Genomic DNA, 118503 nt, shown 5'->3' on the forward strand with positions numbered 1-118503 from the left:
CTTTATAGTCAAAGTTTATGTTGAAATACATTATGAAATAGACATAGTCATTGTATATCAGCAATAGACTTGATGCACATAATCTAAAAGTCCTCCATTTTATGGAAATGGCGAAAAATATCTAGCAGCACTATTGGACTATCATCTATGTGACTGTAATTTGGTTATGAGAAGCAACACATATTTATGTGGATTGCTTTGTGAGGCGTTCTTGAACTGTTAATATCATGGTGCTCAAAACAACGATTTATGGTACTGAATGAATGCAAAGACAAGGTGCTGTAAAACAAACATTCCAGAAAATCAAATATTCAGACCATGTTAATTACTACCAGTCAATACCAGCACCAATTAAAAACCTTGTGTAGATAAAACAGATAGGCCTACTGAATGAACTCTTTTGATATTTCACTAGAAGAATATTGGCCCACCAATTGGCATGATTTAAAAAAAATGTTTTAACCAATGTCATTAACCAGAATAGCTTACTGATACTACCGTAACATTGTCAGAGGCTAAAAAAGAGGGTTGTTTGGTTTATATAGGCCTCCTGTGGGATTACTGGGAATAAAATACATTTAACAAAAACCTTCAAACACTTATTTTTACAAGTGTTTATTTTTCAGCTTTATAATTTCCAAACACAATCAACCAAGACGTGTTAAAAAGTTCTGTCACTAACCACGTTTCCATCCAGTCATTTTATGCAGATTAATTATTTTCCTGGCTGATGGAAACATTAAATCCCGGTAGAATTGTATAAATGCTGACAGACAATTTGCTTGTTTGACATAGTGAGATCTTTTTAATGGAAGTTAAATTAATTATGCGAGAAATTACGGTGGAAACGCCTTTATGTGCAAATATTGATCTAGCCTAATAACCATCATATCGAAGTAAACTTGGAGTCACGTGATGATATGTTGCGTGGTATATGGAGCCAGATAGCTGCCCAAAGGTTTAATGTACATATCCTCAGGATTGTAAGAAAATCCCTGCATAAAACATGAAATGTAAACGTGAAATTTTATCTGTGAACATACAAACTCCATGTTACGATTACAGACTAACATTTTAGGCTTGAACCAATCTTGTGTTGCAATTCTGACGTACAATAATACCTTTCAGAGTTTTAGCAGTTTCATCTCACCAACAAACAAAAAACATACACTAAACGGCCTGTGATGAGTGAAACACTAACAAGCATAACACAGTATAAAAAAAATCGGAAGTCAGGGAAACTGGAAATAGGTATCCTGCACGTTTTCAAGTTTTCAAGTTAAAAGATGGCATCAACAGATATGGCAGCTCTGCTTCCAACTCCTAAGAGTTCAGTCTCTGGATAATAAAGTAGACAAGTTCAGGCCGAGGATTTCCTTTCAGAGAGACATCGGGGATTGTAACATACTCTGTTTCACGTAAACATGGCTCTCTCGGGATATACAGTCCCCATCCATACAGCCAGCTGGGTTCTCAGTACACCATGCCAACGGGAATAAAGAACTCTCCGGGAAGAAGAAAGGCTGGGGTGTATGTTTAATGATTAAATACTCATGGTGTGATTGTGATAACAAATGCTCACCATATTACCTCCCAAGAGAATTCTCTTCGGTTATAGTAACAGCTGTGTATATTCCCCCTCAAGCCGATACCACGATGGCCCTCAAAGAATTACACTGGACTTTATGCAAACTGGAAACCACATATCCCGAGGCCGCTTTTATTGTAGCTGGGGATTTTAACAAAGCAAATCTGAGGAAAACGCTACCGAAGTTCTATGAAAACATTTACTGTAGTACTCTCCCTGAGTTAACGTTGGACCACTGCTACTCAACTTTACTAAATGCCTACAAGGCCCTCCCCCGCACTCCCTTCGGCAAATCTGATTATGACTCCATTTTGCTCCTCTCCTTCTATAGGCAGAAACTCAAACATGAAGTACCCGTGCTAAGGTCTATTCAATGCTGGTCTGACCAATCTGAATCCATGCTTCAAGATTATTTTGATCACGTGGACTGGGATATGTTCAAGGTAGACTCTGAGAATAACATTGACAAATACGGGGACTCACATAAACTGGAAATAGGTATTAAATAGTTCATCAGGAAGTTTATAGGAGATGTTGTAACCACTGTGACTATTAAAACTTACCCAAACCAGAAACCGTGGATAAATAGCAGCATTTGTGTAAAACTAAAAGTGCAAACCACCGCATTTAACCAAGGCAAGGTGACTGGGAATATGGCAGAATACAGTGTAGTTATTCCCTCCGTAAGGTAATCAAACAGGAAACACGTCAGTACAGAGACAAAGTGGAGTCGCAATTCAACGGCTCAGACACGAGGCGTATGTGAAAGGGTCAACAGATATTCATGGACTACAAAGGGAAATCAGCCACGTTATGGACACCGACATCTTGCTTCTGGACAAGCTAAACACCTTCTTCACCCGCTTTGAGGATAACACAGTGGCCGTTGTGAGTAAGACATTTTAAGCCTGTTAACCTTCGCAAGGCTGCCGGCCCAGACGGCATCCCTAGCCGTGTCCTCAGAGCATGCGCAGACCAGCTGGCTGGAGTGTTTACAGACATATTCAATCTCTCCCTATCCCAGTCTGTTGTCCCCACTTGCTTCAAGATGTCAACCATTGTTCCTGTACCCAAGAAAGCAAAGATAACTGAATTAAATGACTACCGCCTCGTAGCACTCACTTCTGTCATCATGAAGTGCTTTGAGAGGCTAGTTAAGGATCATATCACCTCTATCTTACCTGACACCCTAGACCCACTTCAATTAGCTTACCGCCCCTATAGATCCACAGATGATGCAATTATCATCGCACTGCACACTGCCGATCCCATCTGGACAAGAGGAATACCTATGTAAGAATGCTGTTAATTGACTATAGCTCAGCATTTACCACCATAGTACCCTCCAAGCTCATCATTAAGCTTGGGGCCCCGAGTTTGAATCCCACCCTGTGCAACTGGGTCCTGGACTTCCAGACGGTCCGCCCCCAGGTGGTGAAGGTATGAAACAACACCTCCACTTTGCTGATCCTCAACACCGGGGCCCCACAAGGGTGCGTGCTCAGCCCCCTCCTGTACTCCATGTTCACCCATGACTGCGTGGCCACGCACGCCTCCAACTCAATCGTCAAGTTTGCAGACGACACAACAGTAGTAGGCCTGATTACCAACAATGACGAGACAGCCTATAGTGAGGAGGTGAGGGCCCTGGGAGAGTGGTGCCAGGAAAAAGATCTCTCACTCAATGTCAACAAAACAAAGGAGTTGATCGTGGACTTCAGGAAACATCAGAGGAAGCACGCCCCTCCTATGGCGCTTATTGTAAGAGTAAGGGTGTTAACCCCGGTGTCCTGGCTAAATTCCCAATCTGACCCTCAAACCATCATGGTCACCTAATAATCCCCAGTTTACAATTGGCTCATTCATCCCCCTCCTCTCCCCTGTAACTATTCCCCAGGTCGTTGCTGCACACGAGAACGTGTTCTCAGTCAACTTACCTGGTAAAATAACGGATAAATAAAACATTAGGAGGGTGAAGAAATTTGGCTTGGCCCCTAAAACCCTCACAAACTTTTACAGATGCACAATTGAGAGCATCCTGTCAAGCTGTATCACCGCCTGGTACGGTAACTGCACCAACCGCAACCGCAGGGCTCTCCAGAGGGTGGTGCGGTCTGCCCAAGATATCACCGGGGGCAAACTACCTGCCATCCAAAACACCTACAGCACCCGATGTCACTGAAAGGTCAAAAAGATCAAGGACATAAACCACCCGAGCTACGTCCTGTTCACCCCGCTATCATCCAGAAGGCAAGGTCAGTACCGGTGCATCAAAGCTGGGACCAAGAGACTAAAAAGCAGCTTCCATCTCAAGGCCATCAGACTGTTAAATAGCCATCACTTGCTTCCACCCGGTTACGTAACCCTGCACCTTAGGGGCTGCTGCCCCATATACATAGACTTGGAATCACTGGCCACTTAAATCATGGAACACTAGTCACTTTAATAATGTGTAAATAATGTTTGCATACTGCTTTACTCATCTCATATGTATATATTTCTATTCTACTGTATTTTAGTCAATGCCACTCTGACATTGCTCAATCTAATATTGATATATTTCTTAATTCTATTATTTTACTTTTAGTTAGTATGCATTGTTGTGAACTGTTAGATACTACTGAACTGTTGGAGCTAGAAACACAAGCATTTTTGCTACACCTGCAATAACATCTGCTAAATATGTGTATGTGACCAATAAAAATTGGATTTGATTTAATTTCTCTATTACTCAGTTGAGTTTACTTCACATTTAGGAAGCTAATATAATGGATTTGTTTGCCAGCGCAAGTCTAGATAGCACTAGCTGTATTATGCCTTCAACAGTGAAGTTTCAGTCCGCTAGGTGTATCTCTACAGCATCAAATCAAATTCTGTGAAATGCTTACTTACAAGCCCTGAACCAACAATACCAGTTTTAAGACAAATAAGTGTTAAGTAAAAAATAGATAAGTAAAAATTAAAAAATAAAACAAACAAATAATTAAAGAGCAGCAGTAAAATAACAATAGTGAGGCTATATACAGGGGTACCGGTACAGAGTCAATAGTGAGGCTATATACAGGGGTACCGGTACAGAGTCAATAGTGAGGCTATATACAGGGGTACCGGTACAGAGTCGATGTGGTTAGTCGAGGTAATTGAGGTAATATGTACATGTAGGTAGAGTTAAAGCAACTATGCATAGATAATAAACAGAGTAGCAGCAGCGTAAAAGTGGGGAGGGGAGGGTAAAAGAGGGGAGTATTTGTCAATGCAAATACCCTGGGTAGCCATTTGATTACGCTGTTCAGGAGTCTTATGGCTCGGGGGTAGAAGCTGTTAAGAAGTCTTTTGGACCTAGACTTGGCGCTGCGGTACCGCTTGCTGTGCAATAGCAGAGAAAACAGTCTATGACTAGAGGGGCTGGAGTCTGACAATTTTTAAGGTCTTCCTCTGACACCGTCTGATATAGAGGTCCTGCATGGCAGGAAGCTTGACCCCAGTGATTTACTGGGCCGTACGCACTACCCTCTGTAGTGCCTTGTGGATGGAGGCCGAGCTGTTGCCATACCAGGCAGTGATGCAACCAGTCAGTATGCTCTCGAGTGTGTATTTAAATCCATGTGTGTATTCAAAATTATCTAAATTCTCCAAAGTTCTTTAGCCAATAATTTTAATAATTCAGTGTTTAATTTAGGCCTATACAAATAAATAAAATAGTGCCTCAACTTGTAGGCATTGCAATTTAGGCTATCATTTTGGGTACTGGTGTCTTGCGGAATAATTTTAGAACTCCATTTGTCTTTTATAACTGTTTTTATTATAGGCCCCTTAAAAAGAGGCCCTAGCTCACAGGCCTCTAAATATAGCCTCTAAATACATGGTAAACTAAATAGTTGAAGAAGTACATGCAGTGGCTGATGGGGAAAACAGATCTGGCAATAAGAATAGGCTTTAGATAGTCTTGAGCATTTGGGACTCCTTGTCTATTTCGCTCAGGACAGGTTATAGCCAAGACTGAATCAATATTTTGTTTTGTCTCATTTATTAATATGGATATAGCCTCTGCGTGATGTGGTTGTGCAATGCAAATGGCTATAGCAAGCCTACATACAGAGTGGAATTCACTAATACAACAGTCAAAAGGCCTAATATAAGGCCTACAGTCCGTGCTCAAAAATACTGGAAAAAGTGTGATTCATTAGGTTACATGATCACCACAGTAGCCCCACGCAGCCATAAAAATAAATGCGATTATATGGCCATTAAATAACACACAAAAGCATTGCATATTTAAATGGTGGTATAAGCGTAAATCATATTACTTTCTATTTTGCAGCTCTGGCATTTATTCTAGACAAGGCTCTTCTATGTCTTTATAGTATCATTCTCACACAAGTCAGTTGCTGAAGGCCGAAGTCTATACTACGCCATCTACTGCTATAACGTCGTTATCAATTGCCGTTCTAAAACAGACTCTAGACTTTTATTTTGGAAATGAAACCGGAAGCTGCAAAGAAACTCTAACATCTGCGCTAGAGTTGCTTGATTGACGAGCCAACTTCAACTAGCTATGCTCTGTTCATGTTCTTTGCTGATGCCACATTTCTGACAAAAGTTTGTACATACAAAAAATATATCTAACCGAGTAAAGGGAGACAAAGTAAGAATTGAACATGTAAATGTTTATTCATAGTCGTAACAACATCTGTATGTTTACATATCTAATTTAACAGTTATGTTTCATTCATGTCTTCTCTTACGATCCTAACAATTTACGTATGGATTTTCTTACGATCCTAACGATACGTGCGTTCAATCTTTTGGTAGCTATCTGGCTCCATAGTGGTCCTCCCACTACCACTCGAGAAGCAGTTTATTAGGCTACAGATGAAATAAGTTATGATGAACTTTACAGGGTGGTGAATATGCTGGCGAACATGCAAGGTGATGAGCTTGATGCTCCTTTCCAATCAATACTGAGGGTCATATTCTGGTGACATGCCGTTTGAGAAATACAAATAATATCGCTCTTACCTCATCATGTATCTGCCAGCTGTTGGCTAGAGCGCACGTGCCAATACTAGAGTGGGCACATTCACTATTTAACGCAACAGTTTCTATGACAAAACCATCAGTAGAGCTGAAAATGTGGTGGAAACCCATCTAACTTCTAGAGAATTTAACCGCAAAAGTACTTTTTATGTGCACCACGTCATAGCACACAACCTTTTATTTGTAAAAAGCAAGTTTGATGGAAACGTCTCTGGTAGGAAAATGAGCATATTGTTTTATGCAGATTTTAGAATATTGGCCTGAAAATATGTCGCAAATTGGATGGAAACCTAGCTAGTGGCATTCAAACATTTCAATATAATTTTGGAGGGCTTGCAACTAATTGTTTCTCCCTAGAATACATCTGTTACTCAGGGTTTCAACCTTTTTTTCCCCATCTGAGGAGGACAATTGACATTTCTTGCATTACTTAATGCTTCATTTACGCAAGTGGCATATTAATTGGCTTTTTAATTCAAACACTGCTGGGGAATATGTTCAAAAGCTTGCTAAGAGGAACGACTGGTGAGGCTTCCCTTTGCTCCGCACGGGTAAACTTGTGTGTCCCTCTTTCCCAGCAGTCAGTTTTCTGCCTTTCATTTACAGCACGAAGCCCCAAGCCGTCTGTTGACGTGGGCATTTGTGAGGCACAGATAATAGCTTGAAGTGTCTCTAGATATCAATCTGTCTACCTGGAACTCCCTCTACAGTGTTAAATTAAAAAGGAGCTGGAGTGTGAAATGTAGTTTTTGACAACAAATTAAACGCACACCTGGTTTACATGGTTTAATGAGAGAGGGGTGGGGGGTATGTTGAAACAGGTCACCTCCTCAGGCAATATGAGGCGGTCTATTTACTTGTGTGTTAACCCTGAAGAAAAACAGCGAATCCACTAGGCCGATTGTTCAATCTACCTGTAAATGTGCAACACTGGAGAGCATATCATTACAATCTCTCAATTGCTAAAGTACTGGCTGAATACTCAATGGTAACATATGGCGAGATCAGGAACGCTGATACTTTAGTATGATGTTAACATTTGCAGTGTGGGTATTGTATGCCAACAACAATGAAGACCTTAATTTGGGTATCAGTGGTATTTGTGAGACATTTAGAGGATGTTACACACAATCCAGTTTGAGCCCTGTAACTAATTTTCTGAGAAGAAAGTCAACTCTACAAATCCAAGAGAGAAATTGGGCCTCTAGATATGACCCAAAACGAAAGAAACCTACTTAATCTACCTAACCCAGACCACAATGACCTGGAATTAAATCAAACACTGATTAAAGCCAATCCACGTCCTTTGCATTGAAGAGAATTCTGAACTCAAATGTAGTAAAATAAGGTAGACTATATACAACTTCGGAGAAGAGAATTAGACACTTAGATCTAACGGTAGCTCGTTAAGTACTTCTCTCTTGCATTAACCAAGCATTACCCTTCCCTTAAACTTGCATTCTGATTTAATTTCTCCAATTCCACAAGTCTCTGTGAGATTTACTGCAGAAATTGGACATAAATTCCACAGCACTGGAAGCCCAACACATTTCCTGCTTGAGAACCAGCAGGCAAAACCTCATCAATCTGCTAGAAACATGGCTAATTCCCTCAGACTGCACAACCACGCAGCTGTTAAATCTGGTTTACCCAATCAATCCTACATGGGAATAATGCATCACTATGGAATCTTTCACTTCAACTGCGATCCCCACCCAAGCAATGGGAAAGGCAGACAATGCCCATTAGTTACTGCTGGTACCTCTGTCAGCGAAGCACCCCCACCCAACACAAACACACACCCACCCTCCTACACCCCATACAACTACCCATGGCCAATTCTCCTGGATGTACTATTGATAAGCACCCAATATCAAGTGCCTTGTGATTACATCCAAGTTAATCTCAGAAAAAAAATGTTTTGCTCATTCTTTAAATGATAACTAGAAGGTGTCTGAAAATTGTAAATGGTTGCTAAGGTGATGTTTTATGGTGCATTGTACAACACAAAAACCTCCCAGTACTCACTGGATGAACACTAAGGGAGAGAGCTTTGAATAACTAACCATATAATGTCATATCTGGAAGGGGCTTTAGAGAAAGAGTCTATAGCAGTGGAGGCTGGTGGGAGAAACTATAGGAGGACAGGTTCATAGTAATGGTTGAAATTGAATAAATGGTACGGTACCAAACATATGGAAACCACGTTTGACTCCATTCCATGTATTCAATTTCAGCCAATACAATGAGCACGTCCTCCTATAGGCCCTTCCACCAGCCTCCACTGGTGTATAGGTACTTTCCTCAGCACATTCTCTGCCTTGCACATTTGTACCATGCATTTAAGTTTTAAAAGAGTGAGGTGGCGGTAATCTCCTCAAAATAAACTTTGAATAATGTGTTAGTCACCATATCATCAGATCATTTTAGCTAACAATTGCCATGTTGATTACAAGCAGTAGGTACTCATGCTGACAAAACATTAAATTAAAAAAGGCCTGTGCACATTCCTGTCTACTCTATGCTAATACAGTAGTTACCTGAACATTAGGAATGCAACAGGAATGCTATGAGGATTGCCATGTTGAGGTGGTAGGTAAATGTAATCTTAATTGGATTTTGTCCTCAGGATTATGCAAAGTGCCAAAACACTGTATTTTCTCAACTGCTAATCCACCTGAAAATGGTTTCGATTTTCATACTGCTCTATAACAGTTATATTCCAATTTTCTTTGTTGGCCTATGTCTAGGCTTTAGTAAAACAAATCAGTCAGCCCTCCCCTGGCACATCACCATTACATTTGCTCCTCCACGCTTGTTCCCATAGTGGGAAAGTGTCCCAAATACTAGTGGAGAGAACACACTAAAACATAAAATATCCTGGTACTTGACCTCTAAAAATACTCTTGATGTCCAACTGCCATAGAGTCGACAAGTGAAACTGTGTGCCTGCATGACTTTTCTAGCACACTGAATGCTTCAACCCAAAAACATTTTCTTAGAAATACCCCACAATGAGTGCCATGCTATGCTCATAGCTCTAGGCTTAGTGAAAGGGTAATTGGTTTATGAGGATTGGTGGCCATTTTTGTTAGGTAAAGGGATAATTCTCAATTGTGTTCGCATTTCTGAATCAGTACAACCTAGTACCACTTTTTTTCAGTGTGGGAAGGTGATACACAATTCCTTGCTTTTAAATGTCAGAGAGCTGTTTTAACATTCCATGAACATCCCCAGTACCACATGTGCGTGAAATGTAAAAAGACGGTTGAGGGGAGAAGGTGGGGAAGGAGCCGCTTGAGATTCCCCTCCAGCCAGGTATATATCGGAACTCTGACTCCAGAAAAAAATGGAGCTCTTTTTGGACATGCAGACCCACACACCAGCATGTGAACACACATGCACACACACACACCCTCTTCACAGAAAAAGGTATTTTTTTATAATGCCACAGCTTCCAGAGTGACTAGTGACATCTTAATAAGGAGATTATAGGATGAAAATGTGAAAGTTAATTGAGCTTTTTCTTGAACTATTTGGTCATTTTCAAGTGCAGCGCTATTGAGATATCATACTGCCTTACATTGAGAATGAAAATGTTATTTCATTTAAAACAGTCACACAGTAACAGGACACTAGCAGTCACTACAGCACAGAGAAGCACATCTTTTGCATGATCACAGGGGTTAAACAAGTTCTACACACTGACGATTTCCCTTCATTTTGAGATGGAGATATTATTTTGTTTTCCCCTTGTCTGAAAAAAAAAAAGATTCCGGCAATCTGTTGGCAACCTGCATTCCTAAAAAAACATCTGTCAGATGACGGGATCACCGTAGGTATTTAAGGAGCTTGGGAGAACAGAAAGCAAGTCGTGAATATTCCATTATGTGCAAGCTGGGCTGATACGCCCTCAGCATCAAATGAGCTGGGAATGTGTCTCACAATGCAGCCACGGTGTAAGCAAATGCTTATTACCAATGGGACAGGTATCACAGGTAAAAATCTGTCTACGGGAGGCTAACTGGCTTTGCCTGGAGTCATGAGGCAAAGAAAACCCTTAAGGGAAGTATTACCTCAGTTCCCATATAAAGTTAATCCAAGTTATTTTCCATTCCCAGAAACTACCTCTGAAACATTAAATCCACACTAAGACAAACAAAAGTAAATCCTCCAACTGCGTAAGCCACTTCTTTCCCCCTGGTTCCAGCCCCCTTGGTTAGAATAATTATGGGCAATGTTTGTTTTTCTACAAGGGATAAGCGCAAGCATATGGCAATAGAGCACCATCTACAAAACGACAACTGGAAAATTGATTCCTCAAATTTTATTTGTCACATGCGCCGAGTACAACGTGTACTGTAGACCTTACCGTGAAATGCTTAATTACAAGCCTTTAACCAACAATGCCGTTCAAGAAATGATTTACTAAATACATTTTAATAAAAAGGTAACAAATAAATAACGAGGCTATATGGTATATAGGTCATTGATGGCAGGAAGCTTGGCCCCAGTGATGTACTGGGCCGTACGCACTACCCTCTATAGCGCCTTACATTCAGATGCCGAGCAGTTGCCATACCAGGTGGTGATGCAACAGGTCAGGATGCTCTCGATGGTGCAGCTGTAGAAATTTTTGAGGATGTTGGAAACCCATGCTAAATCTTTTCAGTCTCCTGAAGGGGAAAAGGTGTTGTCGTGCCCTCTTCTCTGTCTTGTGTGTGTTTGGACCATGATAGTTTGTTGGTGATGTGGACACCAAGAAACCTGAAACTCTCGACCTGCTCCACTACAGCCCTGTCGATGTTAATGGGATCCTGTTCGGCCCACCTTTTTCCTGTAGTACACGGTCAGCTCCTTTGTCTTCCTCACATTGAGGGAGAGGTTGTTGTCCTGGCACCACACTGCCAGGTTTCTGACCTCATCCCTATAGGCTGTCTCTTTGTTGTCGGTGATCAGGCCTATTGCGGTTGTGTCGTCAGCAAACATAACGATGGTGTTGGAGTCGTGTTTGGCCACACAGTCGTGGGTGAACAGGGAGTACAGGGGGGGACTAAGCACGCACCCCTGAGGGGCCCCAGTGTTGAGGATCAGCATGGCAGATGTGTTGCCTACCCTTGCCACCTGGGGGTGGCCCGTCAGGAATCCAGGATCCAGTTGCAGAGGGAGGTGTTTAGTCCCAGGGTACTCAGCTTAGTGATTAGATTTGTGGGCACTATGGTGAGGAACGCTTAGTTGAAGTCAATGAACAGCATTCTTACATAGGTGTTCCTTTTGTCCAGGTGGAAAAGGGCAGTGTGGAGTACGATTGAGATTACGTCATCTGTGGATCTGTTGGGGCGGTATGCGAATTCGAGTGGGTCTAGGGTTTCTGGGATGATGGTGTTGATGCGAGCCATGACAAGCCTTTCAAAGCACTTCATGGTTACCAACGTGAGTGCTACGGGGCAGTAATAATTTAATCAGGTTACCTTCGCTATCGTGGGCACAGTGGTCTGCTTGAAACATGTAGGTATTACAGACTCAGTCAGGGAGAGGTTGAAAATGTCAGTGAAGACACTTGCCAGTTGGTCAGCGCATGCTTTGAGTACACTTCCTGGTAATCTGTCTGGCCTCGTGGCTTTGTGAATGCTGACCTGTTTAAAGGTCTTGCTCACGTCGACTACAGAGAGCGTGATCACACAGTCGTCTGGAACAGCTGGTGCTTTCATGCATGCTTCAGGTGTTGCTTGCCTCGAAGCGACCATAAAAGGCATTTAGCTCGTCTGGTAGGCTCGCGTCACTGGGCAGCTCGGGGGTTTCTCTTTGTACTACGTAATAGTTTGCAGGCCCTGCCACATCCGACGAGCATCAGAGCTGGTGTAATCTTAGTCCTGTATTGACGCTTTGCCTGTTTGATGGTTTGTCTGAGGGCGTGTCCCACTCCTTGAAAGCGTCAGTTCTAGCCTTTAGCTCGGTGCAGTTGTTGCCTGTAATCCATGGCTTCTGGTTGGGATATGTACGTATGGTCACTGTGAGGATGACGTCGTCGATGCACTTATTGATGAAGCCAGTGACTGAGGTGGTATCATCCTTAATGCCATTGAATGAATCCTGGAGCGTATTCCAGTCTGTGCTAGCAAAGCAGTCCTGTAGAGTAGCATCTGTGTCATCTGACCACTTCTGTATTGAGCGAGTCACTGGTACTTCCTGCTTTAGTTTTTGTTTGTAAGCAGGAATCAGGAGTATATAATTATGGTCAGATTTGCCAGATGGAGGGCGAGGGAGAGCTTTTTATGCGTCTCTGTGTGTAGAGTAAAGGTGTTTTCTTTTCCTCTGGTTGCACATGCGACATGCTGGTAGAAATGAGGTCAAACGGATTTCAGTTCGCCTGCATTAAAGCATTTTCTTGTTTGCTTATGGCTTTATACAGCTCGTTGAGTGTGGTCTTAGTGCCAGCATCGGTTTGTGGTGTTAAATAGATGGCTACAAATACTATGAGAACTCTTGGTAGATCGTGTGGTCTACAGCTTATCACGAGGTACTCTATCTCAGGCGAGCAATACCTCGAGACTTATTTAATATTAGACGTCACACACCAGCTGTTATTGACCAATAGACACAGACCACCACCCCTTGTATTACCAGCGGTAGCTGATACATGGAAAACCCAGCCAGCTCTATATTATCCGTGTCATCATTCAGCCACGACTCAGTGAAACATATAGTTTTACAGTTTTTAATGTCCCGTTGGTAGGATAGTCTCAATTGTAGATTGTCCAGTTTATTTTCCAAAGATTGAAGTTGGCCAATAGTACGGATGGTAGTGGAGGTTTACTCACCCACCTCCGAATTCTCACAAGGCACCCCGACCTCCGCCCCCGTTTTCTCCATATTTTCTTCATGCGAATGACAGGGATTTGGTTCTGGTCTCGAGAAGGCAGTATATCCTTTGCATCAGACTTGTGAAATAAAAAATCTTCATCTAGGTCGAGGTGAGTAATCGCTGTTATGATGTCCAGAATATATTTTCAGTCATAAGAGACAGTAGCAGCAACATTATGTACAAAATAAGTTACAAAATGCGAAAAAACAAACAAACAAAATAGCACAGTTGGAAAGGAGCCTGTAAAACGGCAGCCATCCCCTATGCCGCCATTGCTCCTGCATGTTTATATCTGCGCTCTGACTCTCACACTTCCCCACTGACACATACAGTACCAGTCAAAAGTTTGGACACACCTACTCAAGTTTTTAAAATATTTTTTACTATTTTCTACATTGTAGAATAATAGTGAAGACATCAAAACTATGAAATAACACATATGGAATCATGTAATAACCGAAAAAGTGTTAAACAACTCAAAATATATTTTATATTTGAGATTCTTCAAAGTAGCCACCCTTTGCCTCGATGACAGCTTTGCACACTCTTGTCATTCTCTCAACCACCTGGAATGCATTTCAATTAACAGGTGTGCCTTGTCAAAAGTTAATTTGTGGAATTTCTTTCCTTCTTATTGCATTTGAGCCAATAAGTTATGTTGTGACAAGGTAGGGGTGGTATACAGAAGATAGCCCTATTTGGTAAAAGACCAAGTCAATATTATGGCAAGAACAGATCAAATAAGCAAAGAGAAACAGTCTATCATTATTTAAATTGGACCGCAGGAGTTGGACCGCAGAGTAAAGGAAAAGCAGCCAACAAGTGCTCAGAACATGTGGGAACTCCAAGACCGCAGGAAAAGCATTCCAGGTTAAGCTGGTTGAGAGAATACCAAGAATGTGCAAATCTGTCTTAAGGCAAAGGGTGGCTACTTTGAAGAATCTCAACTAACTACATGATTCCATATATGTCATTTCATAGTTGATGTCATCACTATTATTCTACAATGTATAAAATAGTAAAAATAAATAAAAACCCTTGAATGAGTAGGTGTATCCAAACGTTTCACGGGTACTGTACATTACTACTAAAGATATAATACAAAAAAATACTACTAAGATATACTACAAGTTACACACTTGCACACGTGTGAAACAGGACAAATATAAGCACCCCCTATTTGACCTTTTTTCAGAAGTGACAGTTTGGGGGTGCTGGGAGGCTTGGAAGCAAGTCCTGCCTATACGGCACTGAAGACTCCATGGCTAGGCATCCCTTTTCTACTGGAACTGGCGTTCCGAGAACAGGTGAAGTGTCAGAATGCAGGAGTGCATGTCCGAAGGATGAAAGGGGTCGGAAGGGAGGGGAGTTAGAAGGGATCATACAGAATACATCTCCTTCAACTCATGAGAAACCTCTAGCCTGGAAATTCATCTCTTCCTTCAGACTGCCACTGGGTAAGCCTTCAGTCATTCACCCAGAGTTCAGTTCATGGTAATCTCTTGTTTTAGATGTAACATGAGCGTACAGTATCGCTCAATGTATTGCCTTCTCTCTCCGCTGCACAATGCACACAGCGGGTTTTGACACCCTCTAAAACTAGCAGACAAGTCTTTTCAGGTTTTTCCCTATAAAAAAGCAGTCCTGTCTTTTTCGCACCCCTGCTTAACCCACCCCCTCCCATCATCCCCCCTCCTGCCTTCCTTCCGCTCCTCCATCACCAATGAGGTTTTCAGTGCTTGCTTCCCATGGACTGGAGCTGCCAGAGCTCAAGGCTGTGGATTCACGGACGCGGATCCTCCACAGACGCTTTCACTCCTGGTTTTCTGCCTCATTACATTTGGACCTCGCAGGGGGAGGTTGCAGCAGAGGCATGCAGTGGATACACTTGGAGCTGGGGAATAACTTAAATGCTGCCATTAAATAAATCCTAATATGGGGTTATTTTCTTTCTCTAAAGCCATGTTTGGTTGAATTTGTTGTGATTCATGTCTAAAAGTTAGAATAATCAGTACATTGTCAAAAAGTTATCCATACAATGTCATGGTAGTGGCATCTCTTTTCTTATTAATCATTTATAGTGCATTCGGAAAGTACTCAGACCCCTTGAATTTTTCCAAATTTGTTACGTTACAGCCTTTTTCGAGAAAAAAAATGAAATATCACATTTACTTAACTATTCAGACCTTTTACTCAGCACTTTGTTGAAGCACCTTTGGCAGCGATTACAGCCTCGAGTCTTCTTGGGTATGACACTACAAGCTTGGCACACCTGTTTTTGGGGAAATTCTCCCATTCTTCACTGCAGATCCTCTCAAGCTCTGTCAGGTTGTATGGGGAGCATCGCTGCACATCTATTTTCAGGTCTCTCCAGAGATGTTTGATCGGGTTCAAGTCCGGGCTTTGGCTGGGCCGATCAATTACATTCAGAGACTTGTCCTGAAGCCACTCCTGCATTGTCTTGACTGTGTGCTTAGGGTCGTTGTACTGTTGGAAGGTGAACATTTGTCCCAGTCTGAGGTCTGGAACACTCTGCAGCAGGTTTTCATCAAGGATTTTTCTGTACTTTGCTCCATTCATCTTTCCCTCGATCCTGACTAGTCTCCCAGTCCCTGCCACCAAAAAACATTCCCACAGCATGATGCTGCCACCACCATGCTTCACCGTAGGGATGGTGCTAGGTTTCCTCCAGATGTGATGCGTGGCATTAAGGTCGGTCTTGGTTTCATCAGACCAGAGAAGGGGTCTGAATACTTTCCAAATGCACTGTATACCATACTACACGAGTACACAGCATTGCTCTTCAAAGTAGTGCCTCATCTGAAAACAAAAATGTCTCTCATGAGTGCCACTAGAAAACGGAACCGCTTAGCCTTTCTATGAACCTTCGGACAGACAACCATTATACCTCGTCAAACTACTTTGACGTCATGAATTTTTTCCTTTACGGTATACGTGATTATTAAGTGATTAACATCTCACAACCCTAACATATGAATTCCTTGCTGACCAGGACAAAAAGTACCACCAACGTCTGTTGCTTCACACCCACACTTTAATCTTTTGCTATACTGTAACTGAATTCCAATAATCATTACATGAATACATTTGCACTGTGGTTCCGTCTTTCACAGCAAAGGCTCAGGTTTCTATGAAGGCAGTTAATCCAAGACCAAAATAGTGGTCTTTCAAACCTGTGCCCAACTACAGTAGGAAGACAGTTGACAAAGCTGGGAAAAACAAGTGTTTCCTTTCCCTAGAGAGATGTGTTAACAAGGCCTCCCACTAGGGAGGAATTACCCCTCAATTATGTGAAACAGCACAAACGGCCTCGCTATGAACAGTTTGTTTAACCAAGTGTAAAGCAAGAGGCGTCTTGTGTTGCAGAGAGCACATGCTCAACAGTCCCAGAAGAAAGGCTTGTTTAAAACAGCGAGACACACAGAAGGTTGTCCCACTTAAAATGTGAGGAAAAACCGTCTCTATAGCATCTGGCAAATGAATCTTGATTTCATCTCTGGAAACAGATTCTATTTTCTCTTGTTTGTTTGTATATCTCCGGAGCATTCAAAGTGCTACCAGCTGGGGTTTTGGTGAGCACAGCCTTCGCAAAACAGGAGGGCTTTAATTGCTGAAGTCTGCAGAAGATAAACAGTTGCAAAGATGTTGTTTCAGTCAGGCAATTTGATTTGATCTGTTGTGATTCACCACAAAATGGGCTAAATATCATTGCGATATGCCAATACCCACTTATCGTGCCGTTGATGTTTCTGTACCTTTCTGCTTGCGTCACAAATCCCCTAGAGGATAATCCTTAAAAGTAAGAGGGAACTGGGAATATGCCTGACGGTCCACTATTGAGGCTCTCTGTGTTGCGTCGAATGGCGGCTATCCTCAAGGCACCTGGATCTGTTGTGTTTAATTTTATGCCCGCGTTTTTTTCATGGCGGCATCTCACTGGGATCCTCCATTGGCACAGATAAAAGTTCTATCTCGTTACCGCTGCTCTTCGGCAGAAATGTGGAGATTAAACAGGGTTACAGCTGGAATCCTTAGTTGCTACATCAATTTTTGGACTTATAAATGAATTATATACTGTATATACCCATCGATTCTTGAAGAATATAACTTATAAATATGCCCCACTACATTAGTTCAACTGTCGCATAAATATAAGCTGGTTTAACTACGTTTCTAAACCATGTAAATGTAAACAAACATTGTGTAGCTTCAAAACATGGTTAAAACGGTCATATCGTGGATGGTCAGTCCTTGCATCCATAGCTCTGTCTATGAATTTGAGGGTGATTACATTTCTCCAGGCCCATCCCTCATCGTTTTACAACAACACAGGCAGGGTGACTGCTTTGCTATTGTTTCAATTAAGAATTCTAGCTTTGAAGAAGAGTGGCAGATCCCTATATTGGAGCCCCTCAGCAGTCTCTCTCTTTCTCTCTCTTCATATTCAATTTATTAAATTTTTTCATCCTTTTCTCTTCTGCTTTAGTTAGGTGGCAAGAATGGTAATTTTGTTATGTTCTGCATAAGTAATGCACAGAAGCATTACCATATAGGGACTTTCGTTATTTAAATGCCAAGACATCCATTAGACATTCACATGGCATACAAATGTTGATTCCTTTACATAACCTTTTGTAAGAATTGGTTGTGCGCTCTGCAATCAATTTTTTACCATGATGGCCTGGTGTGTTAAAATTGTGTGCACATACACCTCGATACAAGATAATGAAGTTCACTCCTTCTCTGTTAGTTCAGGTGACATTGAATGGGTCTATTACAGCCAACGACCATCGACCCGAGCTAGCTTTACAATCCGCCCACCTCTCACCTCTCCTGAGGATGAGAAATAATCATTCCTTATTGATTTTCCCACAAATGGTCATTTGCACAGAACGGAATTGTAATGAACATTGTTTTATTGTCCTTACTCCAATGTTGGAATTGATTAGAGAAAATCCACAGATTAGGAAATCTTCTCAATACCCCCTTTTTCTGTGATGGATATAAACAACAATCAAGAAAACATTTCCTATCATATCACATTTTATTTGTCACATGCGCCAAATACAACAGGTGTAGAGTTTACCGTGAAATGCTTGCTTACAAGCCAATTCCAACAATGCAGAGTTAAAAAGTAAGAACATTTGCAAATAAAAATAGTAGAACAATAAATAACAATATACAAGGAGTACCGGAACCGAGTCAATGTGAGGTAGTTGAGGTAATATGTACATGTTGGTAGGGGTAAAAGTGACCAGGCAATGGTCCATGAAAATCTCCTCCAGAGCACTCAGGACCTCAGATTGGGTCGAAGGTTCATCTTAAAAACAGGACAATGACCCTAAGCACACAGCCAAGACAACACAGGAGTGACTTTGGGACATATCCCTGATTGTTCTTGAGTGGCCCAGCCAGAGCCTGGACTTGAACCTGATCTCTGGAGAAAATAGCTGTGTAGCGACACTCCCCATCCAACCTGACAGAGCTTGAGAGGATCTGCAGAGAAGAATGGAAGAAACTCCCAAATACAGGTCTGCCAAGATTGTAGCGTCATACCCAAGAAGACTCAAGACTGTAGGGTTAGGGTTAGGGGGCTTAAAGTAGAGAAATTATTTCACATAAAAAAATAAACATGTTTTTTATATGCCCAGCTCATGAGGGCCGTTGATGATGTGAGGACTAAGGCAATTGCCTCTTCTGCCTAATGGTAAGTCCACCAGTGGGGTCGCTTGTGGCTGAGGTGCTTGCTAAACTCAGCCAAGCATGAAAGAGAATGGAGGGGAAAGTAAAAAATAAGTTCTCAAGAATATGTCATTTATTTCCAAGAAAAATAGCACAAATTTCCTCATCATATTTAAATCAAATCAAATTTTATTTATCACATGCTTCTTAAAAAAAACAGGTGTACACCAAGAGTGAAATGCTTACTAATGGGCTGTTGTTGTGGCCTGTGGAACATGGTCCCACTCCTCTTCAATGGCTGTGTGCAAAGTAGCTGGATATTTTCGGGAACTGAAACATGTTGACATCGATAAAAATGTACACAAATTGACATCGATAAAATGCAATTGTGTTCATTGTCAGTAGCTTATGTTTGCCCATTCCATTACCCCACCACCACGGGGAAATCTGTTTACAACATTGACATCAGCAAACTGCTCGCCCACATGATGCCATACACGCTGTCTGTCATCTGCCCGGTACAGTTGAAACCCGGGATTCATCCAGCACAAGCTGCACTTGTGTAATAATTATGCTGTTTAATCAGCATATTTATCTGCCTCACCTGTCAAGTGGATGGCTTTCCACTAGTCGTTTAAGGTAATATGTACATGTAGGTACAGTTATTAAAGTGACTATGCATAGATATGACTAGGGTGGCTGGAGTCTTTGATAACCCTAACAGTAGCATGTGATTAATAAAAAAATAAAGTAAAATAATTACTCACAGTTCTACTAATAAAAGACAAAAATGGAAAAACCTGGAGAAAGTATTATTCCTCCTACAAAATGAATTAATGAGGAGACAGCAAAGCAGACAATCGAGAGGGAGAAGATGGGAAATTAGACATTTGCAGGTGGGGACAGTTACAGCAGATAGATTGGAATTCCTGTCCCATGTGCAACATGAACGCAGCTGGTTCCATACACCACTGCACTAATGAAAAGGTTTGATCTTATGCCTGGCTTATTTATTGTTGTGTGCGTGCAGAATTGGAATCTTCCCAAATTAACAGTTATGGGAAAAGTGATACCGGTCAAAATTCAAGGAAAACAAATACTTGGAGATAGTTGTGGCAGAGTGGGCCATTCTAATGAAATCAGAAAAGTACCAGGCAAAGGAAGCTAGCTCATCAAATTCCAGTGTAGCACTAACCACTGTGATTATCACCAGCACAAGCAGCATCCAGCTGGGAGGTCACAGCAATCAGCCTCATTTCACATCCCCTCTTTGATTCAAATGGAAGTGTCACACATAAATCACACAGAAATGGCAGCTCACACACAATGCTCATCTCCACACTCAGTGGGGGAAGTCACCCTACATGTTGCACATTTTCAATTGTCCAGACTTGCCTCAAGTGGTTTGACTTGTGAATTAATAATATATGCCATTTAGCTGAGACTGTTACCCAAAGTGACTTAGTCATGCATGCATACATTTTAGCATATGGGTGGCCCCACCAGGAATCGACCACACAACCCTTGGCATTACAAGCACCATGCTCTACCAATTGAGCCGCAAAGGACGTGCACATATATAAGAAACAGTCTCATCTCTAATCTTGAGGTCATTCGTTTAGCGGTCTCACTGGCTTTCTTCACGGGTGTGTTAAGGGTCCATGTTCCACTGAGTGTTATGTACGTACTCCTAACCTTCTGAAGCTCGCTGACAGAATTGGGGGGGGGGGACTTCATTTGCAAGAGGAAGGATAAAATACTTGTTGCTTTCTTGAAATGTGGTTATTTCTTCATTAACTTCTTATGGCTGGGGGCAGTATTGAGTAGCTTGGATGAATAAGGTTCCCAGAGTAAACTGCCTGCTACTCAGTCCCAGTTGCTAATATATGCATATTATTAGTATATTTGGATAGAAAACACTCTGAAGTTTCTAAAACTGTTTGAATGATGTCTGTGAGTATAACATAACTCATATGGCAGGCAAAAACCTGAGCAAAAACCAACCAGGAAGTGGGAAATCTGAGGTTGGTCATTTTTCAACTCATTCCCTATTGAAGATACAGTGGGATATTGGTCATGTTGCACTTCCTAAGGCTTCCACTAGATGTCAACAGTCTTTAGAACGTTGTTTGAGGCTTCTACTGTAAAGGATAGGTTCATAAGGGCTCTTTGAGTCAGTGGTCTGGCAGAATGCCACAAGCTCATGATGCTCGTTCACGTGAGAGTTAGCTCGCGTTCCATTGCATTTCTGAAGACAAAGGAATTCTCCGGTTGGAACATTATTGAAGATTTATGTTAAAAACATCCTAAAGATTGATTCTATACATCGTTTGACATGTTTCTACGGACTGTAACGGAACTTTTGGACTTTTCGTCTGGACCTAGTGCTCGCGCCTCATGAAGATGGATTACTGGGCTGAACGCACTAACAACAAGGAGGAATTTGGACATAAATTATGAACTTTATGGAACAAATCAAACATTTATTGTGGAACTGGGATTCCTGGGATTGCATTCTGATGAAGATCATCAAAGGGAAGTGAATACTTCTAATGCTATTTCTGACTAATGTTGACTCCACAACATGGTTTGGTCTCTGAGTGCCGTACTTATTGCATGGTGTGCTTTTTCCGTAAAGTTTTTTTAAATCTGACACAGCGATTGCATTTTTATATAAATATTCACTTAATCGAACAAAACATACATGTATTGTGTAACATGAAGTCCTATGAGTGTCATCTGATGAAGATCATCAAAGGTTAGTGATTCATTTTATCTCTATTTCTGATTTTTGTGACTTTGGCTGGAAAAATTGCTGTTTTTTTCTGTGACTTGGCTCTGACCTAACATAATCGTTTGTGGTGCTTTTGCCGTAAAGCCTATTTGAAATCGGACACTGTGGTGGGATTAACAAGAAGTGTATCTTTAAAATAGTGTGAAATACTTCTATGTTTGAGGAATTTTAATTATGGGATTTCTGATGTTTTGAATTTGGCGCCCAGCACTTTCACTGGCTGTTGTCATATCGATCCCGTTAACGGGATCTCAGCCCTCAGAAGACAATTTCACATAAGATTTCCTATGCATGTGGACAAAAATGTAAATATATTACGTTTCGATGAAAATAAAGAATATCCAATGCTTTCATTCTAGCTCAATACAATTTCAATACTTGCATCATTGTATTAAGCATCCAGGAAGTACACTTTTTTAATCTTTAACGGCGGATCAATTGCAAAAAGTGGGCCAAGAAGCAACAATGCACAGATTGAGTTTATGTTTTTATTTCCCATGTTCTCAGAAAGATACAAAAACACTTATTGTGGAGAATACACAACAACAACAAAAAAGTACAAATCCAGTTGGTATTGTTGTCTTCATTACTGGAACACGTAATCCCCCCACTGAACACTCTTCACTGTCAACCCTTGGACTCTCCGATTAATCTGTGATCAAGGTCCTCAATAGCTCCATCTCACTGACCTGATCCCCACCCCCCAACAGTGAGTTAATTGGAGTCAACGTTGGGGTGTGTGTAAGTCATCTCTCTCCTTGGTGAACAGGGGCTGAAGTTCTAAAGAGATGGCTTTCTCTACACAGGAGGGCTGCTGTTCTTAGCAGTTCCCTCTCTACCAAAGAGGCAAATACAGGACCCCTTTAGATTTTTTATTTCATTTATTTTTTATATCTCATCAAAGCAGGGCAACTGAGAAAAAGAGGATAAAATCAACAGCTGTTTCTATGTGGCTGCCTCTAACGTAGTGCCCTCAGTGGAGAATTAGCAGTGATGAGAGGAAGGGAGATTTCAGAACTCAAACTCTTCCCTTTTTGACAGCGGTTAATTGTGCGTTTCTTTTTGAAGGATTCTGAAAAGAAAACCATTCTGCAGTTGTACACTGCCCAGCAGCTCTACACAACCAAATCCATGTTTTCTACAGGTAGTGTAAGCTGAAAAACAAAACTCAGACTTCTGGCTAGTGCCACAGGGTAAATCAAACACTCCACTGTTCCCTATTTAACACCACCATTTCTTTCTATTTTAATGAGAGGTTTAAAGTTCTGCTTGAGAGATAGCGTGAAGGGTACCTACCAACCATGGCGATCATACTGTACCCATTTTGTGACAGAAATGAACATTCTCGTCGATGCTAAACACCTGGGGGCACAACAGGTAATTGTCACACAAATCCATCCAATCTATTAGCTGTAGTAGAAAAATGTAGGCGCACAAAGAAATTTAAGAACACAATGAAAAACATTTCAGATATTAAAGCTAGAATCCTACATTTTTCTGGGCACACTGGTGCTCATAAATACAAATTCCAGGTCGCACAGCAACATATTTAGGCGCAGTAAAATGGTCGCACTGTAGAGCCCTAACCTTAACCTTAAGTTTGGGATTCTTACTGGGTTAGCCGGATGACAGAGGACAAAAAGTCAGAGGGCAATAACTGGATCCTGTTATACCCGTTTTTGGCTGATGGAATTTTGGGGCAGTGGTGATGAGTGTGAAGGAACAGGGCTGTACATTGAGGTTGTCAAGGGACTGGAGCTTCTATTTAAGTCAATATAGGGCTAAGATCAATTATGCTGCTGAGTCTGGCTGCACTACACAACTTTGATTATCCTGTGGCTAACACTGAACACGTGTAGCACTAAAAAAGGTGAACATGTTGTTTTCTTCATGTCAATTTAAATGAAATCCTTTATCCAAAATATGGTGAGGGATCATGACAAAGGCAATATGGTCCATGGTAAGACTTTTGCACCCCAGGTCCTGTTGAATGTACGCTCTCCCTTACAAAACAAACTATACGGAATGACACATACTAACATCTTTCCCTAGCCTACCGGTCTGTGGTGAAGGGGGCTTGCAGTGTCATCCCCCCAGTAGAGTCCCTGCTGGTGGGACGGGGAACCATGGCCAGGCTCTTTTCTAGCTGGGCTTGGTGAGGAGCTGTGTGGAGAAGTCATACAGATCCTTGTTGACCTTCTTCAGGGCCCTCACTTCCTCCTCCAGCTCTGACACGCGCACCTTGGTGTTCTCACCATTGACAAACACACACTGTGGGTTTAACAGAAGACGGAGAGAAAGAAGAATAAGAGGGGAGGGAGAGAGGGAGATTGTGAAGAGGGAAAGATCCATATGGAGGTTAAGTAACTACATATTTGTAGACACAGAACATTTCAATCTAACACCTCAGGTATCAAGTCCCAGTGGATTCTAAAACAGCAACTCTTTGATAGACCAACTGTCTGCAAATCGACAAAAGGATGAAACCTCTCCAATATTTATGGTAATGTATTGTGTTTGGAGTCAAAGGCTTGATTGTGTGCAAATGAGCGGGGGAATTAAGTTCCAGTGGGAGTACAATCTGGCAAAGAATAAACCCGCTCCCGATGGAAAGCCCACTGCCGGTGTTGGGAGTCCGAATCCAGGGCGATGAGTGGAAGGCTTGGGTTGAGGGATATGAAATCCCATTGGAAAAACCTCCCTAATCTCACCGAGGCAAATATTGACATTTACCATTGTGTCCGATTCCGCAGTGCAGGCAGCTGTTGGATGACAGCGGTGCACATAAACTTTCCAGACTAAAGAGCAGAGGGGAGAGGAGAACTCTATTGCCTGTCTTAATTGTATTTATTTGTTGGAATGCCTTATTTGGTGAAGACGTGCCGGGCTGGGGGCTTTGGGCTTGCCTGTGGGAGCGAGCGAGGTCTGCTCTCCCTTTTTGGAAGGAGTGAGACTAATCTACTTAAGGGCAATTGGGACTCGGGGAGGCCGAGTAGTGGAGTCGTAAGCGGCTTGCTGAGCCCAGGGATAAGGTGCTTCTGGTGGTGACCTCGTCTAGTTAGCTGACAAATCCCTCCACGAAAAACACCAACACACTCCTAACTGGCACACACAATTACGCACACGCATGACTGCACACGCATGACCGCACACTGCATCCGGGGCGCTGGTCAAGAATGAGCAAGAGACATCTCATGACAGATGTGCTGTGCCAATTCAACAATAGACTCAATAAGAGTAATATTGATGGGTTGCAGTAATATAGCGCCTTTCAATAGGTTCCAAAGTATGTTACATTGTTTAGGGGTGAATCTCCCTATCCACTGCCAAAGTGTAAAACCCATTTGTGTGATGCATGGAAAACATTTTGCGCCAGAATGCTCTCCAAACATTGGCAAAAATGACATGGCCATAATAGTGAGGGGGGAGTTTTGAATCCTATACATTTTGGGTCATCCATGTTTAAAAAATAAAAATAAAAAGCTTTACAACTGCATTGGACCTCCCAGTGTGGGATCTGGTATGGAGGCTTATGGGGTCAGAATCAATTCCAGAAGAGAAACAGGCAAGCAATCCACCATCACCAGCCACAGACCCGTGAAGTGAAGGGCCGTGTTGGTGAGGGTCAGAGAGGAATGCTAGAGAGCCCAAGGGGGGTCCAGAAGGGAGCAGCTGGATAGTGCCCATGATTGGACAGGGAGAGCTGCTGCTGTCACTGTTGCCACCAGGACAAGGATGTACTAAGATACAGTCCCAGAAAAGCAGACCCTGGCTTTAAAAGCACAATCTGTCACAATCTGCCACTCAAAAGTGCTACTCCTGCACTTAGTTGTTGATCACCAGATATCGAAGGAGAGGATGATTTCCTAAGAAAGGATATGAGAAGGATGGATATACCAAGTCCCCGGATAGCAAAGGACAATATTACAATATTGTGTCCTGACACGATAGCCGGTAGGGCAGTGACAATACCAGTATTGCAATATTTTTTTCCCACAGCAAAAATATAAACACAAAGCAGATCAAAGTCATTGGTCCTGTAAAAACCTGCTTTATGTAAAATATTGTGTTATATAGCTGGGGAAAAAAAATAAATGTGACTCTGGATGACAACATAATGATGTTTGTTTCCAACATTAGGGCTGTTTTCACAAAGAAGCTAAATCCGCTTTGTGTTTTGTTTCCTTGCCACGATAACAAGTATCACAATACTGGTATCGTCCTGGCCCTAATAGCCGGTAAGGCGTCTCTTCTCTTGTAGTCAGTACGTTGACGCACAGTGGTGTAAGTATATATGCGCTGGCATCGGGTCACTGTATAAGTTTAAGATTACTTTATTCATCAATTGTACACAAGGTCTAACTGAAATGTGACTTATTTTTTTATCCCAACCCTTCTGAAAGACACATACAGGTAGGAGCAGAGGGCTGCCACACTGGTGGAGCAGTTGTTGTGGGGGTTTAAGTGCCTTGCTCAAGGGCACAATGGCAGACAATGGCATCTAGAATTCGATAACAGCAACCCAACGGTTGCCAGCTCACTTCCAGACAGATCTTTTCCCCATCAGACTTGGGATTCTAACTGGCAACCCCTGTCTAACCGATAGACTAATCACAGTTGTATTTTCTTCTCGTGGCCTTTGGAGAGGTCGGTGAGTAAAGAGCAAGCAATGCTGTGAGGAGTTCAAGGGTCAAAATGAAGATCCTTCAGCTGAGCCTGTGGAAAGGTGACCCTCAGAAACTTGAACAGATGCACAATTGAGAGCATTCTGTCGGGCTGTATCACTGCCTGGTACAGCAACTGCACCACCTGCAACCGCAGGGCTCTCCAGAGGGTAGTACAGTCTGCCCAAAGCATCACCAATGGCACACTGCATGCCCTCCAGGACCCCTACAGCACCCGATGCTGCCCTATATACATAGACATGGAATCACTGGCCACTTTAATAATGGAACGCTAGTCACTTTAATAATGTTTACACACAGTATACTCATATGAGATGAGAAAAGCAGTTTCTATTCTACTGTATTTAGTCAATGACACTCCGACATTGCTTGTCCTAATATTTATATATTTCTTAATTACATTCTTTTAGATTTGTGTATTGTTGTTAATTGTTAGATACTACTGCACTGTTGGAGCTAGGAACACAAGCATTTCGCTACACCCGCAATAACATCTGCTAAATATGGGTATGTGAGCAAAATAATTTGATTTGAGAATGTTAACCTACAGTGACTACGCATACGGAACATTTACACAGCCGTTATATTACATCTTTAACACCCTTAGAACATGACGTGCTCTATAATCGCAAGTCACATGACCCCCTGCGGTGATGTTGACCTGCTCACTAATATTAATAGGGAACTCCTAAATATATTGACCAATGCACAGATAACATTTTGAAATAACATCTAAGGGGCACTGTATTGTTTAATGGCGTACGTTCTGCATCCACCTGCCCACTTACCTTGTCTGTTACGGCAGTCATTAGGGAGTAGAGTTTGTCTGCTTTCTCCAAATAGGTCTCATTTAGGGCCTAAGGAGAGAGAAAACATACAGTCAAAGAAGGTGCACAGGCCATGTCCAGCGGCGCAGGTCCTAATCCAGGCACTTGTCATCTCCCGTCTGGATTACTGCAACTCGCTGTTGGCTGGGCTCCCTGCCTGTGCCATTAAACCCCTACAACTCATCCAGAACGCCGCAGCCCGTCTGGTGTTCAACCTTCCCAAGTTCTCTCACGTCACCCCGCTCCTCCGCTCCCTCCACTGGCTTCCAGTTGAAGCTCGCATCCGCTACAAGACCATGGTGCTTGCCTACGGAGCTGTGAGGGGAACGGCACCTCAGTACCTCCAGGCTCTGATCAGGCCCTACACCCAAACAAGGGCACTGCGTTCATCCACCTCTGGCCTGCTCGCCTCCCTACCACTGAGGAAGTACAGTTCCCGCTCAGCCCAGTCAAAACTGTTCGCTGCTCTGGCCCCCCAATGGTGGAACAAACTCCCTCACGACGCCAGGACAGCGGAGTCAATCACCACCTTCCGGAGACACCTGAAACCCCACCTCTTTAAGGAATACCTAGGATAGGATAAAGTAATCCCTCTCACCCCCCCTCCCCCTGAAAAGATTTAGATGCACTACTGTCCCACTGGAGGTCATAAGGTGAATGCACCAATTTGTAAGTCGCTCTGGATAAGAGCGTCTGCTAAATGACTTAAATGTAAATGTAATGTCCAGAAGTGGTTGAATGACAAGTCTCTCTGTGTGTGTGTGAGCGCATCAGTATTGATTCTGACAGTAATCTAAGCAACCCTGGGCCCATGTGTTTGCTTGCTTACACCTGCTATTTAATCCTCATCATAATACAAATAGTCTGATATTGATTATCAATATCATGATATTGAAGTATGTGTATGTGCACACCCCCAGACGGGTATACGCTTTTATGCACCTCAAGTATCCGGTTCTACAGGGTCAATGTTGATCATGGCCTGCTCATACACTGATTAGCAATGAAGCCATTATTTGGCCTATCCTATAGAAGGGGCGTGATCGAGCTCCCCTGATTTACAGAGTGCCGGAGCAGATCCCTCTGCAATTTACTGCCCCGCCCACTGACACCTCACCTAACTGTGTTCCTTTATTTTACAGCGCGGGTTGATAAAGCTGATACGGATGGACAATACAGTGAAACGGAGGAGGGAAGGGTTCAGGTGCGAAGGTGGGACGCCCACGAGTTATGCACGGTGGTGTAGAGCAGTAGTCTCCAAGCGTTGCAACAGCTAACAGGGATCCTAATAAAATCATAAAAAAAAATATATATATATATATTTATTTATTGGGGCTAGGGGGCAGAATTTTCACATTTGGATAAATAGCGTGACCAATTTCAACTTCCTGCTAATCATGCCAAGACTATAAGATATGCATATTATTCGTAGATTTGGATAGAAAACACTCTGAAGTTTCTAAAACTGTTTGAATCATGTCTGTGAGTATAACAGAACTTATGTAGCAGGCAAAACCCCGAGGACTAACTGTTCAGATTTTTTTTTCTTCTTTCCCCTCTCTGTTCCCTGAATTGTCTTTGCCAAGGGATATTTCATAGGAACCTGTTTTCAGTTCCTACCGCTTCCAGTGGATGTCACCAGTCTTTGGAATTTGGTTGAGGTTATTCCTTTGTGCAATGAAGAAGTAGGCCAACTAGGAACTGGGGACACTTTTGTGAGTTGTGCAAGACGTGAAAAGCAGCGCTGGTTTGTTTTCTTTCCTGTATTGAATACAGATTGCCCCGTCTACAATTTGATCGATTATTAAAGTTTAAAAATACCTAAAGTTGTATTACAAAAGTAGTTTGAAATCTTTTGGCAAACGTTGCGTTTTTTGTAAGCTGTTTTTTTCTGGATCAAACACGCTTTATAAATGGACATTTTGGATATATATATGGACGGAATTAATCGAACAAAAGGAGCAATTGTGATGTTTATGGGACACATTGGAGTGCCAACAAAATAAGCTCGTCAAAGGTATTGCATGTTTTATATTTTATTTCAGCGTTTTGTGTAGCGCCTGCAGGGTTGAAATATGCTAACTCCTTTGTTTACTGCTGGTGCAGATGGTGCAGGCTATCAGATAATAGCTTCTTATGCTTTCGCCAAAAATAATTTTTAAAATCTGAACTGTTGGCTGGATACACAACGAGTGTAGCTTTAATTGAGTATCTTACATGCGTGATTTAATTTTATAGTATTTTATTTGTATCTGGCGCTCTGCATTTTCCTTGGCAATTGGCCAGTTGAGACATTTGCGTCCCGCCTATCCCTAAGAGGCAGGTAGGCTAGTTGAGAAATAGTTTTCATTTACAACTGCTACCTGGCCAAGATAAAGCAAAGCAGTGTGACACAAACAACACAGAGTTACACATGGAATAAACAAACATACAGTCAACAATACAATAGAAAAAGTCTACATACAGTGTGTACAAATGAGGTAAGATTAGGCAGATAAGGCAATAAATAGGCCATAGTGGCGAAATAATTACAATATAGCAATTAAACACTGGAGTGATAGATGAGTAGAACATGAGTGTGCAAGTAGAGATACTGAGGTGCAAAGGAGCAAAATAAATAAAATAAATAACAGTATGGGGGTGAGGTAGTTGGGTGGGCTACTTACGGGTGGGCTATTTACAGATGGGCTATGTACAGGTGCAGTGATCTGTGAGCTGCTCGGACAGCTGGTGCTTAAAGTTAGTGAGGGAGATATGAGTCTCCAGCTTCAGTGATTTTTGCAGTTAGTTCCAGTCTTTGGCAGCAGAGAACTGGAAGGAAAGGTGGCCGAAGGAGGAATTGGCTTTGGGTGTGACCAGTGAAATATACAGTGCCTTGCGAAAGTATTCGGCCCCCTTGAACTTTGCGACCTTTTGCCACATTTCAGGCTTCAAACATAAAGATATAAAACTGTATTTTTTTGTGAAGAATCAACAACAAGTGGGACACAATCATGAAGTGGAACAACATTTATTGGATATTTCAAACTTTTTTAACAAATCAAAAACTGAAAAATTGGGCGTGCAAAATTATTCAGCCCCTTTACTTTCAGTGCAGCAAACTCTCTCCAGAAGTTCAGTGAGGATCTCTGAATGATCCAATGTTGACCTAAATGACTAATGATGATAAATACAATCCACCTGTGTGTAATCAAGTCTCCGTATAAATGCACCTGCACTGTGATTGTCTCAGAGGTCCGTTAAAAGCGCAGAGAGCATCATGAAGAACAAGGAACACACCAGGCAGGTCCGAGATACTGTTGTGAAGAAGTTTAAAGCCGGATTTGGATACAAAAAGATTTCCCAAGCTTTGAACATCCCAAGGAGCACTGTGCAAGCGATAATATTGAAATGGAAGGAGTATCAGACCACTGCAATCTACCAAGACCTGGCCGTCCCTCTAAACTTTCAGCTCATACAAGGAGAAGACTGATCAGAGATGCAGCCAAGAGGCCCATGATCACTCTGGATGAACTGCAGAGATCTACAGCTGAGGTGGGACACTCTGTCCATAGGACAACAATCAGTCGTATATTGCACAAATCTGGCCTTTATGGAAGAGTGGCAAGAAGAAAGCCATTTCTTAAAGATATCCATAAAAAGTGTTGTTTAAAGTTTGCCACAAGCCACCTGGGAGACACACCAAACATGTGGAAGAAGGTGCTCTGGTCAGATGAAACCAAAATTGAACTTTTTGGCAACAATGCAAAACGTTATGTTTGGCGTAAAAGCAACACAGCTCATCACCCTGAACACACCATAACCACTGTCAAACATGGTGGTGGCAGCATCATGGTTTGGGCCTGCTTTTCTTCAGCAGGGACAGGGAAGATGGTTAAAATTGATGGGAAGATGGATGGAGCCAAATACAGGACCATTCTGGAAGAAAACCTGATGGAGTCTGCAAAAGACCTGAGACTGGGACGGAGATTTGTCTTCCAACAAGACAATGATCCAAAACATAAAGCAAAATCTACAATGGAATGGTTCAAAAATAAACATATCCAGGTGTTAGAATGGCCAAGTCAAAGTCCAGACCTGAATCCAATCGAGAATCTGTGGAAAGAACTGAAAACTGCTGTTCACAAATGCTCTCCATCCAACCTCACTGAGCTCAAGCTGTTTTGCAAGGAGGAATGGGAAAAAATTTCAGTCTCTCGATGTGTAAAACTGATAGAGACATACCCCAAGCGACTTACAGCTGTAATCGCAGCAAAAGGTGGCGCTACAAAGTATTAACTTAAGGGGGCTGAATAATTTTGCACGCCCAATTTTTCAGTTTTTGATTTGTTAAAAAAGTTTGAAATATCCAATAAATGTCGTTCCACTTCATGATTGTGTCCCACTTGTTGTTGATTCTTCACAAAAAAATACAGTTTTATATCTTTATGTTTGAAGCCTGAAATGTGGCAAAAGTTCAAAGTTCAAGGGGGCCGAATACTTTCACAAGGCACTGTACCTGCTGGAGAGCGTGCTACGGGTGGGTGCTGCTATGGTGACCAGTGAGCTGAGATAAGGCGGGGCTTTACCTAGCAGAGACTTGTAGATGACCTGGAGCAAGTGGGTTTGGCGACGAATATGAAGCGAGGGCCAGCCAACGAGAGCATACAGGTCGCAGTGGTGGGTAGTATATGGGGCTTTGGTGGCAGAACGGATGGCCCTGTGTCACGGCTCCTCTGCAGTGCAGGGGCAGTTCCTCCTGCAGGCAGAGGAGGGTCGTTAGTGATTGGAGTCACCTGGGCTCAGGGTATATAAACTGCTTCACTAATCACTCGTCTCTCTCTCCCTCTGTTCCTCCAGGTATGATCCTGTTTTGTTTGTTTGTTTGTAGTTTTGCATAGTTTTCACTTAGTCATTCACACACACAGATTCGCGCATCCCTGCACTTTACATACACCTTACATTATGATACTTTCACACCTCATTCCCTTTTCTTTGTTTAAAGTTAATAGTTTTGGTTTACAATAAAGAACCTTTTTGATTGGCCTATACCTGTTGTTCGTGTCCCCTCATTCTTGCCACAGGCTATGAGCCGGCCTGTGACACCTGTGACAGACTGCATCCACTTTGCTGAGTAGAGTGTAGGAGGCTATTTTGTAAATGACATCGCCGAAGTCAAGGATCGGTAGTCATTTTTACGAGGGTATGTTTGGCAGCATGAGTGAAGGATGCTTTGTTGAGAAATAGGAAGCCGATTCTAGATCTTTTGGGGGATTGGAGATGCTTACTGTGAGTCTGGAAGGAGAGTTTACAGTCTAGCCAGACACCTAGGTATTTGTAGTTGTCCACATATTCTAAGTCAGAACCGTCCAGAGTAGTGATGCTGGACGGGTGGAAAGGTGGAGGCAGCGATCGGTTGAAGAGCATGCATTTAGGAGGAGAGTTGGAGAGAGTCGGAAGGAGAGTTGTATGGCATTGAAGCTCGTCTGGAGGTTGGTTAACACAGTGTCCAAAGAAGGGCCAGAAGTATACAGAATGGTGTCGTCTGCGTAGAAGTGGATCAGAGAATCACAATCAGCAAGAGCAACATCATTGATGTATACAGAGAAAAGAGTTGGCCCGAGAATTGAACCCTGCGGCACCCTCATAGAGACTGCCAGAGGTCCGGACAACAGGCCCTCTGATTTGACACACTGTATTCTGTCTGAGAAGTAGTAGGTGAACCAGGCGAGACAGTCATTAGAGAAACCAAGAATGTTGAGTCTGCCGATAAGAATGTGGTGATTGACAGAGTCGAAAGCCTTGGCCAGGTCGATGAATACGGCTGCACAGTAATGTCTCTTATCGACGGCGGTTATGATATCGTTTAGGACCTTGAGCGTGGCCGAGGTGCACCCATGGCCAGCTCAGAAACCAGATTGCATAGCGGAGAAGGTCCGGTGGGATTCAAAATGGTTGGTGATCAGTTTGTTAACTTGCCTTTCGAAGACCTTAGAAAGGCAGGGTAGGATTGATATAGGTCTGTAGCAGTTTGGGTCTAGAGTGTTTCCCCCTTTGAAGAGGGGGATGACCGCGGCAGCTTTCCAATCTGTGGGGATCTCAGACAATATGAAAGAAAGGTTGAACAGGCAAGTAATAGGGTTTGCAACTATTTCAGCTGATAATTTTAGAAAGAGAGGGTCCAGATTGTCTAGCCCCGCTGATTTGTAGGGGTCCAGATTTTGCATCTCTCTCAGAACATCAGCTATCTGGATTTGGGTGAAGGAGAAATGGGGGAGGCTTGTGCAAGTTGCTGTGGGGGTGCAGGGCTGTTGATCAGGCTAGGTGTAGCCAGGTGGAAAGCATGCACAGCCGTAGAAAAATGCTTATTGAAATTCTCAATTATCGTGGATTTATCGGTGGTGACAGTGTTTCCTAGCCTCAGTGCTGTGGGCAGCTGGGAGGAGGTGCTCTTATTCTAAATGGATTTCACAGTGTCCTAGAACATTTTGAAGTGTGTGCTACAGGATGCAAATTTCTGTTTGAAAAAGCTAGCCTTTGCTTTCCTAACTGCCTGTTCCTAACTTCCCTGAAAAGTTGCATATCGCGGGGGCTATTCGGTGCTAATGCAGTACGCCACAGGATGTTTTTGTGCTGGTCAAGGGCAGTCAGGTCTGGAGTGAATCAAGGGCTATATCTGTTCCTGGTTCTACATTTTTTGAACGGGGCATGCTTATTTAAGATGGTGAGGAAAGCACTTTTAAAGAATAACCAGGCATCCTCTACTGACGGAATGAGGTCAATATCCTTCCAGGATACCCGGGCCAGGTCGATTAGAAAGGCCTGCTCGATTAAGTGTTTTAGGGAGGGTCCAAAATCCTAAGACAAAACTAGAGGGAGTGCAGGCTATCTCCAGGGGAGGTCTTCTGAGGTAGCTATCTATTTATCATAAAAAACACAGGTTCGTAAAAATCAAGGTGGGAGAATGGGAGGAAAAACAGGCCAGAATACAACAATTAAAAACTATAATTGAAAATAATCAGGTTATTTTAAGGTTATCTTTGCAGCAATACGACCACGAAGGCCTGAATCACACGGTCTCCTCTGAACAGTTGATGATGAGATATGTCTGTTACTTGAACTCTGTGAAGCATTTATTTGGGCTGCAATTTCTGAGGCTGGTAAATCTAATGAACTTATCCTCTGCAGCAGAGGTAACTCTAGGTCTTCCTTTCCTGTGGCGGTCCTCATGAGAGCCAGTTTCATCATTGTGCTCGATGGTTTTTGCAACTGCACTTTAAGAAACTTTCACCGTTCTTGAAATTTTCCAGATTGACTGTCCTTCATGTCTTAAAGTAATGATGGACTGTCATTTCCCTTTGCTTATTTGAGTTGTTCTTGCCATAATATGGACTTTCATTCCAGGTGACTACCTCATGAAGCTGGTTGAGAGAATGCAAAGAGTGTGGAAAGCTATCATCAAGGCAAAGGGTGGCTACTTTAAAGAATCTCAAATATAAAATATATTTTGATTTGTTAAACACTTTTTTGGTTACTGCATAATTGCATATGTGTTATTTCATAGTTGTGATGTTCTACAATTTAGAAAATAGTAAAAATAAAGAAAAACCCTTGAATGAATAGGTGTCTCCAAACTTTTGACTGGTACTGTATATTGACTGCTTTTCATACTTTATGAGTTTCATGTCTCAAGTCGATGACGCTCAGTTGTTTTCAGCCACCTCTAACACAGAGCAGAGTTTAAGGTAGATAGTGTTACCTTTGTTGATGTCAGTGTTCCAGTGTCTTGCCATCTTCAAGCTGCCTACCCATGTAGATCAGCCTCTGTTTGGATTCACCTGGAATTCACCTGGAACTGTTGTTCAATTTAAATGTTTGAATATGAAATCATTCGTGATGGGATGAAATGTGATTTTAGCTTCTAAAATGTGAGATTTGGGTTTTCATAAGATGGGGCTCTGCTCAATCAGTGGCCCGCCCCTGTGAAGGGACATGGGCTATACAACTTTTCAAACACGCCCCCCTCTCCCTTCCTATATAAGCCCTTGACGACAATGTAACCTCCTGTTCCGAGGACGACGGTCCGATGTCAGAATGGTTCAGATAGTAACTACAGAACGAAGTCAACATCAGCGTGAGCTTTGGTTGCGAATGGTATGAACTTTGAACTCTTATTCACTACAGAAGTGATACCTCCTAGCCGTTGAGTTAGCAACAGCCGCTGCAAATGAGGGTTAGGAAGGAACAGACAGAGTATCCTGTCTACCACACAACGACATTACTACAACGTATTAAATTTACCAGCAGAGACATTCTTCAAGGGACAAAGGACTCGGTTGGGCAACACGGCCTTCCATCTACCACCAACCTACTGAAGCGCAGCTCAGAGTAAATATTTATTGCATTTTCCTTTTCCAAATGGGCGGTAATTTAGAATGCATAAGACTGTATTTACGATAGCACAGCTTTGCCCTTTGTTCCTCAGTCTTCCCGATCTTTCACTCAAACCCAGTCCCTTTTCTTTGTGTAACCAGCTGTCATATCTGTTCCGCCCGCTAGGGACGTTTCCCTTTATGACGTAATTCGTAATCAAGTTGTGATTTAATTATGTGTATGTGTAATTGTGTGTGATTAGTTAGGTATTTAGTAAATAAATAATTAAACCCAATTTTGTATTGCTGGTTCAACTTGTTAGCCAGGTAACCGGTGCAGATAACCAAGAATTTATAACTTTCAGATGAGACTGAATTAAGATGACGATTAATATTGACTGCTATTGATGTAAAATATTACTAGGTCTTTAAGAGTTTATTCGGAAGATAACAGCTCTGTAAATATTATTTTGTGGTGCCCGACTCTCTAGTTAATCACATTTACATGATTAGCTCAATCAGGTAATATTAATTACGGAGAAATTATTTTATAGAATAGCATGTCATATCACTTAATCCAGCATAGCCAAAGACACAACACCCCTCTGCTTCACATGGTAGACCTCCATTTTGAACTGGGACACAGTCTCACCCAGCATCAAACTCGTAGATTATATCCTGGCTTGTTAAATTTCGAAAGAATATCTGGAATGTCGATGCTGAATGCAGGCCAAAGTAGCTCAAATGTTTCTAATTATCACTGATATCCTGCCCATTGTTACTTTTCAGCTTCTGTCTGGCAGTCGGCAAAAATACTTAACTTTTTGTTTATATTGTCTAACAAGACAAGTATGTTGTTTTTGGCTTTTCTGTTTCAAAACTAACCGTTTGGGGGGGGGAACCTATCCCCGATACTCAACACTGTGTGCACAGAATGAGGCTGAAGTCAGTCAATGTGTGAGGACTCGCAGGTCAATCCCCCCCCCCCCCCCGACAGCTTCCCTCAGCTTCTCCTCAATGAGAGAAAGAAAACCCTTCCTATCGCTATTTGCGTTATCTATCCATTTGCTTAATATTCCCTTGAACCAAGTACTGTGCCCCTACTCCAGAGGAACTGTCCAATTATCCTTACATGGAGATACCCCAACCCTACCAGTGGAGCCCAAGGGAACCACCCCAGCCCCTAGGGCTCTCCATCTCCCCTGCCTCCCCCTGACCCTTCACCCCAGACAGCCAACTCGCTAATGGGCTTTCTTTCTCTCTTCCCTGGGCCAAACCGGCCCTGGTTCATCTGAGGGCAAGCCACCGCCGCCAAACACAGTGTCTGCCAGTGGAATGACTCCTCCACTCTCTGCAGTGTAGCAGCACATTCGGCACTCACACAGACCCATGCATGCATATTCCAGAAGAAAGAAAATAACAAAGACAACTAAAAAGTTATCCTTCTCTGAGTCATTTGCACACAGCACAGCGCCTGATCAGAAAGAGTATTTTTGTGATGTTGGCCATGCCCCGGGGGTACGACGGAATTATTGTTTTTTGGAATTCCTATTAATATATGTTTTGTAATCATTCTCTGTGTTTCTTTGGCTTTTGGAGCACAGGGGAAAAGCTCATTTCTCGACAGCGACAGTTATATTCCCAGCAGCTCCGAGATTAGCCATTATGGAAATAAGCGACCTCAGAGAGAGAAAGCGAGGGAAGGGGAGAGCGATAGGAGGGGAAAAAACTATGCCAGCACAGTGGTACGCGAAGGGTAGAAACTGAGTGAGCAGGTGGTAGGTAACTCAGAGACCGCTCCATTACCATTTCATTTAGCCCTGTGTAATTGATTTTGACACTGCTAGGATTACGTGCGGCACAAACAGCTGTCTCGTCACCATACTGCAGCCGTTCATTTAGAGTGGGTGGTTACGGGGAGAAGGAAAGTTACCTACAGTAAGCATATACAGATTCTTACTATACATATGCTTACAATTCTAATCCCCTTAAGGCATGGATTGATTGACACCAGGTATGTAAATAAACTGCTTATCATCATCCTGTGATATCAGTGATGGGACAGCTGCTTATTAATAACAACCAACCAACTACAGATTAGATACCTTACCTTCTCATTACTGTACCTTTCAATGCCATCTTAGTTGTTAACAGAGCAAAAGCCTATCATGATGCTAATTAGCAAACCTGAGTCAAGGACGAGCCTTGGGTGTTGTACATGGGTACCTACGGGGCTGTGACTAACCTGGGTGGTGACCATGGGTACCTACGGGGCTGTGACTAACCTGGGTGGTGTACATGGGTACCTACGGGGCTGTGACTAACCTGGGTTGTGTACATGGGTACCTATGGGGCTGTGACTAACCTGGGTTGTGTACATGGGTACCTACGGGGCTGTGACTAACCTGGGTGGTGTACATGGGTACCTACGGGGCTGTGACTAACCTGCGTGGTGTACATGGGTACCTACCGGCTGTGACTAACCTGGGTGGTGTACATGGGTACCTACGGGCCTGTGACTAACCTGGGTTGTGAACATTGGTACCTACGGGGCTGTGACTAACCTGGGTGGTGTACATTGGGTACCTACGGGGCTGTGACTAACATGGGTGGTGACCATGGGTACCTACGGGATTGTGACTAACCTGTGTGGGGGGGGGGGGGGGCAGCCACAGGCACACTCCTCCAGTCTCAGTGCTCTCAGCCTGCACTAGAGGGTTGAGGTGCCGGCTGAAGCGGGGCAGGGGGATGCCCGGGCGGCTGTCAGAAAGGAACATGTTGGCAGGGGCAGGGATGATGAGGGCATTGGTGACCGGACCTGTGAGAGATGTAAGAGTAGTTAGAAAGAGGGAGGGGAGAGAGAGGAGGAAAGAGGGAGGTGAGGAGGGAGAGAAGGAGTGAGGGAGAAAGGTAGCCTAGGGTATAGAGTGTTGGGCCTGTAACCAAAAGGTTACTAATCACAAAAGGTTACTAGTTTGAATCCCCGAGCTCATAAGATGAAAAATCCGTCGACCCTTGAGCAAGGCACCTAACTCTAATTGCTACGGGGTCGCTGTCAATAATAGCTGATCCCTGGCCGTGATCCCTTTCTTGGGTATCTCAGGGAGTTGGGATAAGAAAAAAAAAAATCCATTTCACACCTCATGGTTACCCAGTTGTACAGACAGTGAAACACGAGAGGGGCACAGAACAGCACAGAACAGAAGAAAGGAGGGAGATTGGTTAAGAAAGAGAGATGATGAACATGACACACTCAGGGCCCCAGTAATCATCTAAGTGAGGGAGAAGTTGTCTTTATGTACGTCATCATTCCACCCCACCGTGTTCACATTCACACTTAACTGGAGCATGGTCCGAGTTTTACAACTTTGAACAGTGTCATTGAGGAGATACCTGGAAAACATGGGAGAGAACACTCCCGGTCTTCGCAACGACAAAAAACGCACCACGGTCGAGAATCACCTTGAGAACCATCTTGTTACAGGAACTGGGGTGACAGAGATTCAACATCCTGTACTTCCTTTTGATGGGTTTGTGCTGTCACACACTTTAGAAATCAAGCTGGAGCTGTAGTTTTATTTCACGTCCATACAAACAGCAATCCAGCTACATCATGAACTATGACATGAAAGTTGAAGTCTGTCTAAGGAACCTCAGTGGCACTCCGCTGACCTGCACAACTCTCCTGCCTGAAGAGAGGAAAGACAAGTGGAGAGAGGGGAACACGGACTTGAACTAGCAATCTCTACTCGGCCTATAACCCTTTGACCGGCCTTCCTTGCTTATTAATTCATGGGCAAAAAAGAGCACTGCTTTTTAAAACGGAAAGAATAACGTTCTGACTAAGCCTACTGCTTTTCAATATTTTTTTATGATGCCAACACTTACATGAGCTTTAGTGCTCTTCAACTCGACGGACAATCTTTTATTTACCCATTACTGTCAGTCTTCCACAAGCGGCCTTCAAATCATCCGAATTGCCCATCTGTCCGCCAGGATAAAAACATATTTCCCAGGGTATTGGCGGCTGAAAAGGGGGGGGGGGTTCAGCAGGGGGCAACAAGGCATCTTCTACATGCCCCAAATTGAGCTCTATTACACAAGAAACTAATGGAGGGAATCAAAATCTGATGGAGGGTCTGACAGACTTATTCCAACTGATGGTCTTAGCTACATGGTGATGGCTTTTTCACAAGACCAAAAGAGAAAAAGGGATCAGAGATGCAGTACACCAGAATGGACCAGATGCATGATATACCTAGACTGGGTTTATTTATGACAGTCAATCATTCATTATTATCATCATAGAACACCAAGTAACCTCCCTAAAATGATTGTGCTCTCCTAAAATGCAGAAGCATCATGCACACATTGGTTTTCAGGTATACTAATCTAGGAAAAATGATATGGCAGACTTGCTCTCTTGTTGTAACCTTAACAAATGTTTTATAATAGTGTAAAATACATGTGAATTTGATATTGAGGAGAACTTTAAAATCCCAGGTTGAAAAGGAAAAACAACTCTGAGCAAACTTAGGTTGCTCTGAGTTTCGGTATATACACACACTACAGTGAGTAGTGCGGTAGGCTATATCACTCATAGCTATAGATGTGCAATCTACTTGACTGGTCCCCTTGGTTCTGGGTTGCCGAGATGAATTATTTCACCTACGCCTGTTTTCATTAAGTCATTAACATCTATTTTGAGCTTCCCCTTTCCTCACTATTTGGTTGCCATTAGTCAGCTCTGTATATCACAGTGGAGTACTCTCTACGCTGTAACCACACGTCTATTTCTCCGGTTTAGGGTAAGAGAAGACTTATCTAAACGGTCTGTCAAGATGAAGCCTAGGCGATGGTTGAACGTGAACAAGTCCTGGGGTGTTGTAGCCCAGGAGTAATCATGCTTGAATGAAAACGGCTGGAACATTGTCAGCCATTCTAACTTTATGCAAACTTTATGGCAGCATTAAATCCTTCCTACATCATATCATAATTTCATTCCCCGAGGTTAGAGGGGGAGAAAGAGAAGGAATGAGAGAGTCAGATATAGAAAATAAACAAATGGAATCATTCAACTGGGATGTATGAACACAGCATGTTGCATGAAACGTCAGTGCATATTGAAATGTTAATTCACTTCTTGTCTCTTAAGTCCCTAAACACGCGGCCCAAAAAATATCTATTGGAACAAATTGCCTACCATGTGTTGGCGTAGTTGGCGGAGCTTCACTGTTAAGTTATCGCAGTCAAGTAGACAAAGCATTTTTGGCCAAATAGCCTAACTCAATAAAAACTAAAGGTTCCCTCAGTGTGCCCATGCGGACTAATTAATTGGATCCCGCATAATTAGCATCATAGACTGAAAAATAAACACCAGTAGAGATGATAAATTATTTATGAGTAGAATATGGAGATTTTGTTGAGGGAGCGTGTACTGTACACAAGCTGACGCTCATAATTCTAATCTTTGGAGGGCAGATAAAACACCGAATGGAAAGCGCTCCAGGATTTATGCTATTCCTTAAGCCCTTTCATAAGTGTAGTTTCTGAATCTCAAGTTCTTCAGGCCTGTCAAAACAATGCCACAATTTATAACAACCCTGACCGGCTCCTTCTGGTTGAAATGGCAATTATGAGTGTGTGTGGAGAAGCAAACAAATATTTGAGGTCCAAACACTTACATAAATGTGCTCAAATTCAACTGAATTGGATGAAAATATGGCATTTTGAGACATATTATGTAATTAGAGCTGTTACACAATATTGATATGATAACAAAACAGTAATCATTGTAGAGATAAGTCACTATTGTTTTATCTCTGTGGTAATCACACTTTATCTACATATCAGACACAAGGTAGGGCACTTACTCAGCATCAGTACTAGAGGGAATCTATACCAATTAAAAAATAAGTACATGTAACATCAGGTGTGACACTTTTCAGAGGAAATGGACCAGGAGACAACTAGACAGATGGCTGTCTGTACCATGCATTTATCAAAGTGACATCGAGGAACAACGGAAAAGAAAGAGTATATCCGGTTGATGCAGGTCAGCGTTTTTTCCTCATGAATCTTGTTCTGGAGGCAGCTCTGCAGTGGTCACTATTTGCCACAGCCACAAAGTCATAACATTTTACATTTTGATTTTAAACCTAACCATACTGCTAACCCTAATGCCTAACCCTAAACCTTAAATTAAGACCGAAAAGCACATTTTTGTCTGCATTTTTTCAATAGACAATTTTTACGTCACAGTTGGACTATCTAAGGGGAAATCGCTCCGTTCTGCCTCCAGGACAAGACTCATGGCAACAAACGTCAACCTGCTCAGTTGATTGTATTCGGCGACTGATAGAAGGAGCATCCAACTCAGACTGTCAGTAGTGGATCAGGCCGGGGTCGTCCTCACCTTTTACATGAATTAAACTCCCCACTGATGCCTCGTCCGACTCGGAGGCTTCGATCAAGCTACTCCTCCTGTACTGATGCTTATCATGCCGCCATGGTTTTGGGCCAGACAGATATTTCAGATCACCGAGTCTCCTCAGAGAAGATGCATTTATTTCCCCTCAGCTCTTCTGCTGTTTCCTGTGTGCTAACTCCCAACATATCTCATGACCAATATTCATCAGTCACAATCATGATCAGTTAGCTGAGGAACAGTAGGAGGAGGCCTAAAAAAAACAGCTTAGGGAATTCTATGTATGTGACAATAAATCTCCAGAGTCTGGGGGTTACAAGGTGGGTGCGCTCCCTCCCACAGTTCCGTTTAACTGCAGTAATGTGCGCGCACACACACACGCTTATGACAATGTGAGTCAGACATGGGCACAGATCTATATTGTGCTACAGGGCTTGGCTGGTGTAAATTCCAGTATGCCCAATGCTTTCCCATTCAACAGCCATTTTTGCGATTGTGCTGCTGCCATCAATGCTTTGGGTCCCAAGGTGCGTCCCTCTCAGATCGTTAAGCATTACACCTGTTCCACATTACACCTGTTCCACATACTATACCGGAATTCCACCTCACAAAGTTTGCATTTCAATACCTTCTTAAAGTAAAGCCATACAGGACTTTGATGCTGTCGCTTGCTTTTCTCTGCCATTTTCCAACTGCTAACGATGACGACATAGTGGTAGAGAGTAGACTGCTAAATAATGTATTCTTCGACTCCTTGCACGTCGACTGCCGGTGTCGACTCCAATTCCTGAGTGTCAAGATTCCGATTCTGCTAGAAATCGACTCCTAAGATTCAGTATTTTTGGAACGGAGGAAAATGATTAGTTGCCATACTTCGTAGAACACAAATACTCATGTTACATTGCGATCAATTGGGGGACAGAGAGAGGGGAGGGGCACAGTGTAGGGAAGTCGGCCACCAGGCAGACAGAATCAGAACCGTGCACTTGGCATATCTATTGGTAATCAAAGCTGTATTTCGCAATGGAATATCTAACAATGTCTCAGCGTGCGATGTCTCAACCAGTAAAGCAGGGCCCATCATCAATGAAACAGCTAGGAGGTTAGGGGCAGCAGGTAGCCTAGCAGTTAGAGCTTTACATGCTGACAACACCACTTTAGTTACATATTAAATACACATACATGTTATTCAATCGTTTCATCCAACCTGCTCGCGCGTCTGTGTACCTAGGTGCTAAAGTAGAACGTGGTCCTATTTTTGACACTTGACGGGCTGCAAATCCTGCCTCTCCCATCTCCTCATTGGTTTTTAGGAGCATATACCCACGTGGGTGATTGAATGATGAACTGAGGTCCACACTCCAGTCGATGGTGGGAAGAAGAAGACGTCATTAGCGAACAGACAGAGCAGGCGAGCCAGCACACAGAAACAAAACGTGTGGATCGGTCTTGGTAATCTGTATCTCGCAATATCTTGTCTTGCAAATTCAATAGCCTAAAGTTGGCCTTCTCATCTCTGGTTTAATTTAAATGACATAATTTTGCCCAGACCTTTATAGGCTATAGTCTAGTTGGTCTATAATACAGCAAATAATATGATTTGAGATGACTGCAATGTGATTTTCATTTTGTGGGGGGAATTTTTTCTTAACATTAATTATCCCAATTTCATTTTAACATTCACAACCCTACCACATTGTCATAACACTGAAAACTTACAGTAGGCTGTCATTCATAGCAGTACTTATTTATTATAACACTTACATTTTCCTCCACCATAAAATGTAACATGCTTACAGTAGTGAAAGCAGGCCTTGGCAACCTCTCTGTCGTCTCAGCTTATCAGGGTGGATACAGGAAGACGAAAGGTGAAAATAGTCACCAGTTTGTCAAAGCATTCATCTTTGCTCCCACTTTAAATCTTTACATCAGCATCTAAATTGACTAAGGGAGGGACAGGAGCTGTAATTCCTCATCAGCGCACCCAGATTGCTGCCAGAGCCATTTCACGCCAGGGGAGGGAGGTTAAAACGAAAAAGAACATGGTGGGTGTTGATTTATCGCTCTCCTGACGTTGGCACAGAGCGAGCACCCTTTAACCGTTAAAACGCTTGGCATACCAAATCCCCTCTCAAAGGAGAGTTTTGCTTAGGAAGTGCACAGCTATCTACACTCTGCAACTCCGCCTTGCATTGCACTCTGAAAGCGGAGACCCATAACTATTCAGTTAAATGCGTTTGTTTGACTCAGCCCGCTACCCTCGTCTTTGGCCTGTCACTTTGAGGAGCTGCATTCAGACATCTCTCCTGGGGGTCCTGAAATGTAATTCCATTGGCTAACCTCAAAGGTCAATCTCAGAGGCTGCATTACCAATTTGCTGATTGACAAACCACTTGGAGTACATAAGAATTTGCTTCCATTAATGATTGAAGAGGCATCAAGTTACTGATAGACAGCAATATTGACAAAAAGTCAATGTAATCAAAATCAGTGTCCTCATTTGCATAGTGTAGCAAAAATACATCACTGAGCATAATTAATAAGGTACTGACCTGTAAAGTCAAGGGCAAGGGATACAACATTAAAGCTGCAATATGTAACTGTTTGGGTAGAACCATCCAAATTCACATATACATTTTAGTTATAGATCAGTCATTCACATTGAAAGTAGGTCTAAGAAGTGGTAGATCTGTTCAATGTGCACTATTTCTATGCTTCCCGTGCTTAAGTTTAGTTTTTGCATCTTTTATTTTAGGCTTTGTACAGCAGCTTCAAACAGCTGAAAATACAATATTTATGGAAAATATTTTTCACAGCAGTTTAAATGCTACAATGATTGTCTACACTATACTTGCTTGTTTTATCTCAAACTGAAATTAGGTGAAATATTAGGATTTTAGCAACCAGGAAATGGCGGGGCGATTTTTACATAGTGCAATCATGACTAGGCCAAGAGAAAGCTTGTGGATATCCTCTTGGTAGTCTGTTTCGTTTGTTGAATACTTTATTTTGATTGAACATAAGATTGAGCGAGAGGGAGTGAGGTTAAATGGCCGGAGTCTATATCCATCATAAGGAATTGTGACATGGTTGATGCAATTCTCTTGACCGTAGACAGAACCATATTTTCTCTGACAGACTTAATTATATTAAAATCCTTTAACACACACTTCATTAAAAAGGTAAAAAATGAAAACACCTACATGATACAATGAGACAGGAAACAAAACTACTTTCTAAACTAAATTTCCGGTGGGTCTCCTTGTCCTGTCTTATGTGAGATTCAGCAGTCAATATTTCTGCTGGATCATTATTTACCTTGTCATCATGTTCAGCAGGAAAGAAGATTAATCTACAAGCTACGAGAGAATGAATATTGTATTACCAGAAGTCACTGGACAGGCTCAGCCTTCTGCTGTACAAGCTTTAACATTTGATGTGGTGCGCTAAATTGCCATGCTTATTGAGCATGAAATCACAGATCCAACTCAAGTATTTTTTAAACTGCGGTTCTACTTTCATGTTTGGAAGGATCACAGCTTTATGTCCCGATTTTTGTTTGTCTTTCAGCCAACAAGGGAATTGAATAATGCATTTCCATCATGGGAAATCTCAATTGGGGCAGCTGTGAGCGAGAGAGAAAGAGAGACAGTGGAGGGAGAGAGGGAGCGAGGGAGAGAAAGATGGGGTGAGAGAGAGAGGGTGCGAGGGAGAGAAAGAGGGGGGCGAGAGAGACAGGAGAGCAAGAAGGGGAGAGGAGAGAGAGAGGAAGTGAGAAAAAGAGGGGGGAAAGGAGAGCGACGGGGTGAGAAAAAAGAGGAGGAGAGGAGAGAGAGGGGGTGAAGAAAAGAGGGTGAGGGAAAGAGAGGGGTGAGAAAGAGGGGCAAGAGAGCTAGAGAGAGAGCGCGTGCGAGAGGGGCAAGAGAGCTAGAGAGAGAGCGCGTGCGAGAGAGGCAAGGGGAGGGAGTGGGTGAGAGAAAGTGAGAGCGAGCGAGAGGGAGAAGAGGGGGAGAGAAAGGGGGTGGAAAGAAAGAGAGGGGGAGAGAAAGAGGTGAATGAGAGCAAGGGGGAGAGAGAGGGGGAGAAGGGGAGAGAGAAAAGCGAGAGAGGGGGAGAGGGACAGAGAAAGAGGGGAGAGAGTAGGTGAGGGGGAGAAGGGGGAGAAAGAGGGGAAAGAGAGAAAGGAGGAGAGCGAGCGGGAGAAGGGGAGAGAATGGAGGGAGAGGGGCGAGGGGGAGAGAGAGGGGAGAAAGGGGGAGGAGAGAGAAAGGAGAGAGAGACGAGAGAGAGAGCGGGATAGAGGGGAGAGAAGGCAAGAGAGAAGGCAAGTGAAATAGGAAATAGAGGAGAGAGGAGGGGAAGAAAGAGGGGGAGAAATTAGAGAGGGGACAAAGAGAGAGAGGGGAGAAGAAGGACAGAGAAAGAGGGGAGAGAGAATAGGCGAGGTGGGAGAGAAAAAGTGAGAGGGGGAGAGAGAAAGAGAGAGGGGAAAGAGAGCAAGAGGGAGAGAGTGAGGGGGAGAGAGTGAGAGGAGAGCAGGAGAGAGGGGAGAGAGAGAGATCGAGAGGGGGAGAGAGATCGATAGAAATAGAGGAGCATGAGAGAGGGGAGAGGGCGAGGGGGAGAGCGGGATAGAGAGGGGAGAAAAGAGGGCTAGTGAAATAGGATATTGGGGAGAGGGAAAGCGAGAGAGTGGAGATGGAAAGAAAGAGGGGAGAAAGAGGGAGAGCGAGAAGGGGAGAGAAATCGAGAGAGAGGGAGGGAGAGAGAAAGAGGGGGAGAGGAGAGAAAGGGGCGCGCAAGGAGGGGAGACGAGACCGAGGGTGAGAAATAGAAAAGGGGGAGGGGGAGAGAGCGGTTTGAGAAAAAGAGGGGGAGAGGAGAGAGAGGAAAAGAGGGGGGGAGAGGAGAGAGGGGGTGAGGGAGAGAGCGAGAGAGAGGGGCGAGAGAGGAGGGAGGGAGAGAGATTGAGAGAGAGGGAGGGGGAGAGAAAAGCGAGAGGAGAGAGGGTGAGAAGGACAGAGAGAGAAAGGGGGAGAGGGGTAGAGAGAAAGGAGAGGAGAGAGGGTGAGAAGGACAGAGAGAGAAAGGGGGAGAGGGGAGAGAGAAAAAGGGGGAGAGGGGGAGAGAGAGTAGGTGAGGGGGAGAGAGAGTAGGTGAGGGGAGAGAAAGAGAGGGGAAAGAGTGAGTGGGAGAGGGGAAGAGATCGAGAGGGGGAGAGCAGGAGAGAGGAAGAGAGGAGTGCGAGAGAGAGGAGAAGGCAAGAGAGGGGAGAGGGCGAGAGAGAGTGAGAGTGAGGGGGAGAGAGCGGGATAAAGAGGGGAGAGAAAGAGAGGGCAAGAAAAATAGGAAATTGGGAGAGGGGGAGAGGGAAAGAGAGAGGGGGAGAAAGAGGGAAGGAAGGAGAAAGGGGGAGAGTGAGCGGGTGAAGGGGAGAGAGAGGGAGAAGGAGAGAGCGAGAGGGAGAGAGAAAGGGGGAGAGAGCGAGAGGGAGAGAGAAAGGGGGAGAGAGAGGGAGAGAGAGCGAGAAAGCGTGAGAGAGCGGGATGGAGAGGGGAGAGAAAAAGAGGAAAGAGAACGCAAGTGAAATAGGAAATAGAGGCGAGAGTAGGAGAAGAAAGAGGGGGAGAGATGAGAGAAAGAGGGGGAAAGAGAGAGGGGGAAAGAAAGAGAGGGGAAGAGGGAACGAGAGAGGGGAGAGGGAATGGGAAAGAGGGGAGAGAAAGTAGGCAAGGGGGAGAGAGAGTAGGTGAGAAGGGGGAGAGAAAAAGTGAGAGGGGAAAGAGCGAGGGGAGAGGGCGAGCGGGAGAGAGATCGAGAGGGGGAGAGCAGGAGAGGGAGATCGAGAGGGGGAGAGAGATCAAAAGAAGGCAAGAGAAATAGAGGAGGGCGTGAGAAAGACAGCGAGGGGGAGAGAGCAGGTGGAGAGAGCGGGATAGAGGGGAGAGAAAGAGAGGGCAAGTGAAATAGGAAATTGGATAGGGAAAGAGGGGAGAGAGAGAGGGAGCGAGAGGGAGAGTGAAAGGGAGCGAGAGGGGGTGAGGGGGCGAGAGAGAGGGCAGGAGAAATAGAGAGGGGGAGAGATAGAAAGAGTGCGAGATAAATAGAGGAGAGAGGGGGAGAGAGAGTGGAAAAACATACCCACCTGTACATTAATATGGGAATGGGCCAATCAAAGCAACAGGTTGTTGTTCATTTATTCATCAGCACATAAATACAATCCCCAAAGTCTAACGAACTAGATCATGAATAATGCGGATTAGTGGAGGGAGGCAAAGACTAGGGCAATATTGTGCCTGATAAGTATGGCGATAAACCTGGATAAACAGGAAGCAGAAGTGCTCTCCTCCTGCCTTAATCCCTGTCCATCGGTATTTTATTAACAGACAACCAGAGGACTGTTAGTTATTTATGCACAGCCACCGCAGCACTCGCGGTATTCAGAGGATTTCAGAGCGTTCCCAATCAACGGGTTTACAATGTAGTTCCAGGGAGATTTGTGCAAATTCGTGCAATTTGCTCTTTATGCGTGTAGAAGCCACTGCAACAATCCAAAGAGGTAGAGAGGAAAAGGAGGTGAGTTAGCATACATACCTGTATTTCACCACATCCAAGAATTGGGCCCTGTTTAAGTAGTTTGTGTATGGGGTAACTGAGGAGAGTATATTTATTCCTTGTTGTAGTAATAAGGGCTGGCTAATTATCTCCCACTCAATTACAGATATCGATCCCTGGGACTTGGCTTCCACTCTTGGAATTACACTAATGGTCCGGGTCCCTCCAACATACACTCTGAAATTCTGCCAGCTGCCAAGCAGGATCACAGTAGCAGGGGTGCAGAGATGTGTGGGAGGGGAGCACTAGACAAGCTCTGCTCCAGCCCACATAATATCTATCGATGCCCTCGGCGGAAACCATACAATTAGACCCAGGCGTTTACGGAGATAATCTAAACAATTATCAAGATAACGACATGGAGAATATCTAAACAATTATCCAGATAACGATATGGAGATAATCTAAACAATTATCAGGATAACGATATGGAGATAATCTAAACAATTATCAGGATAACGACATGGAGATAATCTAAACAATTATCAGGATAACGATATGGAGATAATCTAAACAATTATCAGGATAACGATATGGAGATAATCTAAACAATAATCAGGATAACGATATGGAGATAATCTAAACAATTATCAGGATAACGATATGGAGATAATCTAAACAATTATCCAGATACCGATATGGAAATTGGAGGAAGATAAATGTTGCACTTGCTCTTGGTCAAATTCCTGTGGTAGCGCCTCTGCTTGACTTTTTCTCACGTTGAGAGGACTATGAAATGTGATGCGGGTTGAAAGATTAGTGGTGTTTGAATTGTGTATGAGTAGAGTATATATGAAATTAACGTCCAACACATTGATATTAGAAATGCAACATTTTGGCCATGCACTAACTACATACAACAGCAACAGAGAAAATCCTGATGGGATGATTTTAATCAACCAATTTCTCCTGCAACTTTGCTTGTTGTTTGCAGTAACTTAAATAAAGAAATAAATAAAAAATAAAAAAAACTTCTTTGTTGTAATATCCCACACAGACGTGGCTGTTTCGTCAACTCAGAATATCTACATTTAAAAAGGAGACATCTTGTGTCTCCAGATACAAACCAAAATTCCTTTCATAAATATGCAAACTTGTGTAAATGAACTTTTTGATGAGTTCTCATTGTAATGCCATGCCAGTATCTAATGGTGGTGAAGCAAGTGCTCACTAAGCAGTAATGGTATAGGGCAGGCTACTGCCACACAATGACTTTGACACAAGGCTCTTGTCCTCTTCTAAGTGGGAGGTCCCACTGAGGTGCCAGCCTCAATCACTCTTTAAACGGCATATAACAAGGGCTGAAAAGGAAAGTGCAGCAGTTTATGCCAAAGCAGTTTGTGGCAAAGTGGCAAGGGGATGTGAGAGGACTACAACACTGATGTGCTGCTCTACCGACCAGTCCTGAATGACCGTGTTAATGCACACTAACAGTCACTCTAGTTTTCTACCCTAGGGCACATGCTGGAACATTGAATCCGACATTCATTTCTTTGGCATCTGATCTGCAGAGATGATAGATTATTATAATAATACAAATAATATAGATTATTATAATAATAATAAATATAATAGACTGTAATAATGTAGATAATAATAATAATCTATATTATAATACTAAAGATTATAATAATAATAATAAGGATAATAGACTGTAATAATGTAGATAATAATAATAATCTATATTATAATACTAAAGATTATAATAATAATAATAATAATAAAGATAATAGACTGTAATAATGTAGATAATAATAATAATCTATATTATAATACTAAAGATTATAATAATAATAATAATAATAAAGATAATAGACTGTAATAATGTAGATAATAATAATAATCTATATTATAATACTAAAGATTATAATAATAATAATAATAAAGATAATAGACTGTAATAATGTAGATAATAATAATAATCTATATTATAATACTAAAGATTATAATAATAATAATAATAATAATAAAGATTATAATAATAATAATAATAAAGATAATAGACTGTAATAATGTAGATAATAATAATAATCTATATTATAATACTAAAGATTATAATAATAATAATAATAATAAAGATTATAATAATAATAAAGATTATAATAATAATAAATTATTATAATAATAAATATAATAATATAGATCATAATATAGATAAAAATACAGATAAAAATATAGATAAAAAATACTATAGATAAAAATAATAATAATATAGATATGATAATAATAATGTAGATCATAATAATAATCAAGAAGTAGGATATAGTTTGAGGCCTCTGTTTTGTCCTCCGACCACTCACACCAATGGTACCATCATAAACTCAGCAAAAAAAGAAAATGTCCGTTTTTCAGGACCCTGTCTTTCAAAGATAATTTGTAAAAATCCAAATAACTTCACAGATCTTCATTGTAAAGGGTTTAAACACTGTTTCCCATGCTTGTTCAATGAACCATAAACAATGAATGAACATGCACATGTGGAACGGTCGTTAAGACACTAACAGCTTACAGACGGTAGGCAATTAAGGTCACAGTTATGAAAACTCTGAAAAACACCAAAAGAAAGATAACCAGGGTCCCTGCTTATCTGCGTTAATGTGCCTTAGGCATGCTGCAAAGAGGCACGAGGACTGCAGATGTGTATAGGGCAATAAATTGCAATGTCCGTACTGTGAGACGTCTAACATGGAACCCGAACCGGCTGCGCGCGTGTGCCATCGTGCATACATTTAATTTGTTCCCTACACTAAAACGCCACCACGACACGCAGGTTAAAATATAAAAAACTCTGATCCAATTACATTAATTTGGGGACAGGTCGAAAAGCATTAAACATGAATGTAAATTTAGCTAGCTAGCTTGCTAGCTAATTTGTCCTATTTAGCTTGCTTGCTGTTGCTGGCTAATTTGTCCTGGGATGTAAACATTGAGTTGGTATTTTACCTGAAATGCACAAGGTCCTCTACTCCGACAGTTAATCCACAGATAAAACAGTCAACCGAATCGTTTCTAGTCATCTCTCCTCCTTCTAGGCTTTTTCTTCTCTTGACTCTATATTGCGATTGGCAACTTTCATAAATTAGGTGTAATTACCGCCACTGACCTTGTTCGTCTTTCAGTCACCCATGTGGGTATAACCAATGAGGAGATGGCACGTGGGTACCCGCTTCTATAAACCAATGAGGAGATGGCACGTGGGTACCCGCTTCTATAAACCAATGAGGAGATGGGGGAGGAAGGACTTGCAGCGTGATCTGCGTCAAAAATAGAACAGACTTCTATTTTAGCACCTGGCAACGCAGACGCTCATTGCTCGCACACACAATAATTGAATAATATAGATTTCTAAATGTATTTTGCAACGCTCACATCGTCCTTGCAGTTGCAGACCACGTGTAACACTGGATCGGTACAGCCGAACATCACACCTGCAGGACAGGTACAGGATGGCAACAACAACAACTGCCCGGGTTACACCAGGAATGCACAATCTCTCCATCAGTGCTCAGACTGTCCGCATTAGGCTGAGAGAGGCTGGACTGAGGGCTTGTAGGCCTGTTGTAAGGAGGTCCTTACCAGACATCACCGGCAACAGCATCGCCTATGGGCACAAACTCACCGTCGCTAGACCAGACAGGACTGTAAGTGCTCTACACTGACGAGTCATGGTTTTGTCTCACCAGGGGTGATCGTCGGATTCACGTTTTTCGTCGAAGGAATGAGCATTACACCGAGTCCTGTACTCTGGAGCGGGATCAATATGGAGGTGGAGGGTCAGTCATGGTCTGGGGCGGTGTGTCACAGAATCATCGGACTGAGCTTGTTGTCATTGCAGGCAATCTCAATGCTATGCGTTACAGGGAAGACATCCTCCTCCCTCATGTGGTACTCTTCCTGCAGGCTCATCCTGACATGACCCTCCATCATGACAATGCCACCAGCCATACTGCTCGTTCTGTGCGGGATTTCCTGCAAGACAGGAATGGGGCGGCAGGGTAGCCTAGTGGTTAGAGCATTGGACTAGTAACCGGAAGGTTGCAAGTTCAAATCCCCGAGCTGACAAGGTCTGTCGTTCTGCCCCTGAACAGGCAGTTAACCCACTGTTCCTAGGCCGTCATTGAAAATAAGAATTTGTTCTTAACTGACTTGCCTAGTTAAAGGTAAAAATATAAAAAATGTCCAGTGTTCTGCCATAGCCAGCGAGGAGCCCAGATCTCAATCCCATTGAGCACGTCTGGGACCTCTTGGATCGGAGGGTGAGGGCTAGGGCCATTCCCCCCAGAAATGTCCTGGAACATGCAGGTGCCTTGGTGGAAGAGTGGGGTAAAATAAAATGGATTTTGACCCCCCCTTTGTTCAGGGACACATTATTCCATTTCTGTTTTTTTGTGCTGAGTTTAATAGACAATAATAGAGTTTAATAGACAAAAATGTTTATGGGGGACTGGTATGATCTGTTAAATAAAACAAATGCTAAATAAATTGAAGTTAGTTTAAAACACATTGACTGTACACCTCATTTCTTCAACAGCCTTGTTTTCAAAGCCACCATTCCATAAACTTCCAGTCGCTTGTCAGTGGCTCTGATTTTCTACCACTGCTCTTCCCATTTGTGCCGGTCGAGCCGCAGAGCTTAGAGCAAAAGGGCTGTGAAGGTTTTTTTATTGCCTCCATGATCAGGCAGGCCTTCAGAGGGCCAATAACTGCATTTGCTCTCCCAGAACAGAGCTGGGAAAACTGGGCTAGAGCTTGGGAGGGGTGCCCGGGACCTTTTGACGACTCAATTACAGGCTGAACTGGCCCTCTTCACTGATCCTTGAGGAAGACAAGGTGGGGGCTGGGAAGACATCTGGAGAGAGGTTGAGCGCCTCTGACACAGAATGCAGCCCATGGAGCATAGACACCCTCGGGGGAGACAGAGTTGACATCCATCTATACATTGTAAGTCGCTCTGGATAAGAGCGTCTGCTAAATGACTTAAATGTAAATGTACATTTGGGCGTGGTGGTTGTGTTCAGTCGTTCATAGTTGACTGGTGCAAGTGTTACGGGCTGTTTATTTACTGTATGAAAATAGGCCGCAGTCTAAAGTTTGTGGTTCTCTCTTGTTTTGCTACTGGGGTTGTTGAATAGTCCAAATCTGATGATGTCATTAAAGATTATTTTCAATGAAGTTTAAATTGTAATATTTAAATAATGGAGTTGAAAAACGGAGAAAAAAAAACACATAGCAAATGACAAAATAAATAGGTTGTTGATGTTGAACTTTATCATCTAGCCTAATTATAAGCCTGGTCGCCAGTCTCTGTTTAGTGCTAACATTCCAGTCCTTGTACTCCGTATCATGTGCCAAAAATGTTTAGTATGACAGGAGTGGAATGCACATAAGCAGTGGATTATAGCTTAACAAATAAATTCCTGTCTTCTTTAGTGAGGCCTGCATTGAACACCCTCACAACATTGGCATGCTAAAACCCAAATCATTAGATTCATTCTCACATTTCAATACTAGCCCGCTGCTTCTTGACTTGATATACTGTTAGATTATTTTCAAGGAAGAATTTATTACCTGAAAAGAGCTCTCTGGGCTAGTGGTGTTTTCTGACAGCCCAATAATTTCAGTTGCAGAGCAGTGTTGATCAGCTCTGAGGCATTGCTTATGGTGGTCAGCAGTGGGGAGTGTGCCTTTCCAGCTGTGTGAGTGAAAATGTGTGTTTTTGTGTGTTTAATAAATAAACTCTGTAAATTAAACTGCTGATCAACACCCAGCATGACCCTCTCAGCCTTCTCTTTAGAAAGTCAGATGACTGCCTTACAATGACGCAAACCTACAAACCTACAAACTCGACAGGGGTAAATAACACCAAGCTCCAACCCTAAAAAAAACAAGAGATTTCACTGCCAAAAAAGATCTGGCAAGGCCATGGTTCCGTTTAGTTATCCCAGAAGACAGTTCAATAAAAGTGCTGTTGAACGTCGTTACTTCTTCCATCCGGCAAAACTGATAGACAGCCAACCAGTCACAGTGGCTGAATAAACAGAAACATCCTATTAAAACAAAATGAGTTCGCAACCTGCCCAGTGATGCAACCAAATCCCAGTTCTCTAAAAGCACTTAATGAACAGAAAGGGACTCCACCGTCGCACTGAGTGGGTGCTGTGGCCCATAGAAAGACCAGACGCCTCAATGTGATGGTAACTCCACAGAGAAAAAAAAAAACTCTACTTTGACAGCTCAGCTCCCTTATAGTCATTAACTGTATATTTGAACAAATTATCTTCATTCTTCTAACAATTAGCTTAGTAGATCTGCTTCCAACAGACTTCCAACATGGCACGGTTGTCAGGTGATTTGTGACGCCACTGCAAGCCCTCTATATCTGCTTCACAAAGTAACATTAAGAGCAAACATAAATAAACACATCAGCGTACCACTACACAACAGCCCAAGCTGAACCCAAAGCATAGAGCAAGAAGGGAATTGAGTTTGGCGTCTGCTGTTGGCACCCAGTAAGAGAGACGGAGAGCACGAGCAGACAAAGCCGGCACCTGGAGCATAGTACAGGCCAAAGGGCATGCATGTCAAACCGTACACTCCGTAACCTCAAGGAAGGGCAACAGTGGAAAGGTTTTCTAACACGGGCCGGGGGGCAGGGTGATGTATAATCTTGGTCAACCCAGAAGTAAAATCTTGCGTCATTTGGTCAGATGTGTGCTTAACTTCTGGGTCTATACGTGTTAGAAATTGAGAGCAGTTTACAAAGTCTCCACCCTCGCAAAAGGAAACTAAGCCAAATCCCCCTCCCCTTCCGATCCGTGTGGGCAAATGCACAAAGTACTCGAAGCGAAGACGTTTAAGCACAGATTTCGCCCAATCCTGAAAAGTCTATATAACGAGTGACGAAAACCCAAAGACTGGAACTACTGCAGCTCGTTATCTCATGCATCCCATTCAGTCTCGGGAGATTAGGTGATGTATGATTCAGGGTGTTGGGGGAGAAATCAATGTCTCAATGGCTGAACTGAAGAGATTGGTTTGGACCACTGAGGTGACACAAGGGTTTGTTGAGACGAGGGGTCATTCAAGCTCACCTTTGTGGTTGATGCTGCGGATGCTCTGCTTGCTTTGGATGTCCCACAGTCGTATGGTCTCGTCGTGGGACCCCGAGAGGAGGAGAGTGCCGTCCATAGACACAGACAGACAGGTCACTAGCTTCCTGTGGAGGGTTGAGTGGAAAGGGAGATCACCACTTAATAAAATAGGTTTCTCAAACATCATGTTTGGGGATCAACATTTGTCTAAGCTTGTCCATTATTAACCAAGTAAATAATGGATGTAATCTAGAGTCACACAAAATCTCAATTTCAGCAAGTGCGTTATATCAGATATTTTCTTTCTCCAGTTCTGATCGGATACTTTCTCATGATTTATTAAATGCTATTGTTAGTTTCCTTACAAATGAAATGCGTCTCTAGGCTTTAGTCCAGTTACATCACAAGGGAGGACAAAAGCCATTGCTGGAATAAAAAATACCTAGCACTTTCCTCCCTAAACCGGTTTTCTTACAGCAGAGTTTCAGCATTGTTATCTTGCTTCTGTTCACACATTACAGACAACCTAATTACCATGCATGCACATTCCAGGTACGGTACCAAAACAGGGACATACTTTTGTATATATAGTGTATGTGGACACCCCTTCAAATGAGTGGATTCGGCTATTTCAGCCACACCCGTTGCTGATGTGTATAAAACCGAGCAAACAGCCATGCAATCTCCATAGACAAACATTGGCAGTAGAATGGTATTACTGAAAAGCTCAGTACCTTTCAATGTGGCACCGTCATAGGATGCCAGCCACCTTTCCAACAAGTCAGTTTGTCAAATTTCTGCCCCGCTAGAGCTGTCCCGGTCAACTGTAAGTGCTGTTATTGTGAAATGGCAACATCTAGGAGAAACAACGGCTCAGCCGTGAAGTGGTAGGCCACACAAGCTCCCAAAATGGGACCGACAAGTGCTGAAGCCAGTAGCGCATAAAAATATGTCCTTGGTTGCAACACTCACTACTGAGTTCCAAACTACCTCTGGACGTAACGTCAGCACAAGAACTGTTGGGAACGGTCGGAGCTTGAAGAAATTTCCATGTCCGAGCAGCCGCACACAAGCCTAAGACCACCATGCGCAATGCCAAGTGTCGGCTTGCATGGTGTAAAGATCGCAGTCATTGGACTCTGGAGTGATGAATCATGCTTCACCATCTGGCAGTACGACGGCTGAAGCTGGGTTTGGTAGATGGCAGGAGAAAGCCATCTACCAATGTGAAGTTTGGTGGAGGAGGAATAATGGTCTGGGGCTGTTTTTCATGGTTTGGGCTAGGCCCCTTAGTCCCAGTGAAGGGAAAACTTAATGCTACAGCAAACAATGGCATTCCAGACGATTCTGTACTTCCAACTTTGTGGATGGCCATTTCCTGTTTTGGCATGACAATGCACCCATGCACAAAATGAGGTCCATACACAAATGGTTTGTTGAGATTGATGTGGAAGAATTTGACTGGCCTGCACAGAGCCCTGACCTCAACCCCATCGAACACCTTTGGGATGAATTGGAACTCCGACTGCGAGCCAGGCATAATCACCCAACATCAGTGCCCAACCTCACTAATGCTCTTGTGGCTGAATGGAAGCAAGTCCCCGCAGCAATGTTCCAACCTCTAGTGGAAAGCCTTCCCAGAAGAGTGGAGGCTGTTATAGCAGCAAAGGTGAGACCAACTCCATATTAATGCCCATGACTTTGGAATGAGATGTTTAACGAGCACATGTCCACATACTTTTGGTCATGTAGTGTATTAAGCACCAAACAAGTCAAGTGGCAAAATTAAATTTAGCAGACGCTCTGACTTACAGTAACAATTAGGGTTAAAGCCCCATGAAACAGCCCCTGCCAGTCACCCGAATAAGGCTGTGACGATATTGCAATAACTTTTTCCATGGCAAAAATTAAAACATGAAGCACTGACAAAGCCACTTGGATTTTCTGCATATATATATATATTTTTAATACAGATCCTATTTCGACGCACAAAACCATTCAAACACATTCTAACTAATCAAACGATGGGTGAAAAAACCCATAGTTTTCCCAAAATATTTGCATAACGTCACAAACCTTGCTGTGCTCGTTCGATGGCAGGGGCATTGACATGGTCTTCAAAGAGAGGACGCCGTAATGAGAGAAATAAGGTAGTGGCATTGACATGTTCTTCAAAGAGAGGATGCCGTAATGAGAGAAATAAGGTAGTGGCATTGACATGGTCTTCAAAGAGAGGATGCCGTAATGAGAGAAATAAGGTAGTGGCATTGACATGGTCTTCAAAGAGAGGATGCCGTAATGAGAGAAATAAGGTAGTGGCATTGACATGGTCTTCAAAGAGAGGACACCGTAATGAGAGAAATAAGGTAGTGGCATTGACATGGTCTTCAAAGAGAGGACGCCGTAATGAGAGAAATAAGGTAGTGGCATTGACATGTTCTTCAAAGAGAGGACGCCGTAATGAGAGAAATAAGGTAGTGGCATTGACATGGTCTTCAAAGAGAGGACGCCGTAATGAGAGAAATAAGGTAGTGGCATTGACATGGTCTTCAAAGAGAGGACGCCGTAATGAGAGAAATAAGGTAGTGGCATTGACATGTTCTTCAAAGAGAGGATGCCGTAATGAGAGAAATAAGGTAGTGGCATTGACATGGTCTTCAAAGAGAGGATGCCGTAATGAGAGAAATAAGGTAGTGGCATTGACATGTTCTTCAAAGAGAGGATGCCGTAATGAGAGAAATAAGGTAGTGGCATTGACATGGTCTTCAAAGAGAGGATGCCGTAATGAGAGAAATAAGGTAGCCTAAGCTACTGAAATCAGGTCTTCTTTTTACAACATTTTAAATCATGACAGTAGCGTTATTAAAGAGATTGGGTCCAGACAGGCTAATTTAGGAAACTTTCTGAATGTACATATAGGCCTATAGACAGAATCGGTGACCTCACATGCACATCCCTGTATAAGCACCCGTCAATTCAAAGCCACCAGTGTATGTCAGACACAAGAGCAAATATGAACCCTTTCCTTAAAACGTATAAAAGACCTAGGCTACCTTTCCTGAAAGTAGGCTATAAGATAATGAATGAATTGACAAGTTAAGTATGAAGGGGCGAGAGACAGCTATGAAGATGAAATTGCCAATCATTAAAATATAAAACACATATGTCCACAGCCTATTTATCAACGACCCTGATTATCGAGGGGGAGAGTGTTGGACAGATATTTCAAAATACTGTGAGGAACTATTAGAATTTGAATAGGATGTTAAAGAAAACTGACATTGTTGACTTACTGTGTGAGGTGAATAAAACAACTAAATGAGAAGCCCAGCGGGGAACTTGTCTACATTTGACATTTGCGAGAAGCAGGCCAGGTAGGTCTACTTCTGTGTGCTCTGTCAACATTAACAGGACAGAGAAATCAGACACATGCTCATTGCTCACACAGAGCACGTAAATGATGGTATAGAATAAACCAAAAGCTGTTTCTCACAAGTGTAAGAGGTTGTGAACGATGTTTCCATTCTGAGAATGGTAAATTACTGTAATGAATACATGCATTAACAGAAATGTATGCAACCAAATGACATGGATTAAGAGTAAGTTGTCTGTTTTACAAACGGTAGGCTACCACATGGGCATTCATAAAAGTGCATTGTGGCCGACACTGTAGGCTATAGCCTAGGCTACTAATTCTGCAGGGATAGAAGGGCAGCATTTTTGTTTTGCCTCGCCTAGGGCAGCATATGGGCCTCATGATTAGTCTAAAGATTAAGAAAAGAGTCTGTGTCAAATTAGCAAGCAATGAAAATGGGCATTGTATAAAATAAATTCCAGATGTTAAACAATTCCTTTACTGAAGTGCCATAGCCTAAAGTGCCTCACACCCCCGAGCATCTAGTGGATTCGCTGCTCCAGCATCAAAGGACAGTTGGAAAGAGGAGATGTAGAATGTTTAATAGAGAGATTAAGTTAGCAAAACAATTGCTTATAATCATGAGTAAACACTCCCACTAAAAGGTAAAGTTCATCTACATGAAAACAAAAGTAAATAAATATTTGTTTCCTTAAATGGTTGTAGTATAGGCCTATTTAAAACGGGTTTGATGGTTACAGTATATTCAGAAAGTATTTAGACCCTTCAATAATTTGTTACATTACAGCCTTATTCTAAAATGTATTACATATTTTTTTTCCCCTCATCAATCTTACACACAAAATCCCATAAAGACAAAGCGACAAGCCTCTGAATGTTCTTGAGTGGTTAGCCAGAGCCCGGACTTGAACCCAATCAAGCATCTCTGGAGAGACCTGAAAATAGCTGTGCAGCAACGCTCCCAATCCAACCTGACAGAGCTTGAGAGGATCTGCAGAGAAGAATGGGAGAAATTCCCCAAATGCAGCTTGTTGCGTCATACACAAGAAGACTCAAGGCTGTAATCGCTGCCAAAGGTGCTTCAACAAAGTACTGAGTAAAAGGTCTGAAGAAATACAGTACCAGTCAAAAGTCTGGACACACCTACTCATTGCAGGGTTTTTCTTTATTTTTTCTATTTTCTACATTGAATAATAATAGGGTAGACACCAACTATGAAATAACATATATGGAATCATGTAGTAACCAAAAAAAAGGGTTAAACAAATCAAAATATATTTTATATTTGAGATTCTTCAATGTCAAATCAAATTTTATTGGTCACATACACAGGGTTAGCAGATGTTATTGGAAACATACACAGGGTTAGCAGATGTTATTGGAAACATACACATGGTTAGCAGATGTTATTGGAAACATACACAGGGTTAGCAGATGTTATTGGAAACATACACAGGGTTAGCAGATGTTAATGTTCACATACACAGGGTTAGCAGATGTTATTGGTCACATACACAGGGTTAGCAGATGTTATTGGTCACATACACATGGTTAGCAGATGTTATTGGTCACATACACAGGGTTAGCATATGTTAATGGTCACATACACAGGGTTAGCAGATGTTAATGGTCACATACACAGGGTTAGCAGATGTTAATGGTCACATACATAGGGTTAGCAGATGTTAATGGTCACATACACAGGGTTAGCAGATGTTAATGGTCACATACACATGGTTAGCAGATGTTATTGGTCAGATACACATGGTTAGCAGATGTTAATGGTCACATACACAGGGTTAGCAGATGTTAATGGTCACATACACAGGGTTAGCAGATGTTAATGGTCACATACACAGGGTTAGCAGATGTTATTGCGAATGTAGCGGAATGCTTCTGCTTCTAGTTCCGACAGGGCAGCAATATCTAACAAGCAATCTAACAATTCCACAACAACTACCTAACACACACATATCTAAGTGAAGGGATGGAATAAGAATATGTACATATAAATATATGGATGGACCATAACCGACCGGCATAGACGAGATGCAAAATATGGTATAAAATACAGTATATACATATGGGATGAGTAATGTAAGAAATGTAAACATCATTATTAAAGTGCCATTAATAAAGTGACTAGTGATCCATTTGTTAAGAGTGGCCAATGATTTCAAGTCTGTATGTAGGCAGCAGACTCTGTTTTAGTGATGGCTGTTTAACAGTCTGATGGCCTTGAGATAGAAGCTATTTTTCAGTCTCTCGGTCCCTGCTTTGACGCACCTGTACTGACCTCACCTTCTGGATGATAGCGGGGTGAACAGGCAGTGGCTCGGGTGGTTGTTGTCCTTGATGATTGTTACGGATACAGGTATCCTGTGTGTGTATGTATGCTGTGTTCTTTTCTCTCCTTCTCCCCTCACAGGTGAAAATCATCACTCCCCAATCAGTCACCAATCAATCATCAATCAGAAGACACACCTCCTCCTGTTTCCTACCCTATCACAGTTCCTTTCCCTTGGTTTAAAAACCCTGTCAGTTGTTTGCTTTAGAGCTTAATCTCTCTGTAAATGCCATGTCTGTAGGTCTCTCTGTTTCACTCTCTTTATGTATTGACCTCTCCTTTTGTTTGCGCACCTCCATATCACTTTGTCCTCACCTGTGAGTATTGTTTTTGGTTATGGTGTTTGTTTGTTGCTGGTGGGAAAAGGGGGAAACAAGACAAGTCGCCCATGGGCATACACTACCCGTAGGTAAACTTTGTTAAATACACTAGTTAGAACTGGGCGGACCACCCACTGTATCTTTTTGGTTAGTTAGCTGTTGTTGAAATAGACTAGTCTAGCTTAGGGGTGTTTTTGAATTGTTTCTTTCCTTGGATCCAGCTCAGCCCCTTTCCCTACTCCCCCCCCCCCCCCCCCCGTGTGTTTTCCAATAAACCCCAGGTTTGACGGTAGATTTCAGTTGTCGTGGTTATTTAGTTCACACTTTTACTTTGTCACTATTATAAATTGCATGAGTTATGTTACGGGTCTCATTACCATCCCCCCTAGACTGTCGGGCCAAAAGGGATTCGTAACAATGATCTTTTTGTCTTTTGTCCTTCCTGTGACATCGGGTGCTGTAGGTGTCTTGGAGGGCAGGTAGTTTGCCCCCGGTGATGCGTTGTGCAGCATCGCACCACCCTCTGAAGAGCCGTGCGGTTGTGGGCGGTGCAGTTGCCGAACCAGGCGGTGATACAGCCTGACAGGATGCTCTCTATTGTGCATCTGTAAAATTTCTTCAGCCTCCTGAGGTTGAAGAGGCGCTGTTGCGCCTTCTTTACCACACTGTCTGTGTGGGTGGACCATTTCAGTTTGTCTGTGATGTGTATGCCGAGGAACTTAAACTTCCCACCTTCTCCACTGCTGTCCCGTCAACGCGGAGAGGGGGGTGCTCCCTCTGCTGTTTCCTGAAGTCCATAATCATCTCCTTTGATTTGTCGATGTTCAGTGAGAGGTTGTTTTCCTGACACCACACGCCGAGTGCCCTCACCTCCTCCCTATTGGCTGTCTAGTCGTTGTTGGTGATCAAGCCTACGACTTTTGTGTCGTCTGCAAACTTGATGATCAAGTTGGAGGCGTGCATGGCCATGCAGTCATGGTTAGCCAACCTTTGACAGCTTTAACTTCTTCTCTGCAGATCCTCTAAAGCTCTGTCAGGTTGGATGGGGAGCATCGCTGCACAGCTATTTTCAGATCTCTCCAGATGTTCGATCGGGTTCAAGTCCAGACTCTGGTTGGGACATTCAGAGACTTGTCCTGAAACCACTTCTGCGTTGTATTGGCTGTGTGCTTAGGGTCGTCGTCCTGCTGGAAGGTGAACCTTCGCCACAGTCTGAGGTCCTGCGCTCTGGAGTAGGGTTTCATCAAGAATCTCTCTGTAGTTTGCTCAGTTCATCTTTCCCCTCGATCCTGACAGGTCTCCCAGTCCTTGCCAGTGGAAAAAAATCCCCACAGCATGATGCTGCCACCACCATTCTTCACTGTAGGGATGGTGCCAGGTTTCCTCCAGACATGACACTTGGCTTTCAGGCAAGAGTTCAATCAGACCAGAGAATCTTGTTTCTCATGGTCTGCGAGTCCTTTAGGTGCCTTTTGGAAAACTCCAAGCGTGCTGTCATGTGCCTTTCACTGAGGAGTGGCTTCTGTCTGGCCTCTCTACCATAAAGGCCTGATTGGTGGAGTGCTGCAGAGACAGTTGTCCTTCTGTCCTCCCATCTCCACAGAGGAACTCCGGAGCTCTGTCAGAGTAACCATCGGGTTCTTGGTCCCTTCCCTAAGCAAGGAACCTCTCCCCCGTTTGCTTAGTTTGGCCGGGCGGCTAGCTCTAGGAAGAGTCTTGGTGGTTCAAAACTTCTTCCATTTAAGAATGATGGAGGCCACTGTGTTCTTGGGGACCTTCAATGCTGCATACATTTTTGGTACCCTTCCCCAGATCTGTACCTCGACACAATCCTGTCTCGGAGCTCTACGGACAATACCTTCAACCTCATGGCTTGGTTTTTGCTCTGACATGCACTGTCAACTGTGGGACCTTATATAGACAGGTGTGTGCCTTTCCAAATTATGTCCAATCAATTGAATTTACCACAGGTGGAATCCAATCAAGTTGTAGAAAAATCCCAAGGATGATCAATGGAAACAGGAAGCACCTGAGCTCAATTTCGAGTCTCATAGCAAAGGTTCGGAATACTTATATAAATAAGGTATCAGATTATTTTTAATACATTTGAAAAATTCTAAAAATGTATTTTCACTTCATCGTTATGGGGTAGATTGACGAGGAAAAATAATTATTTAAGACTAACGTAACAAAATATGGAAAAAGTCCAGGGGTCTGAATACTTTCCGAATGCACTGTATATGCCAAGAAGTATGGTTTGTAACTTAAAACCTGTTATGGCTGCATCCCTTTGTTCTCAATTTCCGCCTGAAGACATACCCAAATCGAACTGCCTGTAGCTCAGCCCCAGAGGCAAGGATATGCATATTCTTGGTATCATTTGAATGGAAACATTCTGGAAATGTTAATTGAATGTAGGAGAATAACACAGTAGATCTGGTGGAAGAAAAGAGAAAGAAAGAGCATACGTTTTGTTTTTTATTGTTGTAGTATCTTTCACATGTACTAGAATAGGATGCTGGAGATAATTTTGATGGATAACACGAGGGCAACTGTAGGTATGCGAAGTTTCAGACTGATAACTTCAGGAATGGGTGAGCTACATGACATTTAGCATGAAGTCACCCAGGTGTCCCACACAAGTTGCCCAAATGTGGCCGAATTGGTGAAATGACCTATAACTATATACAACGTATCAAAAAGCAATTCTAACACACACAAAAAAACAAAAAAACAGTACACCCCTTTGGAAGTCCCCGTCATAATATTTTGCTGCCTGTGCCATGTCCCATAGCAGTCTCTTTCTGATGTAAAGCAGAGGCAAACTGAACAAGTGGTGCATTTCATGTGACACAGAACACAACGACGCCTCCATGCTGTGCCCTTTTGGCCCTGAGGCACAGTCATGCCTGCAGTAATGAACTGTGGCATATGAACACCACTGGAGGCACAGGTAGAGCGGACAGCCCCCAGTCGGAGTCGCTATCACTGTGAAAGAAAACATTAAAAAAAATATTTGTATTGTATGAGCCTTTTATCATCACATAAAATTAACATATGTATTGATTGTATAGAGCAGAGGGAACAGTCACTAAGGTGTTCCATTCAACTCCGGCCATTGTATGTATATATATATACACACACACACTACACATTTCATTGCAAAAATTTTATTTTATTTTTATTTTTTATAATATATATATTTCATAAAACGGCATTAGCACTTACCCGTCCAGAAGTACGTCCTGTCCTTGCAGAAACAGCTCCTCAGTTCGTTTGAATCATAACACTCCAAGATTCCTCAAACTTAAAATCTGTCTCACTTTTTCACTTTAGAGTTTGACTTCGCTTTACATGATTTATTTGCCATGATATCTTCAATGAAATCGTTGAAACTACAACTTTCCGAAATACAGCTGCACGTAAAAAGCCTTACAGCAACTCCTCTGATCGGCAAGGCGAGAATGGAGTTCCCTGCGCGTGCGATTACAACCAAGGAATTGTGGTCCAACCCCAAACCATTACATACTGGTGTTTACCTCAGCTCATTGGCTATCTACCCAGCTAGATTTCAAGAAGATCAGTGGTCATTGGGCAGAAATATAGTCAATCAATGAAGCTTCGCTAAAATTATTGGTGCGTAAGGTAGTCATTTATCGTTGTCTTCAAATCAGCTCACTTCTGTTAATACTACCAGCAAAAAAACAATGTTATTTGGCTGTGTTGCAAACATCCAGAGGAATGCACTGAAACCCTCCATGACTAGATAAACGATCGTTTGGCTGTGTTGCAAACATCCAGAGGAATGCACTGAAACCCTCCATGACTAGATAAACGGTTGTTTACAGGGGGAATCACGCCAAATGCTCCGTAAAAAATTGATAGAGATGGAATTCACGGCACAGTTTACAAAATGTTTTGATTTAGGCTATAAAAATGGATTTTATCAAAGAAAACGGCACTTCATTTGATCAATGGGTCACTCAGGAAGAGAAATAAGAGCAAGATATTAGAATGTAAGTCATTTTACCTTCAGATGTGAATGTGTAAAAACTCATGGCGGAAAATGTTTCTGTTCTTGATTGCTCTTCTCAAACAAAAGCATGGGATTTGTTCTCTGTAATAGCTATTTTAAAGTTTGATTACCAAGATTCTAATCTTTTGAAGGGTGTAAGACACTTGCATTTTCAAGAATGTTACGAAATTGTATTTTTAGTTGTCACTCTGAAATTTCCCCTGATGTTGGTCCCTGTACGGGGATCGCAGCCATATTAAGCTTCATGCTTTGTATGTGAATCCATTCATTGTACAATGTTAATGAGATATACAATTCTCAGACCAATTCTTGCTAGTCAACGTCAACTCATTGCCTAATCCTTGCTTGTAAATTTTAATTATCTTTATGGAGTCATATAAAATGCTTGTCTTATTACGAATCGCATGTGATGTGTATATATAATGTATATCAAACATATACACATATCAAATATGACTACACTACAATGCCAGGATAGTGCCTTCGATTCCCAGGACCACCCATATGTAAAATGTATGACTAAGTTCGCTTTGGAAAAAAGTGTCTGCTAAATGGCATATTAAATAGAAGAGCCCTTGAAGGCAGCCCACCTGTGTCCTTCGAAAACCTGGTTACCCTCGTTGTCCAACTGGAATGTCTTATCCCGACTTAGGCTCTGCAGACCAGAAGAAAGAAGTCAACAGAAGTTCATCAGAGTAAGCAAACCTCAGACTTCTGATAGTTGTTTTTCATTCCCATAGCTAATTAGCTTGCGTCTCAGTTACACTCACTAACATGTTCCCCCCTCTCCTCTTAAGTTGGCAGGGAATTTGTGGCCCTGTCCAGCCTCTTAATGGTTTGATTGATTGACTTAATTGCTTTAATTAGGGATGCGGTTGTGTCAGACATGCAGTAAGAAAGGGAGGACTGGACACCGCTGGACTTGACTATGACCAACTCTAATCATTACATCACTTCTATACTGCCTATTTTGAGGGCACTCAATTAAACATGACAAGTGGACTTGAAAGGGATTTGGTTAAAAGTTAATAATTGTGTCTGTTTGTGTAGAAGCCTGGCCTAGGCTTGATACTCTGGCCAGAAGACTGAAATTCAAATCATTAAGGGAAGGTTTGAGTGGGAGGGAAGCATCGTGTATCATTTCACACCACTCCATTAACTCAAATGTTGGAAGGGGAATGAAAAATACAGTAATTAGTCTAATCCACCACCGATGAAGGATGAAATAAATACAAATTGTGACATTAGCCTGTTAAACTGTTAAAATCAAAGTGCTTAAATCCGTGAGGGATGTCCGGAACCATTTAGCAAGAAAATTATGTATTTCCTATGGCAAAAAAGGCAGGATTACATTTCAAAACCTTCACACTGCAGGAAAAGGAAACAGCTGGTTGCTGCTGGCTCGCAGTGGGGAAGATAATTCTCAGCCTGTCTGTCTGTCACTAGGCCTATTTATCCAAATGTGACAATTCTGGGCTCACTGTCTCATCTCCTGCTGAACCATTTTGACAACAAGGGGGGGAACTAAACCTCACAACGAACGCAGCTCTCACTCAGAATGAATAAGAACTTCTGCCCAGCTAGGGTATGAAATCCCCTTTCTTAAACAATGATCCAAAGGCACATTCACAGTTAAGCTCTCTAGGAAATGAATAACCCTCTCCAAATCGGGTAAACAGCACAATTAGGGGAGCAGGAAAAGACGTGCTGGTGAAGAGTTAATGCCTTTTGGATGCTGACTGTAGAGGTGGCAGTTTCAAAATTATATTCAGAAAATGTTTTAAGCTGTATCAGGAGATGTGGTTGTTGTTAAGGAAATTATGGTTCATTTATGGGGTTGGTGCAGTGTCCAAATACAGTATACAGGTAGTTTTAATACAAAGTGATCCCACTCTTTGTTAAAAAATAATCCACAATATGTTCAGATATGCAACAACCCTATTGGATTCAGACAAATTATGTAAAAATTAATACCTAAAAAAATGAAAAATATCAAACATTTGTGATGGAATCCAGTTGGCCCAAAGTAATAACACTAACTTTCAAGACAAGCAGTCATGAAGAGTGTCAAGCAATGTTAACCAGAAAGAGGGAAGAGATGTCTTTATCAAAGATGTACAAACTCATAAATTTAGAGGATTAAACTGGAAAAATGCGAACACCACAATATCCATTCTCAATCAAAACACGGAAAGAATGAGATACAGATGATGTGCAATTTCTTCCGAATGAATGACAAAGAATGAGGCATAATGAAGTAGTTTATAATTTAAGAGCCAGGGGGAAGCCAGAGGGAAGAGGAAATGGTGGAGCAGTAAAAAGCTGTGATTTCACTCACCAGCATCTATAGACTTAACTTGAACCATAGAAAACAACAATGCAGAGATAATGTAATTGATTTAATGCAGAGCAGGGCTATAAAAGCTTTCTTCTCTCTCCAATTATCTTAATTATCCAATTGATCTTTAAGATGCAGCATTCCTAAATAATTAAGCTTCTAAAGACTGGTTGGAAGTCCAAGGCGTGCGAGTCAATGGGGAGCTTGGCTTTCCAAATCTTTAAAGGCCCAATGCAGACGTTTTTATATCAATATCAAATCATTTTCCGGTAACAATTAAGTATCCTACTGTGATAGTTTCCATTAAAATGGACAAAAATTGCTTTTTAGTTTCTCAAGGAAGAATTTTGCTAAGACTGTCTGGGAGTGGTCTGCATGGAGAGGGGTGAACTTAAAACTAGCTGTTATTGGCAGAGTCTATTGACATCACCATGCAGTAAATTGGTTACCAGGCAAGCTGAAACTCTTGCCCATGCAAACAGGCTGATTAGAAGGTCCTGTGTACATTGTATTTTCAACCAGCAACTATCAGGAAATAACACTGATACATTTTTTTCAAACTTTCAGTGTTATTTTTCATTATCTGTCGTACAATATGATACAAAACACAGTGAAAATGTAATTTTGGCTGCACTGGGCCTTTAAAGGCAAGCAATAAAGATCTGAGGAACGTTCGCACACTAATAAGATATGATTAGAGATACAGGACCAAAGTGAAGGGGTCGGTAGGCAATAAGATAAGTCGAGCAACTCGTGTATCCAAACAGGATCTTGACCAGGGGAATTTTCTATCTCAATAATTACAGCTTGCAACAGGTATTTTAAGCATACATAAAACATACTTCAATATGAATAAATTAAATTATATGCCGTCTCAGAAATCTTGTCATATCAATGACTATTTATTGATTTAAGCCATTCTTCCTGAGGTCAAGTCATTCCAATACAACATTAAAAGCAATTATTGCTATACTTGTGTAAAAAAACAAACATAAGCGATGGAGTCCCCTGACCAATAGCAGAATATTAGACGAAGTAATCTGCACCGTAGATAAAAAAATCGAACAAAAACCAAAGGAGCAGTCTAGATCTATATGACCGTTTCTGTGAATATTGTCATACTCCCTGTCAGCCTGACTGACTAACATGAACTTGTTGGTTGTATTAATAACCTGTGAGAGGACTGGAACAATAACCATGAGTCAGTGAAAGGGGGGGGGGGGGGGTGTGTGTGTATCTGTATCAGAAGAGGGCTTTTCTCAACTCAAACCTGATGCCTCTGGGATATTGTTTGTTTGGCCATACATCCAAGTGCCACCCACAACATTTCCAGCGTCGCGGATTTGGGGGGGTGTACACAATTACAAAGTAAATGAGATGACGAGTAAAGAGGTTGAAAAACTGAAATGTGCGAGTTTTAATTATCGATACATGAAGAATAAATGGGGCAGTGAGACTTGGTCATTGAAGCACAGATTTGGAGGCACTCGGTCTGAGCTTCCTGCAGGACTGTGAGAGGAAGAGAAAGGAGACAGGAAGTGTCTATAATGGGGGGTGATGCCTACGGGCAACCCGCCTGCACAGGGAGTGACTCACACCCAGTTTCATATGACTGCAAGAGCCAGAATGAGGGAAAATCAGGTTTTAAATAGAAATGGGGTATTCTAATGAGGGGAGGGGGATCCTTTCTTCTGCAAAAATGTTCCCATTAATTTCTGTCATGTTTAATTGAGTCTTTTCTGCAAGTTTCTTTACCTGACATGAAACTCATGACAAGTAGAAAGGAGAAGAGAGGACAAAGCTTGAACCTCAAACTAAACAACATCCATTGACGTCTTCTTTGATCCAGTTGGTTGTGTCGGTTACATACTCAATTTGGATTAATTCGGTGCAGCTTGACAAACACAAATTGTTATGCACGGAAATGTGACTTTCTGGGGCACAAAAGAAGCCCATCCTGCAAATAAACCATAAATCATGCCTAATACAAATCTTCATACCATTAACGTTATAGTCAACAAACTAGAACTTACGCATTAATAAACCGTCAATTTTTGAAGCAAACCATTTGTTCAAAACTGTTCAAATATTGTCTTTCGCTCTGAGTCAACTACGCACCACACTTTATGCACTGCAGCTTAAACGTTCAATACTAGATTCATTCTCTGATCCTTTGATTGGGTAGACAAGATGTTAGTTCATGCTGCAAGAGCTCTGATGACTTCTGGAAGACGTCCTCCAACCTGCCATAATTACCTTGTGAGTCTAAGGAAGGGGATGATAAGCATGAGCCTCCTAGGTTTTGTATTGGAGTCAATGAACCCAGAGGAGGATGGAAAATAGCTGTCCTCAGGCGACACCATGGTGCTACCCTAGAGAGTGCTGTTGAGGCTACTGTAGACCATTGCAAAACAGTGTGTTTTGATCAGTTATTTGATGACGTGACTATATTTAGTATAGTTGTATCTAAAAAAGGATAACTTTGAATGTTTCACTATTTACATTTTTCTTAAATTCCCTGAAGAGGATGGTCCTCCCCTTCCCCTCTGAGGAGCCTCCACTACACTTGACTACTCTTCTGGGAATGTACAGCAACCAGGAGCCACACAGGGAGGAAGTCCCTCAAGAGGCATGGGATCAGACAACAGTCCCTGTGAAAGACCCCAGGTGATTTACAACCCAAACACACTGGTCATGCCAGTGATCCCCCCCCCCCTTTCCCGTTTTCTACAACCTCTCCCCCTTTCAACCCAAACACACTGGTCATGCCAGTGATCCCCCCCCTTTCCCGTTTTCTACAACCTCTCCCCCTTTCAACCCAAACACACTGGTCATGCCAGTGATCCCCCCTTTCCCGTTTTCTACAACCTCTCCCCTTTCAACCCAAACCCAAACACACTGGTCATGCCAGTGATCCCCCCTTTCCCGTTTTCTACAACCTCTCCCCTTTCAGGCCAACAGTGGAGATTCACCCATACAAGCCCCCTTTCCCGTTTTCTACAACCTCTCCCCTTTCAACCCAAACACACTGGTCATGCCAGTGATCCCCCCTTTCCCGTTTTCTACAACCTCTCCCCCTTTCAGGCCAACAGTGGAGATTCACCCATACAAGGATGGTGCAATGCTTAGAAAGTTCATGGAAAATCAACAGTTGAGTGCTTTTAGAGAATCCCCCTTTCAACAGCATTGCTTGCTGTTTGGGGTTTTGAAAGGGAAAATATAAATAAACCGTTAATCTACCACTATTTGTAATTCTGCACATGTAGTATGTGCAGAATTACAAATAGTGGTAGATTAACGGTTTATTTATATTTTCCCTTTCAACTGAAGTCTTTCTCAGTGGATTACTGTAAGTTGGAAAACACAGGGTGAGCCCAAGCAAACATACTATAGGGATGCTGTAGAGTAGTGTTCTGGAACTGCCCTACCGATCTCCCACCAGCTTTGTGCAAGCATAACCTGCCTTGTGCACCGGTCCAAATATCACTCCCATTCCCCTCTTCACTAACAAACTTTAGCAGCTCTGTTCCATGCCAGCACTGAGGAGACACATCAAGGCGCTGTCAGCTGATCAGAGGGACACCTCTTACGAAGTTTACTGTATTTTCGTGTGTCACTAGAAATGTACAGGACTCATAGGGAATTGAGTCAAATTTATTTTCATGTGCTGGAAATAAATGTGCTTATTTGACTCTATTCATCTGCAGTCTTCAAAGATACTAGCTGTGACCTGTCCTGGGCTGTATACCATATTTTTGTCTCAGGAGGGTAAGTTGGTGGTTGAAGATATCCCTCTAGTGGTGTGGGGGCTGTGCTTTGGCAAAGTGGGTGGGGTTATATCCTTCCTGTTTGGCCCTGTCCGGGAGTGTCCTCGGATGGGGCCACAGTGTCTCCTGACCCCTCCTGTCTCAGCCTCCAGTATTTATGCTGCAGTAGTTTGTGTCGGGGGGCTAGGGTCAGTTTGTTATATCTGGAGTACTTCTCCTGTCCTATTCGGTGTCCTGTGTGAATTTCAGTGTGCTCTCTCTAATTCTCTCTTTCTCTCTTTCTTTCTCTCTCTCGGAGGACCTGAGCCCTAGGACCATGCCTCAGGACTACCTGACATGACTCCTTGCTGTCCCCAGTCCACCTGGCCGTGCTGCTGCTCCAGTTTCAACTGTTCTGCCTTATTATTATTGTACCATGCTGGTCATTTATGAACATTTGAACATCTTGGCCATGTTCTGTTATAATCTCCACCCGGCACAGCCAGAAGAGGACTGGCCACCCCACAGCCTGGTTCCTCTCTAGGTTTCTTCCTAGGTTTTGGCCTTTCTAGGGAGTTTTTCCTAACCACCGTGCTTCTACACCTGCATTGCTTGCTGTTTGGGGTTTTAGGCTGGGTTTCTGTACAGCACTTTGAGATATCAGCTGATGTACGAAGGGCTATATAAATAAATTTGATTTGATTTTACGATAGGCCGGAACTGATGCATGGACCGGTTTGGGTTTTTACTTCACCTTCTATAATGGTATTTGAATGTTTGGTTTGTTAAATGTGATACGCAGTTTGTAACGTCCATTTTTATAGTTTACTTCCCTTCTTGAGTTTCCCTCTCTGCTCTCTCTTTCTGCATGCCGATTTAGCCCCGCCCTGTCACTCAAGGAGCGCATTTGTTGTTCCTTCGACCACGAGACACTTGTGTTCAGTCTGCAACAATGTTGATGACAACGATGCGGTTTTCACTTTGCCTCTTAATATAAATCCACTAGCGTTCTATAACTACACTATTGGTTTGTGTTTCTTACATCTGCAAACAGCTAGTTTGTCCTTAATTAGCAAGTTGGGCCTAAATCTTGTTAGCCGCTAATGCTATTCGCTAGCCAGATAATAAATGTACTGAGTCAGAGCAAACTCAATTAGCTATACAGCCTGATAATACCAGTCATGGTGTAGACCTAAATATGCATGTATTTTATGCAACAGTATCTTCTAAATCAAAGAGGAATAGGCAAAGCAAGAATATGTTAGCTACATGAAGTTGCTAAGAGAAAGCATTCAATGTAGCCAAAGATTATAGGGTCCCTTAGGAAAAACATAAACACTATGGATCCTAGATGGTCACAATAACTCCTCCCTGGCGTTTTCATGTCAAACACTGTATTCAAAGTGCCCACTATTATATTCTAACTATATAATCATTCTATTTCCATGATTCCAACAGTTCACTCAAGTGTTTTTCTCAAAATCTCAAGTCAAATCGCAATTGTAATATTGGGTTAAAAATAAGGCCTAGATTGTTTGCCCATTTTGTGCAGCCCTACGTGGCAGTGTGGAAATTATCTCAAATTGCATACATTTATGAAAATGCAGACAATTATTTGTGTTGTTTTGAACAGTATAAAACAATCCATGGATGAATACCCATTGCAATCATTTAAAATGTGCAAATTAATAAAAAAACAAACAGAAATACTTTATTTACATAAGTATTCAGACCCTTTGCTATGAGACTTGAAATTGCACTCAGGTGCATCCTGTTTCCATTGATGATCCTGTGGTAAATTAATTGGTTGGATATGATTTGGAAAGGCACACACCTTTATAAGGTCCCACAGTTGACAGTGAATGTCCGTGCAAAAAACAAGCCATGAGGTCGACCGAATTGTCCATAGAGCTCAGAGAGAGGATTGTGTCGTGGCACAGATCTGGGGAAGGGTACCAAAAAATGTCTGCAGCATTGAAGGTCCCCAAGAACACAGTGGCCTCCATCACTCTTCAATGGAAGAAGTTTTGAACCAGACAGAAGCCACTCCCCAGTAAAAGGCACATGACAGCCCGCTTGGAGTTTGACAAAAGGCACCTAAAAGACTCTCAGACCATCAGAAACAAGATTATCTGGTCTGATGAAACCAAGACTGAACACTTTGGCATTTACATCTTGAGGAAGCATGGCACCATGATGGTGAAAGCATCATACTGTGGGGATGTTTTTCAGAGGCAGGGACTGGCAGACTAGTCAGGATCGAGGGAAAGATGAACAGAGCAAACTACAGAAAGATCCTTGATGAAAACCTGCTCCAGAATGCTCAGGACCTCAGACTGGGGTGAAGGTTCACAACAACCCTAAGCACACAGCCAAGACAACACAGGAGTGGCTTCAGGAACAAGTATCTATGTCCTTGAGTGGCCCAGCCATAGCCCGGACTTGAACACGGAACTTTCATCTCTGGAGAGACCTGAAAATAGCTGTGCAGTGACACTCCCCACCCAACCTGACAGAGTTTGAGATGATCTGGAGAGAAGAATGGGAGAAACTCCCCAAACACAGGTAGCGTCATACCCAAGAAGACTGGAGGCTGTAATCACTGCAAAAGGTGCTTCAACAAAGTACTGAGTAAAGGGTCTGAATACTTGAGTAAATGTGATATCTTCTTTTTTTTAAAATAAATGTACTTTTTTTTTTTTTTTTGCTTTGTCATTATGGGGTATTGTGTGTAGATTAATGAGGAGAAAAAACTATTTAATCCATTTTAGAATAAGTCAAAACTCAAAAAGACAAAAAGTCAAGGGCTCTGAATACTTTCCCGAATGCACTGTATGTGTTGCCACCCTGGGCCACGCACTACTCATAAAGCAAACTTTTATTATTAAAAAATATAAAATACCGTCAAACCATCCAATTGTTTTTTATTTTAAATACCGTGATATAATATATTTTGGCCATCGCTTAGCCCTAGTTGTGATGTCAGACTGAAATAAAAAATATCAGCGCACAATACGTACTGAATAGACCAGGAGATAAAGTTATGACATGCTAAATCCATTTTAGAGATGGATATGCCAGTTCAAAGTATCTTAGTTACGTCACTTTCTCTTGGTGCGTCGCCAGACTGTGGCCTAATGTACCCGCTGTATATCTGTTTTCCAATTTGCTGTCACCCGTCTGAGCTCGCCCCTGTCCAGACACTTCTCTCCGTGGGCACTATCCACAACGGGTTGGTTATTTATGGTAGGGCAACCTGTTTATAATGTACAGGAAGGCCACTGATGAAACCTTGACGTTATGAAACAAAAAACCCATGTTCGAGTGGGCAAGGTTGCGCTTGATGGATGCTCGATTAAGGTAGACCCACAGTTTGTGAATTAAAGCCGTTGAGACGTTAACCCTAGGAAAGCTCAGGGGTAAACTGTGAAAGGCTAAGGTGGTGAAGACAAAAAAAATATAGCTTACCTGGCTGCAGAGGGACACTTGGAATATACCGCCGTCGCTGCCGCCACAGAAGAGGCAGTACTCGCAGGGGTCAAGGGTCACTGACATGATGCCCACGTCAAAGAGAACAGACAGGAGCATCTCACCTGAGGATAGCTCCCATAGCTATAGAGAGGTTGAGAGAAGAAAGGAGATAGAGGGAGAGGGATGCATAGATAAATTGAGCTGAGTTGTGGACATTGGTTAATTTCAGCTTTAGGAAATACATTTTGAGGGCTGCTAACATAATACACTGCTAAAATTTTAAGGGCTCACATTAGGCTTCGGCGATACACCTTTTACCGGTGTATTTTGACGGTATAACTTTCAATACCGGAAAAAATTGATTAAAATGTGTATGTAAACTCTTAACATATTTACACTTAACATGTGTAAATATGTTAAGAACATTAGATTCAACAACTGAGACACAAAATGAACAAGCTCCACAGACATGTGACTAACAGAAATGGAATAATGTTCCCCTGAACAAAGGGGGGAGAGGTTAAAAATCAAAAGTAAAAGTCAATGCAGCTGGTGGTCACTGCAGTGCATCTCCTCCTCGTGGACTGCACCAGATTTGACAGTTCTTGCTGTGAGATGTTACCCCAATCTTCCACCAAGGCACCTGCAAGTTCCCGTCACATTTCTGGGGGGGAAATGTGCCCTCAACCTCCGATCCAACAGGTCCCAGACGTGCTTAATGGGATTGAGATCCAGGCCCTTCGCTGGCCATGGCAGAACACTGACATTCCTGTCTTGCAGGAAATCATGCACAGAATGAGCAGTATGGCTGGTGGCATTGGCATGCTGGAGGGTCATGTCAGGATGAGCCTGCAGGAAAGGTACCACATGAGGGAGGAGGATGTCTTCCCTGTAACGCACAGCGTTGAGATTGCCTGCAATGACGACAAGCTCAGTCCGATGATGCTGTGACACACTGCCCCCGACCATGACGGATACTCCACCTCCAAATTGATCCCGCTCCAGAGTACAGGTCTCGTGTAATGCTCATTCCTTCGACGATAAACGTGAATCCGACAATCACCCATTTACATTTACATTACATTTAAGTCATTTAGCAGACGCTCTTATCCAGAGCGACTTACAAATTGGTGCATTCACCTTATGACATCCAGTGGAGCAGCCACTTTACAATAGTGCATCTAAATCTTTTAAGGGGGGTGAGAAGGATTACTTTATCCTATCCTAGGTATTCCTTAAAGAGGTGGGGTTTCAGGTGTCTCCGGAAGGTGGTGATTGACTCCGCTGTCCTGGCGTCGTGAGGGAGTTTGTTCCACCATTGCGGGGCCAGAGCAGCGAACAGTTTTGACTGGGCTGAGCGGGAACTGTACTTCCTCAGTGGTAGGGAGGCGAGCAGGCCAGAGGTGGATGAGCGCAGTGCCCTTGTTTGGGTGTAGGGCCTGATCAGAGCCTGGAGGTACTGAGGTGCCGTTCCCCTCACAGCTCCGTAGGCAAGCACCATGGTCTTGTAGCGGATGCGAGCTTCAACTGGAAGCCAGTGGAGAGAGCGGAGGAGCGGGGTGACGTGAGAGAACTTGGGAAGGTTGAACACCAGACGGGCTGCGGCGTTCTGGATGAGTTGTAGGGGATTAATGGCACAGGCAGGGAGCCCAGCCAACAGCGAGTTGCAGTAATCCAGACGGGAGATGACAAGTGCCTGGATTAGGACCTGCGCCGCTTCCTGTGTGAGGCAGGGTCGTACTCTGCGGATGTTGTAGAGCATGAACCTACAGGAACGGGCCACCGCCTTGATGTTAGTTGAGAACGACAGGGTGTTGTCCAGGATCACGCCAAGGTTCTTAGCACTCTGGGAGGAGGACACAGTGGAGTTGTCAACCGTGATGGCGAGATCATGGAACGGGCAGTCCTTCCCCGGGAGGAAGAGCAGCTCCGTCTTGCCGAGGTTCAGCTTGAGGTGGTGATCCGTCATCCACACTGATATGTCTGCCAGACATGCAGAGATGCGATTCGCCACCTGGTCATCAGAAGGGGGAAAGGAGAAGATTAATTGTGTGTCGTCTGCATAGCAATGATAGGAGAGACCATGTGAGGTTATGACAGAGCCAAGTGACTTGGTGTATAGCGAGAATAGGAGAGGGCCTAGAACAGAGCCCTGGGGGACACCAGTGGTGAGAGCACGTGGTGAGGAGACGGATTCTCGCCACGCCACCTGGTAGGAGCGACCTGTCAGGTAGGACGCAATCCAAGCGTGGGCCGCGCCGGAGATGCCCAACTCGGAGAGGGTGGAGAGGAGGATCTGATGGTTCACAGTATCGAAGGCAGCCGATAGGTCTAGAAGGATGAGAGCAGAGGAGAGAGAGTTAGCTTTAGCAGTGCGGAGCGCCTCCGTGATACAGAGAAGAGCAGTCTCAGTTGAATGACTAGTCTTGAAACCTGACTGATTTGGATCAAGAAGGTCATTCTGAGAGAGATAGCGGGAGAGCTGGCCAAGGACGGCACGTTCAAGGGTTTTGGAGAGAAAAGAAAGAAGGGATACTGGTCTGTAGTTGTTGACATCGGAGGGATCGAGTGTAGGTTTTTTCAGAAGGGGTGCAACTCTCGCTCTCTTGAAGACGGAAGGGACGTAGCCAGCGGTCAGGGATGAGTTGATGAGCGAGGTGAGTCGCCAAAGACAGCGCTACAGGGAGACAGGATGGACAGCCCCTGGTGAGACAAAACCATGACTCGTCAGTGAAGAGCACTTTTTTTACAGTCCTGTCTGGTCCAGTGACGGTGGGTTTGTGCCCATAGGCGATGCTGTTGCCGGTGATGTCTGGTGAGGACCTGCCTTACAACAGGCCTACAAGCTCTCAGTCCAGCCTCTCTCAGCCTATTGCGGACAGTCTGAGCACTGATGGAGGGATTGTGCGTTCCTGGTGTAACTCGGGCAGTTGTTGTTGCCATCCTGTACCTGTCCCGCAGGTGTGATGTTTGGATTTACCTCTCCTGTGCAGGTGTTGTTACACGTGGTCTGCCACTGCGAGGATGATCAGCTGTCCATCCTGTCTCCCTGTAGCGCTGTCTTTGGCGTCTCACAATACGGACATTGTATCTTTCTTTTGGTGTTTTTCAGAGTCAGTAGAAAGGCCTCTTTAGTGTCCTAACTGTGACCTTAATTGCCTACCGTCTGTAAGCTGTTAGTGTCTTAACGACCGTTCCACATGTGCATGTTTATTAATTGTTTATGGTTCATTGAACAAGCATGGAAACAATGTTTAAAGCCTTTACAATGACGATCTGTGAAGTTATTTGGATTTGTATTAATTATCTTTAAAGACAGGCCCCGTGAAAAAGGGATGTTTCTTTTTTTGCTGAGTTCATGTATATATGGGGCACTCCCACCTTGCAAGGACAGTGGGGCTGCGTGCTACGCCACTGCTTATAACTATAAGTTAAGTATAATTATAAGAAATCTAAGATGTGTCAAATAAATTATATCCAGCTCAGGACCCCAATCAAACAAATGTATTTATAAAGCCCTTTTTACATCAGCTGATGTCACAAAGTGCTGTACAGAAACACAGCCTAAAACCCCAAACAGCAAGCAATGCAGATGTAGAAGCACGGTGGCTTGGAAAAACTCCCTAGAAAGACAGGAACATAGGAAGAAAGCTAGAGAGGAGCCTGGCTCTGAGGGGTAAAGCAGTCGTCTTCTGGCTGTGCTGGGTTGAGATAACAGAACATGGCCAAGATGTTCAAAAGTTCATAGATGACCAGCAGGGTCAAATAATGGTTGTAGAAGGTGTAGAAGGTGCAACAGGTCGGCACCTCAGGAGTAAATATCATTTGGCTTTTCATAGCCGATCATTCAGAGTTAGAGACAGCAGGTGCGGGCGGTAGAAAAAGTCGAAAACAGCAGGTCCGGGACAAGATTGCACATCCAGTGAACAGGTCAGTGTTTCATAGCTGCAGGCAGAACAGTTGAAACTGGAGCAGCAGCACAACCAGGTGGACTGGGGACAGCAAGGAACCATCAGCTATGATTTGGTTTCATAACTTGCTAGCTAAGTGGCTAGATGTCAAGATCAAGCTTATTGGTTACAGCAGAGAAATTCAATCCCCTCCTGGATCAAGATCCCTGGTGCCTAAATTGTTTTGCGCAACAACAACAACAAGTATATATTTTTAAATAGCGACACTTCTGTGCATATTCGGTAATACCATATACCCCAAATATGGTAGAGAAACTGTTTGAAAATCTGGATACTGCCCAACACTAGCTCACGCTCTCTATGACAAAAAGAGTGAGGGAGACCAAGAAATAGAGCGCAAGAACAAAGATAATGGTGTGTGAGCTCACACTGCAGTGCTATTCCCCTGAATCTGTCTGTCTGAGAGGAGTGGGCCATTTTAGCGTGCTGGGCATTAAAATACATCTTAGTCTGCAGAAAGTCTGCACATTTCTGTTCCAACCTCAACTTAATGACTTGGATAGATCAAATCATTTAGTGGCTATGACACTTAACGTCTTTTGCCAAGATCTTGAAGGCAATTCATTGAGTAAGGAGAAGAAAAAAATCAGCTGAGGAACAAATTTTGGAAGTGGAAAGTATGTTACGTAAAAGGGGTGTAGGTTTGGTGACTTGTGATCAGCTACGTTATATTGCACTAATTACTTCTGTAATAGGATGGCCCAATGGGGTGTCTTCACCCCCTTCACCCCTGTTTAGGCATAATACCTCAATATTTATCCTGTGTTGGACACAGCTGGTGCTATATAACCATGCCAACCAACCAGCAGTTAAAAGAAAAATGTTGAATGAGTTCTCATGGTGGAAGTGGGCTACATAAGCTCGACAAGTTCTGTATAAGATGGACGACTATACATGTGTGGCCATTTGGCTTATGTGACTTGAACATCCTTCAGATAGCAGTGAAACTGGCCTGATGGACAGCTTCAGCATCACCTCTGCATTGTCCCCTTCCTAGTTAAATCCCACTTGATTGATGTTTCTTTAGGATATAAAACAAGCTGACCGTAAAATAGCGTTGGGAATTCCGCCCATAATTTAACTCGATCAATGCCCACAACCCTATCATAAAACAAAAATGCTGAAGTCAAGGGATATGGAAATAGTCTACAATTGGCTTTATGGAAGCATACTAGCTATATGTGCTGTATAATGTTCCAGGCTCTTGAGTACATTACTCCCCACCTGATCCTTTTATTCAGGTGTAAACACTAAGACCTTGTGCATTCTTGAACAACCGTTTAGATAACATTATTGTTTATATTTATTTCCTTGGTCTGTTCCAGTGTACAAATACAGTTTATTTATGACAGAATGTTCCTTTCGGCAACTGTACTTAAAACAGTTTGATTTGAAAATTGAGAACCGTGAGATCATGGACTGCAACTGTTGCAAGGGAAGTCAGAAACTCGTGGAAAACATCTCAGAAACCTGATGAAAAGCGTGAGACAATAACAGCGTTTGAGTTTTTGAACATCAGGGTCACAGCACTGAAACATTATCGCAATGGGATCCTGCAAAAAATGTCTGCTGATGGCGAATGGTCATTTAAACAGATAAGAGAATGTAAATAAAGTCATCTTTATCATAAATTCCCAATGTTTGAATCACAAGTGTTTACTAAGTGTTATTGTACATCACAGAATAATAGAATTTAGTTCTGATGTTGAAGGATGCATGATTACAACATATGTGACCAACTCTAGCAGACTCAATTAAAGCCCAGTAAAACAACAAAGTGATGAAAAAGCCAGATTAATGAATGACATGAAAAATATATGCGCTCACTTTGGTAAAACTCCAATCAAATTGATTTTCATTGCACCATTTATCAAAATAAAACATTGTTAACAGATCGAAGCAAAACCCTGGTGGTTCTTGGGCGAGAAAAACAACTTGAGAGCCAGAAGGTCTGAACAATGCCAACTACACAACCCAGCCATGGAATTACAAAAATATGACTACACCAAACATAAAAACACTAAATGCTAAGAGTGAAACTATCAAGGTAAAACATTTCTGGGGTTTTGGATTATGCAAAGTTTACTGATATGAAATAATTCCGAACACCCCCTCCCATCCGTCCAACTCTGCTCCAAGACACTACACTGGTGTTGATTAGAGGGAATGGAGGGGCTCATATATTTAGAGTCTGCCATAGTGGTGGGAGGCTACTGAAAGTTTACTATAGCCCAACCTGCCTCGTGCCATCAACCCCTGGGCCCCTATCTACAAAGCATCTCAGAAAAGATCCTAGGAATCCTGTTAAAACCTTAAGACAAAAAAATAACTCCCAGTACAGAGTAGGTTTTAGGGTGATGTTAGGACACTGCTCAGACAAACTCTGAGCCAGGAGTAAAAATCAACTCATAAAAGTTTCTCAGCTGGTAATCACAACAGTTTGAGGTACCGCAAACGAAAGATGGTGATAACGCTCTGACATTGTTGTAAATTATGGGGAATAACCAATCGCGTTGAGGCATCTCCAGCTGCTTCAGACAACTATGGTGAATGTGACTGTGCATAAACTGTTGCAATGGTAAACAGTGATGTAATTTCCGCCGGACATTTTCTTAAGAAATTCTGATCTTTTGACTAATGTGATAGGCATACCGGAAATGAAAGAGCTGCAAAACCTGGACCCGTACAAATCAGCTGGGCTTGACAATCTGGACCCTCTATTTATGAAACTATCCGCCGCCATTGTCGCAACCCCTATTACCAGCCTGTTCAACCTCTCTTTCATATCGTCTGAGATCCCCAAGGATTGGAAAGCTGCCGCAGTCATCCCCCTCTTCAAAGGGGGAGACACCCTGGACCCAAACTGTTACAGACTTATGTCCATCCTGCCCTGCCTATCTAAGGTCTTTGAAAGCCAAGTCAACAAACAGGTCACTGACCATCTCGAATCCCACTGTACCTTCTCCGCTGTGCAATCTAGTTTCCGAGCCGTTCACGGGTGCACCTCAGCCACGCTCAAGGTACTAAACGATTTCATAACCGCCATCGATAAAAGACAGTACTGTGCAGCCGTCTTCATCGACCTTGCCAAGGCTTTCGACTCTGTCAATCACCATATTCTTATCGATAGACTCAGTAGCCTCGGTTTTTCGGATGACTGCCTTGCCTGGTTCACCAACTACTTTGCAGACAGAGTTCAGTGTGTCAAATCGGAGGGCATGCTGTCCGGTCTTCTCGCAGTCTCTATGGGGGTGCCACAGAGTTCAATCCTCGGGCCGACACTTTTCTCTGTATATATCAATGATGTTGCTCTTGCTGCGGGCGATTCCCTGATCCACCTCTACGCAGACGACACCATTCTATATACTTCCGTCCCGTCCTTGGACACTGTGCTATCTAACCTCCAAACGAGCTTCAATGCCATACAACACTCCTTCCGTGGCCTCCAACTGCTCTTAAACGCTAGTAAAAACCAAATGCATGCTTTTCAACCGCTCGCTGCCTGCACCTGCATGCCTGACTAGCATCATCACCCTGGATGGTTCCGACCTTGAATATGTGGACATCTATAAGTACCTAGGTGTCTGGCTAGACTGTAAACTCTCCTTCCAGACTCATATCAAACATCTCCAATCGAAAATCAAATCTAGAGTCGGCTTTCTATTCCGCAACAAAGCCTCCTTCACTCACGCCGCCAAACTTACCCTAGTAAAACTGACTATCCTACCGATCCTCGACTTCGGCGATGTCATCTACAAATTTGCCTCCAACACTCTACTCAGCAAACTGGATGCAGTTTATCACAGTGCCATCTGTTTTGTCACTAAAGCACCTTATACCACCCACCACTGCGACCTGTATGCTCTAGTCGGCTGGCCCTCGCTACATATTCGTCGCCAGACCCACTGGCTCCAGGTCATCTACAAGTCCATGCTAGGTAAAGCTCCGCCTTATCTCAGTTCACTGGTCACGATGGCAACACCCATCCGTAGCACGCGCTCCAGCAGGTGTATCTCACTGATCATCCCTAAAGCCAACACCTCATTTGGCCGCCTTTCGTTCCAGTTCTTTGCTGCCTGTGACTGGAACGAATTGCAAAAATCGCTGAAGTTGGAGACTTTTATCTCCCTCACCAACTTCAAACATCTGCTATCTGAGCAGCTAACCGATCGCTGCAGCTGTACATAGTCTATCGGTAAATAGCCCACCCATTTTTACCTACCTCATCCCCATACTGTTTTTATTTATTTACTTTTCTGCTCTTGCACACCAATATCTCTACCTGTACAAATCAAATCAAATTTTATTTGTCACATACACATGGTTAGCAGATGTTAGTGCGAGTGTAGCGAAATGCTTGTGCTTCTAGTTCCGACAATGCAGCATTGTTTAAAGTGGCTAGTGATATTTTACATCATTTCCCATCAATTCCCATTATTAAAGTGGCTGGAGTTGAGTCAGTGTGTTGGCAGCAGCCACTCAATGTTAGTGGTGGCTGTTTAACAGTCTGATGGCCTTGAGATAGAAGCTGTTTTTCAGTCTCTCGGTCCCTGCTTTGATGCACCTGTACTGACCTCGCCTTCTGGATGATAGCGGGGTGAACAGGCAGTGGCTCGGGTGGTTGTTGTCCTTGATGATCTTTATGGCCTTCCTGTGACATTGGGTGGTGTAGGTGTCCTGGAGGGCAGGTAGTTTGCCCCCGGTGATGCGTTGTGCAGACCTCACTACCCTCTGGAGAGCCTTACGGTTGTGGGCGGAGCAGTTGCCGTACCAGGCGGTGATACAGCCCGACAGGATGCTCTCGATTGTGCATCTGTAGAAGTTTGAGTGCTTTTGGTGACAAGCCAAATTTCTTCAGCCTCCTGAGGTTGAAGAGGCGCTGCTGCGCCTTCTTCACGATGCTGTCTGTGTGGGTGGACCAATTCAGTTTGTCTGTGATGTGTACGCCGAGGAACTTAAAACTTACTACCCTCTCCACTACTGTTCCATCGATGTGGATAGGGGGGTGTTCCCTCTGCTGTTTCCTGAAGTCCACAATCATCTCCTTAGTTTTGTTGACGTTGAGTGTGAGGTTATTTTCCTGACACCACACTCCGAGGGCCCTCACCTCCTCCCTGTAGGCCGTCTCGTTGTTGTTGGTAATCAAGCCTACCACTGTTGTGTCGTCCCCAAACTTGATGATTGAGTTGGAGGCGTGCGTGGCCACGCAGTCGTGGGTGAACAGGGAGTACAGGAGAGGGCTCAGAACGCACCCTTGTGGAGCCCCAGTGTTGAGGATCAGCGGGGTGGAGATGTTGTTGCCTACCCTCACCACCTGGGGGCGGCCCGTCAGGAAGTCCAGTACCCAGTTGCACAGGGCGGGGTCGAGACCCAGGGTCTCGAGCTTGATGACGAGCTTGGAGGGCACTATGGTGTTAAATGCCGAGCTGTAGTCGATGAACAGCATTCTCACATAGGTATTCCTCTTGTCCAGATGAGTTAGGGCAGTGTGCAGTGTGGTTGAGATTGCATCGTCTGTGGACCTATTTGGGCGGTAAGCAAATTGGAGTGGGTCTAGGGTGTCAGGTAGGGTGGAGGTGATATGGTCCTTGACTAGTCTCTCAAAGCACTTCATGATGACGGAAGTGAGTGCTACGGGGCGGGGCGGTGGTCGTTTAGCTCAGCTACCTTAGCTTTCTTGGGAACAGGAACAATGGTGGCCCTCTTGAAGCATGTGGGAACAACAGACTGGGATAGGGATTGATTGAATATGTCCGTAAACACACCAGCCAGCTGGTCTGCGCATGCTCTGAGGGCGCGGCTGGGGATGCCGTCTGGGCCTGCAGCCTTGCGAGGGTTGACACGTTTAAATGTTTTCCTCACATCGGCTGCAGTGAAGGAGAGTCCGCATGTTTTAGTTGCGGGCAGTGTCAGTGGCACTGTATTGTCCTCAAAGCGGGCAAAAAAGTTATTTAGTCTGCCTGGGAGCAAGACATCCTGGTCCGTGACGGTGCTGGTTTTCTTTTTGTAATCCGTGATTGACTGTAGACCCTGCCACATACCTCTTGTGTCTGAGCCGTTGAATTGAGATTCTACTTTGTCTCTATACTGACGCTTAGCTTGTTTGATTGCCTTGCGGAGGGAATAGTTACACTGTTTGTATTCGGTCATGTTTCCAGTCACCTTGCCCTGATTAAAAGCAGTGGTTCGCGCTTTCAGTTTCACCCGAATGCTGCCATCAATCCACGGTTTCTGGTTTGGGAATGTTTTAATCGTTGCTATGGGAACGACATGACCATCTGATCATTTATCACTCCAGTGTTAATCTGCAAAATTGTAATTATTCGCCTACCTCCTCATGCCTTTTGCACACAATGTATATAGACTCCCTTTTTTTCTACTGTGTTATTGACTTGTTAATTGTTTACTCCATGTGTAACTCTGTGTTGTCTGTTCACACTGCTATGCTTTATCTTGGCCAGGTCGCAGTTGCAAATGAGAACTTGTTCTCAACTAGCCTACCTGGTTAAATAAAGGTGAAATAAAAAAATAAAAACTGAATAATACAGTATAATGGTTGTTAAAAGCGATTTTAAAATAATATTACTGTTATACACTCCACTTCTGTTCAACAACTCTAAATAGCTTTTGACACAGTAGGCATGAAGTTACTTGCCAATAACGTTTCATTAAACGTCTGAAATGTAATTAATCACTGAACACATAGGCCCTTGATGCTGTCAATTGCCCAGCCTATAGGCACGCCAAATTTTGCCAGATTTTTTAACAACGTAATGTTGCGCTCCAAAAGGAATAACATGATGTAGGTTACTGAAATAATCTAAACAACATTTTATTAGGGCCCCCAAAAGGCCGGCTCTGACTGCATGTGTGGGTATGGATGTGGGTATGCATATGGGTATGGATGTGGGTATGCAGACCCATCAGGTGTTCAGATGTTCAGATTTATTGTGGCCCCCACCCCCATCAAATTTGCCAATCACTGATCTCGATTATTTATGTGTTGATCATATAGAAATATTTAAATATGATTTTAACTCCATAACAATTGCCTGTCTATGGCGCAGGTACCACTGACAGGCTGCCCTTTTCTATTATGAAGACACCTGCTGGTAACTTAGGACAGCTTATGGAGGTCTCCTTAATATCTATCGACTAGGTAGAACTCTTTTGACTAAAGAGGCTTCTTGCATAGGGCTGTTACGGTGACTATATTACTGCCACAGCGGCAGTCACGAATCAGGACCGCAGTCAAATTCCAAATATGCTATCCTATTGAGCTGTTGTTGGAGCAGCTTGACCGTATGGTACATAACAAGAGCCCATCAAGCCAATCCAACTTGTGGGAGGTGCTTCAGGAAGCATGGGGTGAAATCTCTTCAGATTACCTCAACAAATTGACAACTAGAATGCCAAAGGGATTGATTGAAAAGCTGTAATTGCCGAAAATGCAAGATTCTTTGACGTAAGCAAAGTTTGAAGGACACAATTATTATTTCAATTATAAATCATTATTTATAACCTTGTGATCTCAAACTTTTGAAAGGTAGTGTATAGGAGGCCCTGTTTCAAATGATCACTTTGTTAACCGCTCACTCCTTCAGAAATAGTTTTTTAGAAAATTATCCTTTCTATTTTATTCAGCTGTTCAATTGTATTCTAATATAAATAACTAGTGTAGCCCACAGCCATATGGCATAGATAACTGCTCTATAGACGACTCAGAATATATTATTCTGCTATTCTGTGGATCCAAAATAGTTTCTTTAGACTTGCCTAAAATAAATATATTGATTTTTTTGCGATGGTGTAGGCTATATTAAATGGATTTATTAGACTTTTAAAATGTAGATGTTCCAAAAGGTCCGCTTCAGTGGCTTGTAGGCTATGTGTGGAAGCCAGGAGATGCTAACATGTTCATTAACGGTCAATTACCGTGAGACCGGCAGTTATTTGCATGGCAGTTACTGGCTGACAAAATGTCATGATCACCACAGCCCAATTCATGCTTTTATTTTTACCCATAAGAATAGGAGTAAAATGTCTCTATTCTCAGCACATACGACCAATATTCTACTCTGAGACGCTTTGTGGACGCGGGCCCTGTTCTCTGGCATGACCTCCTCTTCTCCTTCAGCCAACACCATCACTTCCAGTTATCGGACAAGGGGTAATTATTTATCAGAGGAAACTGACAGCCTGGAATCTATAGAGCAGCTGATGATATTGAACATGACGCTATGAGCCGCTGACAAATTTGTTATGGAGGAAAGACGAAATAGAATTTAGCAAAAGAGAGAGAGAGACATGGCATCCTGCACAGTAAGACCCAATATGTGAGGTATACTTTTGGATAGCACCCCGTGTGTGCAGATCTTTTAATTAAACATGCGTATGACGGATATTCTCATCTGTAGTGAAGCTTAAAACCTTGAGTCTTTGAAGTTGTTTCTTGTGCTAAATTAATTTACTGCAAATGGTGATGATGTTATGAAAAGTAGTCCATCATTGGAATTAAATAACCCAATGGATGGTGTAGGAATAGCTGTAAAGCTGAGCACATGAGAAAGTAGAGAAAAGTTGAAAGTCCTTAATATGTTCTGCGTTTACATTTTACTTTTGCATATGTTTTAATGGAAATAGTTTGCCAGCTATTCATTATAATAGGCACGCTATTTATTGGGCCAAAACATGCTACAACAAAAAGTTATAGAATAATAGAGGATGGTAGAGATGTTTGGTGAACAGAAATGTACAAATTAAAATATCAGCCTAACAAAAAAATGTTAGCATACATCTTAAAAATGTTTTGAAGTTGGTGGGCTGCTCCTCCTGCCACAGTGGAGATGAGATGTTCAAGATGAGAGGCAGAGAGAGAAAGAGTGAAAAGACAACCCGCACCGGTCAATTAAATACAAACCACTGGGGGAAAAGGGTGAGTCAGAATTATCAGAGTTCCACTCTGCAATAATATCCAACTATGGTAATATCTATACAATGGCTGAATCACTTCACACCAATTCCTTTCCAACTATGGAATATAATGGATTGATCATAATGTAAAAAAGAAAAATAAGAATTGGAGAAGGTAATTAATTTAAATAATACATTATTTGCCTAGTCAGCAGTCCGCTATACGCACATATTTTGTAAAATTTTTACAGTTGCAATTTGTCTACGTAAAGAAATGTCTGAAGGAGGTAGTGTTTTCCTTTTCTTTTTTTCCTGGTGTGGCTATTAGACATGAGCCACAAGCATTTACTTATATTATATGTGACCGAACTGCTGAATAAAATACATCCTGTAAAACTACTCCATACACAATTGATGGACAGGGGCATTGTTCAAAAATAATTTCCAGCTCAGAGCAGGTGCCCAATGTTGTTCACAGATCATTTGTAATATCTTGGAGATACACTGAACAAAAATATATACGCAACATCTAAAATGTTGGTCCCATGTTTCATGAACTGAAATAAAGATCCCAGAAACTTTCCATATGCACAAAAAGCTTATTTCTCTCAAAATGTTTTAAACAAATTTGTTTACATCCCTGTTTGTGAGCATTTATCCTTTGCCAAGATAATCCATCGACCTGACAGGTACGGCATATCAAGAAGCTGATGAAACAGCATGATCATTACACAGGTGCATCTTGTGATGGCCGCTGTAACAAACTTCAGTGGGCAAATGCTCAACTTCGAAGGCCACTGTCACGCTGGAGAAGTGTGCTCTTCACGGATGAATCCCAGTTTCAACTGTACCGGGTAGATGGCAGACTGCATGTATGGCATCGTGAGCGGTTTGCTGATGTCAACATAGTGAACAGAGTGCCCCATGGTGGTGGTGGGGTTATGGTATGGGCAGGCATAAGATACAGACAACAAACAGAATTGCATTTTATCGATGTCAATTTGAATGCACAGAGAGACCGTGATGAGATCCTGAGGCTCATTATCGCACCATTCATCCGCCGCCATAATCTCATGCTTCAGCATGACAATGCACGTCCCCATGTCACTAGGATCTGTACACAATTACTGGATGATGAAACATTTCCCAATACGTCCATGGCCTGCATACTCAGACATGTCACCCATTGAGCATGTGTGGGATGCTCTGGATCAACATTACGTGCTCCAGTTTCTTCCAAGAACTTCGCACAGCCATTTAAGGAGTGGAACAACATTCCACAATTCGACAGCCTGATCAACTCTATGTGAAGGAGATGTGTCGCACTGCATGAGGCAAATGGTGGTCACCCCAGACACCGAATGGTTTTCTGATCCACACCCCTACCCCTCTTTAAGGTATCTGGGACGAACACCATCAATATTCATTTACCTTTGATGATCTTCATCAGAAGGCACTCCCAGGAATCCCAGTTCGACAATAAATGACTGGTTTGTTCCATAAAGTTCAATCATTTATGTCCAAATAGCCACTTGTTGTTAGCGTGTTCAGCCCAGTAATCCATCTTCATGAGGCGCGAGCATTTCATCCAGACAAAAACTCGAAAAGATCCGTTACAGTCCTTTACAAACATGGCAAACGATGTATGGAATCAATCATTAAAAACATCCTAACATAAAATATCAATAATGTTCCAACCGGAGAATTCCTTTGTCTTCAGAAAGGCACTGGAACGAGAGGTAACTCTGTCGGGACCGAGCGTCATGAGACCGGGGCACTATGCCAGACCACTGACTCAAACAGGTCTCATGAGCCCCTCCTTTATAGTAGAATCCTCATTGAACTTTAAAAAGACGGTTGACATCTAGTGTAAGTGCTAGGAAGTGCAATCTCATCCATATCTCAATGTGTACTCGGTAGCCAAAGCTTTGAAAAACTACAAACCTCAGATGTCCCACTTCCTGGTTGGATTTTTCTCAGGTTTTTGCCTGCCATATGAGTTCTGTTATACTCACAGCCATCATTCAAACAGTTTCAAAAACTTCAGTGTTTTCTATCCAATACTAATAATAATATGGATATATTAGCATCTGGGACAGAGTAGGAGGCAGTTCACTCTGGGAAAGCTATTCATCCAAAAGTGAAAATGCTGCCCCCCCCATCTCAAAAAGGTTTTAACAGCTTGATTTCAGCTGCAGCTATATTGTCCTTAATGGCACACCCATTTTAACGTCAGAAGCCTCAAGAAGTTATGACTTTATTTACAGTACAGCTTCAATGCAATATATTGTCTAGACTCAATCTAGTTGACCTCTACAAACATGTTTTTCTATTTTTGCTGAGAAATGTCATCTCGGAGCAAGATGACATGCCGTTACAAATCAATTAGGAACACTGGCTGGCAAAATAAAAGCCTTGGAGTGAACCTCTTAGCCGCTAGTTGTTCTAAGTCAGTCACTCAGCACAGCAGTCAAAAAGCGTTGAGTACACACACACGCTCCAGTATCTCATCCAAACGCTAGGTCTGAAGGGAGAGGGACAGACATCAAACACATGAAGCACCAGGGCCTGGGCTGCCCCTTTCCCTTCACACATAGGTTCTCTCAACTCACTAGACAAAATATATTAATACACATTTCTATGGAAAGAAACAATAGGAATAATTGTTTGCACAGAAGAGATTTTTTGTGTATAATCAAACTCACTTTATGTAGGGCAGCCATTATTATTATTATTTTTTTACCTTTATTTAACTAGGCAAGTCAGTTAAAGAACAAATTCTTATTTTCAATGATGGCCTAGGAACAGTGGGTTAACTGCCTGTTCAGGGGCAGAACGACAGATTTGTACCTTGTCAGCTCGGGGATTTGAACTTGCAACCTTTTGGTTACTAGTCCAACGCTCTAACCACTAGGCTACCCTGCCACCCCAAATGACAGACTACAAAGGAGAAACGTGACAACAGTCTACCCAGTCACAATGAGACCTGTACTTTACTGGTCACAGGTCATCGATCAACCAAAGCCAAACAAAACAGATGATACATTAGACCCTACATGGGGTTCAATACAGTTGATAACAATATGGATTAGCATTACTGTGAGGAGTTAGGATTTGTGACAATATAATGGCAGGATTCCTCAACAGGACCAATGTGATGTACTAAAGAGAACATTATGTGATGCATACTTTGTCTGCTCTCCCCTTTTATAAAGCAACAACTCTAAACCAGGGCTGTTCAATGCCGGTCCTGGTTTTTGTTTCTACCTGGTAGTTAATTGCACTCACCTGGTGTCCCAGGTCTGAATTAGTCCCTTATTAGGAGAGGAGGAAAACCAGAAGTGTTTTGTCACTCCAGGACCGACATTGAACAGCCCTGCTCCAAACTAAATTACCACTAAACTTTTGACCCTTCAAAAAACATCCCCAAACTAATCGTGCAAAACTTGAGGATTCCAGTGTGTTGGACAAGGACAACAAGGTTGGCATCCCCTTTGGTCATGTCATGTCATGCCCTTGAAATGACTGCACTCAACTCAGCAGTAAAGCCCCGCCAGGCTTTCCTCCCCCAACCAGCACTATCTAATATGCCAGCTGAGGAGCCCCAGGGGGGTTGGGCCTCCAGGGGCCACAGAGGTTGAGGAGTCCAAGCGGAGTGACATTGAGCTCACGTGGTCCGTCACGTCATGGACCTTCTGTCCGCCACACCTACAGCTCCCTTGTTTGATTGGCTTGTCACACGTCAGCTCATCCAATCCCATCCCCTAGGAGCTCGCCAGCATGACAGATCCAAGGGCTTGTGGTGTTTGTTTGCCTCCGTTCTCATTTGACACGGGGTGATTACTTTAAACAAATCCTGCCAGTGCAAAGTCAATGACAAAGAGCATGCAGTCCAACGCACTTTGGTATGTGGCATTGAAGTGTTGCTCCTATCTTTCCATTGGCTTACCCCTAAAAACACATGTTAGAATCGTGTTGTTCAAAAAGTTACATGTTCAGTGTGTAACCATGACTGGCAGAATTGTTCGGAGGAAATGAAGCAATGGTAGGAGCATCAATGACTGATATGGGGGTGTATTGATGTTGAATCCAGTGTTAATCATCTTTGGATAATCCCCCTTGTCGTTTCTCATTCTGACTATGATCCTCTTTGCGCAACAGTGCAGTGGCCTCCAAACACAGCTAAACACTTAACCTGTCAGGACGGAATTGATTTTGTTCTTCAGTTGAATGGAATAAAAAAGGAAGATATGTAGGCTAATGCTACAACCTCACGGCAGGTTCCCTTCTGGTAATATGTAATTATTATTATTATTATTATTATAATATACTGAACAACAAATATAAACGCAACATGTAAAGTACTGGTCCCATGTTTTATGAGCCGAAATAAAAAGATCCCAGAAATGTTCTATATAGACAAAAAGCTTCTCAAATGTTATGAATACATTTGTTTACATCCCTGTTAGTGAGCATTTTATCCTTTGCCAAGATAGACCTGACAGGTGTGGCATATCAAAAAGCTGATTAAACAGCATGATTGTTACACAGGTGCACCTTGTGCTGGGGACAATAAAAGGCCACTAAAATGTGCAGTTTCGTCACACAGGCCACATATGTCTCAAGTTGAGGGAGTGTGTAATTGGCATGCTGACTGCAGGAATGTTCAACAGAGCTGTTGCCAGAAGAATTGAATGTACATTTCTCTACCATAAGCCCCCAATGATGTTTTAGAGAATTTGGCAGTACGTCCAACCGGCCTCACAACCGCAGACCACATGTAACCACACCAGGCCAGGACCTCCACATCCAGCTTCTTCACCTGCCGGATAGTCTGAGCCCAGCCACCCGGACAGCTGATGAAGTTGAGGAGCATTTGTCTGTAATAAAGCCCTTTTGTGGGTGGGCCTATGCCTTCCCAGGCCCATACATGGCTGCACCCCTGCCCAGTCATGTAAAATCCACTCAGGCCCCCCTTCCAGCATTGGTTAACATCTCTATTTTGCCATGTATAATGTTTATTCATGTGATATGAGTGACAAACAATAAAACAAAATATATGGGCCAAAAAAAAACTTTTAAAAATGTTGTTAGCTGTCATAGGCTAGTTGATCTGGACATTTCTGAAAAGTTCTGAATAGCTCTCGAAGGTTTGTATTGACCGATATGGCAAGAGCGAAACTGATGATGCACTACCCAATTTAGAAATTGCACCTTGTGCATTCTACCCCCCACCCACCTCACAGTTTGGGAAACACTGGTGTAGATGCTGTGATGTGGACCTACCTGTATAGCCAGCATTATGGGTGGTCTACCACAAGTCTGAAATTGTGTATATGTACATCATATACAGCTGTAGACTCAACTAAATGCCATAGTGAAAACAATATTTCAACCACCATTCATCATTTATTTTCTCTAGTCTCACAGGGGAGGGCCACAACAGGAGCCACACCACCGACAGATGATCAAGATCACTCACCCCCACTGACTGGGTATTGATCCGAGAACACTCACCCCACTGACTGGGTATTGATCCGAGAACTACTCCTCTCAATCAATTCAAAGTGGCCTGAATACTCACCAGGAGAAACAGCTGCTCTACTTTGCATAACCACATGGACTGATTATTTGAATTCCAATTTCAGGTGGGAGGGATAGACTGAGCCGGGGTCACCTTCGATTACACTCCAAAGTAGATTGTACTGTACCTACGGATTCCATTTGGAGACTCCATGCCTCGTTTCATATTTTAAATATGATCATTGTCTGTTCAATGGTTTCAACAGGGGCCTGAGAAGATACTTGACATAAATGAGAAAAAAATCTATAAATATTTGAGGCCCAAATACAAGATCAAGCTTAGTTTTAAATGATTAGACAAAACCATCCATGTGAAAGTGCAACAGTAATTATCTTCAACTAATACCAACAGGATAGAGTCATTTACAGTTGGCAAAGCTTCTGCATGTCAAAAACTGCAGATCATGTTTTGTGTTATTTTCATGAGATTAGAGAGAAATCTGTTTTCCTATTCTGGGACTTGAGCCACAAAACATTAAGGCTTGTTAGAATGTATAATGAGTAACAAATAAAATTAAGACCCAAAGTCTTCACGTCTCCTTTCATTAATATTAATGTGTTTTTCGAACATTGCACATGTGGACTAACACACCGTTGCGTCAATATTCTGACTGGTTGATATTTCTGCATGCAAATTACCTGAAAACTGGGCTACCTCCTCCCACAGGTTCCAGTAAACACAAATGTCAACAATGCTTAGGCTAATTTAGGAAATAAAATTATATTACAAGATAGTAATGCTATGCTTTGAGGCAACAGCCTAATATTATTCATTGAATGGAAACAATGTATTAAAGACATAAAATGCAACATGCAACAATTTAAATATTTTCTGAGTTACAGTTCATAGAAGGAAATCAGTCAATTTAATAAATTCATTAGGCCCTAATGTGTAATCCATAGATTAGATGACTGGGAAGGGACGCAGCCAGGCCCCCCTCCTCAGACAATCCCGCAGGTGAAGAAACCGGATGTGAAGGTCCTGGGCTGGTGTGGTTACATGTGGTCTGCGGTTGTGAGGCCGGTTAGACATACTGCCAAATTCTCTACAAATACTTTGGAGGTGGCTTAAATTATCATTACATTCTCTGGCAACAGCTCTGTTGGACATTCCTGCATTCTGCATGCCAATTGCACGCTCCCTCAAAACTTGAGACATCTGTAGCATTGTGTTGTGTGACAAAAATGCACATTTTAGAGTGACCTTTTATTGTAACCAGCACAAGGTGCACCTGCGAAAAAATAATAAAGGAAAAAAGAAGGAAAAAAAAGAGAAATGTTCACTAACAGGGATGTAAACAAATTTGTGCACAAAATTTGAGAGAAATAAGCTTTTTGTGCACATGGAAAATGACTGGGATCTTTTATTTCAGCTCATGAAACATGGGCCCACCACCTTACATTTTTGTGTTTATGGAAAATGACTGGGATCTTTTATTTCAGCTCATGAAACATGGGCCCACCACCTTACATTTTTGTGTTTATGGAAAATGACTGGGATCTTTTATTTCAGCTCATGAAACATGGGCCCACCACCTTACATTTTTGTGTTTATGGAAAATGACTGGGATCTTTTATTTCAGCTCATGAAACCACCTTACATTTTTGTGTTTATATTTTTGTTCAGTATAAGTCAGGATTTTAATTAACATTGCACTGGTATAAAATATGTCCTCGTGAAGAACCTAATAAAAAAGACATTGGTAGGCCCGTAGGTATCGTTTCAGAATACAGATGTATCAGGAAGCTAGAGCACGTGCCAGAACTCTGTTCCATTAGATGTCTATCAATGAGAATGTTGTGAATAATAAAACAACAGTTGGAAGACAAAATAGATATGCATTTGTAAGCTCAAAATCACTGTCAAATTCAGATTGTAGTGTCCTCTTCCAACTACAAACAACAGCTTGAGGCATGGAAAGACTTTCATTCATTTCATTCTCGTTGGAAGGGAATGTCCCATTAAGCGAGTCAAAAATCTTTGCTCTACATACGACAGACAAGTCCAAATTTCATAAGAGGCAGTTCACACCAAATTCCCTTAAGATAGGAGAAAGCTCACCTTGACAGTCTGATCCAAGGATGCAGTAGCTACTCGAGATTGGGGTCCCATCAGGCCACAGTGGATGTCAGTGATGGGGAGAGAGTGACGGCACAGGACATGGCGAGGCTCGGGGGTGAGTGACGGGTCCAGCTGAACTACACTGCAACACAGAGGGAGCGTGTGGTCATTTATTTACATATGCATAAAAAAATGCTGGGATTTCACATTAAGTAGTAAAGGTGACTAGCACTGATTACACACTAACCTCTGAACACCAATAAAATTCCATTACAATCATTTTAATCTTTCTACCTCACATGTAAAAGTAAACTAAAAACGTATTTCCTTCGTACTTGCTAAGGTTTGACCATTAAAAAATTAGAATATCACTATTATTTTAGCAATAATTAGTAGTGAAAAAAAATATTATTTTCCTGTATTCTTATAGTCAGAGCATTTGGGCCAAAAATGCAATTACAGCTTCCTGAGCACATAGAGCTCTGAGCTTCACTGGTTCTGGCTCAGTAGAGACAACATCTTGCCAGAGCAGGACAGGAGAAAAGGAGAGTGAGGCATATAGGTGGATGAGCAGAGACAGAGGGAAAGATATGGGGATAGAAAGCCTGCTGATTAAATGAGCAGGACCCAGGCCCCATTCTGTCAGCTCAGCAGCGAGAGGCACTCCCTGGCAGGATCTCAGGGACAACCTGTCTGCATCAACATCTGTGACAAACATCACCCGTAACAGGAACACACCGCAGCATGGGCTTCTGCTCTGGCGTGTGCTCATAAAAAGGGAGGAGAAAAGAAGAAGCCTGGGGCGTTCTGAGGAAAAATCAAACCCCTAAACCCCAGGTGCAATACTCCCTTCTGGAGCCAATTTCGGCTCAAAGTTGCTCAGGGTGTATTGCAGAGATATTACTGTGGACATGTCCGATCATTACGTCCCACTGAGAAGGGGTCGATGCAAACCACTTAATGTCGGTGCGTGGGCCCGACCGAGGCATTTCTTCACAGGTGAAAGATGCATTTCCCGATGCAGCCCGGTGGCCATTTAAAATTCCTCTCGGACCCGTAGCACTGCCTCTTTATGTTACATTGAGTTTCACATTGTCCCTTCAAAAAGGGGAAGGTCAGAGAAAGTAGCAAACACTGGACTTCAAACTTTAATTGGGAATTAAAGTCAAGACAAAGAGAGTGGATGTATTTGTGATACTGGAAAGATACGGGGATAGGAAGCCTGAGTGTACAAAACATTGCACCCCCTTTTGTCTGTACGTCAGGGTATGGACTACAAGGTGTCGAAAGAGTTCCACAGGGATGCTGGCCCATGATGACTCCAATGTCTCCCACATTTGTGTCAAGTTGGCTGGATGTATTTTGGGTGGTGGACCATTCTTGAGTGTGAAAAACCCAGCAGCATTGCAGTTCTTGACACACTCAAACCAGTGCGCCTGGCACCTACTACCATATTCCATTGAAAGGCACTTAAATATTTTGTCTTGCCCATTCACCCTCTGAATTGGGCACACATACACGATCCATGTCTCATGTCTCAAGGCTTAAAAATCGTTCTTTAACATGTCTCCTCCCCTTCATTTACACTGATTGAAGTGGATTCAACAAGCGTTCATAGATTTCACCTGGTCAGTCTATACCATGGAAAGAACAAGTGTTGATAATGTTTTCTACACCCAGTGTATAACTATGTATGTTGTATTGGATAGGTGCAGTGCAATGTGTTGTTTTACAGGGTCAGCCATAGTAGTACAGGACCCCAGGAGCAAACTAGGGTTAAGTATCTTCGACAGATTCTCTCACCGTGTTGTCTTGGGTACTCGAACCAGCGACCTTTCAGTTACTGGCCCAACGCTCTAACCGCTAGGCTACCTGCCACCTTATACAGTGGGCTCCAAAATTACTGCCACCCCTGACTGGCAATGCACAAACAATACTTAAAAAAATATCAACAATATAATTAGAGAAACTCCATAACATTAATAAAGTACAGTATTTCTCACATGTTGGTATTTTAAGTTTCTCTCTATAATTATGTTGTTTTATTTATTTAAGCATTGTTTGTGCATTGCCAGTAAGGGGTGCCAGTAATTTTGGAGCCCACTGTATATAGTCGTAGCTTCAGTCATGTCAATAAGATCCTCCTCTCCACCCTCTCAGGGCTGGGCATATCAGGCTCTCCACACTCCTGGATTAGATCCTACCTGACAGACCGCTCCTACCAGGTGACGTAGAGATGATCTGTGTCTGCACTAGGGCTGTTGCGGTGACTGTATTACCGCCACACCGGCGGTCACGAGTCATGAAGGCAGTCAAATTCCACGTGACCGTTTAGTCACATTAATTAGGCTCAGATGCTGCTGCAGGTCATTAGTAGTCTACCAAACTTGCTAATTGCCTGGTACTCAGCCCTCTATTGTCCCTCTAACATCAATGCAAATGTATTTGAAAATCTAATCAAACACTTAATGGAGAGCCCATGAGCTCATGTTGCGCAACATTTCTATAGGCTATGCAACTGCTGGAGAAAACAGAGTGATGACCTCTATTAAAAAGAGGAGGATCCCATCAGCTTTCTATAGGTTAGGCCTACTATATTTATTTCTCATTTAGCACATTGCTTCTCTTTAGAACAGGAGTATAGCTTACCTGGCTGGCATGAAAATTAATCACAGGAAAAGGGTCCTCCATTCGGTATTTAAGTGCATAGATGACATGTATTTTTTTCCCCTGCCCTGTTACGATACAGGTGCATGATAATGGTCCAGTCTAAATCAAAACAAATTTCACATATATTATGTAGTAAACCATACCGGTCAAAAGTTGTAGAACACCTACTCAAATGGGGGGGGGGGGGGGGTGATGAAATTGTCAGGGAGTTGGGATGGCAGAATTGCATGGCTGAAAGGCTGTGGGGGAAGAATAAAAGATGGTCTACCTTCAAAGTGCCATTGAATTGGAGCGATGATGCATTATTCATCTCCAGGCAGTATTATGTACTTTCCAGCTTTTCCCCCATGTATTATTACTCAAGCACTGTCCTTTATGAGATGTGGACCGTGTTTGTCTCATCGCAGGACATCAGACAAACGAGGGGCTACAAACTTGTTTAACATTCAGCTCAATTTCACACCTGAAAATATTGCTGTCAGTCCCTCCTCTGCCTTTAGCAAAGCGCACTCCTTTGTCGACAAAAGACCAGTGCCTTGGTGCACTTAAAGATATTTCAAAGCATAAGATAGGAAAAATATTTATTTTCAGATAAGAATAAGATATATTTTGCCTGACTGACGCAGATGAAGCTCTGACAACAAAAAAAACCCAGTTGGCCAGATGAAATCTCTGACCACCTGGATACAGAAGATGACATTGTGTTTGTGAGATAACATTGGTATTGCAGAGAATTTGACAAGCATTTTCCATTTTAAAGTATGGTGGTGTAAGCCTCTGCTTTGAGGATGAAATGGTTGCTACAAAGATAGTGCGTTGTAGGCAGGAGGACCTGTCAAGAACTTTGATACATCAAAAGCTAAATTGGAGTTGAGAGATGTCTTGCTCTCCCCCTGATGTTGACTGCTGATAAAGGCATAGGGAAGTTCCATTTCAAACTGTATACTGGGCCATACGGTTGACACCATTTCTTTAGTAGTATTTGACTTCCTTGCTGCCTCCCTTCAGGATATTGAGCATCTTTTGCTGAATCTTATCCTCATTTCATCATCTAAGTCAAGGCCTGGCAGACATGGAGCATGTAGCAGAAAGCCTGGCTGATGGTAGTACCGTGACAGGTTCATTGACAACATAACATTCTCTACAAGAAAAAGAGAATAATTTATTATTTTGGAAAGTAGAGAGTCGTATACATTCATAGTCAATCCAAAGCCTCAACATATCATTTTCACTGGCAGGTAGAAGGACTGAGGAAGACTGACTATCAACAGTCGAAATCAATTTCAATTAGCTAACCTCATTTCTGAGGCAAATGAGAAAATATGAGAACAGGTTTACATTTGTTAAACTATCTTGCTTACCACAATCTGTACATTTCCATTCCCCTTCAGTGCTGACAACCACTAGGAATGGAAGTCACACATTGCCACCTATTGGAGAAGAGTTTCACTATCATTCAGCCCAGAGGAAATCGAATCACAATGATGAGTCACTGAGTAGGCAAAACGGACTGATCAACAAATCATAATGAGTTGTAATCAATTGAATAATCAATTGAAAGAGGCCAACCATCAGTCATATTTCTTGCACAATTCAACTCACATCCAATCTGTTCAATTTGTTATCAGAATAGTTAAGAAGCCTTGTATTGCTCCGATGATGACAATCCACTCAACAAAAATGTGACTCAGAGAGGAGTAGATGTCAGTGTTTCATAGCTCTACATGTAGTCTTGATTAAATACTCAAACTCAGTAAACCAGTTCATTACTCTCCCTGCCAATGATCAAAGTAGTAATCACATTTTTCCCTGAGATTAACAGATCTGAAACGCCTTAGAAATATTCAGATCCTAAGGGCTTGTGATCAAAATCACAATTGGGTTTCGGTCCCCTTTTTGAAAAGGTTTCAGAGAATGCAGTGGAACCCATTTCTCGATTTCTCAAGTTGACAAGCACAAAATTGGATAATGTCACAGCGGATAACATGGCACAAAATGCATCAGTCTAACAGAGTCACTGTTACAAGCCCAGTCTAACCAAACGTTACCTGTCACTTCAAAGCCAGGTGCGTCCAACCATGAGTCAGTGTAATGTAGTAATGTAATTACTACATTGAGAGAACAATTCCATTTGCCCACAGTAACTTGATGACAGGTGTTAAAGACACTAATTCTGGCAGAGGTTTGAAAGTATTTCTGGCAGCTGATTTTAAACCTTCCTGCAAAAGTCTCTCCCCTAGTACAAGAAAACTCAAATAATCCTGATGAAGTCTAAATGAAACTTAATGTAACATATTTGCATTAACATCTAACTGAAATTATGATAACTAAGGACAATATTCTGTAGCACTTTAGTTGAACTTTCCATCTTAAGGCCTACATAAACTAGCTAGTTTGTATTAATTAGGGGACCTAAATGGCTTGTCAACTCAGTTATCATAAGCTGACATAAGCTGCCATGACATTTGTTATGTAGATCCTATCACTGCAGGTTCAAGTACAGTGTTAGCAAATACTCTGTGTTACAGTGAGCAGAATCCAGTGTAAAAGCGGTTTGTACCTGGCCAGACTCCAGACCAGTGCCAGGTTGTCTTTGCCTCCTGAGATAAAATGGCTGCTGTCGTCAGTGAAGCGAAGGCAGGTCAGGTCTTGGTAATGGCGATTCAAGATGGCTAGCAAATTCCCAGTGGAAACCTGGAATGACAATAATTACATAAACATCAAATACTGCCACTTAATCTAAAGTAGATGACAAGCTCATTATATCACTGTATGACCATATATTTCACTGACTAAAGGAATATCGCCTTAAAGTCATGCTGTTACAATATAATTACAATATAATTTTTGAAGAAGAAGTGAATCCCCACTTTCACTTAGAAAAAAAAGGTACTTAGCTAAACATAACTTGTGTTTGTTTATCGATGCGTAAAATAGAGATGGCGAGGAAATCAAACAGAAAATTAAGTATTTACACAGTCATTAAATATGTGAATAAAATTACATTTCATGAGAGTAGTAATCTCACGTCTCATCATTAAAAAAACACAAAAAACAGGCCATAATGAGGGCATAAACAGCCGCTTGGAACTGGTGAGGCAAAGATGGCCTGATTGCCGATATTCTGCCTAACAGCATCAACAGCAGCTACTAAAAGGCAATTCCACGATAACAGAATGATGCCGAGACTGATTTTTCACTTTAAAATGTATGCCAAACAAAAACCAATGATTAAAATGTATGTCAAACTGTGCAAAGTCTCTGCATCTTTCGGTTACTGTGGAATTGATCAAACGTTAGGCCCGACTGTACCTTCCTGACAACTCAAGTCAGCACCATTCATTCTATCCTCAAAGTAGTAGTGAGGCATTTAGAAGAAGATTATGCATTAGGGATGTAACATTTACCGATACACTCATATTTGAAACATTTGATGGTATCATCTGTGGGACACCAAACCGATCTAAATGTAGCATGCGTCGGTCAGAAATTAGATTCAAATGTTACCAATCACTGGCTCACTAAAATGTTTTGCTCAAATGACTTTCTACATTCTAAAGATACCTCATCTTTTGAGATTACTGCGTCCTCTACTTCAGTGTCGAACTAAGCATGTAATTGTGTTGACGGTCATTGATCTACAAGTCAATTTGCATGTCGAACAACCCCAGTCAATATCAGTAGCCTAGTCAAACTGCGAGCACTGCACAGACCAACAAGGTAGGCCTATTCCTGATCTGCGCATCACCGTCAACATTCTAATATTTGTAAAATGGCTTGTGCAATATTAGTTGAGTGACAACAAATGTAATTTGCTAGATATATTTTTGTTGAAAAGGGTGTTTTAACAGAATAAAAGTAGCCTAAACTACAGCAGGAGACAACTCTACAGCAGGAGACAACTCTAATCCAGGGTGGGAAATTTACTTGGCTGGTGGATGCCCAATATTTACCAGCCAAAAGAACACAGAACATGAGACAAACAGACAGAAGTAGATACCAGAGATACCCAGGTGGTGAGGGTAGGCAACAACATTTCCACCCCGCTGATCCTCAACACTGGGGCCCCACAAGGGTGCGTTCTGAGCCCTCTTCTGTACTCCCTGTTCACCCACGACTGCGTGGCCACTCACGCCTCCAACTCAATCATCAAGTTTGCGGACGACACAACAGTGGTAGGCTTGATTACCAACAACGACGAGACGGCCTACAGGGAGGATGTGAGGGCCCTCGGAGTGTGGTGTCAGGAAAATAACCTCACACTCAACGTCAACAAAACTAAGGAGATGATTGTGGACTTCAGGAAACAGCAGAGGGAACACCCCCCTATCCACATTGATGGAACAGTAGTGGAGAGGGTAGTAAGTTTTAAGTTCCTCGGCGTACACATCACAGACAAACTGAATTGGTCCACCCACACAGACAGCATCGTGAAGAAGGCGCAGCAGCGCCTCTTCAACCTCAGGAGGCTGAAGAAATTTGGCTTGTCACCAAAAGCACTCACAAACTTCTACAGATGCACAATCGAGAGCATCCTGTCGGGCTGTATCACCGCCTGGTACGGCAACTGCTCCGCCCACAACCGTAAGGCTCTCCAGAGGGTAGTGAGGTCTGCACAACGCATCACCGGGGGCAAACAACCTGCCCTCCAGGACACCTACACCACCCGATGTCACAGGAAGGCCATAAAGATCATCAAGGACAACAACCACCCGAGCCACTGCCTGTTCACCCCGCTATCATCCAGAAGGCGAGGTCAGTACAGGTGCATCAAAGCTGGGACCGAGAGACTGAAAAACAGCTTCTATCTCAAGGCCATCAGACTGTTAAACAGCCACCACTAACATTGAGTGGCTGCTGCCAACACACTGACTCAACTCCAGCCACTTTAATAATGGCAATTGATGGGAAATGTCAAATATATCACTAGCCACTTTAAACAATGCTACCTAATATAATGTTTACATACACTACATTATTCATCTCATATGTATATACTGTACTCTATATCATCTACTGCATCTTTATGTAATACATGTATCACTAGCCACTTTAACTATGCCACTTTGTTTATATACTCATCTCATATGTATATACTGCACTCAATACCATCTACTGTATCTTGCCTATGCCGCTCTGTACCATCACTCACTCATATATCTTTATGTACATATTCTTCATCCCCTTACACTTGTGTCTATAAGGTAGTAGTTTTGGAATTGTTAGCTAGATTACTTGTTGGTTATTACTGCATTGTCGGAACTAGAAGCACAAGCATTTCGCTACACTCGCATTAACATCTGCTAACCATGTGTATGTGACAAATAAAATTTGATTTGATTTAGAGCTGTTCCAGTGGTCTCCATCTTTCTCTCCATTGTTTGAACCAAATATAAAACCTATGCTGTACCTCACCCTGCTTTCACCACTGTAGCATTGAGATTATCTCCTACATAGCTGACGCACAGAAATATATATATCATTCTTTAACTGTGGGCTTTGGATTGGGGGGTGGGGCGGGGAACTGTTCCCAAATGCTCTGTGTGACCACCCACAAAAAGTGGCTGGTAAGAAAAGACATTCTAAGAAAAAATACATTCTACCAGCCAATGCAGATCAGGGCTTACATTAGAAAATGCACATCAGGGCTTACGTTAGAAAATGCACATCAGGGCTTACGTTAGAAAATGCACATCAGGGCTTACGTTAGAAAATGCACATCAGGGCTTACGTTAGAAAATGCACATCAGGGCTTACGTTAGAAAATGCACATCAGGGCTTACGTTAGAAAATGCACATCAGGGCTTACGTTAGAAAATGCACATCAGGGCTTACGTTAGAAAATGCACATCAGGGCTTACGTTAGACTTTATTTTGATTGTTCGGGTTTCACCATCAGCAATAGTTTTAGTAGTTTTGCTTGAAACAATCAGTATACAGTGCATTCAGAAAGTATTCAGACCCCTTGACTTTTTCTACATGGTTACATTACAGGCTTATTCTAAAATGGATTAAATTAATACATTTTCCTCATCAATCTACACACAATAACATTCCAGATTAAAAGTGAGTTCGGGGGGCGGGGGGACAAAAAAAAGTGACTGACAGTGGGGTGGTAGTTTCCCTTATGGCTCAGTTCAGGTGTCTACATACACCATAGACATATACATAGTTTACACACACACACACACCCGACAGATCCACCTCAGAGGCCCAGCTCATGAGTTCCATCAGCAGAAGATTTTAATTTAGAATTGAATGTGTAAATGCATCGAATCGTATTGCATCGAACCAAAACGCACCGATTCGTTTCTCTAAATAAACCAAATCATTAACAAATGAAAATTCTCTTAACTTTTAAACTGCAATTTTATCATTTAAACATATATTTTCTTTATCATAAAATGAAGTGAATTCACAATTGCGATGTGGTTCTCTGTATGACCGCTGGGGGGCAATGCAGTTCAATCTACTGCAGCCCATCACAAGTTATCACAGCCACAAAATCAAAGCCCTCCTATTTCTACAACTTCTCTTTTTAAAATGTAATTTTAAACCTAACCTTATGCTTAACTCCAACCTTAAATTAATAATATTTCTTTACATACATTTTTACGATATAGCTCATTTAGACTTTGTGGCTGTAGTAACTAGTGGAAACCCTACCCGACGGCAGCACAACTTACTGCTGTCCCCCACCCACTCAGCAACGATAGTATTAATGCCGTTTTAGGTTCTGGGTTGTGTGCCTCTCTTCCAGGTTGTCAATACATACTACATGTCCCACTTCTCATCAATGTGATGGCTAGTTGCAATGATGTATGACAATCTGTTAACTCCACGAATGGTGTTTGAGAGCTCACACTGTGTACATGCAGAGCAATCGTCGCACAATTTCTCCATCAGGGCTGTCACGGTTTTTCAACATGGCATCTGGTTCTAGTTATGCCCTTAAGATACTGAGGCCGACATACTCCACCAGACAATGGCTGCATATCCACTACAATCATCGCTTTGATTTTTCACTGTGGCTCAATTCCACCTCACAAAGTTTGCATTTCATCACCTCACTTTAACTTCTCAAAGTAGCCTATTGCCATACAGGCCTTTGCTGCTGTCGCTTCCCGGTCTCACTCTGGCCTTTTCCAACTGTTCGTGAAGATGACGTGCTGAGCGCCTATAACGGTGGCAAATCATTTGAAAGACGCAAGACGCATATCGCCTCCTACTAATGTTACATTGTTGCATAAGGTATTTGTTTATTTTATTTTTTCCTTTAAAAATGTTCACACACCTTTAATTGGAGCCCATGTATCTAGATACGCATCTAATCGTCTTGAAAGGGAAAGAAACACATCCCTATTATGCATGTCAGCTAGAGAACGATGGCCTGTAGTCATCCCATACGCACAGTTATGACATCCCTTCTGCTGACGTTAAATATCGGTCTCACCTCCCTGAAGTAGATGGCCTCAGCAATGCCTGCCATTAAGTACAGGCCATTGTGGCGGAAGCAGTAAGGCATGTCACAATCCCAGGGCACACGATTTTCTGCTGCAGTTGATCCTGAAAAAAATATATGAATATGGTTGATTCCTGCTGTCCTGATTCATAATAGGATATCTAGTTATATTGGCTTTATATAGCTAATATTAGCTTCTAATTCTATAGACAGGCAAACTTTGACCCTTGCCAGAAAAACAACTTTGCTTTATTCTACAGATAAAAAGCATTTGAATATGACCCCCACATCTTGTTCCCCCACTGGAACATATTTCACATTAAAATAACACTGTTTATACAGTTGAAGTCGTAAGTTTAAATAAACTTGTTTTAATGACTCAAACCTAAGTGTTTCAACCACTAGACAAATGTGTTGTTAACAAACTATAGTTTTGGCAAGTCGGTTAGGACATCTACTTTGTGTATGACAAAATACATTTTTACAACAATAGTTTACAGACAAGAACTCAGAAAGAATTTGTAGACCTCCACCAGTCTACAAACGCCTGAATGTACTACGTTCATCTGTACAAATAATAGTACGCAAGTATAAAACACCATGGGACCATGGAGCCGTCATACCGCTCAGGAAGGAGACTCGTTCTGTCTCCTAGAGAGTACTTTGATGCGAAATGTGCAAATCAATCCCAGAACAACAGCAAAGGACCTTGTGAAGATGCTGGAGGAAACAGGTACAAAAGTATATATATCCACAGTAAAACGAGTCTCTGAGGTCTTGGCTGATTTCTTTTGGTTTTCCCATGTCAAGCAAAGAGGCACTGAGTTTGAAGGTAGGCATTGAAATACATCCACAGGTACACTTCCATTTGACTCAAAGGATGTCAATTAGCCTATCAGAAACTTATAAAGCCATGACAACATTTCTGGAAATGTCCAAGCTGTTTAAAGGCACAGTCAACTTAGTGTATGTGAACTTCTGACCCACTGGAAATGTGACAGTGAAATAATCTGTCGAAACAATTGTTGGAAAAATTACTTGTGTCATGCACAAAGTAGATGTCCTAACCGACTTGCCAACAAGAAATTTGTTAACAAGAAATTTGTGGAGTGGTTGAGAAACTTGTTTTAATGACTCCAACCTTAAGTGCATGTAAACTTCTGACTTCAACTGTACATACCATTTTACCCACTTCATATGTATATACTATATTCAGTGGTGTAAAGTACTTAAGTAGTACTTTGAAGTATTTTTACATAGGTAGTTCATTTTTTTTGTATCTGAACTTTACTCTTTATAACTTTTACTTCACTATATTCCAAAATAAAATAATGTACTTTTTACTCCATAGATTTTCCATGACACCCAAAAGTACTAGTTACATTTTGACTGCTTAGCAGGAGAGGAAAAGCGTCCAATTCACATGCTTATCAAGAGAACATCCCTGGTCATTCCTACTACCCCTGATCGGGCGGGCTCACTAAATACAAATGCTTTGTTTGTAAAGTATGTCTGAGTGTTGGGAGTGTGGCTCTGGCTTCCCGTAAAAAAAAACATTTTTTAAAAGCATTTTAAAATGGTGCCATCTGGTTTGCTTATAAGGAATTTTAATTGATTTGTATTTTTACTTTTGATACTTCAGTATATTTTAGCAACTACATTTACTTTTGATACTTCATTATATTTAAAACCACACTTTCTCAAGTACCATTTTACTGGGTGACTTACATCTTTACTTGAGTCATTTCTATTAAAGGCATCTTTACATTTACTCAAGTATGACAATTGGGTACTTTTTCCACCACTGACTGTATTCTAGCCAAGGCTCATCCTATAAAACTAAATGCTGCACACAACTTTTCTATTCATTTACTGTCCATAATGTCTACACACACATATTCCCGGAATCTGACATTGCTGTATCACAACCAGCTGTGATTGGGAGTCCCATAGGGCTGCGCAAAATTGGCCTAGTGTCGTCCGGGTTTGGCCAGTGTAGGCCATCATTGTAAATAAGAATTTGTTCTTAACGGACTTGCCTAGTTAAATGAATAAAAAATATATTAAAATAATTGCTCGTTCGTTAATATTTCATAATTCCTTTCTTTCCATTTTTAGGATTAGCGTGTATTGTTAGTTATTTCTGCACTGTTGGAGCTAGGAACACAAGCATTTCGCTACACCTTGCAACATCATCTGCAAAAAGTGTACATGACCAATAATATTTGATTTGAGTCTCTGCATGTGTATCTTTCATCAAACCCGTATATTAAGGCATTCATCCCCCGTGTAAGTTACAATCCATCTTCTATCCAGTATCCAACTAACGTCATTTACACATAGAAACCACATTGCTAAACTAGAGCTGTGTTCGAATACTCATACTTTTATGTTTGCATTTTATTTAACCAGGCAAGTCAGTTAAGAACAAATTCTTATTTACAATGACTGCTCGGACGACGCTGGGCCAATTGTGCGCCGCCCTATGTGACTCCCAATCACGGTCGGATGTAGTGACACCTCTTACACTGAGATGCAGTGCCTTAGACCACATCATGTTGTTTCCAATGGGAGGCAACTGAACCGAGTATGTGGGATCAAGTGTCGAGATGGGTTTTTCAAAGTTGCGTTTATTGGTCTATCAGACGTCGATAAAATTCATCGTCATCATATTCAAATTAAGTTCAAAATGAGATGCTGACGTTGGACTGGAGACCTGGAGGAGAGAGACTTCAACACTTGAGTTGATATAGCTAACTTTAAGTAACTATCAGAGGTGTGGACTCGAGTCACAAGACTTGGAGTCGACTCAAAAATATGATGACGTGCAACTCGACTTTGACTTCAACACCAATGACTTGTGACTTGGACTTGAGCCTTATGACTCGACCTGACTTGATACCCTCCCCAAGCCCAAAGATAAAAAATTATGCTATTTTTAAAGGTGTGCAGCGCATCAATTCTTCTTTTAACGGATTAAAAACTGATTCTAAAATTGTGCATTTGACAAATTTGTTGGATTTAAGTGTAGTGTAATCCTGTGTAGTGTAATCCTCCTCTTTTAACAGTGGCCATCAAAACTGCTCTCAAATGTGTTTTCCTGCAACTGCATTAAGAACGTTGTACAATGACTGGGCATGCATATTTCTCTCCCTGTGAGGTACTTGCAATTTCAATGCGACTCGATTTTGTTGTTGCTTACTCATGTTGTTGGCTGTGGAAAATAAATGTGGACAACTATTAGATCATTCAAATAACCAAAGGTACAGAGTCTCAGCTCCGCCTGGTGCCAGTTCTCGACCCCGGAGGGACCCGGACCAATTCAACACACGGGCCTAGCTCAACAGTATGTAAGCAATGTGTGAGTTTAGCTATTCTCTGCTTCAGATGACAAGGGTTGAGATGGACAACTGGTGGCCCGCAATGTGGCCGCCCTTTACTCAGTACTTTGTAGGAGAAACTAGCAGTGATTACAGCCTCAAGTGTTGGCGCCCCCCCTCCCCTTGGGTTGTGCCGTGGCGGAGATCTTTGTGGGCTATACTCGGCCTTGTCTCAGGATGGTAAGTTGGTTGTTGAAGATATCCCTCTAGTGGTGTGGTGGCTGTGCTTTGGCATAGTGGGTGGGGTTATATCCTTCCTGTTTGGCCCTGTCCGGGGGTGTCCTCAGATGGGGACACAGTGTCTCCTGACCCCTCCTGTCTCAGCCTCCAGTATTTATGCTGCAGTAGTTTATGTGTCGGGGGGCTAGGGTCAATTTGTTATATCTGGAGTACTTCTCCTGTCCTATTCGGTGTCCTGTGTGAATTTAAGTGTGCTCTCTCTAATTCTCTCGTTCTTTCTCTCTCTCGGAGGACCTGAGCCCTAGGACCATGCCTCAGGACTACCTGACATGATGACTCCGGGCTGTCCCCAGTCCACCTGGCCGTGCTGCTGCTCCAGTTTCAACTGTTCTGCCTCATTATTATTGGACCATGCTGGTCATTTATGAACATTTGAACATCTTGGCCATGTTCTGTTATAATCTCCACCCGGCACAGCCAGAAGAGGACTGGCCACCCCACATAGCCTGGTTCCTCTCTAGGTTTCTTCCTAGGTTTTGGCCTTTCTAGGGAGTTTTTCCTAGCCACCGTGCTTCTACACCTGCATTGCTTGCTGTTTGGGGTTTTAGGCTGGGTTTCTGTACAGCACTTTGAGATATCAGTTGATGTACGAAGGGCTATATAAATACATTTGATTTGAAGTGTTCTTGGGTATGACGCTACAAGCTTGGCACACCTGTATTTGGGCAGTTTCTCCCATTCTTCTCTGCAGATCCTTTCATGCTCTGTCAGGTTGAATGGGGAGCATCGCTGCACAGCTATTTTCAGATCTCTCCAGAGATGTTTGATCAGGTTCAAGTCCGGGCTCTGGCTAGGCCACTCAAGGACATTCAGAGACTTGTCCCGAAGCCACTCCTGCGTTGACTTGGCTGTGTGCTTAGGGTCGCTGTCCTGTTGGAAGTTGACCCTTTGCCGCCAGTCTGAGGTCCTGAGCGCTCTGGGGCAGGTTTTCATCAGGAATCTCTGTTCATCTTTCCCTTGATCCTGACTAGTGTCCCCGTCCCTGCTGCTGAAAAACATCCTCACAGCATGTTGCTGCCACCACCATGCTTCACGTAGGAATGGTGCCAGGTTTCCTCCAGACGTTACACTTGGCATTCAGGCAAAATAGTTCAGTCTTGGTTTCATCAGAACAGAGAATCCTGTTTCTCATGGTCTGAGACTCCTTTAGGTGCCTTTTGGCAAACTCCAAGTGGGCTGTCATGTGCCTTTTACTGAGTAGTGGCTTCTGTCTGGCCACTGTACCATAAAGGCCTGATTGGTGGAGTGCAGCAGATATGGTTGTCTTTCTACAGAAGGTTCTCCCATCTCCACAGAGGATCTCTGGAGCTCTGTCAGAGTGACCATCGGGTTCTTGGTCACCTCCCTGACCAAGCCCTTCTCCCCTGATTGCTCAGTTTGGCCGGGCGGCCAGCTCTTGGAAGAGTCTTGGTGGTTCCAAACTTCTTCCAATTTAGGAATGATGGAGATCACTGTGTTATTGGGGACCTTCAATGCTGAATACGTGTTTTGCTACCCTCTCCCAGATCTGTGCCTCGACACAATCCTGTCTCGGAGCTCTACGGACAATTCCTTCAACCTCATGGCTTGGTTCTTGCTCTGACGTGCTGTCAACTGTGTGACCTTATATAGACAGGTGTATGCCTTTCCAAATGATGTCCAATCAATTGAATTTACCACAGGTGGAATCCAATCAAGTTGTAGAAACATCTCAAGGATGATTAATGAAAACAGGATGCACCTGAGCTCAATTTCGAGTCTCATAGCAAATGGTCTGAATACTTAAGATATGATAAGATATGTTTTTATTTTTAATAGATTTGTTAAGAAATTGTCATTATGGGGTATTTTGTGTAGACTGATGAGGAAAACATTTATTTTATTAATTTTAGAATAAGTCTAACTTAGCAAAATGTGGAAAATGCATTTCTTGTACACATAACTAGTTATAAAGTGACAGATAATAAGCAGTAGCAGCAGCCTATGTGATGAGTCAAAAAAGTTAGTACAACAAGGTTCAATGCAGATACTCTGGGTAGCTAAATAGATAGTGGTCAGTTGAAATAGTTGACTACTAGACAGAAGACGAGTGGACATATCAACACTTTATTTTCCTTGAAAACCAAGCACCCCTACTACACTCAGGTATGGTCACTGTGAACTTTGAATCCTGTTACCATTACATGTCAGTATGAAAGAATCATAGACTCAGGACTCAAGGCTGTAATCACTGTCAAAGGTGGGACTTTTGGTCCCAAGTCTAGGACCAAAAGGCTCCTCAACAGCTTCTACCCCCAAGCCATTAGACTGCTGAACAATTCATAAAAATCCCCACCAAGCAATTTACATTGACTCCCCTCCGCTCTTGTACACTGCTGCTACTCGCTGTTTGTTACCTATGCAAGCTCACTTCGCCCCCACCTACATGAACAAATTACCTCAACTAGCCTGTACCCCCGTACACTGACTCGGTACCCCCTGTATATAGCCTCGTTATTGTTATTCTTATTGTGTTACTTTTATTATTATTCTTTTTTTTACCTACTTGATAAATATTTTTCTTCTTCTTGAACTGCACTGTTTGTTAAGGGCTTGTAAGTAAGCATTTCACTGTAAAGTCTACACCTGTTGTATTTGGAGCATGTGGCAAATAAAGTTTGATTTGATCATATAAAATTAAGTGGAATTACACTTTGTCCCTAGGCTTAACATCAGTGATGATTTGAACTGTCATCTGAGCCCCCTCACGTTCTGCAACAGGCCTTAGGAAACCCACTAAGATATCTTCTGTATCATGTTGTGCATCTTTATCTAGCTCACCGTCACTTAAGGAAGCCTTGTCTTCGTTTGGTTCTGATAAAGCGGAAGTGTCTTCATTTTGCTCACATAAGATGGAATTACTATCCGCATTGTATGTCCTGGGGAGCCTCTTTCTTTTGGGTGGTGGCAATTGAGAGACGCACATCTCTTGTTTTCTTGCATTGCCAAAACAGCTGAGCTTTCTTTCAGAGCAAGATTCCTGTCAGTGGAGAAAAATAGATGGCACATAGTCTGGATGTAGATGGTCATTTATGTGGAACCCTGAAATAAATTAAGTAAACTTCAGTTTTGATATTTGTAACTATTAGCTAGCTAAACAAATCCTCAGAAAAAGCCAAGGCAATGGAGCTATGTTAGCCAATTTAATATCTTATACTTAGCTGCCATTTCAATCAAATCTAGCTAAAACATGACATAAAAACAAACCCAACAAAATTGGTCGTGAGTGATGAAAATAGACATTTTACTCCTACTCTTATGGGTAAAAATAAAAGCTGAAGCCTCTTTAGTTATGAGTCCCATCTAGTCAACAGACAGCTAAGAGTTACCAGCAGGTATCTTGATAATAGGAAAATGCAGCGAGTCAGTGGTTCCTGCACCACATGCAATTGCTTTGGAGTTGTTAAAATAATTGTTTGATATTTCTATATGATCAATCCATAAATATCTCTTGCACCTTTGACAATGGTTTCACATGAGGACTATTTCACATCATATGCCTAAGTACCTACAACCACTACGCTAAAACATTTAAAAGTATTTATTTTGATTATTTAATTACCTATATTATATTTCAAGTTATTCCATTGGAGCGCAACATCACATTGTTAAAAAAAAAGATGCCTAAACTGGACATGCATATAAATTAGATGTTAATTTAGACAAGGCAAAGTGATCATTACAGCCAAAAAGTATATCAAATGTAGTCACATTGACCGTGCACTCTTAGAAAGAAATATGCTAAGTAGAACCATATAGGGTTCTTTGGTTTGTCATCAGAGGGGAGCCCTTTTTGGTTCTAAGTAGAACCTTTTGTAGAGGGAACTATCTAAAACCCTCTATGTTGGGTTCTTCAAAGAACCCCGTCACACCCTGATCTGTTTTCCCTGTCGTTGTGCTTGTCTCCTCCCCCTCCAGGTGTTACCCATCTTCCCCATTATCCCAAGTGTATTTATACCTCTGTTCTCTGTTTGTCTGTTGCCAGTTCGTTTCGTCAAGCCTACCAACGGTTTTCCTGTGCTCCTGTCTTTCTCAAGTTCCTGTTTTCTAGTTTTCCCGGTTTTGACCATTCTGCCTGCCGTTCTGTACCTTGTCACACCACCCTGGATTACTGACCTCTGCCTGCCCTGATCCTGAGCCTGCCTGCCGTTCTGTACCTTTCAGACTTTACTCTGGATCACTGACCTCTGCCTGCCCTTGACCTGTCGTTTGCCTGCCCCCCTGTTTTTGTAGTTAACATTTGTTACTTCGATACTGTCTGCATCTGGGTCTTCTCCTGAGCCTTGACACCCCCTATAGTTGGTTCTACCTAAAACCCTCTATGATGGGTTCTGAAGGGTTTTGCCTAGAAGCCTCTATGAAGGGATCTACCAATAACCATTTTATAACCTAAACGTTTTTCTTAGAACCATCTATGAAGAGTTCTACCAAGAACTATCTATGAACGGTTCCAGCAGCCTTATTAGCCTTTAAAATGTAATTATTTATGAAAGTACATTACATATATCACAAGGCCTTTCTTTGAGGGCCTAGTTATACCTTAACACAGTGGTGTTAGGGAAACACCTGGTTAACAGGCCACAATAGGTCTGCAGGTCAAATTATGCTGGCTTGCAAAGTGATGCGTAATTCCTATTGGAATCCAGACAGCGTTAGGATATCCAACAAGTGGAATTGTTAAATCACCTGCATTCATAATAACTGCCAGGGTACGGTAGTTTGAATACTGAGACTACCTCAGTCATCTAAGCTGGAACAACTATCTCCGTAACGAGTCCAATAAATCAAAGTACTATCTAATTGGATTAGTTTAGAAAAGTGTATGTTATTTATCTTCCTGTAGCAGAAAAGTAATCAACCAATCAATGTACATGGAAAAACACATATTACAGTAAAACAAACAGTTATGAAAATCTCCTTGCAATAGAGCATGCTGGGAAATATTATATAAGGTTCTACAGTATGTAAAACCCTTCTTGCCTTCCAAAGAATCTTTCTTGCCTTCCAAAGAATCATCAAAGAGCCATTTCTTCCAAAAACGGTTCTTAGGATGTTAAAAGGTCTAGGTAGAACCCTTTGCCTTACAAAATAACAATTTCTTCCAAAAACGGTTCTTAGGATGTTAAAGGGTCTAGGTAGAACCATTTTGGAACCCTTTTTTTCTAAGAGTGTTGTTGTCTAAAGTGTGCTATAGAGTTTACAGGTTGCGGTTTCTCATTGCGATTGGTTATTCCCATAATTTGCAACAATGCTAATGAGCGTCATCACTATCTTTCCTGTGGTACCTCAAACTGTTGTGATTACCAGTTGAGATAAACTTTTATGAACACCTACTCTGAACTGGGAGTTTTTTTCTCTTAAAACATGTTTCTGAGATGATTTGTGGATATGTGCCCAGGGCCTTCCGCTATTTTCCTTGCTCGTTTCTTGCTCTTCAGGGGCCAATGGTAACTTTTCGGATGTCCTAACACCGGAGTGCTGCTGGTCTCTCCTGAGGGGAACAAATCCCTTACCAAGCGCTGTGAACGCTGGTATTTCAATTTTCTCATTGGGTCCCACCCATGATCACCTGCGAGAGGGTGAAAGATACTATTGTTGTTATCGGGAGATTTAATACGGACATTCTATGCAAACACACATGATCATGTTATAGATAATGACCAGTGGAGGCTGCTGAGGGGAGGACAGCTCATAATAATGTCTGGAACGGCGCAAATGGAACGGCATCAAACCATGTGTTTGATACCATTTTGCTCCAGCCATTACCACAAACCCATCCTTCCCAATTAAGGTGGCACCAACCTCCTGTGCAACGATCACAGTTGCAAACAAGGCAACATTGTAGTAAACATGTGTCATCTCATTTGAACATGTGGGCTTACTGTCTGTGTTAGCATCTGTACTCTTATATCATCCCATGATGTCCAAACGATCTGCCCTTTACACTAGACTATCAATCATGCCAAAGAACTGGGCTGCGTCATTTCATTTTAACTTGTTGAACTTTTTTCTATTGCAAAATCAAGAGCTCTGCCTTTGCACCAGTATTACAAGTATGGCAGTAAGTTGACTAACATACTGAGTATGCAATTGTGGATTCCATTCAACTGTACAACCCTTTGTCCCACAGGTGCTCAAATAACTCAGGATCTACTTCTGGGAAGTCACTCTATAATCTGAAATGGTATCTGAAAATAATGTAAACGGCAGTACGTGAGCCAGGTTTACAATGACAACAACTATCTCAACAGGACAAATTTAAGTTGAACAGAATGTTGACTAGAGAAAAGCCAACACCCAATCATCCCTGCTGCAGATGGCTTGTAGGTGATATGGGAGGTGAAGTTGGTCAGAAAGTATCAAAGTGTCAAACTGCACATCTGAAAAGGAAATGAACCTCATTGTACACAAACAGAGCCACTAAAAACGCCTCTACTCTTGTGACATGAGATAGCGCACAGTTAGGAGGAAGAATTGACTGGCATTAGTTAATAAAGATGTGTTGACAGAAGTGTGTGCCTGCGGGACTTACTCAGATGTATTCTTGGATCAGTGTTTGTTTCCTTCTTCTACACTCTGCAAAACAAAACACACAGCCCAGCTATCACATACCGTTCTGAGAATCATATGTTTCTTAGTGATTGATGAGAGTGTGGTTGTCGTATGGTTATTTTGCATACAACCTTCCCACAAAATTCTGAGAATCATATCTTCAGCTGTAAACTATGAGAATGTGAATGACCATCAGCTACGTGAATATTGACCAACAGTCTATGTTAATATAGTGTCTTCCAGCCGATATACGTTTCTTATGTGGGAATTTCAGTACTTCAGCATAACGTTTCTTACCGCTTTCCTCATGGTTCTATTTAAAGTAATGTTGTCAAATTGTTTTAGAGAACATTAAGAATCAACGTTCATCTGTGGGAATTTCAGTACTTCATTATGACATTTTCTGCAGGTTTCCTCATTCTATTTAAAGTCATGTTCTCAGAACATTAAGTACACTTTCTATAAAAACAACATGTAAACATTAATAAAAATCAAGATTGTTATTTAAAAACATATACACAGGGTCGGCTCCAGGCATAAGCGATATAAGCGGTTGCTTAGGGTCCTAGGCCACTATGGTGCCCGACCCAAAAAAACGAAACAAGAAAAGTATATATATATTTTTTTAGGAACTCAGTTGAGGTCTCAACTTACTGTTAGAATAGTAGAATACACAAGGTGCAAGTTCCAAATTTGGTTGTGCATCAGTAATTTTTCTCTCGTTATGTCAGTGACTGACAGTCAGCTAACAATTTTAAATTGATAAATTAATCTAGCCAGCTATCTAAACTTGTAGTAATCATTAGCGAATATCGAACCGGCACTCAGGGCACGAGCCCAGGGCCCCTGACCTTCAGGGTGCCCCTGTTGATTTTGTTAGCCATTCTCACTCAGCTGTCATTAACATGGCATAATGGTGGTTTCATGTGCTTGTCGGGTGCTAGAGCCGGCCCTGCATATACTGTACATTCCGTTCTCAGTGTCAACAAAACTCTCTCTATCCTCTATCTTGTAAAGAGTGTACAGATGTGTTGGCTGCGCCCACTAATTGGCCACACGTGATCTTTTAATGTGTGTTTGATTCCTTTGAAATGGGGTCTGTTTGAATAGATTAAAATTAATCACTATGTATGAGTAAAAAAAAAACATGGCATGCTAGTTGAACAGGTGTTAAATGGCTAGCTAGTTAGTGGTGCACACATGTAGCGTTTCAATTGGTGATGTCACTTGCTCTTAGACCTTGAAGTAGTTGTATCCCTTGCTCTAAAGCTTGAAGTAGTTGTATCCCTTGCTCTAAAGCTTGAAGTAGTTGTATCCCTTGCTCTAAAGCTTGAAGTAGTTGTATCCCTTGCTCTAAAGCTTGAAGTAGTTGTATCCCTTGCTCTAAAGCTTGAAGTAGTTGTATCCCTTGCTCTAAAGCTTGAAGTAGTTGTATCCCTTGCTCTAAAGCTTGAAGTAGTTGTATCCCTTGCTCTAAAGCTTGAAGTAGTTGTATCCCTTGCTCTAAAGCTTGAAGTAGTTGTATCCCTTGCTCTAAAGCTTGAAGTAGTTGTATCCCTTGCTCTAAAGCTTGAAGTAGTTGTATCCCTTGCTATAAAGCTTGAAGTAGTTGTATCCCTTGCTATAAAGCTTGAAGTAGTTGTATCCCTTGCTGAAAGATTAGTGGAATCTGTGTGGATAGCTGGACAGGTAGGATGACTGACAGTGAAGGTGGTCACGTGTCAGGTGACAGAGGAATGGATGAGACTGAGGCAGGAATTCCTTTAACCATTAAGTGGTATATTTACTGAGTAGTCTGTGCTGCATCACAAAGGAAACAAATAACATGTATCCAATCAAATTCATAATCAAAGATCAAATCATATCATTCATTATTAACATAATTTAGGGAATTCAACAGTCCAGTTCATTAAGAAATCAATAGTAATCATCCGCGAGTCATTTAGGCTCGTAACTATTTATCATAAATTATGAAAGAATACAAACAGTGAATGGTTATACAATCTATAATCCCCATTATCAAAGTCAATCAGTT

General features: G+C 42.5%; 1 long non-coding RNA gene and 1 pseudogene across 1 annotated transcript; both read right to left on the reverse strand.

Annotated features, from left to right (window-relative positions):
- Positions 1-22489: 22489 nt before the first annotated feature.
- LOC115109768 (WD repeat-containing protein 18-like) lies at positions 22490-111224 on the reverse strand (annotated as a pseudogene).
- Positions 64492-65566, reverse strand: LOC135564593 (uncharacterized). Its single transcript, XR_010461149.1, has 2 exons — positions 65255-65566; positions 64492-65014 (listed from the first exon to the last, which is right to left on the reverse strand). It is a non-coding gene; the product is annotated as an uncharacterized LOC135564593 (long non-coding RNA).
- Positions 111225-118503: the final 7279 nt, after the last annotated feature.

The sequence above is a fragment of the Oncorhynchus nerka genome, linkage group LG25, assembly GCF_034236695.1.
Source record: "Oncorhynchus nerka isolate Pitt River linkage group LG25, Oner_Uvic_2.0, whole genome shotgun sequence".
NCBI lineage: Eukaryota > Metazoa > Chordata > Actinopteri > Salmoniformes > Salmonidae > Oncorhynchus > Oncorhynchus nerka.